Source organism: Crocodylus siamensis, chromosome 3 (genome assembly GCF_052110815.1).
Source record: "Crocodylus siamensis isolate JL-2025a chromosome 3, ASM5211081v1, whole genome shotgun sequence".
Classification (NCBI taxonomy): domain Eukaryota; kingdom Metazoa; phylum Chordata; order Crocodylia; family Crocodylidae; genus Crocodylus; species Crocodylus siamensis.
In genome coordinates, this window is record NC_143397.1 from 231,053,500 (window position 1) to 231,197,678 (window position 144,179).

The 144,179-nt window shown below is 43.3% G+C and overlaps 1 long non-coding RNA gene across 2 annotated transcripts; it reads left to right on the plus strand.

Annotated features, from left to right (window-relative positions):
• The first annotated feature begins 26,317 nt into the window (after window positions 1-26,317).
• On the plus strand, window positions 26,318-98,619 carry LOC149869558 (uncharacterized). 2 transcript variants are annotated; one of them, XR_016441109.1, is made up of 4 exons: window positions 26,318-26,527; window positions 57,858-58,362; window positions 58,569-58,682; window positions 98,541-98,619. It is a non-coding gene; the product is annotated as an uncharacterized LOC149869558 (long non-coding RNA). The 2 variants fall into 2 exon arrangements; XR_016441108.1 differs by lacking the exon at window positions 98,541-98,619 and adding an exon at window positions 66,118-66,339.
• Window positions 98,620-144,179: the final 45,560 nt, after the last annotated feature.

Below are 144,179 nucleotides of genomic sequence, written 5' to 3' on the forward strand. Positions count from 1 at the left end.
GTGCTGTAATAAGAATCATAAAGAACGGTGGTTAAGAACCATGGCTCTTCTCAGGCTAATAAAACTTGTCTAATCTCTTTCTGTCCTCTCTGGCTTTCGTCAGTACGGATAAAGATGCCTTTCTTTGGAAAATGCCCCATGTATGAATAACAGAGTACAAAACATGGAAATAGCATTCTGCATGTTTCATTGGAAGGCATGAAAATCTTTTACTGCATAAGAACATCTTTAAACCTATACCTTCCAAATTCTGAGAAATCTTCTCACCATATCTAAATTTAACACGGATTATCAACCGGGAGGAGTTATATCAAGTAGCTTAGAAAGACAGAAGAAAAAAGATACAATGGAAAGAAAGCTATGTAACTACATGTAGTTGTAGTTCAATGGTTCTCAATCTTTTTAGATTTGTGGCACCCACTGATAGATTTGAGGCACCCCTCAGAAAATATCAGCTCTTAGTTCTCACTCTTTTTTGATTGGAGAAAAATAATACAGTAGAACAATTGTTGTTGCAAAGAATTCAGAAAGATCACAACAGGTCAGAATGTTTTTAACACTATGGATTCCCATATAAAAACCCTGGGTTTATCTTGTAAATCATATTTGCACACCAGACAGTGCTGACATTGTGTGGTACCTCATAACATCCCTGAAAAAATCTCAAGGCATCTCAGGGTGGTTGAGCATCACGGTTGTAGATGGTGCTTTCATAATCCCATTTAGTTTTCTAGTTGTCTTGTTCACTTGTCAAATCTTTCCTTGTCCATCCGCTGCAAAATAATTTAGATATTGAGTAATTTTTCTTATAGTGAACCTTTTTGTCAAATTTAACATAGTCTGTTCCTTTTTGTTTCAGATTCCATTTGCCTTGGAAGAACTTGCTGTCTGCATCTGGGTTTACTTTATGACCTATGGCTAATGCATGTTTTCCCACTCGACATCTGATTTAGCCTCTGGCAGATGCCTGCCCTGCATGTTTGTTCACTCTGACATAAGCTGCTGCTTTGGTTTCAGCAATATAGTCAGAATTAGAAACCCCATGTTATTTTGAAACAATATCTGTAAGGTCCAGCTCAGCAGGGATTGCTAAGTAATGTGGTTAACTGAATTCAAAATAGACCATAAGCTTCAAAATTTGTCATAGGCACCTGTCATTTAGGCAGATATTCCCTATGGCATTAACTTCTCATGACTTCAATAAAGACATACGTGCACCAGGACTACCTATGCAAAGAAGTATAGAAGGAAATCCACATGAGCTCACTATCTCTTCCTGGAGTGCTACAGTGTGTTGCATGAGAAGCACTGCTTTGATACCAAATCTCTGATTGAAGAAAGTATTATTTAAATTAATGTTTTTTTTTAAATTTAAAATAACTTTGAAGCTTTGAATTCCTATAGAAATGATAATTGTGCAAATTCCATGCAGGTGGGTTAATGAAAATTTAAAAGGGACTAAAATATTTTCCTGACGTTGGACTACCCTGCTCCCTCAGGGTGCAGACAGAAGTTCCAAGAGTTACAGTGATCCCGCAGACTCAGTAGATATTGCTATTGGGTCTTGGGGATCAAGATGCAATTTGGAGTGGCTGCAAGTCTGCAGCCACTTTCCCTTAGCCCCACCCTTCCCAAACCCTGTGCTGTCTGCAGAATGAGGGGTGGTAGGGAAGGGAGTAGATGGAGCTTGATCTGGGGTTTTCTCAGCTGGCATTGGAGGATGGGACAGGTGAATTGGAGCCCTACATCCTACACCTCAATACATCTACCTCTACTTCAAGTGCTAGCTGAAAATACCCAGATGAAACTCCCTCTGTTCCCTTTCCTTCTTCCATTCTGAAGACAGCACTGGAAGTATGGCTCAGCTGCATCACCCTAGCCCTGCTCCCAGCACACACTGACACAAGTTAATCAAGGTGCTCTGTTTTGGAACCATGTAATGAGGTTCAAATTGTCATGGGATTGTCATGGGATTGAGCCCTTTCAAAGCTCTCTGCAACCGTGCTCTTTTGTAAAGGCATGGCTGTAGAGCACCTTCAAGGGGCTGGCTGTATGACAAACAACTTCTGTCTGCACCTTCAATCTAAGCTGATAGACTCTTTGATGTGGGTATGTAGAGGGAAAAAATGTAAACAGAGACAGGGGAAATATTAATTTGCACAACTTGTTTTGTGTCTTTACAATGCCTCTCCTACTAGTTCCTGGTTCAGAGTACAGTGAGGGAAGGTACACTGCTTTATGACTCTCTCAAGATATATACAAAATTAAGAGCCTAGCCCTGCATAGTGATAAGTGTCTTTTGAAACTTGCTGAGCAATTGTAGTTCCCACCATAGCCAGCCAACCCTCCTTTGATTGTACCCTGTCTTTAATGGCACTCAGCACAAGTCAGAGGGTGTTCAGCAACTGGAAGAATTAAGTCTCATCAGAACAACAACCATTAACAAATGGTAACAGCCTGCTTCAGTATGTGGCACACTAAATCTTTACCCTGCAACATCAAGAAATATCTTGAGAAAGAGAGAAAGTGATTCACAAGCAACTCTCAAATTCTTCCCTCAAAATCCAAATTCTACTCTCTGAGTTTAAAAGAAGTGCAGATGGATCTTTTATTATTATTTGAACTTCTATATAATGAATGGGCATTTCCTATATATTTGGGATTTTGGAGTATTCAAGGAGAGACTATCCTAAATGTATAAACTGCAGCTATTTACTACCAAATAAAGTCAATTGGCTACTCAATCTAATTTAAGAATTCCCTGACAAAGCAGTTGCTTGCCACTTTATGTACAACATGATTTCCTGAAACTGATGTAATATTTATATATAAATACAATTTGCATTATGTGAGTCATTCAAGCATTGTACATCAACTATGGAACTTCCAATAGAGAAAACCCCAACTCCCACTCCTTACTGTGTAAGATTCTGGATGAGATGGACAATAGAAGTTTAGGAGGGACTGTTATGAGATTTGTTTATTGACTATGAGAGTTGGTGGTTTTGAGGTGGAATTCAGCTTTGAATTTTGGTCTGTTCCAGTACAGAGGTAAGAAAACTCCTACTAGGCAAAATCAACTTTGTTTGCTAGGCTCTTCTCAGTACAGATAGGCTATTCTCAGTGGTGGCAGATGACACAGAACAAGGAGCAATGGTCTCAAGTTGCAGCAAGGGAAGTTTATGTTAGATATTCAGAAGAATTGTCTCACTAGGAGGATAGTAAAATACTGGAACAGGTTCCCCAGGGAGGTGGTGAAAGCTCCATCCTTGGGACAAAGCTTTGGCTGGGATGATCTAGTTGGGGCTAGTCCTGCTTTGAGCAGGGGGTTGGACTAGATGACCTCCTGAGGTCCCTTCCAACCCTAACTTTCTATGATTCTATGAACATGCCTACAATGAGTTTCACACAGCTTGAGTTACTACTGGCAGGAATGTTTCCTTTACCATTTGGCTTGTAGCCTTTCCTTCTTTCTGTGATGCATAAGGACCTGATATGAGAATCAGTGATGTCATTGGCCTCAAAGCTTTCAGGTCACACCCTGTATTACAGAGTAGTATAAGATAAAAAAAAAAAAGTAAAGAAGCAATCTAAAGGGGGAAATATGAAAAGCTAATATGACTTTTTATTACCTATGAGGCCAAGGTTGATTATGCTTGGCAGCAATGTGAAAAGCTACATATAATCCCTTAAACCAGCATTTGTCAACCTGTGGGTCGTGACCCAAAAGTGGGTCACAAGAATATATGAAAGGGTCATGAATAAGCTTAAAACAGGAATCATGAAACTTTAAAAAATGATTCTCCTTTAAAGAAGAAAAACATGGGAAACCGTGGCTTTCTCCTTGAAGGCCATCAGAGTTCCAGCCTGCAAGGGACTGCTTTGGGCCCCCCATGTCCCCTCCCACATACCCACACTCTGCCCCAGACACTAGGGGCTGGGAAGCACCAGGCCAGGAGTGAGCAGCACTGGGTCAGGACTGGCCATCAATGTTTATAAATGGGTCCTAGTACAAAAAAGGTTGAGAACCACTGCCTTAAATGGTATGAAATGGTTTTCTCATGTCATGAAAGTTTATAAGACTTTAATTTTTTCCCCAAACTGGATTAGGACATAAATTCAGTTTCTAAAATAGTCATGCATGGATAATTTTTTTTTTAAGTTCAGATCACATGACTTGAAACATATTTAAAAGCTTCTTAAAAAATTGGAATTAGAATATTTGTAAACCGTGACCTTTTTCCATGAAGAATTTCAACAAATTGTCACTTAAACATCCCTGTTCACCTCTTATGGGCATCTGTTTCAGCAACATGGCCAAAATGAAAGATGTCTGAAAGAGATCATAGCAATAAACAACGGTTACAAAAAAGTTTTTCCCTTATTTGTTAAACTGGCTTTAGTTCCTTTCCAATAGCTTCCCAGTATTTCAGATTCAATGAGGCAGGTTCTACAAATGCGTAGAGTTGCAGCATATCACTGAGCCAGATGTTTCAGCTTGGTCTTCATAATTAATTAACCAAATATCTTCATGGTTGCTTGTTTGAGAGGAAATGGGGAAGAAATAGTTTTAGCTGCTGAAGAAAGTCAAGACAATAATATTTTTTTATAATGTTGCTTGAGTTTGAACATTGCTTTAACTTTCAACCTCTAACTGGCCTAGATGATAGTGAGGTGATATCAGGCAGAAAGTGATTTTTCATAGTATTAATGCAGTAGTATCTCATGGAAAAAGTATATATTTCCACTTCCTCTTTCCTCAAGAGCCTCTGCTAGATTTTGTTTCTTTGTGTTTCATTTTCATAGAAAGCTTCATGAATGTATGGTGTGAAGATAAGAAAATGGCAGAAAGCCTTGAGGGATCCTACTTATTAAAATTCATTAACTGCAGTAGTTTGAACAGTTCTCTACTGATCCATTCTAACTTTGTCTAACGGTAATATTAGCTGTTTTGAAACATTAAATAATGAGACAGTGAAAGGTGTTTAGAGGGGGGAATTCAGGGGCATATAAGAAAATGAAACATCTAGTTTGTGTGGGCCTCTGAAAATGCCCCAATATTCATGATTCAGAGTTTTATTTCTGTTTAAAATTATAAACCCTGTTCTATGACATAACCTTGTAATGACAAAACATCCTAATTGTGCACGTTGGTCTTTTCTCTCTTTTAATGTGCAAAATTACAGCCCTTTGTGCAAGGGAAAAAGGCTAAATGGACCTTTATGGGATTTTATTTTATAGACATTGACAGTTTGACAAAGAACTTAAATTTTTGGATGTCTAGCATCCATCAAATGCCTGTTTTGTCCTCTCTTCCGCAAATATAATGTCTACATTTCCTATAAATGCTTTCAGTGTTCCACTTAATGATGTTGGCTTTGACAATTTCAGGTCACAAGATCATTTCTATGGTTGCACACAAGACCCCTCACAGAATGTCAGTAATCACTTATAACCGATTGTCAAAATCTCAACTACCAGTAATTGAATTTAACATTGCTCTAAATCAAAATGTGCTTAATGGGATGTGGATTTTCTCCCAACTCTGATTATAAAACTTACCCTAATACCCTAACACATAAATTTGGATTCTTGTGGCCTTTCTGAACAAAAAATATCTGATTAATATTTGGTGAAGTGTTTGATTACTTAATGATTCCAATTTAAAAGTTGTTTCTTTCCATTATAATGTCAAGGCAAATGAAAGGATGTACTAGAAGTGAATAAAACTGAAGAGTCCTTATTAAGAATCACAATAAATTCATGTGAACAGAAGAGGAAACAACTCATCTTTCAGAAAAACCTTAAATGAAAGAGCCAGAGGTCCTCAACTGGTTTAAGTTGATGTTACTCATTGGAGTTAATGGAATAATACTGATTACCATCATTTGAGCTCTGGTATATTCTATATATCTCTATTTTGGACATTTCAGTAAGCATGTGTGTGTCCAAAATGAAATATCAAACTGATAGATAAATAGATATATAAAATAAGAAATACTATTTTTGAGGTGTTTTATTTGGAATCTCATGATCAAGTTGATTATTTTGATAGTTTCACCTTACTCTGAGGTTATGGGTTTTTAGGTTGGTATGGCAAAGGTGATTTAGTAGTATGCTGGCTGTGTGCATGTATGTGTTTATGCATATGCATCCGTGTGGGTTTTTTAGTGGACACGTTACTAGTGCATTCCTAAGCCTAATTAAAGCCAACTTAGTCCTATCTGCTTACTGCTCTTGTGTGAAGAGTTGGAAAAGGCGGATTGAGCCTCACAGCAAACAGCAGGCAGTGGAATCACTATACCTAAGTTTTAAAAAAAGGTCAGTGTTTGGATCATTGTTACTGTTCTGCCATGTGGAAACAACTATATATCTAACAAGATATTCATAATTTTAAATGATTTCACTGATAGAAAATTTCTGTAAGGGATGAATAGTCCAAGTCCTCCTCTTCCCCCATGATGGTAACTCTTACAAGTTAACCTCATAGCACCTTTTCTTTTAATATAATCAAGTACAACCCCCTGAGCCTTGTGTTTCCATGAAGAGACATCTTCTATGGAAGGCCAGGAGTGTGGATAAAAAAAATAAAAAAAGTGAGGCAAGAATTAAATATTCTTGAAAATAATAAACACTCTAAGTGTCATACTAAGCTTTGCACTCATTTCAACAATTCATACTTGTTTTATGTTCTAATATCCCCTGAAGGCATCCAGCAGCCATGCACTTTCCGTTCCTCACACAGACAGTACCAAAGCCAAGGAGCTGTATTGTATATCTCCTTTCCTTCATCATTAGTGGGGTAATTCTACTCTTTGAATACTACCTCCCGTAGCATAAAATTTCCTTTCCAGAGCTCTTCCATCTTGCCTTATACCACTATGTATATCAGCTATAAAGTATCTTTAAAGCAATTTCAGATCCCAGAATTGACAGCATTATTACCATTTTTTTTTTTTTGCTGTTTGCTAGACATCATTCAAAGCATAAGAGGAACAGCTTATTTCAGAATCTTTTTTTTAAATTAAAAAATACCATGGGAGCAGCTGTTCCTATAGAATTTCCTCTATGGCATGGCCCTCCCTCTTGAGGCAGAGAAGTCCCCAGGCTGGAGGGGGATGAGGCAGGGGATGATCCAGTGAGCATGGTCTCAGCATATACAGGAAAATGACAGAGAGGAGAAGCAGAATGGGTCTAAATCACCAAATAGTGGTGCTTTTACTGGGTTACTTAAAAAAGTTCCTGAGAACTACTAGAGAAGGAAAATAGTTAGCACTTAACAAGGAAATACAATTTCACACTGATTGAGTTGCTTTTGAAATATGTCTGTACTCAGAGTCTTAGACAAAAGCATGGGTAGGCTAAAATGTTTATAATATGTATTGTTTCTGTACATAATCTTAGATTGCTTATCATAATCTTGGGTGGATTATTTACTCATTTAAATGTATATAAACATTCTTCTTTTCTGTGCACAAGAGAAGATACTTCACTTTTTTCATGCCTTTGTTCACTGGGGGCAGCAGAAAAGTGGGTCCTAAAAACCTTCTTTACATCCGCGTGCACACTTGCGCATGCACGCACACACACACACTGCTATTTTCATTGTGGATAAAGTCAATGAACAATTCACAACCCTGGGCATTTCTTCTAGGAGTCGTACAAAGGGGGTGAGATTGTACATGTGTATATTTAATGTAAGTGTGAATATCACCCTAGACCATTGTTTTCAATAGTTATCTTTTTCTTGTAAAATGTTGACTAAGATTCTTATGTTGCTAACGGTGAATGGGTTTGATTCAGATAGTGGATACTGAACGATTTGCTTCAAAAAGATATAGAAGCAGAAATTTGATTTTTCTACTATAAATACTCTAAGCTCTCGATCACATTCTAAAAGCATAAGAACAAAACTGTTTTTGCCTCAAAGCTGTACATATAAATTGTCTCTATATTACTATACTTAAAAATTTGAGAATATTTAGTTGTCTGACATTTATAGCACAAAATTTACTGAAAGTGCTGTGCTGATTCATGTAACAGACAGTATTTACTTCACAGACTGTTAACTGCAATATTCTCTCTTTCATAACCTACAGAATAATTCTGATTAGTTTTCCCAGTTATATTTAGTGACACATGCAGAATATTAATATTTGAATTGTTTTTAAAGCAGATTTTGCTACTTCCTTAGTTGCGAAAACAATTTTATAATCTTGTCCAATTAAACTAAAATTTTCATTCTATTATTTCAACATCGACTTTGTGGATTTCTGTTTTAGGAGATAATGGAAAAAAAGAATCACTTTTTAATATGATCTCCAGCTGATGGGAAAATTGGAGAGAGAAACAAATAATTCAGTAACCAGTGTGAGTGAATATAATGGCAAGCTGATTTTTAACAGAGCTTCAAAAATTGTAGCTGCTTAACCTACCTGTGTGTAAGTATCAAGTGTGTAATTATGTGAACAAATTCAGGTTTACAAGGTCAAATTTTGCCATAAAAACTTAATCCAGAATGCTGAATTTGGAGATGAAGTATAAGATGGGGTAAATCATACCAGTCCCTTACATTAATTTAGCCTCTTTTATGGTCACATATCTTTATACTAGATTTTCTTTGAAGTGCATTCATTGACAAATGACTTCAGTTCTGAGTACCAGATACGAAGATCGCAATCTGTCATTATCTTTATGTTTTTGAGGTAGGAGGGTTGGGGGAAAGTCATCCTAGTGTCCCATCTGCTACTGTGGACTAGAACAGACTCTAAATTGGGAGACTGAGGTAAACAAGGAAAGAAAAACGGGAAAGTATTTTTAATGGAATCATACTGACATTTGAATATGCCAAATTGCCTCAAGCATGTGTTTTCAAATGCATTTATTGAGGATCCCTTCATAAAGTCTTTATCATCCACTGGCCAATATAGAATAGTTGTCCATCTTTATTATATGACACATTTTTCATTGTCATGCCAGTCCTAAATAAACCAGGCATGGCCAAAAGTTCGTGTAGCAACAGCAACGCAACTGATGGGGCAGGGAGTGAAGAAAGGCAAATTTTAGTCAAATTACTAAACCTGGGGGGCGGGTCTCATAATCAAGGTAAAATATGTCAGAGGTGGGGACTGTTAGCACACCTTTCACTTCATCAAAGCTGTGTGATCAAAAATAGATTAGACTCTGGATTTCAAAGGTGTAAGAACCACTATGTGAGGAAATTGCTGGCAGCAGCACCTCAAAGTTCAAGGGATTCATGAAGCTTCAAAAATGTGTGACTATCTTTTCAGGCAGATTATTATTTTAAATTCCAATACAACCTCCCCCCAGACTAAACCAATAATAATGCATGCCAAATTTGGGGCCAGAACTACATTGTAGAGTCTTTAAAAAACAATTATTCCTTTTTTAATTGTTTACAAGTTTTCTAAAGGGCATTTCAGAAATATTTTTGTCATTCATTCCTAAATAAGATATCAATTTAGATTACTTTGTGTGGGGGGGGGGGTGCCTCTAGAAAAGTCCAGCGTTTTTGCAGCTGGTGCTTTTGAAGTAACTTAATGACAGGAATTCATCCTATCAAATGCAAAATGAACCCAATTAAACTGAATAAAAACTTAATTTTAAACATCATCTTTCACAGAATGGCATACTAATGTTTTATAATGCAGAACCACTACAGTTTGAAAGCACTATGTACAGATTTAGTCACATCACTCCAAATAGCTTTAATTGGAGCTTCTTCTCAGAAATTTTAAATATGATAAGTATTTTGATGTCCGGTTATCGACACGGCAATTATGTGCGTTGTTGTAAATGATCTGTACATAGGTTCTGCTCCTATTACTAACGAAGCAGTTAAATGCATGTCTGCAGTGGACAGTAAATGAAGTTTGCCTTATATTGTAGTTGTAACAAAAGATCTATCATGATGTTTTTACTATGTAGCTTAATAACTGAATATCAGAATGAAAACCACTTGTGCAATACAGATGTAGAAATGAAATGTAGCATGATTAGATTAAAATGCAATTGGTCAATGTGACAAAAAAGGTATGCAAATTGACATCAAAACCTAAAATTAAGAGTTTCAAGCATACTTCTTTAAACTCTATGGTAAATTTCAAACATGTATGGCAAATCTATGTGATTTGATTAATTAACATTTATGATAAAAACATTAGTCTCCATTCAGTATAGTCAGTGCAAAGATAGCAGAATGTGGGATGTATGAGGAAAAGGCTTTTCATTTTTATTTTGAAACTGTCAATAGGTTTGCAACTCTAGAGACTGCAAAAGTTTGCAGTGCCCTTAAACTATGCCCCTGTGAGCATACTGAGGTCTAATCCTGTTTCCATCATCATTCTTGCAACATGCCCTGAGTCAACATAAATGTCAAGAAGCTGGACAATTGGATATCTCCTTAGGTTCTGTGACTCATTCTGCTAAAAGGGATTTTGGCTTCAGCAGACTTTATTGCCTGCTTTCCTTTTCAGCGTTGCAGCATTGAACAGCCAAAGATAGAAGACCAAATGCTAGCTAGAATAGAATGGAACAGTTTCGTTTCTTTTTTTCCTTTTTTTTGTGGGGGGAGGGGAAGGGACTCTACATATGAAAATATAGACTTCTAAGAGTTTGAGTATATTTTAGTAGTCTTTTTCATGGTAGTTGTAAACTTGTGGGGGGGTTCAGTTATGTAATGAATTCAGAGCTAAATACTTCTCTTTTGCCACCTAGTACAGGCAGCAAAAGGCCCTAAATTTAATAGAATATTCTCACTTAGCAGGACTGTGCAGATTCCCACACAAGAGAGTTATGTACCATTTGTGTACCATCCAACAGTACTTCTTTTTATGTTTTGGCACAAGCCATAGGAAAAAGGAAAGCACCGTTTTAACCAGGACACCTGTAAAATGTATGGGTCCTTAGCAGTGAGAGCTCGTATAAGGGGATGAGAAATGTAGTAACTAAAATTCACATTTTCTTCTCCTATCCTGCAGTTGTGACTCCACACTGTCTATATTCCAGCCACTCTAAGTCTGACTTTAGAATTTTACTTTCAGCCCTCAACCAATTGAGGCTGAGCATACAACTCTGCTCCCAAGGTTGTCTTTTCCTTTACAGAGACTATGCTTTCAAATCAGCAACTAGTTATTGCAAAATAGATTTAAGAAGGCATTTTTTTCATTGTTTCAATTGTTAAAGCTACATAATGTCATCTCAGCTCTTCAGATATCTTTCACTAATTTCTTTTTTCTGACAAAAATGATAATTTCTCATATGTACAAAATTTCCCAAAAGTATTGCAAAAGAACAAAATGCAAAATAATGCAAAATCAGGACTTCTGAAGTCAAATTGCATTTTGGATTTTTTGTTTTGGGGAATTATGGAATTCATTTTGGAATTTATTTTTCATTTTCATGTTTATTTTTTATATAATATTATTTAGCAACATTTGCAGTGGGGCGGGACCCTTTCATCCTCTTTAGGAGGAAGAAGGGTAAGGGTACTTTAAGAATGAAACAGACCTGGAGGCCCCACATTTAGAGGGATCTAAGGGGTGGATCTGAACAGTAAGGGGCAGAAGTGCTCCTACAGTGGAAGAAAACAGAGCTTCTGGCAGAGAACGCTAGAGAAACTAACACAGGAAAGTTATCAGGATAGGTAATACATGATAGAGCATTGCAGAGGGGAGGACCACTGGCAAGAGACCTTGCACCATAAGATCTGCAGTAGTCTCAGCTTTGAGGGGTCCTTACTCCCCAGGGGTGGATTTCACAACCACCTTGGATCCAAAATCATTCACAGACTGGATTATGTATGGTCTAAATAGGACTACAAATTCTTCTCCCATTACCCGGATTAGTCTTTGTGACTTTTTTGTCCATATTGCTCGTGTGCATTTGCTAATACTACCCCTTCTCCCCTCCCTCTGTCCTTTACAATTAGAAAATTGGTCCTTCCATCCTTAAGCACCTCCTTAAAATTCCAAGTGGCTTCAACTTCCTTTGAAGTCAAAGGGAGTTAAGAAGACTTAACTCATCTTAAGCAGTATCTTCCAAAGTGGTGCTATAATATTTGGCATGATATTTTGTGGGGCACTGGATTTATCAACAGCTTATTTGTATGTATGTAAATATGGAACTTGCCTCTCTCAATTCTGTCCTACCTCTCTCAGGAGTAGTCTCAAAATTCTCAGTTGCTTACCCGCTGTTTTACTATTTATGAAACTTTGATTTGGATTAATAGGTGTCATGATCTCATCACAAAAAATATTTTCAAAGAGAGAGAAAGGGAGAGACCAATTAGTCTTTATCACAATTAATTAACCTCAGTTTAAACAGTAGCATTAATCAACACTTTAACTCAGGTACTCAGACTTTGAAAGCTCTGTATATTGTGATTTTTTTCTTTCTCCACTGTTGTAGCAGGAAAATCAGATGACAATGGACGTAGGCTAAAGCCCTACAATTTCTTGAGTATTTTCACCTTATATATTACACTGATAGTGATGATAATAGCAGTACTTGCACCCTATTAGGTCTGTCCTCTCTTCCCTCCACATACTGGATTGAAGATAACTGCCTATCTATAATTTTCAGACTTTGACATTATTTTTTTCTTTCCTTTCCTTTTTTTCATCAGAAGAATTTGACTTTGTGTAGGCACCTCTCAATGTAAATCTGATTGCACACATGGCTTTCATGTCTGCCATTAAGAGGCACTGAATTGGATTATGAGAAACCTGCAATTGTTTTGTCAGTTTGTGTAACCCAGTGTTTAGTAAAGCTGAAACAAGTCAATGCAACATCACATTTCAAATCTGTAACTTAGAGTGAATGGACACTGGTTCATCTTTGTTATGGCTTTGTCATTTATTTGAAACATCTAAACTATATTATGCAGATTCTCATGCTGCCTTCATCACTGTTGTATCTGAGCATTTTAAAGTGATGCCCTAAGATATTTGTCACAGGTGGCATGTTTTTTTCTTTCATTTTCTAACCAAAAGGAGCATTGTGTATTTAGTGGAGTGTTTGATTTTGGTAGAGTTTTATTTGTTTTTAATACTGCTCTGGGTTCTTTCTAGAAAAGGAAGGTTGAAAGAAGTGCACTCTTTATCTGGAGCGTAAAATAATGACATTTGTAGTATTTATTAGTTCCTGTGAGAATTAGTTCTAGAGTCTGAGACCCAGGAGAACTCTGCCTTTCACACCAGGGAACTTTACTATCATGGTAGAAGAGTCCTATTATGTCTGAGGACTGGATTTATCCATAACAGTCTTAATTCTTTAGTCTTTAGCCTTTAGTCTTCTAGATCTATTGGGTTTAAACTATTGGAGATCTGGATGATAAGGAATGAGACCTTGAACTATTCCTGCTAACGAATGTCACTGTAGATAGCACATCACAGTTTTGATGTACAGCAGTAACCCATGTTTGCCAAGAGGATGTATTCCAGCCTTCTGTACTAAACCAAGTTAGTCAATGACTTTCTATCCAGATGTGTTGCATTGTTTAAGGCCAAATCATCATCTGCCAGGGTGGAACAGTACTGCTTTCTGTTGTTTTGTGATTGCCTTCCTCAACTACAAATGGAACTAGTTGCACACATTAAATTTAATCCAAACAAGATGATACACTTGCTGCAAACACTTAAGGTGCTTCCTTCACCAACGTATCTTCTATCTTGTTTGATTCAACTTCAGCCAACTTTTATTCATCCTTGAGCCAATGTAGCAGAATATCACCTATTAGTGTCATTAATCTGTTTCCATTATATGTTCAGTCCAGCATCAGAAATATCAGTTCAAGGATGAATTTGGCTGATGTAAAGAAGATTTGATATGGGGAAAAAATTGGCCTGAGCCCATGTATACAGGGTGAACTTTCAAATTGCTACTCACACTATTCAATAGTTGAAAGAAGAAGGGAATATTCATTTCCTAAATGAGGGATTGCCTATTTCTGGAAAGAGGAGTTGTCTCTTTTTGGGGGTGGGGAGCGGGAGGGGAGAAGGGGCTTTATGCAAGGCATAGAAAGTGGAAGAACTACTGTCTTTGGCATTAGTTCGGCCTCAGCTGGAATACTGTATACAGTCTGGGGCGCTGTATTACAAGAAGGATATAGAGAGTACGGGGAGGATCCAAAGGTGGGTGACTAAAATGATAGCAGAAGAAAGCTATGTGAAAAAAGATTAAGAAAAATAGATATACTTGGTCTTCAGATAAGAGATTAAAGAGCTATGAAAGAATACTTGAAAATATTTGAAAGTTTATCATAAAGAAGAGGGAGAACAATTGTTCTTCCTTGCAGAGGTAATACCTAGCAGTTTTGGTCTTCTGGGCAGAAGATACAGTGCGGGTGGGGAAGAGAAACATTGAAAGTGGAGAGCAGAGAGCTGTGTTGGGGAGTGAGGGGTGAGTGTCAGATAGCAGTGCTGGGGGAGTCCTACTTAATCCTGCGGACTCAAATGCCTGAAATGCTGCTGCTGCCATCATGCAGACTCCTCAGAGACCACCATTCTGGTGGTCATGCCATAATCACCGAGCTGTAGTTAGGCTGTTGTTTATTTGCTACAGAGGTTGAAACATGCAAGGTAGTTACTTAGTCTGTCCTATTTCTTATTTTATATGTAACACATGCTGGCCCACTAGGATCCTCAGTGCCAGTAGCCCTAGGAACCCCTCCAGCAGATCTGCTGACTGAGATGCCAAGTGGTGAGGTGTGTCCCTCACCCACAGTGCCCAAGAATTTACTCTAAGCCCAATAAACAAATTGCTTTCTTTATTATATACAACAATTTACAGAAAAGGGAAGACTAAGCAAAAAAGTGTGTGTGTGTGTTTGTGTTATTATATATATATATATATATATATATATATATATATATTAGGCCTGTGCAAAGCAACTAGCAATCACTTTGGATTCAGATTTGGCCAATTTGGGGGACAGTGATTCTATTTGATGATTCGAATCACTGCCCTGAATCAATTCCCCTCTCACCCGGCACTTTGAAGAAGAAAAATCCCCCAGTCACTGGGTACTGCTGGGTGGGGGACAATCCCCACTGCCCCACACTGCATGGGGGGGCTTGGCAGGGGCAGGAGCAGTGAGTCCCGGGGCTTTTCTCAGGTATTTTTTTCTTGAGGGGCTGGAGCTGGGGTGGGTGGGGCAGCCATGTGGGGGGGGGCAGAGGAAGTGAGAGGGTCAGGGGGCTCATGGCAGCAGTGGGGGGGCAGCAGGGGTCATCCCCCACCCAGCAGCACCTGGTGAGTGGGGCTTTTTTTTAAAGCACCGGCAGCTGGGGCAGGCAAGGCAGCCATGGGAGGGGCTGGGGGAGCAGGTGGGGGGTTGGTGGGGTGGGGGAGCAGGCAGGGGATGGAGGGTGGCAGGGGTCCCCCCGTGGTCCCCTTCCCCCTCTTCCAGCTTCTCCTCTCCCACCCCTAGTACTTACCAGCTCCGATCCAGGGACTGTCCAAATAATCAAAGCTCTCCAAAACTTTTCCAAAGATTCAGAGAGCTTTGAATAGATTTGGACCCTTTAATTGGTCCCCTGATTCAATTTGGACTTGGAGATTCATCCAGTGAATCAGGCCAAATCTCCTCTGAATTGAACCACCACCCAAAGCTTTGCACAGCTCTGATAAATAGATAGATAGCTAGATAGATAGCTAGATAGATTATGGCTAACAATAAAACCAACAACTTGAATACCATCTACAAATGCAACTTTAAATAAACAATTCCTACATGAGGGGGGTGGGGGAGAGGAGGGAGGGTCCCACCTGTGTCACACAGCCTCAACGATTACATTTACCTAGTTATAACCATTTTTAAAAGTTTCCCTTAGGGCATGGCTTTTCAACCTTTTTGGAACAGTGTACCAGTGGCCAGACGTGGAGCAGGGAAGAGCGGAGTGGCACGTGGCTGAACACAGAATGGTGGCAGCCATCATGTGTGAGCTTCCCCCAGCCCCTGTGTCTGGCTGGATGGGTGGTACCTGCATGGCAGCATGGGATAGTGTTTGGTGACACTCCGTCCCCACCTGCACATACCCCCTAGGGCCTTCTCAGCTACCTCTGGGGGTACGCATACCCCAGATTGATAAACCCCTCCCTTAGAGTTAACATCCACTCCTATTGCAGTAAGTGGCAACACAGTTACTGCTATGATCTGCCACTAGATGGCAGAGATGAGGCTCCTGTTGCTCCTGAGACTGAACTCCCTTCCTCAGACTGGCCGCTGTGAGAAAAGCCTCTGATCCAGTGATGCAGGCTGATGGCTTCCTTTTATTTCCTCATGAAATACACCCTCTGCAAACTCTATGGGGTTAAGTGTCATTCCCATGTGGTTTGTGCCTTTTCAGCCTGCTCCTTCTTTGGGTCTGTGTTCCCTCCTGCACCCCCCCGCCCCATTAGGTCTTGGTTCCTGCAGCCTCAAGCCTTCCTAGCTCAGACACGGCTCCCTTCCACAGGTCTCTGACCCGGCAACTTCTCCCAGTTCCCAGACAACCTACTCATTTCTGCTGACCATTCACTTCCCCACATTCCCTGGGGCACCTGTGTCCTAAAGCTGCACAGTTCCACATCCACTGGAGGGAAATCAGCATCTTGTGGGGCAACACAGGCTCTCCCTCATCCTAGTATCAGCAAGCTTCAGTTCCCATTCCAGCAGCAGGGGGTGCATCTCTGCTCCCTTTCTCCAGACTGAAATGGGATCCTCTTCTCCCTCTCTTTTCCCATGGTTTGGCCATTTTAGGGCACAAACACAATCAGAGCCCTTGGTTTGCAATGGTGCTCTGATCACAGTTCATATGGTCCAATAAAAAGCACACATAGTGCACAGCATACTTTCCAGCCTGGAAAAGCTATTTCATCCTGTGCAAGCATCTGCCGCCCTTTTTGCAAAGGTTCTTAAGTATGGCACACCCACTCAGCTTGCAACCCAGTGAGCCATGCAGCTGTTACATATATATTCTGTGTTTTCATTTAATACAATGTTGGGTCCAGTTGTCTTCATTGATTTGCCTTCCTAGGATTCTTCTTCTGATCATTCTATTGTTGTGGCCTTAGGAAAATGTGCTCTTGAAGTTTTGTCTACCAATTTGAGAGTCTACACCTTGTTGTTCTCCAGCACTGGTGTCCTTTGCCTAATTGCAAAAAAGTCCTTTAATATAGCCTCATTCGTGGCAATAGTCATCTGAGATTGTGCCAACTCCCTAAGTAACACAATTGTGCATGCACCTATGAAAAGTTTCACTTGCAATGAATCAACATTTTTCCAAAAAAAAAGGGTTTAGTCAGAAAATACCTAAATAAGTTTAACTGGTAGTCCTACAATCCCTTGTCCCAGTGTTATGGACAAAAGTAGAAAAACTATTTCCTTTCTTTAAAAGGGAAAGATTTCACATTACTCTAACATGCCATAAGGAAGGATGACTGTATATTTGGTCTGACAATTCCATCTAGTAGGCAGATGATACCAAATGTGGAGTTAAGGCATTATTATTTCCCTTGGAACCCATCTGAGTCAGTCTGTTATGGAGAAAATAGATAAAGAATTTTAAGAACATTTTTTCCGGTCCAAAGGATTCTTTTTTGGTGCTGTTTTAGAGCACAGTCAAGCTGAGCTAGCTGCTAAGTTAACAATAAGTTTTGCAGAAGAAAACTTTTCACCATGTCAGAGTTGCAAAGAAGTCTGTTATTAACAAAGTCTCCTATTCAGGAGAGCAATCTAGCATGATACCAAACAAGTGAGTTCAGTAAAACTTCTTTAATTAGAAATGCAGGGGACCAAAAAATAACGACTTTGAAATAAATGTACCGATGCATATATACAAATTACTGTGGGTACATACAGACAGTTCACCCATGTGTGGCCCTTACTAACTGATAAGAACAAAGTCACTAAGTAAGCAGATTTCATTGACTGTTGCATAAGAAGTTCTTAATGTAGACCAGCAGCAGTGATCTAAGAGCCCTTTTTCTTCTGCTTAGATCAATCTGAGTGCAGAAGTACCATCCCACCAACATCTCCCTGCACCCTAAATCCTTCTAACTTCCCTCACAGATCTGGCATCCCTGATCCCATGACACTGTCTCCAATCTCTCCAACCCCCTAAGTATGCATGTAGCTTTGGCTGCTGCTCCCACCTCCCACCCCTGAAAACTCCCCTGAGTCCTGGCACTTTCAGTCCTGAGCCCTGGCTGATCTACATGCTCCTGCCCCCTCAGGCACTCTCAGCATCTAGGGATTCCCATAGCAGGGCGGTCCCCAGGATTGCAGAGCTGGGTCCTTGTGCCTGGAGGCCTGGTCACCCCTCACCCTCACACTGCAAGGTGTGGGGGGGGGCACAGTGCTCCCCATCACTCCAGCCATTGTCTGCCAGGCTGTTGTTGCACAACACTCCCCACTGGAACTGCACCATGGTCCATAGCCTGGAAAAACTGCAGTTTGTTGTGATCAGTAGTTGGGCCAGGATTGGGGGTGGTTTCATTGGATTGGGGATGTCAGATCTACAGGTGGGGGTTGGTGGGAAACAGGACAGTTCTGCACTTAGATTGATCCGAGCAGCAGAAAAAGGGCTCCCTGATCATTCCTGCTGGTGTACATTAGGAGCTTCTTCCACCACATCCTGTGAAATCTGGGATGACTCCTCACTTTGTTATCAGTTCCACACATGGGTGAACTAAGTTTGTAGCTACCTGTAGGAATTTGCATACACGTAAATTAGTTTTGGTATGTTCATTACAATCCTATTTACATATTTCAAAAACTATTTTTGGTACCCTGCATTCCAAATTAACAAGGTGTTCTTGGTCCAAGGGACAAGAAAACAGATCTGAATTACAAAGCAGATGCATCTCAAATAATCTGTATGGTAAGGCATACAAAATGTACCCTCTCAGCTGGGAAGTGACAGTAGCGCTGAGGTATCCAACACTTTGAATTATCTGATATTGAATTAATGTGGTTTTACAGTACTTTATCCCGTGTTACATGCTTAATATGGTATACAGGCTAAAGTACCTTCCAAAACTGAGGTCTCATGATGGAATGAAACAATTCCATGACTAAGGTAGGTCTTTCCCCCTAATCTCAATACAGAAAAAAGAGTTAAAAAAGTGGATCAGGATGTTTTGTTCTGAACCCCATTATTTCTTAAGTTTGACATAGTACTTACACATTTTTTCTTATGGTATGATACATGAAATGGCTGTGAATAATTTTTTGTAAAGTTGAATATTCAGGCATATATTTCCTTCAGAGTAACATGCTTCCAGCTATTTGAATAATTATGATTAAGCCTAAAATATTTTCTCTAAAATGGAATTTTTTATCATTATATCTTCCTCCAAGAACCATTGAAATCAACAAACATTGTGTTTGACTGCATTATATATTGTAAAGTTGATAAATTTATGTGTTCAGCTGAAAACATGTAATTATCATTACTGTTATGAGATGCTAATTTGACATTTTTAAGTGAGAAAGACTTAATTAATTTTAATTTTGGGTGATGCCTCACATTTGTTCTTCCTGCATTATCAATGTAGAATTATAGGAGCTATACTTTTTCCTTCAGCTATTCAATACCAGAATAACAGAATTCAATAACAGAATTCAATTAACATGAATATGAGGATTTTTCCAGATGAGTGCATTTGAAGAATGGTATCCACTGAATTTCAGAGCCATTTGGACTTCCTTCTAAATAAGCTAGGCGATATTAATGGGGAGTGATTCTTCTTGGCTGAGTGGTTTCTTTAGACAACATATTGAGTGTGAGAAAATATTGTGTAGAGATTTCTCATGTATTCTTATTTAAACTCATTGCCTTTTCATTTTTTTTTCCTCAGAGATCCAGGAGAACATATTATAGATAAAAATATAGGCACAGACAACAAAAATTGAGCAAACAGTATCATTTGTGAAACTTTCGTATGTTAGGGTTGTGAATGAGGGAATTTCCTATACTACATTGACGAGCCACATCCCTTTCCTAAGGATGGAATTTATTGGTAATATAACAACTAAAAGGAAGTTTCATTTATGCTTTCTCCATAAACTTGGCTCTTCCTGTAGTTTTCCTGTAAACTCTTTCTCCAAGCTCTTTTCTGTTCATGCTCCAAGAATCCCAACCCTTTATATTACACATGGCAATAACATAACTCATCGGTCAGCACACAGAAGCAACAATGACTCAATATTCAGTATTCTGCTAGTTGGGTGGAAATTTTTGGACAGTTAATTTTTCCACTGGAAAATGCTGACTTGTCAAAACTGAAACTTTTTGCAGAACCCTTTTGGCTTTAACAGTAAGTATATTTTTCATAATCCTTGGGTGTAAACTTAATACACTTCATCTCACCAATAATCTTTAATGAGTGTGTCAGAATATCTCTGGGAACCTTGAGTTAGGGTTATGGTGTAGGCTATGCAAGATCTGGAGAAGAACTTGACACCTACAACAGGACTTGGTTGGACAGGAGCAGATATAGGGTGGGAGCAGTGGTGTAGTCAGTCATCCCTCTACAATGCAGTGCAGAAAGCTCACCAGAAGACATATTGCTGGTTCCACTTCTCAGTGACACCAGATACCTATGAAGGCCAGACAGTAGAAAAATTCAGAGCATGGGAAGAGAGGGATAACAGCAAAGCATGGCTGGGGTCCCTGCTGTGGGAAGCAGGGAACAAGTGTCACTGTCTCTGGCTGACGTAAGAGCTGAGGGAGCACCAGGGACACTACCACCCCACTCAAGCCAGAGGCTATGGGATGAGACTGTGCAGGGTACCAGTCACAGCACCCGGGCTTGGTAGATTGTGTATGAGTGTGTGGTGGCTGTCAGTCTTCCTGGATCATGGTGCTTAGAGCCACCCAGACATTCGATGCATATTTTTGGAGGAGTGGAGGCTGCTCAGACCTTCCATCCTCTCTTTAGGCCACTGAGACAAAATTCAAAGACGAGACTGAATCCAGAGGTTTGGTGCCTCCATGGCTGTAGTTGTGTAAATGTCTTGGAATCAAACCCAGGTCTCCTGCATGGTAGACAAGGGTCTACCACCAAACCACAGGGGACTCTGGATTTTATATATCTCAGTCCAAAATGATGCCACAAATCTTTAAAATCTACTGGCACCTCTCTCTCTCCTGCTTTAATCCAAAACCTGGCTCTGCCTTATATATCCATGTTTATGGTAGAAATGTTAGCTACACCATTATTAGCTATTCTGGAATCTTTTATTATTTTTCTGTTTTCTAGATGGGGCAAAAAACTTCAAAAAGTCTTGATGTTAAGTAAGAAAAATCTTGAAATCTCAAAATTTTATGGGACAGGATTTCACCCCACCCTGTCCTCCCTTAAGCTCTAGCTGTAACTGAATTGAAATGTAGGTGGAAGTACCACATTCAATCACTTACCACACTTCTCCAAAGGAAAATTCAGGAGGAGTTAAATTGGTCCTTATTACTGTCTCCTCCCTGCTGTCTTCCTACACTTTCCCATTGTACAGTACAGTATTCCCCCACTCTGCCCCTGGATATCTCTCTCTATTACTAAACTCTACATCCCATATGCTGTCTAAATGCCCCTGGTTAAATGCAGTATAATCATTGCTGTTTCATGCTAGTTAATAGGAAAACAAATTCATTTGATGATAGCTATCAATATGAAAACATGGCTAACTTAGATGACTTGTATCTGATGTAGTTAATTCACCTTCCAAAATTATATATATATATATATATATATAGTTTTGCATGAGTTTGTTTCAGTTTTGCATCAGTTTTGCCTGAGTAACCCTCTACCATGACCAACTGCATCGCATGTGCACTTGTTACTCTCGAGAAGAGGCTTGATTTTTTTTTTTCCATTGCACTCTTACCTTGGTCATTTACCCCAGAGAACAGTGGATGGTAATGATTTTCACCATTTTGCCCTCATTTTGCAGAGATGTAATTCATAAAAGCAGGACAGGAAGGGACCTTAGGAGGTTATCTAGTTCAACTGTCTGCTAAGGACAGGATCATCCACAACTAAGCCAGTTCAATTGTTTATACAAGATGAAATGCAAAGGCAAACATCTTTCCTTATTTGTTTACTATACTAAGTAATTTACTGTAAGATCTATAGTAATTTAAATGTATATTCAACAGATAACTAGCACACTTGAAAAAATAAGGATTGCAGTAAATAATGTCTCCCAGAAATTGCCATTCGTTTAGCAGGATGGTAATGGAGGAAAAGTACAGGGACAAAACTTTCTTGGGTGTCCTCTGTAAATGAGGCATGGTATCAAAATGTGCCCAGTATGTTGTTAGACAACTCAACAGTCTAACAACTGGAGGGAACTCACACACAAATGGAAAGGCTCACTTTTTGTCTTATACTTTTTGAATTATATTTTCTCTATAGAGTATTGTCCAGCTCTGATTTTGTGAGGAGTTGCTGCCAGAACTAGAAAAATGAAATGCTGAGATTTAGATGCTAAAAATGTTCGTGACTGTCTCTTGTTGTCTGGCTATTTCCATATAAACGTGTTTTTGCCTTTCTTATCCCGGTGGAATTGTATGGGTAAGGAGGCAATGAGGAGAAGCAATCAGCTAAAGAGGAAAGTGATCTTTTAAAAAATCGTGGGTCTACAAATTGAAGTAAAATCAAATATTATGCAACTTATTAATTTAGAATGTAATGAGACAAAATAATATTAAATTATTTTAAGTGACATGGTAGTTTTAAATAAGCTACTGCAATGGCTATTCCACTGTATGTTAACTTCTTTTAGGGCAGATTAATGTTAGCATGTATGTATTAAGAATGACAGTTTAACCAAACATGGCTAGATATGAAACACGGTTCTAATCACAGCTGTAGGGCAACAACAGTAAGGAGTACGTATTTTACTAAGATTTAAGGAAATCTACTTCTCTATTAATTGTAATTGATTTCACCCTAGCAATGCCTTGGTTCATTTCTCTGAGACAGTTATTCTTGACTGTAGGAAAAGTGGTTTGTTTTTTAATGGGTTCAGATTTCTGCGGAAAAAAAAAATGAAGCAAAATAAATGATAGGGTGCAGACAGAAGTGACTTTTTTTGTGTGAGCTGGCCCCTGAACTCTTTGAATAGGGAGAACACCTTTTGTGGACAGCCAATTTTCGACAGGATCCTATAGATGCCATTCCTGCTAACTGTGTTGAAGGCCTTTTGTAGATCGACAAATACTACATAGCGAGGTGCCTGTTGTCCACTTTTTTATTCTTGCAACAAACGCAGCGGAAAGGACATGTCAGCTGTAAGTGTCTAGTTCTGAACCCACACTGTCTCTCAGGGTAGACTCTCTCAGCAAGGATTTGGAGCCTTTACAGCAGGACCCTTGCAAGCACCTTGCTGACCACACTGAGCAGAGACACCCTTCAGTAGTTGTTGCAGTCTGCTCTGTCCCCTTTATTTTTGTATAGAGTAATTATCTGTGCATTTTTTATATTCTGAGGTATATGGTTTTTTTCTAATAGGCACATAGAAGTCCATGGATGTTATTCACAAGCTTTCTCCCCCCAGCCTTTAGGAGCTCCAGAGATATCTGAAAGTTGTGTGCTGCTTTCCCAGGTGCAATTTTTTAATATCTTTTTCTACATCTTTGAGAGTTGGTGTTTGGACTAGCTTCTGCATTGTTGGAAGCTGGAGAATGGCAGCTAAGGTGGTATCACAGATAATAGCGTCCTCTGAGTAGAGTCCTTTATAATGCTCAGTCCATTCTTTGTACTGTTCAGTCCCAAGCAACATGATAGGGAACTTTAAGATGATCAACCAAATCACAATCTCCTCTAGATAAAAAGCACTCAAGTTAGTTCCGTTACAAACGGCAAGGGCAGAATCTGGCTGTAAAAAGGAGAGATTCAATTATGCAAAACTGCTTGCTTAAATTGAAAACATTTCTCTTAAAGGTGCATGTTAACCATAGCTTGTACAAGAAGATCAATACATCTCATAACTGCTGACTCTCTCACTTAAAGAATATTGGTTTTAGAATCCTGTCATCACTAATGAGAAAACCAAGGAGTATGTATCTATCGATCAGTCGATCAATAGATACTCCTTGGTATCGATATAGATAGATAGATAGATATAGATCTCTATAGATAGATAAAAGGGTGAACAAATACCTCTCGAACTGTAAATCAGTCTTTGCGGAGCTGCTAACTACCTGCAACTCCTACTGGCTTTGGTATGATCTGGGGAGGCCAGAGCTTCAAAACAAACAAACAAATGCATTCAAAACACCTGTTTTAAACAATAGGTTGATTTCAGAGCCTAACTTTATGTACCTGTTTATGAAAACTTTGGTCATTGTGGGGTACTGAAAATGGTTAAGTTCATCAAGCATTATGAAGGTCTTCAAGTCATTGGGGCATTTTTACAAATGGTCCAGAAGCAGGGTGCTTTAATTGGGGCAGTTCCAAGAACCACTCTAAGCACCAACATCTCGTGTATCATTGTCCCCACACTTCAAAATGGTGGCAGGGGGCATTTTAACTAAAACTCATTGAACAAGCTTTAGTTAAAGCACTTGTACCACCAGTTTGAAGCATGAGAACACTGATATATGAGACACAGAGGCTGGTTGGAGCACACTAATTAGTGCTTTCCAGCAGACTCAATTAATCAAGTCTGCTCCAGTATGCTGTAAGCACATCAGAGGAGCCTCCTGGCACATCTCGAAGCACCCCAGCAAAGTTCATTTCCTGTATCATCCATAAAATAGAAACAGAAGATTTGCACCATATAAGTGTGTGTGTATGTCTATGTGCATGCCTGTGCGTATGTATGTCTATAGATATAAAATATTTTTATATATAGCATGCACATAGACATACACACACATATGTACGTGCCCATTGTGCTTCAAACTAAGCATAATGTTCCCCTTAATTTTTTTGTGTTACAGGGCTGTGTTTTATTTTGTTCAATAGACAGGTCCACTTCTACTGGCTACCCTCATGGCTGACACTGAAGGAAAAAAAATCTTTTGTTTTGGAGAAACGACAAACTGCTTAAACTATATGCCATCTAAACAGGAACTCTGAGGACACACGTGCACTGCCAGCTACAGTGTCATTCTGAGCTATCTAAGCACAGGTGTCTTTACACCTTGCTGCAATTTGTAACCTAGACATACCCTGATAACTCCCATTTCTCTCTTTCTGGAGTCAGGGTAAGTAAAACTTCTCCAAAAACTTTAATAATCTTTACCTGATCATGAGCTCTGCTTTGTACTGTTTTACGGTTAATAGAACTGTAAATAACGTGACCTGATGAAACATGGCACACGTTCACTGTCTTCAGAAAATGGAACAAGGTGATGTGGTAATCTGTGAAATACCCTAGTGGATAACTGATTAATCACCACTCAGAATCACTTTATACCATTTATGCTAGCTCCCCATCTTATTCTATTTCATTTTCTCATATATTATCAGGTTTTAAATTAGGATCTCTCTTTTCATGATAATATGATGTAGTCTTGCTTGATAAATCAAAATGAACTATCACAGAATCCTCTGTTCAAACACCTATATTTACTTTACAATAGTCAGTTTAGTCACATGACTAAAATGGACAATCTGATCTGTCCTCCTGCAAGACACAGGCCACAAAATTATGGCCATAATTTCTCTCTTTCATGACACTTCCAACCTTGATTTTAAAGCTTCAGGGATAGGGACAGAAATTGCATAGAAAACAAATATACATGATTGGAAACTGGTTCAAATCTGTAACACTACAGAAGTTTAGTGCACATAAACCCCTTTCGAAGTGGCAGAAACTGGTTTAAGATAAACCTGGATGGATGTAGTATCAAACTTAACTTATTTAGTTTAAATTATTTTATAGAACTTCAGTCCCAGAGCCTCTCCGTATTCAAGTTAATACAGCCTTCTAAATGTAAACTAGGCTCAGCAAATGGTTGTTCACACCCCTAGTGACTATAATCAAGTCACCTTTTTAACTTTTGCTGTTATAAATTAACCGACTGACCTGCTTCATATTCTTACTGCAGGGCTGATTTTCCAGCCTAGCTAAACTTTATTATAGCTCTTTTTTGAACCTCCTCAATTTTTTTAAACACTGTGATGGGGCACAAAGCCTACCCCATCCCAGAACTCCGGGGGAGTGAAGGAAACCAGAAAACTTACCTTAGCAACAAGTCCAAGGAGAGAAAGGGGTGGGGATACCCAGATGGAGGAGGGAGAGACCCGGATGAAAACAAACAAAGGCAGAATATGCTGAGGGAGAGAGGAGAGAGTGCTAGCTGTGAGAGAGGCAGCAGATGGCTGGAAGGATTTAAAGGTGAATGAAACCCAGAATTAGCTCTTGAAAAGAGAAGAAAGTAAACAAGAAAGAATAGGGAGCGATTACAAGAGAGAGAAAACAGAAGATGGAAAGAAGGGAATGGATGAAACGTCCTGGAGAGAGACTTACTGGGGAAGCTGAAGCGAGGTAACAAAGGAGACCTCTGAGTTGGTGAGTCTGATACCTGACGACATCGGATAATGTCTCATAAACTTAAAAAAAAATTAAAAAAAAGAGAAAGGAGTGAGAGTGTATGAATATTAACAAAGAGAAGAGAACCCCACATTTTGATATCAGTAGAAAATACAAGGTGGCATAGAATTACCATTTGCTTGATATCCATGCAGAGGAGAATGGGGCAAGCAACCAAGAATGTGAGAGCTCTCAAAGAGAGGGAACTAAAATATCTAAGAAGTAAGTTATTTAAGAGAGACATAATAACTGTGCAGAAGAGTTATTTTGCTGAACTGCAGACACGGTATCTTCTTCATCTCTCAGGACTGTGTTTATTTCTCCACCTTATTCCATCAAAGCTGTGGCAGGAGAAATAAAGGAAACTAACCAGTTCATATTAAAACAAGAGATTGTGATTTATTTTGCAGGCTTAGCTTAACTCTCACATACACCATTTTGGATATGAAGACATTTGGGACAGACACAGTATTCCAGTGATGTATCATTAAGACATCATTGTCTTTATATACCCTGGGGGACTCCACTGCCCACTTCTCCCCAGGTCGAATATGACCCATCCACCACCACCCTCTGAGTACAACCCTTCAGCCAATCTGGAATCCATCTGACTGTGTAGGCATCAATGCCACAGTCACTTAGTCTTTTAATGAGGATGGAGTGGGAGACGGTGTCAAAGGCCTTTCTGAAGTCCAGAAAGACTATGTCCACAGCGACACCTGCATCCAATGCTTTTGTAACCTGATCATAAAAGGCAGTCAGGTTGGTCTGACATGACCTGCCCCTAATGAAACCATGCTGGTTGCCCTTGAGCATCATCCCTGAAGCCAGCCAATCACAGATGTGCTCCTTGATGATCTCAAAGAGTTTCCCTAGGATTGAGGTAAGACTGATGGGCCTATAGTTGCCCAGGTCCTCCCTCCTCCCCTTTTTAAAGATGGGGACTATGTTGGCTATCTTCCAATCATCTGGCACCTGGCCCAAGCACCATAAGCACTCATAAAGCCATGCCAAGGGCCCTGAAATAACCCCTGCTAGATCCCTCAACACCCTGGGGTGGAGAGCATCTGGACCTGCTGATTTGAACACGTCCAGCTCCTCCAGAAGCTCTTTAACATGGTCATCCCTAAGCTGAGGTCTGGAGGTGTTACCCTCAAGTCTATCTTGCATCATGTTGGGGAAGTCCTGGTCCCTGCACAAGAAAACGGAGATGAAGAATTGGTTAAAGAGGTCTGCTTTCTCCTCTGGCGCAACTACCAGATTGCCCAGAGAATCTTGCAGGGAATCCCACATTTCCCAGTGCCGCCTGCATCCTCCCTATCAATTTGAAAAAGGACTTTTTATTATCTTTGAACTTGGACGTTAGTCCTAGCTCTATGTCCTCCTTAGCTTTCCTGGCAGCCCCCCCTACAGGCCCGAGCAGAGGAGGTATACTCCTCTTTGGAGATAGCACCCTCCTTCCACCAGTTGTGCGCCACCTTTTTGACAATCAGGCATTCCCAGATGCCCTTGGTGAGCCGGGGCGGGAGGGGGTTTCGGGCACTCCTGCCCCCCTTGCTTCTTGTTGGGATGGTCACCCCTTGGGCCCTGAGTATCGTCTCCTTAAGGAACAACCACTCATCTTGGGCACTGAGTTCGCCTGCTCTCAAGAACCCCAGCGCCTCTTTCACTAATCTCAACTCATTGAAGTTAGCCCTCTTGAAGTCTAGGGCTACCACCTTGCTGCAGGCCCTTGACACCCTGCGCTGGATGGTGAATTCCAGCAAGTGATGATCGCCATTGCCCAGGTGGTCAAGGACCTGGAGGCCCCTTACCAGGTTGTCACCTGTGGCCAGGACCAGGTCCAACAGGGCATTTCCTTTGGTGGGACTGTGCACCTCCTGAATTAAATGGAGGTCCTGTATCTCGGCCAGGAACCTCCTGGAATGGTCCGATCTTGCTGACTGTTCCTCCCAGCAGATGTCTGGGTAATTAAAATCACCCATGACAACTACATCCCTTGCCTTAAGTGCCTCTGCAAGCTGGCCTGAAAATTCCCAGTCCAGCTCTTCCCCTTGGTTGGGGGGTCTGTAGTAGACCCCCACCATTAGATCCCTCTCCCCGCTCTGGATCTTGACCCAGAGCACTTCAGCTTGCCCCTACTCTGACCCCATTTTGCTGGCAGAGGATGTGTATTGCTCTTTGACATAGACCGCCACACCCCCACCTTTCGTTCCTTCTCTATCCCGCCTGTAAAGCCTATAACCCCTAATGCTAACTGCCCAGTCATGGGATGAATCCCATAACTTTTCTGTAAGCCCTATTATGTCTGGGTCTGAACTGGCTATTCTGAGGGTGAGATCCTCCTGTTTATTCCCTACACTATGATCATTGGTATATAGGCATTTAAGGCCTTGCCTAGCTGCGTGTGCCATCCCCTGATTTGGGGACTGTCTGGACCCCTGTTTCTTACCTGGGCACTCCTTGCATTTGTCACCTGTTTTGCTTGGGTGATGTCTCCTCGTCTTGCTGTGGCCCCCTCCCCCCACGAGGGCAGTTTAAAGACCGCCAACCTGGAAGAGAACACGCAACACGCTTGCCTTTAGGAGAAAGGTGAAGCCCATCCTACCCCAGCAAGTCCCCTACCCAAAAGCATGGATTATTATCTAGAAACCAAATGCCTGCCTGGTGGCACCAACTGCGTAAGCACTGGTTGACCTCCCCAATGCAGGCCCTGTGCCAGCGTTCCTGCCTACCCACCGGAAGAAGAGAGGAGAATACCACCTGTGCCCCTGTCTCCTTAAGCTTGTACCCCAGAGCCTTGAAATCCTTCATAATGTGGTCAGGGTTGCCCCTGGCCGTGTCATTCATCCCCACGTGGATGACAGCCATGCTCAACACAGCAATGCAGAAAGGAAAAAGGAGAAAGTGATGACATCTGGGGTAGTCTCATGAAGCTCATGATTTACACAGCTAAAAAAATGGGGTGTGAAGTATTGATATGAGATATACTGGCTGCAACAGTAGAGAGACAATCCCTCTCTAGCCCCTCACATGTTAACATTCCCTCACAGTAGGGCAAGTCTGCATAGGGCATCTTTTAGCCTGCTTCATTTTCGCAGTGGAAAGCAATCAGAGTTGTAGTTGAAGATCTGGTTCTCTGTCTGCCATAAAACAAAAATGTCTTTTTCTCAGTACTAAACAATTTACAGTTTTCATAATAAATTCCCTCCTCCCCATTTGTCCCACCCTGCTCTGTTTCCCTCTTCCTATACAATCCCTTCAAAACCTCAAGTGCCAGCATTTTCCTTATGTCTATGTGTGTGTGTGCGTGTGTGCATGTGCACATGCGTGCACATATACTACAGCTATATATACATGCAAGTAGACATAAGCACAATCAACATAAGTTTATTCATATACAGTGCATGCATTTCTTTTCTGGAGTCAATTTCTTGAAGGGCAGGAATAAAAATGATACAAAAATAGTCTGCATCACAACTGGAAAGTTTGGTTTTGTGAAGACACTGAAGGTTGCTGTACTTGTACCTGTCTGGTCACTGCCAGACATATCTGCCATCCAACTGCATAAGTTATCAGAGATTCTGATTGAGACTCAGTTTAGAAAAGTAAGGGTTTAAAATTTTATGTAGACAAGTCGTTATGTGGCTGAGGAGGGAATGAAAACTAAAGGTAGTGGTTAATTAGGGGAGTGACATCTGTTTCACCACTAGCTTCTTGGCATATCCATTGTAATGACCCACATGTCCATTGCAACATGCAAAGTAGTATTCCACACTCCTTAATTTCCATAAGTGGTATAAAATTAAATATATCAGATTTAATATAGCTGACTAAAGATCTTGATAACATTCATCAACTGCAGATACAGTAGACTTATTTTAAGTGTATTTTAACTAACTTAACTAAGGTTTATAGCCAGTTGGCTATATCAGAATACTGTGTGACAAAAAGTGCTGCAAAAAAAAGGAGAAAAGAAATAACAAAAGATATAGCACCAGTTAAATTTGCCTACAGTGCTACAGCTTGCCCATATTTTATACTTGCACTGTATATAGACACTTACTCTTGAATCATTTGCTAAGATTTCTATCTTAAGTGTAGATGTATGGTATACCTGGCTACCTAAGTCTGTGTTGATGGTACGTATCTATAATTTCTGACTGTCTCTTCCTTTTAAAAAAATATTTTGATCCCAACTCAATACAATGCCTTTCTCTCTTTCTTTCTTCTGTGTATGAGTACCTGAAGAATAACTTCCAGCTGCATACTCTCTGGATTCTTATTATGAAAGAGTCTGTTTAATCTAATTTCTCCTTATTTGTATCACTTTCTCTTTCCATGAGAATTTTGTTCCTTCTTAAAAGAAGTTATGCTATAAAAGCACAAGTAAAGTTCTCTTCTCATCTTGGTAGGTCCCTGAAAGATGATAGCAATTGGGTAATCTAATGATAAATGAAGTAAGACAGCCAAGCACACAATTTCTTTTTAATTGCTATAATAGGATACAGCTTTTGGTTTCTTGACACTAGAATGTGTCAGTGCTCAAAATCTCAAATGAAATGCTGACTTCTGAGAGCATGAGAAACTTCTAGCTGGGGAGTAATGGGATGAAAATGTGTGGGAAAGTCTTAACTAGCTCAATTAGCTAAGGAGACTGTCAGCTTTCTTAATTACACAAAATTTCAGGCATGAATCCACTTTAACAACTGGAGGATGAAGCACTGTTAGCTGACATTGCATCTCCCTAAGAACATATTGAAATAGGGCTTGTGCTTTTTGGTCAACTGAGGTAGAACTCAAGTAAAAATACTTAGCAGCCTATACATGTACCTGTTCATAAAACAAGGCTAAAGTATGGATCTGGGCAAATTATATGTTTTTCAGTTTACTGGCAGTCTCAAGACAATTAATAAAAAATTACTTTGAGAAGAAACCACACAACATTTTTTTCATCAGTTTTTCAATAAATTGAATCCCTCCTCTCTTGCCCCTCCAAAAAATGTGTATGTGTTAAGGGGGGAGGGGGGAAACTAAACTTTTTAGTTCAGTCTTAAGCAACAAAACAAAATATTTAGATTTTGAACAATTTAAAATATTTTAAGTGTTTGAGTAAAATGAAGGTGTATTTCTGAATACTCTACTTCAAATAAAAAATATTTTTACTGGGGCTATCAATCCCTTCTATATGTATTTTGGTAACTCAAAATATTGAAATAATATAGTAAGAGAGGATCCTGGGTGTGCTGGTCAATTATATGATGACCATGAACAGCTAGTCTGATTCAGCTTGGAGAAAAATAATGAAATCCTTGAGCGCGTCCACACATGCAAGCATGTGCACTTGCAGCAGCTTATATAGAAGTAGTGCAAATTTGAGCCAGTGCTTTTTGCCTCAGCACACATGCTCGTACATTCACTTTGGTGTGGAGCAAATTGTTCCACTTGAGGCAAAATAACCCTGCCTGGTTCCTCCTGGATCTGCAGCCAGGGGGAGCTAGAGCCTGGGGTCAGCACCTGTGCTGTCCCAGCAGTACAAAAAGCTGCCCTGTCCTGGGCTCACCCATATAAAAAGCTGCCCTTTTATATAGCTACTCACTAGTAGCTACTCACTCTCCAGAGCTTCCAGGGCTCAGCCACTTGGTACCTGGGGACACTACCCCTTGTGCCAGCTGGACTGCTGCAGCAGCATCCAAAATCCATTTTTTTTAAAATACCCCCAAATCCATGTTTTTCCACAATTAACACAAAAGACCACTCTATACACAAACACACCCCCCTAGAGAGAGAGAGAGACATACAGGAATCATTTGGGCAATGCCTTATTGATATATTTACAATGTCAAAGCAATGTCGAAGCCTACCAGTGTCCCTATCATCATGATAAAATAAATTCTAAATACCTGTATGTGTTGATGTGTACTTTTGGTTTTCTTCCCACATGATGGGTGTGTGACAGGGGGATGTGGTGTTTGCAGGAAAGGGTGTGGGGGAAGGTGTGTGTGGAGGGATGTGGGATGGTGTTTGGGTAGGTGTGGGGTGATTGCTGGTTGGACTGTGGGTGAAGGGGACCTTGGGGGGGCTTCTCAGGAGGATTGGGTCCCCTGGCCACCACAGGGTGCAGCGCCCCCCACAGAAAATGGAATGCCTCCCCCACCCACAGACCCAGCTCCTCCCTGGAGGGCTTTTTCCCCCATAGACCCCCAGCCTCCCTGCCCAGGGTCCCAGGCACTGTGGAGGGCTACAGCCCCCTGCCCAGGGTCCTAGCTCTCCCTGGAGGGCCCCAGGCCCCCCACCAAGAGTCCTAGGCACCCTGGAGGGCCACAGCCTTGGGCCCATAACTTACCTTTAGCAATAGCAGCAGGAGTGGGCTACTCTGAGCCATGGCAGTGAGACCCGGTACAGGATGCAGGAACCATGTGCTGGGCCCAGCCTTGGGGACCATTTGCAGCCTGGCTGGGCCAGGCCCTTGCTGGCAGGACCTGACATGGCACATGGTGACCAAATTCCAGGCCCAGCCAGGTCCTGGGCCTTTTTTACTGCTGGGCCCAGCCTGACCCTTGGTGACAGGACCTGCTGCCCTCAGGGCCCCTCTGCCACCTGGCTGGGCTGGGCCCTTAGTGGCAGGACCTGGTGCAGCACACAGGGACTGCGTGCCAGGCCCAGTTGGATCCTGCCGGCCCTGGGGTCCCTCTGCCAGCTGACTGGGCTGGGTCCTTAGTGACAGGACCTGGCACAGCATGGGGTCCCTGTCTGCCTTGCCCAGACAGGCCGTGCCCTGCCCTGCTTTTTTGCAAGGGGCATGTCCGCGGTCATCTGGAAATGCCCCTTGAGTGTGTTGTATGGGATATATTAAATAAAGAAGACAAAAAGGTACTAGTACTTTTGTACAAGGCTTTAAGTCCATATTTATAATACAGCATATAGTTCTGGTAACCCGTGTTCAGAAAATTGAACTTAAGCTATAATAGATTTGAAGACAGGCCACAAAGAAGATTGAGAGTGAAGACCTTATTTCTATGAAAGAAGATTAAAAGAGCTTAGTTTATTTAGCTAAACAAACAAAGACTGAAAAGACATATGATTATTTTTTATAACTGTGTCCATGTGGAGAATATTAGGGAGGGAGAAAAACTTCCTAGGCTGAAAAACACACCAGCATAAAATCATAAGGCTATAAGCTGGCTATAAATGCATGTGGACTGGAATTTAGAAGAGTACATATTTCCTAAAAAGTAAAGTTTTGGAAGAACTTTCTGATTTCACATAATGAAGCAAAGAGACTGAATTACTTCAAGATTGACTTTAATAAGTTTACAAAAAAGGATGCCATAATTTAATAGGAAATTATTTTCAACAGCCAGCATGTATGTGCCTGCCTGGCCTTGAACATATGGTCACGTGTGGCCTTGGTCTGGGCAGCCAATAGCAGATGTCCTATGGTTTCCTGTAGGCTGGTGGACAGTCCTTTATCACCTGGGTGGCCTCCCCCCAATCTCGCCTGCCACAACTTTGAGTGTTATACCAGTGTGGGAGCCAAACACCCAGGGCTCTGCTGCAGCGGGAAGTCCACCCGGCAGCATCTGTGGGGCTCCACTGCCCCTGCATCCCAACCTCACCCCAATCTCCGGTGGGTCACCAGGTCTTCTGGGCCATACCCCCGATGATGTTGAATCCCTGTAACTTGGTGGCCTTCATAGCCCTTTTATGTTCTAGGCCCTGCTTCCCAAAATAACTAACTCAGACTGTAGTAGGGCTTCAGAAAATCACTCCTTCTTGTCTCAACGCAGTCCCAGCCTGGGACTTTTAATTTAACTGGTGCTCAAATAAAAGATGAAGGACAACGGAAAATATGATACTGGGCTACCTTGCCTGTATTGCCTCGCTCTACCTCTCAGCCCCTCCAAAAGGGGGAAAACTAAAAAGGAAAAATCAACACAAATTAAGCCAGGAAGGACCCATCTGATCCCTTCCCCTGTCCTTCTGTTAGGGTATCAGAGCAACCTTTGCTCTCTATGATTGCAGGGTTTGACCAGTCATATGGTCAGCGTAGAACTTTGCCCTGGGTCATTTCACCCCTCATTCTGCCATGTGTGGTACATGTCACTGCTATCCTTATCCACTGTTGGAAATGTCCAGCTTCCGGTGTCCTGCAGTATTTTCCCCATGTACCCAGCTACTTCTTATGTTATAAGCTGGCAGCCAGCCTTTCGTCGTTTTGCTCCGCAGCTCCCCTTGCTGCTCCCTTCTGTCTCCACCCAGAGGGGGAGCCTCCTTCACCTCCTGTGTTCTCGCGATGCTCCCACCCCTATTGGTGTAGAGAGCCCCTTCTGGCTCTCTCATCTTTGAGCTATTTTTGTATTTTTCCCTTTTTTTGTTTATGCTCCTCACCCCAGGAGGTTCCCGGTAATGTTTGGGGTTCTTTCCCATGCTCTCCCCTGGGAGAATGTAGTGCAATGATATAGTACAATCTCTATATTGAGTTACAAAGGTAATTCTCTTGCCATGTGGTAGGTGTCTGGTAGGGCGGTGGCCAAATCTCCAAATCTGAATCGAATCAGGGGACATGTTAATGTCTCCAAATCGAATTGGAACTCTCTGATCCACTTCCAGGTCTGTCAGGGAGTGCATTTTCTTCATTTTGGTCCACTCCCGGGTCCACTGGGGAGCATGCTGGGGGGGGAGCCATACCCCCCGGCTCATCAACTGGTGCCTCCTGAGTCTGGGGCGGGGGGCACCTGAGGTCCTCTGTGGCTGATCACTAAACCAGGGTGGTGTGGGGGGGGAACAGAGCCTGCTCCCCAGCAGACCTGGAAGTGAACCAGAAGTACTTCCAGTCCATTTCCAGGTTTGCTGCAGAGCACATGGAGGCTCTCCCCCTACCACGCCTGCGCTCCTGTGAAACACTGCATGTGCCCCATCATGCATCCACAAGCCACACTGGTACCTCAACATATGTAGCAAAATTTTTAAAGCCATGTTGCTGGTTGCTACTAGATGCCAAGAAAGATATCGCCTCATAAATACTATTAGATTTTGCTTTGTTTTTTATTTTGTTCACCCCTGTATCCCCCTGCCTTTTTCTAAAGAATTGGGACATTGGCACAACTACAGCTCAGTGTGTTGACTGGGTACACTGATGCTTCTGTTGATGCATAAAAAGCCCAGAGATTCCTATCAATGGGGTCTTTTCCTTCCAATGAGGATTGTAGTGATGGTCAAGTCTGAGATTAGAAAGGAATTTTCCTCCTAGGATAGATTGGAAGTCTGTGGAATATTTTCTGGTCATTGCAGTGATAGCGTATTGGCTGTCCACTCATATCTTTCGCTTTTGTGGATGTTCCTGTCATTTTTGGCTTTGTATCTTGTAGCTGTGTGGGAGGGTGTGAAGGGACAACTTGGGGAACCTTTGGACAAACCATTGCCTACAAAGGCAGGGGTCTGCACTCAATGGCCCTGGAATCCACTTTCTATGACACGGTCAGAACTTGGGTAAGTTAAAAATGCAGCTGTAAAAGTGAATAGAACAGTAGTACATGATCACAGTTGCTTTGTGATTTTTTTGCTTACATATGTAAATTATAATTTTGTGTCCTCTGTTCTACGTTTTTAGTAAATTTATTCAGAAAGTGACAAGAGGTACTTCATTCCTGATCTACACCTCAATCTTTTGCTAACCTGCTCACTGATTTCAAGAATAAAATGAATTATCTCTTACTCAGTTTTAGATATTAATCTCCAATTTTTTATTTTGATATCTGTATAGTCAGAAGAAGGATTATAGTCAAAATACATATGTTACAGCCCTTTAAATTTATATACAAGAAACTAGACCACCAGAGTTTTTGCAAAATGATTCCCAATCAATAACACTGTTACAGGTATCTTAAAATCCTAAAGGATGATTAGTTCTATTCTGTATACTATTTCACATCAGCTTCATCCTCTTCATGTATGAGCACCATCCAGTAGGATATTAAATGGTATGAATAGTATCCATCATGTGCAATTTATGTTCTCTTTTTGGATGCCTAGGATTGTTGTATTTGGAGTATTCATGTAAGAATGGTGTTCCCTTTTTATTTCACTTTGTTATACACACACACACGAGAGGTAAAATGGTGTACCCCTTCCCACAAGAGAAGCAAAAGGCTGTAATAGGAGTGTTTGCAATAAGTATATATGTTTGCACAAAATTAGCAGTAAAAACAGAAATGTATTTATATCCTTAACTATATTACTAATATTTAAATATGAATTGATCATTGATTTATAAACAGATACTTATGGGTATCTATTACTGTATTAGCAGGTCCATTGTATTTTCATAGATTCACAGAATGTAAGGCCAGAAGGGACTTTGGAAGAAAATTGGGTACAGCCCCCTGCACTGAGCAGGTAAGATAACCAGGGGCCAGCTAATTCCAACAAGGTGACTGTCCAGTCTCCTCTTGAAGATTTCCAGGGTAGGTGATTGCACAACCTCTGGAGGGAGCTTATTCCACAGTCTGGGCACCCTGACTGTGAAGAAACTTTTCCTAATGTTGAGCCTGAATCAATCTTCCAGGAGTTTGTGGCCATTACTCCTGGTTTTCCCCTCGGGAACCCTGGTGAACAGTTGCTCACCAAGCCCCTGGTTCACTCCCCCAGTGTAGTGGTAAGCTGCTACCAGGCCCCCTCTGAGCCTTCTTTTCCTCAGAAAAGTCTGAGAACCCTCAGTCTTTCCTCAGATGGCTTGCCTTTTAAGACTCTGATCATATGGGAGGCTCTACTTTGGACTCTAAAGCTTGTCCATGTCCTGGTTAAAGTGTGGTGCCCAGAACTGGATGCAGTACTCCAGCTGCAGTCTCACCAGTGCTGAGCAGAGTGAAAGAATCACCTCCATGGTTTTGCTGGAGATGCATCGGTTGATATATGCAACAGTCTTATTTGCCCGGCTGGCTACAGCATCACACTGCCAGCTCATATTCATACTGTGGTCTATTATTACCCCCAGGCCCCTTTCATTTGTGGTGCTAGTCAGTTTGCTGCCATCAAGCCAGTAGGTGTGTTGGGGTTTCTCGTCCCAAGGTGGAGCACTTTACATTTCTCAAGGTTGAACTTCATCAGGTTCTGAACTGCCCAACTTGCTAGCCTGTCTAGGTCCACCTGTAACTGTAGCCTATCTTCAAGCATGACCACACTTCCCCATAACTTAGCTCTCTGAAAGCTTCTACTCTGAAAAAAAGCTTTCTACTCTAAGTCCTTGGTAATAGCAGCTGAACGAATAAACAGAGTGCCTTGACAACTCTAGTAGGAACAGCATAAAAAAGCTTAAATTAATTTGTCAATAGCTCTAATTTCACTTTTGTTCATTTTGTTCTGATGAGACAGCCCCACTGAAAATAAATGGTATTCCATGATTCAGTGATTAACTTAAATGCATGGGAATTTAAGGGTATGGCCTGAAATGTCAGCATGGAACAAACCCATTCAAAATGATGATTACTGGGTTATAAGAAGCACTACCAGATGCATAAATATTTAACTTTACTTGGTCAAACAAATACATTTGTCAAATACATTTCAAAGCCTAGATGGGGTGTAAAATTGTATTTCATGCTCCCATTCTATTTTAAACTGGTTTTCAATAACTATTAGTGAAGATAAAATTATGCTATGACTGCATAAAAGAAATACCATGAGCATTATTATCTTTATACATATACCTAGAGGCATGGGAGGCATATCTGACAAAGTAGGTTCCTGCTCATTAAAGCTCATGTCTCTCTGATGCAGTAAGGGGCCACTCTGCTCTACCTTCTGCCCAAAAGAAGCAAGGAATATAGTTTTTGAAAGCATTCAGAAATAGCTTAATTTTGTTTCATTTCAAATAAATGACAGTGTTACTCTTGGCTTCAACAAGTTAGTCCAATGCTGAACTGTATGAAAATCCCACCCATAAACTTCTTGTATTTTCTTTTTTGCATACATTTTCTAAAAAAAAAAATTATCTCTTGCCTTTGACAGCTTCATTGTGGAAGGAAAAATACTCTTACATAAAACAGTTGCATTTGATCTGGCTTGGTTTTTTTAAAAATAATATGAAAAGATTTTATGGAGCTGTAAAGTATAAATAGATACAAATGTAAAAGTGATTCTTGTTTATAGGGATCTATAAAAATCTTGGATACTAGAAAAAAAAGTATATTTTTAGATTTCTTCAAATATTTACCTGTAATTTCCTTAAAGAAGAACCCACCTGAACCATAACAGTATACTATTAAAGCATTGGGCTATATGGAAGTGTCCACATGGAGATATTGCCTCAGAAAGGAATTGGTCTCTTGTGAACCACAAAATGTACAGGAGAGTAGCAAAAATTGCAACATCATTTTGGAAAGGTGTATTCTGCATCTGCTACTTTCCCCAGTACATTTACTTCTGGGCAAATCTTTACTCTATAAATCCCTAAGGGAAAATCTAACTGGCCATTCCACCGGGAACAAAATTCCATATATACTCTCCTCTGTATACTCCTCTTGGATCCATCCTAAACTATGCACATTGACCTAACTCTAAATCCATGTATTTGACTTCAAACTTACCTTTTTATCAATTCTTCATCGTCAGCTGTTCAAAATCATCCACCAAATAATAAGGGCCTTGCAACACAGCATTTTAGGTGGCTCCTGGAGCACTTAACCCCTGGGTTGCTGCACATAAACATCTTTAAGTGGCTTAAAGCACTCATTATGCTGCTTAAAGTTATGATACTCCAAGGCAGGATTATCTCTGTTCCATATAACCTTGTTCCTGTTCCATTAAGGTGTAGCCACTCCCCACAGCTGTGCTGCTGAAGTTGAAGTCTTCCATTATCCCAGGATGCAATGGACCCTCCCTATCATGGTGTTTTTTCACACAGCTGAAGATGATGACAGCTTGAGGCAGGCCAGGGTTGGTGGGGAGTGAGATGAGGCATGGAAAGTTGAAGCTGGTGTGCCAGATGCTGCTGTGAGGTGGACAGAGTGTGGCCCAGCACAAGTGGAAGAGGAAACCTACATGAGGTGGCACCAAAGATGTGGAGGGCATTGCTCAGGGGGCTTTGGTGCTGGCTTTGCTGCACTGACAACTCCCTTGCAGGCCAACCTTGGAGCATTGCACCATGGCACCTTGTTGGTTTCCTCCCATAGCAGTATGCTATAGCTGATGGGAGAATTTAGCAGCCCTGGCAGCAGTGGCAGTGGTGGAGGGCTGGGGAGTAGAAAGAGGAGGGGAAGGTGCTGCCTCATCATAGCAAACCACCAGCATGTTGCCTACTTCTGTTCCAGGCCCCAGGGAAGGCAGGTGACATTTCTGGGAGGAAACCAGTGGGTGGCATAATGTAATGCTCCTGGGCTGGGCAGCAGTGGAGCTGTCAGCATCCCTCTGGGCAAAACAACAGAGCCAGTACCATGCCATGAATCATAGGAGCATTTAGCAGTCCTGGCAGTGGAAGCAGGAGGGTGAGGAGGGAGGAGGCAGAGAGGAAGTTGCTGTCTCATCATGGTGCACCACCATCATGCTGCCCATGCCAAGCTCTGGGGGAGGCAAGTGACATTGACAGCTGCATGCCCACCCCCCCCCCAATCCAGTCACTCTCTTATCTATGCCTGTAGAGCAGGGATGTGTCACAGGAGCACCAAGGTGTCCTGTGCCATGTAAGTAAAAGGAACCGAGCTGCCAATCAACAGGGCAGTGCAGCTGTGGGTTGCTATGGCAACCAGTCGGTCAGGTGGCCAGAAGGGGGCAGGGCTGGGCCTTTATAAACAGCCCAGGCCAGAGCCTGACTAGCAGTTCCCTTCTGGCAGCTGCAGAAGCAGGAGTTGAGTGGCCAGAGGTGGTGACTGCAGCCTTACCTTGCTGACCAGCCGCAATGATGCTAGGGAGGAGAGATCCCTGAAAGGAGGTATGGTGGAAGCCCTGCTGGGGGCTGGGAGCGTGCATTACGAGCGGGAAGGCTCTTTGTGGGTTTTTTGTTACAGCCGTTTGGGCTTGGCTTGTGTCATAGTTACACCAGAGGACTGGGTGAGGCTGTAGGGGTGTGAGGAGGCCTCATGGGAGCTCCCCAGCAGCTTGGGGGTTCCCGGTGCCCATCAGGGGCACAGTGCCAGTGGGGCACAACTGTTTGCACTGGAGTGGTGCAGTGTACAGGGTTTAGACCCCAGCCCGTAAGGGTGGTGTTTTGCCCAGTGGGGCAAAGGACCCAGAGAAGGGTCAAGGGGCCAGGCACGGCTGTGGCCACCTGAGCCCCAAGTGCGAGGAGCACAGTATAGGCCCCAGAGAGGGCGAGGCCCCAGAGGGGGCAGCGAGCGTGTGGGAAGAGCGTGGCGTAGGCCCAGAAGGGGGGCAACGGCTTCAGAGAGTGCAGCATAGGCCCCAGAGAAGGCGGCGAGCGCGTGCGAAGAGCACAGCGTAGGCCCAGAAGGGGGGCAACAGCTGTGGAGAGTGCAGCAGAGACCCTGGGAGGGGTGAGAGCCGCTAGAGGCATGGCAGAGGCCCCGAGAGGGGTGGGGAAGCCCAGAGGTGGGCGATAGGACCCAGAGTGGAGCAGCGGGCGGAGTAGGAGCCCAAGAGTGTAACAGGCCCAGGGGTGCCAGTAACAGGACAGCGGCTACAGGCCAGGCCCAGGGGCGCAAGGGGGGTGACGAGCCTGGGGTGCCAGAGAGGGCGCCAGAGGGCAGGGGACCACACAACGTCCCAGGGAACAACTGCGAGGCTTGGGGTGTGCTAAAGGGGAGGTTTGGAGGCACGCATAGCCCTTAAGGCAGGGGTGCACAGCAGTACCCCATATGGAGTAGGGATAGGAACACACACACCGATAACTCGGGGATGAAGGCAGCCTCCCATACAAACCTATTTATTATCAAAATCATGGCGGGTGAGAATCCGAGGGTGCTAAGTCGACCGTGAGTGATGGTAGGGGGTGCTAGGGAGTTCACGGCCACTCCTAGGCCCCATTCCCTCACAGGATAGAAGCCTATCTTGGCTTATGAGCCATGCTCAGCAGGTCTCCGGTGGTGAGTTGCTTCTGTGTAGGTGGAGGACAGTCAGAGAAGGTTTTTAACCTTAAGGTGTGAATGCTCCAGGCTCCAAGCTAGCATTAAGCCAATCAAGATTTGTCTGTGGCTTATAGCCTAAGGTGTAATAAAACCCTAAGAAGGAAGTTCCTAACATCCTTGCCCTTCTTTTCTGTCACTCCATGTGTATCCACAGGTTGGGACATGGTGGCAGAAAATGTAAGGCATTTTCCAGAAATGTGAGCTTGATCTTTGCTTTGGCCTTGTACAAAAAGCTGCCCCCAGCTGTAAATGATTTCTTGGTCATTTAGACTGGAGAATCAAATGCATTATAACATCAGCAACAGGCTGGCATGGCTTAAGGATGCAAACATAGTTGGCAATTAGTCTTCTATGCAGCAACCCCCCCAGTTTTTCTTTTTCTTTTCTTTTCTTTTTTTTTTAAATGCATTCCCTTCCCTTTCCCAACCATTTCTGACTTTGTCTCTCTCTCTATTCCCTATAGATAAGTATAAGTGAGCTAAGACAGGATAAACTTCAGCATTTTATTTTGGTAGCAGTTGTATTTGTTTTGTTTTTTCTCCTTCTTTATATTGTATAATTATTATGTTTTATATTGATTTTTACTATTCTGTATTACTGTTTTATGGGTACTATGTGATTTTAGGCCTACATATGTAAGTTAGCATAAGTCATGTCAAGTTTCCATTTTGTTTGTCAAGTCTCCATCCTGTCCCCAGGCCCGGTTGTGTAACCCATGACTCACACCTACCCTCCTATGTAACTTCCTGAGTGAATGGGGATGAATGTGGGTGCTCGAGAGACAATGGCAGTAGGTCTAAAAATAGCTCCCTCTGAATAACCAAACCATCAACACCAATACCTGGACCAATGACCCAGGCCTTTGAACCACCCTTAGCATTCAAGAAACAAAACATGAGGCAACCCATCATTGTGCCAAGCTGCACATGCTCAGTGAGAACACCTGGAACCCTCTGAAACAGGACTGACCTTGCCTGGACAGGCCTTCTGCATAGGAGATCAGATGTAGTCTACCCCATAAAAAGGGGTAGTGAAGACTGACTCTTTGGGACGCCCTCTCCATCTGGACCAGCACCATGCCACACCACCTATCCACCCAGAGGCCCTGCCAGTGAGCCCCCTCTAGACAACACCTGCTGGACAAAGACCCCTTTCCAGCCTGGATAGGTAGCTATCACTGTCCCCCCCACCCCCTCTTCAATCAAGAACTTGGACTCTGCTTCTCTTCCTTACCTGGACTCCAACCCTTCCACTGAGTCTCTTTCTCCTGCTGCCAGTGTGTGTGTGTGTGTGTGTGTGTGTGTGTGTGTGTGTGAACCAATAACTTCATGGGGCTATGTAGCATGTTTTCTATTTAATAAACCTGTTATTTGGACCCCTGGATTGGGTTTTGCTTTACTATGGTTCAGCCCCGCTCCAATCTCTGCTCCTCACTCCTCTAACTTCCATCTCATTTCTCCCTGTCCTGCTTCTGGCTCACTGCTACCTCCAACACCTGTCCTGATCTCCTCTCTGCCTCTAAGCCCCCTATTTCTTTGCCACTGTCTTATTCCCACTGCCTTTTCCTTTTCCTTTTCCCCTAAACAACCAGGTTTCTGCCTCAGTTTCTTTCCTGGCTGTCTCGTCCTTGCCACCACTTATCTGCCCCCCCGCCCAATATCTCAGCTGTCTGCCTCAGTTCCCAGCCCCAATCTAAGTTAAGTAACCCCGAGCCTCGTTCCTCAGTCAGGTTCTCTCTAGTCCACCAGTTCTACTCCCAGTTCTGGCAACTTTCACTCCCTACACTTTAACTCTCTCTCTCTCACCTTAACCTTCCCCCAAATATCCCAGGTACATGGGATACACACATACATACCATAATATCCAAGTTAGGAACTTATCTATATGTAGGTAGGTTGTATACGTGTGAACTGGTGAGTGTGTGTGGATGGATAGATAGATAGATAGATATATGCCATTGTGTGCATGATATACAAATTAGTGTACTGTGTATGTGTACTGAGTGTGCAGGTATGGGCAACTGATTTTTATTTAACTTTTGGAGTGTATAGTGTATGTGTTTGAATTGGTGATAGGTATGCAAGTGCCTAGGCTGGTTTGGATGTGTATGTGTTGGTAGTGTGTGTGTATGCACCTAATTGATTTGTGTGTTTGTATATGTGCAATTGTGTTGCATCCTCCTGTCTAACAGCACAATACAGTTCCTGAGAGTTGGCCTGACCCCATCAGGGCAACATGTATATCCATATAAGGGTGGGTAATAAGCCAATCCTAACTATGTAGACTTTGGATATGGTGGGTGCATTTACACGTGCACTTTACTGCAGCGATGACTAATTAGCTCCACAATAAAACATTGCTGTCTACACAAGTGCTGGTATTGGGATGCAGTGGATTAATTAAATGCACTGAAATGCTCATGTAGATGGTGTTTGGGGCTGACTGGGGCACAGGTACTACAGTGTAGAGCTGGCCGGGGTATGGGTGCTACAGTGTCTGCTGCCTAGCCCTGCACTTTAGCACCCTCATGCTCTAGCTAGCCCCTCTGCTATCTGATACCAGAGCCTGGAGCATGGAAGTAAGCCCCTAAGCTCCTTCCAGCTCAGGGTTGCTCCACCCCAGCACTAACTGCTGTAGTCCTGGGTGCACGTGAAGATGCTGTGTCTAGGAGCAGCTGACTCTGGTGTGAACTGTGCTGGTGTTTATTTCTGCAAATTAATTTCATGTGTAGATGCACCCAGTGAGTATTTATTTACACCAATAAACTAACCAAAAAATGGACAATACAACATAATCTCAACTACGAAGTCCTCACAGATGTTCCTGTAAAATATTACAGTTTTCAGTGTTCTTATATACATTGCTACCTTTTTGTGCATGTTTTAGTTTGTTAAAGCTATGCTATAGTGTGCGATTGATAGAGGATATTATAGAGGCCAGTCAAAGCAAGTGATCTGTTAGTCAATATGTAACCTAGAGGTTAAGTGGTAAAAGCTGGTTGCAGTCAACTCAACAGACATAGCAAAAGATCATTTCAGGCTGTTGTAGTTTCAGAGAGATGCTCTCAAAGCAGATCAGAGGAAAAGACAGATGTACAAAAGCTCCTGTTGCAACTATAAAGGCCTCTTAGTTAATTTATTTTCTATCACTTAGCAACTGGATATTTTTGTCAGTTATGCCATGATTCCTAAAAAGAATGACTCTGTGCTCCAAACCTTTCTTTGAATCTCATGTTTGCAGATATGAAATGTCTGTTTCTGCTGAAATCTGAATTGTCTTGAAGTCATCCTCAGCATTCAGAAAAGATATGTTCAGTCTGTCCGAAAAAGAATGGATGTCTCAACACTTTTTTTTTTTTTTTATTTTGAGAAGGTATTTCTAGGATATAAAATCTGCTTCTCCGACAGAGAAAAAAGCAAAAGGAAAAAATGGTTCTTGGGGTTCTACTGACATCATAGTTATTTATTTTATTCCTTTGTTATCTGCTTCTTTTAGGGGGAGTCAGTTGTCAGAGAAGTTCCTTGATTGACAACCCAGGAGAGTGATTTACTCTGTTTTCACAGAAAAGCTTAACAGCATGGTAGCAGAAGTGCAATCTTCTCCAGAGCTTTTTGGGGCAGGGTCTGTCCCTTACTCAGTTTTCGTACAATGACTAGTAAGGAATAGTCTAGATTGCCTTTTAGCTCGTAGGTCCTACTGTTAAAAGTAATAGAAGAAAAAGGTGCCCTAATCCTCAATATTCACTATGGGCCTGTCAGGTTAATGAAATCCATTCAGTGACAGTTGAATCCTGTGTTATTGCAGGAATTTTAATCCAATAATATATGTATACGTACATGTATATGTATATTAGTTTTTATATATAATGTTACTTGCCTACTTACAGAATCTGTCTACAATCCATGGTTCCAGGGATTTTAATAGTCATTTTTTAAGTTCTGCTTTAGAGGAAGGCATCACGGTGATAAGAGGACCTGGCAGGGAGATTACCACCCATTATCAGTCTGCACTTCAGAAAGGAAAGACTATCAAACAAAAAGCTCCAAGAATGAACCTGAATTGATTACAGTGGCAGCTGTCCTTGATATGCACTCCCTCTTGCAGGATGAGGGTGTGCACTATTGTCATTTCCCTTCCACCTTCAGATCAGAACAGGTTCATGAAAAGCAAAGGCCATGTACATCAAATTAGGGATGCTAGCATTTGATACACACATTGCTCAGGGGTAAATAATGACATAAGTTGCAATGCAGCAAGAATTAGTCCCCAAACTTTATTTTGGATGCTGTGTCATGAATACTTTCTGGTATTTTTAGCTGTGCTGTAATATCCCTGATGGCAGTTCTGTGATTAATGGAGAAGCTTGGGGAATGAGATTGAGATGATTCACTGAGTGTAAATGTCCATGTATGTGATAAATGCAGAGGCCTGAACATTATTTGTTGCATATCTGCAGTCAGAGAAGTCATTCCAAATACACAGAACACTTTCACTACTTCTTATTCCATGTCTCTTAATTTCCATCTCTGCTATCACCATCTCCATCAATGCTGTCACCAGTATAGCCTAAAGCCTCAACATAGCATAAAGCTGGCATTTAAGACAAGATGCAAAAAAGGTATTTAAACATCTTTTTCCTATTTGATTGATTTTATTCAGCAGGATTAAGGGGAGTTTAGATCATATTAAAAATAGCCACCTGATTTAAGATAAGCTGGGATGAGAGGGGAGGTGTTGGGGGAGTCAGAGGATTCATAGGGGGATTGAGGGAGGCAGGTGGGATCCATGGGAAGGTTTTGGGCAAAGGGGCAGGGCAGACAGTATGTGTGGGAAGGATTGTAGGGATTGGGGTGCAGGTGGCATCTGCGGGGAGATTAGGGGCAGGTGGTATTTGTGGGGGAATTTGAAGGTGAAGGCAGGGTCTGTGGAGGTTGCCAGGGTCTTGGACAGTTTGGTTGGATCGGGCGGTGGGGGGAGAAGTGAGAGGGCTTATGGGGTCTGTAAGGGGTGGGGTTGGGGAGGAACAGGGGCTATTTAAGCTCCTCTGCCTCATCCCTCAGAACCTATGCCCACCCCTCCTCCCACTGACACTTACTTCCTTAGCTCCTGGTATCCACAAACGCTGATAAAACTGGCATCTGCATCCAGTTTGTAGGATGGGGAGTTTAGGGAAAACTGGCTGGTTCATGGATGGGAGGAAGGAACTGGGGAGCTAATAGCCCAGTGCCAGGGACAGATAAGAAAAATGCAGCCCTAGGACAGGGGCTGGCAGCTGGGCTTTCCCAGCCCTGGGGGCTGTGCAGCTAAATGTACTGAAGTTTGATTGACCGATCTAATCTAGATCAATTATGCTTCAGTGTACTTCAGTCCAGGTCCATCTTAAAATGGTTCTGCCATTTTTAGACTGGTCTATGTGTGTGAAGCTTCTGTACTGTTATAGGTGTAGATTGATTTCCAATCACTGAGACTGGGTCTAAGTGTAAAGTCCACACCTGGGCAAACTAAATTAGATTGAGTGACCATTTTTAATGCATTCAATCCTTCCCCTTCTTCCTCCTCTCCCCGAACATCTAAACTTAGCTTAGGGGTTAGGTTTGTAAATAGGCTGAAATATCTCTGTCCCATTTCCTTAGGTATGCAGCCACAGAGACTGTGGTCCTGTAGTAGGAATATCATGTGACTTCTGCAAAAAACAGCAAACTTCCTTTTCCTTTCTTCATTTCTTCCCCTCCTTTATTTCCACTGTCCATTTCTTCCCATCCTTAAATTCCCCACCCTTATCATCCCTTTTGCATACATTGTTAATAATCTCACCTTTTTCTCTCTTCTTCTTCTAGTCTGTGGTGGCCCCACCAAATTCTGTTTGTTTCATAATCTTTTTTTCCTACATAATATTTCCAGAATCCACCTGAATTCAATGGCCAGTGTTGTATGTCCCCTTCTATCACCCACAGAGGAAATGTCACAGACTCCTAAATAGCCTGGCTTCTTGGCAATTCATGCATCTCTCTCTCTAGAGATACTCTATGTAATCCCTGATGTCAGTCAAGAATGCAGTTGTCACACATCAGATTCTATTTTCTCTTTGGAAACCCTTGTGCAGGACTTGTTTCTGATGTCATTACAGTATTCTCTTGTTTGACTAACTTGACTCTCACTGCACAACTTCTGAGGCCAAATCCGGACAACTGATGAAAAATAATTAAAGAATTGATTTGGGTTATTGATATGACAAAAATCCTTATTCATCCTTAATGAGTTTGGAATGATTGTTGCATAATTAAGACCTAATGTGTCTCACAAGACATGGGGCTCTGGCTATGCAGAGGTCTTTGCCTCTCAGTAGCACCTGTGGTTCTATAGATTAATGATATGAGCACAGATGCTCCTGACTATCACTTTTGTCCATAACTGTCTCTCTGCCTTTCTTCTTTTTCTTACCATTAAGCACAAGAATAGCTAGTCTTGTATGTGCAGGCTGAATGGCTTTAGCTTGGTTTAATCAGTTCTTTCATGAAATTTTGATTAATTATAGAACTTAACATTCCTAACAGTGATTGCTCAACTTTTGCTTGTAGTTGGACAAATGTCATTTAATCTGTCTCTCAGATAAGGAGCAGATCTAGTTTTATCACTGAAACATCATGATGAAGGCACTGCCCTACAAAAGAAGAGCCCTGGATTTTGCTCCAAAGGCTGTTCATACCTTCCACCCTATGTAGCTCTTGGTTAAGACACAGAAATAACCCTAGAATCGGAGTCCCAAACCAAGTTTTTTCCTTCCTAGCTTATTTTCTTAACCTCTAGACAAGGTGTTCTCAACCTTTTTAGACTCAAGGCACCCCTCTCAGAAAATGCCATCTATCTATCTTAAGTTTTAGTTTGCTTTTTGACTGTGGAAAGTAATACAGCAACTCTTCTAGTGCAAAGAACTCAGGATACCAGTCACAATGTTTTTGACAATATAGATTCCAATCTAAAATATCCATGCTTATTTTGTGAATCACTCATGCATTGGTATTTGCACACCTAACTGTGCTACTATTGATTGATACCCTGTGTCACTCTTAACAGGATCTCACAGCAACCCAAAGTGCTGTGACTCCCTGGTTGAGAATCACTGCTCTAGGGTATAAAGCAGTAGTCACCAATCATTCAATCGCTATTGACTGGTCGATTGTGGAGCCTCTGACAGTTGGTTTCAGTCTAAGAGGGCTGAGTGCATGTTGGCACATGGGCACAGATGCACATACACTCAGCTCCCCCAGACTGAGATACAGAGCTGCTGCTGCTGTGGTAGCAGCATGACGCCATGTGTATCCTGCCACTGGGATGAGTCACACCCCTTCCCGCTGGGGCAGGCGCGCAGTAGATCCTGGGTTGCACTTCAATTCAAAAGTTATCTCATACTTAAAAAGATTGGAGACCACTGCTAAAAAGTCATGCTTCCTTTGGCTTGTTCCATTTCTGGCCTCATGTCCAGTAGCCCAGCTTCAACAGGAAGGGTGGCATGTGTCCTTTTTCAACCCGGCTTATTCTACAGGCTACTGATTATGATTAGCAGGCTCTAGGAAGTATAAAATATGGTTCTGGATCCTCGCAAGCTGTGGAGATCCTACAACTCATGTGTCCCACTTCCTGGAGGAATGTATTAGTCACTAGTTTATTATGCAAAAGGTTCACGACCTATTCACTGCAGCAGGTCTTTTGGTACTGAACTCTATACTGATAGTTTTGATTTAGGTGTATTCCAAGAATACCTGCTGAATCAGGGCCTTCTGGGAATATAACTGCATTAGCAGCATTCATATAGATTGCAGAATATAGGGAGGAGCAAAGAATCTAAACTACATTGCTTCTAAGAATGCTCAAAAGCTTGAATCGATGCTAGTAGGGAACTTCGGAGTTCAAAATGAAGATGTTGGCTAAGGGTTAGTGCTCTTTGAGCTTTATTGGCTTGTGGACTTGTTTCATTTGAAAGTAAGGTGTCTAAATGTCAACTAAATTCAGTTAAGGTAGTGGCTCTTAACCTGTTATCACATCTCTTTAATCTTTCTGGGCTCCTTTTCACTTGAATTGAAACTTGTTCAGTGTTGGGCTTTGTGGACAAAGCAATCCACTGAAAGGCTAGAATTGGGAAGAATCTTAAAACTGTCTTGACAGTGAAGGCTCCTAATGTGCCACCACTTCTAGAGCTTAGGGGGAAGGGGATAATCTTTTTTCTTCTCAGATAAAGGAACTGCTGCCAGTTGAAACTGTTGTGGGTCCATGTTGATGGTACTAAGTATTTGCCCATCGCATTTTGGCCTTTGTGTCTTGTTCTTATTTAGTGTAACAATGCACATTGCATTATGGATTTTCCTTAATGATGTCTCATGCATAGCAGAAATATAATAAATTTATTTCTGCATAACAGGCAGTAGAGGGGATCTGGGGCCAGTGTAAACGTACATTCAAATCCTGACCACCTACATCCCCTGGCTCAACTATTGAACAGAAAGCAAGTCTTATCAAGATGAAGTTAACATCAGGCCATGGACCTTGATATAGCCATGACTCAAACCAACAGAACAATGAGATTGGTTTTTTTTTTCATTCACAGCATTTTGTGGGCATGCATACTCTGAAGATTCCCGGGACCCTCATCTGACCTGTGCACCTGTAAGAACTTGATGACAGGACAAAGAACTTTGTCCATTCAAACCATATATATCTGAAGCAGTTTAACCATAAGGCTGGTCTCTCCTGCCTCCCTCTCTGCACCTCCTCTCCATGCCCCGCCCCCATCCAAATCCTTTCTCTTCTTTATCCAACGAAGTTGGAGGGGTATACAGTGCACAGTAGGAAAAACAATGTTATTCTTAATTCTCAGTGAGATTTCTCTTTTTCAGACAAACTCTAAAAGAAAATTGCCCATGAAACAATTTCCTTATACAAATACTCCAGTGTTTCTTTTTATTTTACTTCACAAAATGTATGGACTATACCCCTTACAAATTGTAAAGTACTTATTTTCCTAATTGGTAATATATGGCATTGAAATGGGAGGAACTTGCTCCACTTCTTTAACATTAATGTAAATAGTGGTTCATTGTCTTCAGACGTAAAGCCAAAGTTTGGAAGGCATATGCTTGAATTTCAATTCCTTTTTGGTTTTCACTGTGTGTACTCCACATTGACCTATTACAGGCTGTGTCTACATGAAATGCTACTGCTCACTCTTTACTGCACATTCATTTAGTACCTGTATAAACAAGTAGTAATATCAAGCTACTGAGCAGTCAGTGTCTGGTGTAGATGCAGCCATAACCTGCTTTCTTATTCAGCTGGCTAGCAGCTTCCTTCAGATCAGTGCAACAGAAAGCATTCTGCCGGCTGATAACCTCCATGCCAGTGGTCATCTTTCAGTGAAAAAATTCGCTGGCTCCAAGATGACAAATCCATTTTCTGCCAGCTTTCAAAGTCTCATTTTTTGTTTTGGTTCCATGTTATGGTGGAAATGAAACCTTTTGAAGGTGTTCACAGACTTGTATCAAGATGTCCGTTTTCATGTTGAAAAAGGAATGTTCAATTGCATGCGTGTCCTGCTGCTTGGGAGACTAGTCTGGAACACAGCAGCTGCAGCTCTACCCAATTCAAAATCAAGTTTTTCATCCCACAGGGTTTTGTATTTAGGCCTCCCCTATGCCAGTGCCCTAGTCACTAACCTACAGTGAGAGAATCTTGGCCCAAGCCCAAAAAAATCCTGAAAGAATCACTGTCAAAATCAAACATCACTACAAAGCAATTTAACTTCAAAATGGCAGTTTGCAGTTTTTTTTTCCAACTGTCACAAAACAGGTCTAGTACGAAGCCCACTTACAAGATAAAAATATCCCATAGGTTAAGCTACAGAAGCAGTGCCATCCTCCATGGATTATATTTTAATAATAAGTGAAGATACCGTAACCATAAATGATTGAGCATCTAGGATTTCTGTCTTGTAAATCTTCATGTGTGTACCCAATGTCAGACTAGGACATGTCTAAAACCAGTGTTTGTATACAAGCTGTTATTTCTCAGAGGTGAAGCAGCCAGCAACATAGGCTGAATTTGCACTAATGTACATCATGTAGCAACTGACTATTCAAACATAAACCTTGCTGCAGGTATACTGTGTGGTTTTTTGGTTTTTTTTGGTTTTTTGGTTTTTTTTTTACGTGTTATCCTGATAACAAACCCACCTATTCAGTGCCTAACAAAGATTTTTTTTCCTCTCTTTTCCATAATTTGATGATTATTTTCTGTTCCTTTTCTGTATTAGCCAGTGTTTAACGAGACTTCATTCTGACTCCAAGAATTTTGCCTCTGCTTTCACCCGCCACTTTCTCCTTATGCTTCTTATTTCCTTGTCATTTACTTCAGCTGCCCATCAGCTCACAGTGTTTTCTGCAAACTCAGTAATGTCAGAGTCTGATAAATTGATGCATCCACTTGGAGCATATTCCATGCCCTCTAAATCCCCAATCCATCTGCTTATGACGGGACTCCTGACTGCACAGCTCCACTGGATTTTCTGTCAGCACTATTTAACCGTATTGTAGATGTAGACAGTTTTACTACCTCACCATTTCTGTTATTTTTATGGCCTTTTTTTCCTTGCACTTTTATTGTGTTTTTTGCTGGTGCCTAGCTTTACTGGTTTTCATGGTTCTTCTATATTTTTCTTTGTTTTGTTTTGTCTTTTTTAAGAAAGTAAGAACTAGTACCTTTCTGATGCTGTTTTCAGTTCTTTGCATGGACTCCTCATAACACAATGCTAATTATCTGTCTCACACTGAGACACATCTGTATGCATGTTTGTATATCTTTAACTCAATAGAGGGTTAAATTAGTTGCTGATTTCATTCTGCTGGCTTCACTAGTTTTTAACCAGGGATGACTCATTTTTCCTGTTTATTTTCATCCTAACTGTATGACAAAAAAACAAACAACTCACTTCCACCAGTTTCTCTCATACATAAATTAAAGATCAAAGAGTTCTTAAAGAAGAGAAGATGGTCCACTGCAAACAGCAACACTAACATTCATTTTAGAGAGTTATTTCTATTTAGGAATTAGCAGAGTGATCTATCAAACTCCTCAGCAATTGCTTTTGAAAATAGCCAGTTAAAGAAACATATAAATGCTAGGACATATTTTAATACTGCCTTGAAATATTTATAAACTAATATTTCTTTGCTGCAGTAAAGCTCCACTGCAGCTTTGTTGCAGCAAAGATAAAATTACAATATGCTGTAGTCAGTGCTCTTGTTCAATTTTAATTCATGGGAAGACAGGTATGCACAAACAAGGCATTTTAGCAGTAAATATGGGGTGACAAGTCACTACAGCAAATTTACTGCAACAGCAGATTTAATTGAAGTGGTGCAATTGCAGCACAGTAGCACTTTCTCCAGTGGGCAGCTCAGTTGTAAGCTAAGATCAGTTAAGAAGATTACTTAGTGATAGAGCATTTATGTCTGCTTTGTTTGTAAATGCCTGTCAGCACAGGGTGAGAGAATGCTGAATATGGACATCTTGAGGTGTCCATAAGCTTGATTGGGAAACATTATTTTGACTTCTAGCTATTAGGGATTTTTTGTGAGGATTTACACCTCCCTTTGGTACATAGGTGGAAATCCCATGAGTATTACTAGGAATTTTACATGTCCCCACTTAGTTGGATCTCAGAAATTTTCATCCTATGGCCACATGTACACATGATGGGGGTTTAGTCTCTGAAATTGAAACAGTGGGTTTTTAATTGCAATTATTAAAAGCCCACTATTTCAATTTAGGGGCTTCTGTCACTGTTATGGTGAGGGGCTTGATCCTTATATTTTTTTTTCCCCTACAGAGCCTGCCTGTCTTTCCCACAGCCAGGAGGTGAGCTGTCAGTGGGCCAACAGCTCCTGAGCTGCAGGGTGCCCCGGTCCTTCCCTCCATAGCAGTGGTCTCCTGGGGCTGCTAGTGGGTGGGTGCTGCCCTGAAGGCACCACCACCATGGAGGGAAGGTCCAGGGGCCACTGGCAGCTCACTCCCTGGCCACCGGAGAGTCAAGCAGGCTCTGTGGGGGGTGGGGGGAAACAAAACGAAACAGAGGTTCAGGCCTCTTCCTGGTTTTTTTTTTTTTTTTTTTCCCCCTCAACAGAGTCTGCCCATGCAAGCTGCCACAAGGTCATACGGTCCCTGAGCTGTGGTGGGGGTGGGTCTTGTGCTTCCCTCCATGGCAGAAGTGCCCTCTGGGGTTGCCTATCTGGGGTGCTAGCTGTGTGGGTGCTGCCCCGGCTTGCAGGCAGCATCCACCAGATCCAACTCCTCCCTGAGCCAATGTGCCTATGGAAGCCCATTGGGAGCTGCTCTCCATGTGAGCTTGAGGAAGAGTTGGATCTGGTGGGTGTTTCCTGCAAGCTGTGGCAGCACCCGCACAGCTAGCGTCCCATGTGGGTGGCCTAAGAGGGTGCTGCCATGGCAGAGTGAAGGACTGCCCCCCCCCCGCCCTCTGCCCCCTGCAGCTCAGGGTCTGCTTGGCCCAGTGACAGGTCGTGCAGGCAGGCTCTGCTGCGAGGGGGGGGGAAAAAAAAAAAGCAGTGAGGGACCTGATATTTTTTCCACCTAGTCTTCCCACCTCTCCCATGGCTGAGGATGAGCTGCCAGTGGGCCCTGAGCTTCAGGGGGCCCTGGGCCTTCCCTCCACAGCAGTGGTGCCTCCTGGGGCCACCCAGGTGGGTGGATGCTATCCCAGCCCACAGTAGCACCCTGCCCAATCCAACTATTCCCTGAGCCTGAGCTGGGGCCTCCTACTAGCCCTCCTGGGCAGCCCCAGGGCCTACTGCCACTGCAGAACGAAGGACCAGGGCCCTCTGCAGCTCAGGAGCCACTCAGCCCACTGGCAGCTTGCCCCCCTCACCCCTCCCCCAGCTGTGGGAGACATGGGCAGGCTCCATGAAAAAAAAAGTATTGGGGCCCTCTCATTGCTTCTGCCTTCAGCCTGGCTCTCCTGTGGCGGGGGGAGAGGGTGGCAAAGCTGTCAAAGGCTGAAACATCACAAATAACTACATTACAAACTAAACTACATTCAGATGGCCACTTTTTTCATGTGTACAAGTGCCCTACAGCAATGTTCACAATAAGAAACAGTATGCCCAAAACTTTTGAACTGCAGCAAAAGTGAAAATGAAGCTTTACATGGTCCAAATGAAGTTAGGGAGCATATAATTTTTTACATTGAGCAATGGTAATGCTAAAAAAACCCAACCCTTCTTTAAAAATGTATTTTAAAAAATCTATTTAAATTTTGGATATTTGACATTTGTCTCTAAACTTTTTCCAAAATTGCTATGGCTACCTTTATTTTGAGAGCTCTGCCTTTAAGTAGGAAGGTTAAAACATAGCTTAGAAGAGAATATGGTTTTCTGAAAAGACAAGATGGAAAGACTCATACTATCAAAGACTTAACTGTGCATGTTCCTCACATACACATCTTACAATAGTGGGCAAGAGTAAGTTATTATCTAGGCATCAGCAGTCTTGTTATGGTCCTGGCACAACCCTGTTATGGTCTGTGCTGGCCTGCCAGATCAGGATCTCCAGGGTAACTTACCTCCTGACCCAGGGATTGTGGCATGGCTGCAAGAGGTACGCAGCCAACTGTTCAAAGACGGGCTTCATCTGGCATGGTCAGCCCAGGCAGTGCACTGTAACGTGCAGCCAGGGAGGGGGTGTTCTCATTGGCTGCCAGGAGTTCTGTCAGAAGCCAAAATGGGCTACCAGTACACTTAGTGACCCCCAGAGAGGAGGGAAGGGTGAGTGGACAGGAGCTCATGTAAATCACATGGAGACACAGAGGCTATGCCAGGAGTCAGAGCCAGAGCCCCTTCCAGACCCAGAGGCAGGAGCTGGGGACCAAGCCAGGGAAACAGACAAAGCCAGGTGGTGAGAGGAAAACCCCTGATGGAGGGGCTGCATTGAGAGCCATGGCAGAGAGTGGCCTAACAATGTGTAAGCCTGAAAGTGAAGGACCCAGAAATTGTGTTGGGATAATGATGGTTAAGGAATTAGGAGGCATTAAGGAATGACTTGCAAACTGATTCAACCTAAACTGAGTGGAGGAAATAGGCCAGCACCTCAAGGATGCCTTAACTTGATGGAATATAAACAAGGATCTAGTGAGGATGAACTTGGTCAATTAATGAACTAGGCTCACCAGGGGAAGGGGAAGATGAGGGCGGAGGAAGCCTTGCACCACTAAACTAAGCAGCACCCACAAGTACAGCCCAGCCTAGACCGATGAGCAGAACAAATACCCAGGTAAGCAACAGGGGCCAGGGCAATGCTGACATTAGGGAGCCGGTGCACACATCTTCAAATGCCTCTACACAAATGCTTGTAGTATGGGAAACAAGCAGGAGGAAGTTACCCTTCTGCTGGCTGACACCAACCCAGACATAGTGGGTTCACTGAAACATGGTAGGACACAACGCACGACTGGGCAGTGAATATCAAGGGCTATAGGCTGTACAGGAAGGACAGGACAGGGAGAAAAGGTGGGGGTGTGGCGCTCTACATGAAGGAGGAACACACAACCTCATCAAGTAGCACAGGGTCAGAGGAGGGGCACACTGAAGTGCTCCGGGTTAGAATACAAGGCAGTCGAGGGGAAAGGGACTTAAGGGTGGGGGTCTACTACAGACCAGCCAACCAAGGTAAGAGCAAAACCAGGAATTCTTAAGTCAGCTCATGGAGGTAGTTAGGTCAAAGGACGTGGTCATCATGGGTGACCTGAACTTTCCAGACATCTGTGGGAAGAGAAGTCAGCCAGGTCTGACTGCTCATGTAGGTTCTTAGCCAAAATACAGGACCTCCATCTAACCCGGGAGGTGCACAACCCCACCAGGGGAGACGCCTTGTTGGACCTGGTGCTGGCCACAGGCGATGACCTGGTGAGGGCCTTGTGGGTGCTCGACCACCTGGGTGACAGCGAACATCGCCTGCTGGAATTCACCATCCAGCACAAGGTAGCAAAGGCCTACAGCAAGGTAGCAGCTCTAGATTTCAGAAGGGTGGACTTCAGTGAGCTAAGGAGAATAGTCAAAGGGAGCAGGAGGGCACACAGGCCTCCATGGCTCACCAAAAGCATCCAGGAATGTCTTCTAGCTAAAAGGGAGGTGTATACCCAGTGGAAAAGAGAGGACATCACCATGGATGAATATACTGCAATTGCTTAAGGATGTAGGGGGGCAGTTAGGAAGGCCAAGGCAGAGATGGAACTGGGACTAGCTTCCTGGATTAAAGACAATAAGAAGTCCTTTTTTAAATACATAGGGGTAAAAAGAAGGTTCCAGGTAATGTAGGGCCCCTGCAGGACACGTTAGGAAATTTGGTCATCACACCAGATGATAAAGCCAACATATTTAATGATCTCTTTGCCTTCATCTTCCTAAGCAGAGTGGGAGGAGGTGGCTGAGTGGAGCTGGGCCGGATGAAGCCCTGCCCAGGCCCTGACTTCGCCCAGCCCTTCAGGAAGCCGTGCGAACAGGCTGCCATACAGGCACGCTTGCCTGGCAGTGCATGAGTTAGCTCAGAGTTCACATGGGAGGGTGTGTAGGAGGGCCCAAGACCCTGCCTGAGAACCCCCCAGGGTAGACAGTCGCAGCCGTAGCCAGCCTACCAGAGGCATGACATGGATGGGCATGCGTCGCACCCCTTGGGTCCCCTCGGGCTCTGCAGCCCCCCCGGCACCTCAGAGATGGCCTTCCAGACAGAGCCCATGGTTCCATGCTCCATGCAGATGGAGACCCTGGCTCTTGGCTGCATGGGCTGCCTGTCCCTTTTTCAGGCTTTGGCAGCTGGGAGCATTTGCTCCAGGGAGCAAAGCAGCAGGCGCATTTCTGCAGACATGGTGATGCTGATGTGGAGCGCAGCTGCCAGGGGCCCCACCTGGGTGCTGCCGCCTACCATGGGCTCTTCTGAGGCCTCCACCCAGATGGAGCTCATGGTGGGGTCAGTGGCCCCTTGTCCCCCTGTCTGTGAAGGGGGCTCGGTGGAGTCCTGAGTGGGTGGGGCCTGGAGGTCTCCTTACCTGTCCCTCCTGGGCACGACTTAGGGCCCTGGAGGAGCAGGTAAGTGAGCTCCAGGCTGCAGTGAGCAGGCTGAGGGGGATCAGGGATGCAGAGGATGAACTTGATGCTTATTTGTATTCTCTGCAGGCCCAGTCGCCCACTATACAGCCCCCACAGGAGATGCATCCAACGCAGGAGTGGAAGAAGGTGCCCAAATCCAGAGCTGCTTGACTTAGAGTGGTGGAAGCTCCCCAGATTCAGCTGGGAAACAGGTTTGACGCCCTGGTAGCTGTTACAGTTCAGTGGAATGACCTCTGGCAGGGACGATGCCACTCCCCACACAACAGGGAAAGGGTGGAGAGTGAACACCAGGAGGAAGAAACGCTGGGTCCTCGTCATCGGAGTCTCCATCCTATGAGGACTGGAAGGTCCCATCTGCCGGCCCAACCCCTTGACACGACAGGTCTGCTTCCTGCCTGGGGCTCGGGTCAGGGACATCACGGAAAGGATCCCGGCCTACATCCGGCCTACAGACCAGTACCCCATGGTTGTCATCAATGTGGGTATGAACCACACGGCCAGGGGCAACCCTGACCACATTATGAAGGATTTAAAGGCTCTGGGAGACAAGCTGAAGGAGATGGGGGAGCAGGTGATATTTTCCTCTCTTCTTCCAGTGAGTGGGTGGGAATGGCGACATGAGGCCTGCATTGGCGTGGTCAGCCTGTGCTTATGCAGCTGGTGCTGCTAGGCAGGCTTTGGGTTCCTTGATAGTGACCCATGCTTTCAGGCGGGGGACTTGGTGGGGTGGGATGGACTCCCTCTCTGTCCTAAAGGCAAACGTGTCTTCTCTTCCAGGTTGGCTGATCTCATACGGTGAGCTTTAAACTAGCCTCGCCAGGGGAGGGGACCATAGGAAGAGGAGGACACGCCATCTGAACAAGACAGCTGACAAAGGCAAGGAGGGCTAAGGTAAGAAATGGGGGTCCAGACAGTCTCCTTAAATGGGGGGGTGGCACACACAGTCTTGCAAGGCCTTAAATGCCTATATAACAATGCTCGCAGTATGGGGAATAGACAGGAGGAACTTGACCTCACAATAGCTAGTTCAAACCCAGATGTCATAGGGCTAACAGAAACGTGGTGGGATTCGTTCCATGACTGGGCAGTTAGCATTAGGGGCTATAGGCTTTACAGGTGAGATAGACCGCCACACCCCCACCTTTTCTTCCTTCTCTATGTCAAGGAGCACTACACATCCTCTGCCAGCAGACTGGGGTCAGAGGAAGGGCAGGCTGAAGTGCTCTGGGTCAAGGTTCAAGGGGGCCGTGGGGAGAGCGATTTGATGGTGGAGGTCTATTACAGACCCCCCCCAACCAAGGGGAGGAGCTGGACCGGGAATTTTTGGGCCAGCTTGCAAAGGTACTTAAGGCAAGGGATGTTGTTGTCATGGGTGATTTTAATTACCCAGACATCTGCTGGGAAGAACCGTCAGCCAGGATGGACCGTTCCAGGAGGTTCCTAGCTGAGATACAGGACCTCCACTTAATCCAGGAGGTGCACAGTCCCACCAAAGGAAACGTCCTGTTGGACCTAGTCCTGGCCACAGGCGATGACCTGGTAAGAGGCCTCCAGGTTCATGACCACTTGGGTGGTAGTGATCATTGCTTGCTTGTATTCACCATCTAGAACAGGGTGTCAAGGGCCTGCAGCAAGACGGTAACCCTAGACTTCAGGAGGGCCAACTTCAACAAGTTGAGGAGACTAGTGGGTGAGGCACTGGGGTCCTTGAGGGCAGGGGAACTCAGTGTCCAGGATGAGTGGTCGTTCCTTAAGGAAACTATACTCAGACCCCAAGGGGATTCCATCCCAACAAGAAGTAAGCGGGGCAAGAGTGCCCAAAAGCCCTCCTGGCTCACCAAGGGCGTCCAGGAATGCCTGCTTACCAAAAAGGCGGTGTACGTCCAGTGGAAGGGGGGTGCTATCTCCAAAGAGGAGTATACCTCCTCTGCTCGGGCCTGTAGGGGGGCTGTCAGGAAAGCTAAGGTGGACATAGAGCTAGGACTAGTGTCCAAGATCAAGGATAATAAAAAGTGCTTTTTCAAGTATATAGGGAGGATGAAGAAGGCACCAGATAATGTGGGGCCCCTGCAAAATACGCTGGGCAGTCTGGTGGTTGCACCAGAGGAGAAAGCGTAACTCTTTAACCAATTCTTCATCTCCGTTTTCTTGTGCAGGGACCAGGACTTCCCTGCTGTGATGCCAGACAGACTTGAGGGGAATGCCTCCAGACCTTAGGTTGGGGAGGACTGGGTTAGAGAGCTTCTGGAGGGGCTGGACGTGTTCAAGTCAGTGGGTCCAGATGCTCTCCACCCCAGCGTGTTGAAGAAGCTAGCTGGGGTTATTGCAGGGCCCTTGGCATGGCTTTACGAGCGCTCGTGGTGCTTGGGCCAGGTGCCAGATGACTGCAAGGTAGCTAACATGGTCCCCATCTTCAAGAAAGGGAAGAGAGAGGACCCGGGCAACTATACGCCCGTCAGTCCTACCTCAATCTTAGGGAAACTCTTTGAGAAGATCTTCAAGGAGCACATCTGTGATGGGCTGACTTCAGGGATGATGCTCAAGGGCAACCAGCATGGTATCATTAGGGGCAGGTCATGTCAGACCAACCTGATTGCCTTTTATGATCAGGGCACAAAGGCAATGGATGCAGGTGTCGCTGTGGACGTAGTCTTTCTAGACTTCAGCAAGGCCTTTGATACTGTCTCCCACCCCATCCTCATTAAAAAACTAGGCAACTGTGACATTGATGCCTACACAGTCAGAAGGATTGCAGATTGGCTCAAGGGTCGTACTCAGAGGGTGGTGGTGGACAGGTCATATTCAACTTGGGGGGAAGTGGGCAGTGGAGTCCCCCAGGGCTCGGTCCTTGGGCCTGCGCTGTTCAATTTCTTCATCAGCAATTTTGGACAACGGGGTGAAATGTAACCTGTTTAAATTCGCTGATGATATCAAAATCTGGGGTGAGGTGAGCACGCTAGAGGGGAAGGAAAGATTGCCAGAAGATCTGGATAGGTTACAGGAGTGGGCTAACATAAACAGGATGCGTTTCAATACTGACAAGTGCAGGGTGCTGCACTTAGGCAGTAGAAACCAGCAGCACACTTATAGAATGGGAAACTCCCTTCTTGAGAGCATGGAAGCAGAAAGGGATCTTGGAGTCAATGACTCCAAGATGAACATGGGCCGATAACGCGAGGTTATGGTTGGCAGGGCTAACTGGACCTTGTCGTGCATCCAAAGATGCATCTCAAGTAGAGCCAGGGAGGTGATCCTGCCCCTCTGTGACACTGGTCAGGCCACAGCTGGACTACTGCATCCAGTTCTGTGCGCCCCATTTCAGGAGGAATGTGGACAACATTGAGAGGGTCCAGAGGAGGGCCACCCACATGATCTGGGGACTACAGGGCAGACCCTACACTGAAAGACTGCGGGACCTAAATCTGTTCATCCTTCACAAGAGAAGGCTGAGGGGGGACCTGATGACTGTCTATAAACTCACTGGGGGGACCAGAAGGTTTTGGGGGAGACACTTTTTCCCCTAGTGCCCCCTGGCATGACAAGCAACAATGGACAGAAATTATTAGAGAGTAGGTTTAGATTAGATATCCGCAAGAACTACTTCACAGTTAGGGTGGCTAGAAGCTGGAATTAACTTCCTAAGGAAGTGGTGCTGGGTCCTACCCTGGGGATCTTTAAGAAGAGGCTTGATGCCTACCTGGCTGAACTCATTTGAGTCCAGTTTGTTTTGTTTTTTTCTCCCGCCAGGTGGGGGGTCAGACTTGAAGATCTACAAGGTCTGTTCTGACCCTACTTCTATGATTCTCGATTCTATGACCTCCCTGTGTATGGTCTGCTCCCTTTTGGGGTCTCTGCCGCACCAGCTGGAGGAGCTCCAGGCCAGTCGAGAGACTGCGTGCCATCAGGGACTGTAAGCAGGAGATTGACTCCTATGGCCAGGCCCTTCTCCCTCGGAAGCTGGAGGGTAGACCACCAGGACAAAGAAGGACTCCGGGATCTCCCACTGTGACCAGTCAGGGTCATGGACTAAGGTGGTCAAGGGCCCTAAGACCCGCCGCACCAAGGCCCCTGCTCTGACAGAGCTTAGCAACAGGTACACACCTCTTGCTGCTCCAGCAGAGCCTGCTGAGTTGCCAGCTCCCACAGGCAACACAGGCTCAAGTGCAGCTACCGCTGCCGCTCTTCCCAAAGACAAAACATAAAGTGTTTGTTGTGGGAGACTCCATCCTGAGGAGGACTAAGGGAGCAATCTGCTGCTCCGACCCCTTAGCCTGGGAAGTCTTATGCTTCCTGGGGACCACATCCGGGACATTGCGGAGAAGATCCCTAAGCTCCTTCAGCTTGCCTGCCTGTACACAAATGCCAGGAGCTTGGGGAATAAGCAGGAGGAGATCGTCATCCTGCTCAATGAAAATAATTATGATGTCATAGGAATAACGGAGACCTAGTGGAACTCCACCCATGCCTGGACCTCTGGTATAGATGGCTATACCCGGTACAGGAGGGATTGTGTAGATAAAAGGGGCAGGGGTGTAGCTCTCTATGTTAAGGAAAGCTACATGTCCCTGCAAGCTGATATTGGCAACCAGGGTGGATGACTGGAGACCCTCTGGGTTAAAATCCGTGGGGAATTTGGCACAGGGGACACAACAGTAGGAGTCTACTACAGACCTCCCACCCAAAGTCCTGAGCTTGACCAGGAGATCGCCTGGGAACAGGCTGAGGCCACATGCTCCAGGAACATGGTTGTCATGGGTGACTTCAGTTACCTAGACATCTCATGGGAAGATCACTCAGCAAAATCCAAGTGACCAGAAAGCTTCCTCTCATGAGTGGATGACCTCTACCTGACTCAAGAAGTCTATGGGCCAACGAGAGGCAAAGCGCTGCTCGACCTCGTACTGGCTGCTGGGGATGACCTAATCAGTGACCTAGTGATCGATGGGAAGCCAGGTGACAGCGATCATGAGCTGATCACCTTCACCATCCACCATAAAGCTGGCATGTCATTTAGCAACACAGAAGTCATTGACTTCAGGAAAGCCAACTTTGACAAGCTCAGGAGGCTTGTCACTGAGGCCCTAAGGGACCATGACCCCAGGGAGAGGGGAATTCAAGAAGAGTGGTTGCTCCTCAAGGGAGCGATCCTCAATGCACAAGCTAATTCTATTCCATCTTGGAAGAAAGGCAGCAAGAGGGCACAGCAGCCCTCCTGGCTCTCCAGGGACCTAGCAGACCTCCTGAGGCTAAAAAGAAAGGCCAACAAAGGATGGAGGATGGGATTCACCCCCAGGGAGGATTATTTTGCACTGGTCTGGTCCTGCAGGGACCAAACCAGGAAAGCCAAGGCTGCAACTGAACTCCAACTAGCTTCGAGTATCAAGGACAATAAAGTCCTTTTTCAGATATGTAAAGAGCTGGAGGAAAATGAAGGGCAACATTGGACCCCTGCAGAACCATATGGGGCAACTGACATCCAGAAAAAAGCCAGTCTATTAAATGGGTAATTTTGTGTCAGTCTTTCATTAGTCTCATGGGATGCTCATGCCTGCTATAGGACAGGGAGGTCTGGGTGAGGGAGATCCCCTGCCCTCCATTAATGCTGACCTTGTGAAGGAACACCTTGAGAAACTGGACACCTTCAAATCAGCTGGCCCTGACAATCTACACCCCTGGGTATTCAAGGAGCTGGCAAGCATCATAGTCCAGCCCCTGGCACAGATCTTTGAAAACTCCTGGCGCTCTGGTATAGTGCCTGAAGACTGGAAGAAGGCCAATGTAGTGCCTATCTTCAAGAAAGGGAGGAAAGTGGATCTGGCTAACTATATAGGTCCATCATCCTGACTTCTATCCTGGGGAAGATCTTAGAAAAGTTTATTAAAGCGGCCATCCTTCATGGACTGGCTGACGCCAACATCCTAAGGGATAGTCATCACAGGTTTCTTGTGGGTAGGTTTTGCTTGACCAATCTCATTTCCTTCTATGACCAGGTGACCTATCACCTAGACAAGGGAGAAGAGATTGATGTCATATATCTTGACTTCAAAAAAGCCTTCCATCTGGTATCCTATGATCACTTCTTGGCAAAACTGGTCAATTGTGGCCTTGGGTCCACCATGATCTGCTGGCTGGGAAATTGGCTCCATGGTTGGACTCAAAAGGTAGTAATTGATGGAAGTCACTCATCATGGTGTCCTGTGACCAGTGGGGTCCCTCAAGGCTCTGTTCTTGGACCCATACTGTTCAACATCTTCATTAATGAAGTGGACATGGGAGTCAGGGGCAGACTGACCAAGTTTGCTAATGACACCAAACTTTGGGTCAAAGCATCCACATCAGGAGACAGGCAGGTGATCCAGGCTGTCTTGGACAGGCTCAGCAAATGGGTGGACAAAAACCTGATGGTGTTTAACTCTGAAAAATGCAAGGTTCTCCACCTTGAGGAAAAAAACCCTGCAGCATCCCTATAGGTTCGGCAGTTCTACGCTGGCTAGCAGTACAGAAGAAAGAGACTTGGGGGTCATCATTGACCACAAGGTGAACATGAGCCTGCAACATGATGCTGCGGCTAGTAATGCAGCCAAAATGCTGGCTTGCATTAATAAATGCTTCTCAAGCAAATCCCAGGATGTTCTTCTCCCTCTGTACTTGGCCTTGGTGAGGCCGCAGCTGGAGTATTACATCCAGTTTTGGGCTCCACAATTCAAAAAAGATGTGGAGAAGCTTGAGAGAGTCTACAGAAGAGCCACGCGCATGATCAGAACTCAGGAAAGCAGACCTTACGATGACAGGCTGAGAGCCATGGGGCTCTTTAGCCTGGAAAAGCACAGGCTCGGGGGTGATCTGATGGCCACCTATAAGTTTATCAGGGGTGACCACCAGTATCTGGGGGAACGTTTGTTCACCAGAGCGCCCCAAGGGATGACGAGGTCAAACGATCATAAACTACTACAAGACTGTTTCAGGCTGGACGTAAGGAAAAATTTATTTTCTGTCCAAGCCCCCAAGGTCTGGAACAGTCTGCCAGCAGAGGTGGTTCAAGCACCTACATTAAACACCTTCAAGAGCAAATAGGATGCTTATCTTGCTGGGATCCTATGACCCCTGCTGAGTTTCTGATTTTTGGGTGGGCGGCTGGACTCAATGATCTTCTAAGGTCCCTTTCAGCCCTAATGTCTATGAAATCTAGACATCAGGAGGCGCTACTTCACTGTCAGGGTGGCTAGGATCTGAAACCAACTTCCAAGCAAAGTGGTGCTGGCTCCTACCCTGGGGTCTTCAAGACGAGGTTAGACAAACACTTTTCAGGGGTCATCTGACCCCATTACTTTTTCCTGCAAGGCAGGGGGTTCGACTTGATGATCTGCTCAGGTCCCTTCCGACCCTACAAACTATGAAACTATGAAGTATGAAGAGAAATTAAAATCAAGTGATGGCAAAATTGTTAAATTGATGAAATATATGTTCAATTGAGTCATGGCAACTTGTTGATGACTAATGTAAATAAGGATTAATTGATGTGCTGTGTGGAAGGTGAGAGCCTCACCAACCAGTGAACTATAAAACAGCTCCTTAACTAGATAAGTCAGAAAAGTGGGATTGTTAGCCAGCGAATCCCATAGACAAGTGATCAAAAATGACTTATCGGTAGCATGGCAACCCAGGTAGGATGAGACATCCAGGAAGATAAGGATGAGCTTGGATAGATGTGGTATGGGAAGGGTGTAGGGAAGGTGGAGCCCTGTGAAGAAAGAGCTCACCCTCAAGTCCTACCACTGACTGTGACAAACATCTCACCTCCGTTCTTTTTTTCTTTTGTTCTTTTTGAACATCAAGACCTAGTGGGTGAGGAACAAGGGAGAATCCAAAGTGGGGAGTAAGTGAGTGGGTGATATGTCTTCAGGATATGCACTTCCACAACTCCTCTCTGCGCTTTTTCTTGGTATGAATGAGATGGATTTGCTGCTAAGTATTATTTCTAAAATCTGCAATATCTGCAGTAATTAAAAATTGTCTAAGAACTACTTCAAATCATGAGAATTTCAAACCACAAAGATTGCAATGCTATGAATATCCAAATGTTATTTCAAAACAAATACACTTGCTTCACTTCTTCTTAAAGGAAGTCATGGTAAACATACTTTCATGTTTTATTATGGAAGCTAGTTAATGGAATCATTTAAAAAAAACTATATATCTCTACATCTTCCTAGCCTAAATCTATCATGCATGGCTTTTTGAACCAGTGCCACCCCAAGAAAATAACTTTTTGTGTTTCATCTCCTCACTTTTTTTTGCCTCCCTGCCTGCCATCTGACACCTCCAGGGAAGGAATTCTACCTGATCAACACGTCAAAGAGCTGCTCAGTACAGCTCACAAAGACACTCTCATGCACCCAGAGGGACAGACTTCTATCTTCAGCTCCCTCTGTCCAAAAATAAAGTTTATTTCCAACCTATGGGGACTTTTTACCATCTTGTACCATCTACACTTTTCCCAGAGCCTGACAAAAGGACTTTGATCCTGAAAGCTTGCAGAAAAGGACGATTTTCTTGCCATTTACCAGTTGGTCTAATAAAAGGTATCATTTTGGAACCAAGAGTTCTAGTTTTTTGTATATCTCCTCACTGAGTAATTTGTCTATATATCTTACAGCAACTGGTCTAAGGGTTTTCCTTCACCTCTGGTTCTCTGACATGGCTGGATCACTGCTATTTTTTTCCTTGATGCTCTCAGTTATATTTTTACTGAGTTGTAAAAAATCAACTGGTTCAGTTTATGAGAAGAAATAATTCCTTTCACTTCTTTACCATTGCATTTTAAAAAGTTCCAAGTTTCTTTCTTGGTTATATAAAGGAATTTGAAAGGCACCTTTGGGATTACAGTAAGGTTTTTATTTAATTTTTTTATTTTTTTGCCCCCTTTGAGTAACTACTTGCTTTTTCACAGATGCTTTAAGATTTATTGTCTTTTGGGAGGAGTGGAAGGTTGAACAACTCATATTTTTTATACTTGAGTTTGTAGGAAGACATAAAACCACCCTAACTGATATAAGTATACTGGCAGCACTCATTTAGAAACAGGACTGAAAGGCTAAGATTTTTATTTTTGGGAAAGAACTGAATTCTGGGAAGTATACAGCCTTATCCTTTTCCAAAGCACAAGGCCAGGATACCAGAGCTCTGGATTCAGTTTATGGATAGAGCACAGGCACTTTATAGGGGGGCAGTCAGGAGGGCCAAGGCAGAGATGGAGATAGGACTAGCTTCCCGGATTAAGGACAATAAGAAGTCCTTCTTCAAATACATAGGGGGTAAAAAGAGGGTCCCGGGTAATGTGGGGCCCCTGCAGGACACGATGGGCAACTTAGTCATCACACCAGATGACAAAGCTAACATATTTAATGATTTCTTTGCCTCTGTCTTCCTAAGTAGGGACCAGTTCAACCACCTCCCTGCTGGGCCCCCCTTGGGCCCCGGGAGAGACACGCCTGGGCCAAGGGGTTAGCGAGGAGTTAGTTAGGGTACTTCTGGAGAGGCTGGACGTGTTCAAGTCCGCTGGTCCGGACGATCTTCACCCTAGGGTTCTACAGGAACTGGCCGAGGTCATTGCAGGACCCCTGGCGTGGCTCTATGAGCACTTGTGGTGCTCTGGTGAGGTGCCGGAGGACTGGAAGAGGGCCAATGTGGTCCCTATTTTCAAAAAGGGAAAAAAAGAGGACCCGGGAAATTACAGGCCAGTTAGTCTTACCTCAATCCCAGGTAAGCTCTTTGAAAAAATTATCCTGGCGCACATCCAGGAGGGCCTTGCGGGGGAATGCATGCTCAGGGGCAACCAACATGGGTTCATCAGTGGCAGGTCTTGTCAGACCAACCTGGTGGCCTTTTACGTTCAGGTCACCAAATCATTAGACGCAGGGGTTGCTGTGGATGTAGTCTTTCTGGACTTCCGGAAGGCTTTCGACACTGTCTCTCACCCTGTCCTCATCAAAAAGCTGGGAGACTGTGGTGTCGATGCCCACACGGTCAAATGGGTCGCCAACTGGTTGGAGGGCCGCACCCAGAGGGTGGTAGTGGATGGGTTCTTCTCGACCTGGAAGGATGTGGGCAGTGGGGTTCCGCAGGGCTCGGTCCTCGGGCCCGCACTGTTCAACATCTTCATCAGTGACTTGGATGAGGGGGTAGAAAGCACCCTGTTCAAGTTTGCTGATGACACTAAGATGTGGGGGGATGTGGGTGCACTAGAAGGGTGCAATAGGCTACAAGCTGACCTTGACAGGTTGCAACGGTGGGCGGAGGAGAATAGGATGGGGTTTAACACTGATAAGTGCAAGGTGTTGCACATGGGGAGGAAGAACCGGCACCACACTTACAGGTTGGGGAACTCCCCTCTTGCCAGCACGGAGACGGAAAAGGATCTTGGAGTCGTCATTGACTCCACGATGAACATGGGCCGGCAGTGTGGGGAGGCAGTCAAGAAGGCCAACCGTACCCTGTCATGCATCCACAGATGCATCTCGAGCAGGTCCAGGGAGGTGATCCTCCCCCTCTATGCGGCACTGGTCAGGCCGCAGCTGGAGTACTGCGTCCAGTTCTGGGCGCCACACTTCAAGAGGGACGTGGACGATATGGAAAGAGTTCAGAGGAGGGCCACTCGTATGATCAGGGGTCAGCAGGGCAGGCCTTATGAGGAGAGGCTACGGGACCTGAACCTGTTTAGCCTCCACAAGAGAAGGTTAAGGGGGGACCTTGTGGCCTGCTACAAACTGGTCAGGGGGGATCAGCAGGTATTGGGGGAGTCCCTGTTCCCCCGTGCGCTGCCAGGAGTGACCAGGAATAACGGTCACAAGCTGGCGGAGGGTAAGTTTAGATTAGATATTAGGAGGCGCTACTTCACAGTCAGGGCGGCTAGGGCCTGGAACCAGCTTCCAGGGGAAGTGGTGCAGGCTCCTAGCCTGGGGATTTTTAAAAGGAAGTTAGATGAGCACCTTGCCGGGGTCATCTGACCCCGGTGCTGTTTCCTGCCAAGGCAGGGGGTCGGACTAGATGATCTACCTAGGTCCCTTCCGACTCTAGCTACTATGAAACTATGAAACTATGAAACTAAGACAAATCATTTGGGGAAGATTATCAAATGAATAGTAGTTAAATTATTTGCTTATCCCTTTGAAAATCCTTTACCTATTTGTCCTGCCTGACATTTGCAAAATATTTTTCTACCACAGACTGATGATAGATTGATAGATTACAAAGTCATAAAAACAATTGTGATAATTTAATCTGACCTAATAATCTAATTCAAATTAGTTCTAATTAATTATTATAATCGAATCATTGAATTAACTCCTATTTGACCTATAGCCCATTACTTAGAAAAAAATATTTAATTGTAACCTGTGGTATAACCTGTGGTTGTTCCACTGATTAATTATGCTCACTATTAAATTTGTATATCTTTTTTCTGAATTTATTAACATTTACCTTCTGAACACTGGATTTTGTTGCACCTTTTTTCAAACTGAAGAGCTCTGTTTTTAAACTTCTGTTCCCCATATAGGTATTTAGATACTGTAAAGGCACTTATAAATTGTGATCTGTTCTTCAATCTTTTATGTTTCTCGTGTTAAAATCAAGAGATTAAGCTCCTAGAGTTATTCAAGACTTTAAATACTTCTCAGAGTTCTTCCAGGGACTATCCAAAACCTATAACTACTGAGTTATAATGAATTGTTTTGGTAAAATTCAGCTGTTATCTGGGGAATTTTTTTTTCTTTTCAGTTATGCTTTGTTTCCAGAAGTGAAGCATGGTGAACCAATGCTTAATAGGAATGAATTTGATTAAAGCATTTACATACTCTGTGCCTAGATCATAATTCTTCTTTCTAACAGTACCTAAATGATTGGTCTCCTGGATCAGCCACCAGTATATGGATGGAGGATTATTCTGATTCCAACCACTTTTGCTATCATTTATGAGATGCAATTGTTGATTAGAACAAATTCCAGGAAAAGGTAAGGTTGTCAGGGGCTAGCAGTCAAGACCTTTTGTGTGTATTGGTAACAGAAGAAACAAAACTTCCTGGAAAAAGTAAACCAGTGTCACAACACTAGTTAGAAAACTTGACAAAAATGTGCAGAATTCTGTTTTACTTACTGAATGATCAAAATGAAGCCTGCAGGAACTCAGAGCTACCTGACTAAACTGCAGGAACAATTATGTTACCTCCAATGACCATTGAAGTGCTCCCATTATAGGAATGTTGTACATCTCTGAAGCATGATTCATTTCCTACAATAGAGACACTTGTGCACTAAGGCTGGGTGACAGCCTATTGATGTCATGTTTGGCACCTATATACAGGTAGCCATTTCAATCTTCAAAGACTTTTATGAGCTTTAACTAATCAGTACCATTTTCTCAGTTGTGGAAGGAAGACTGACAGGCAGGCAAGTAACCAATATTAATTTATGCAATGTTTATCTTATGTTGTGAATTACCAATTTGGCAAAAATGGCCTATTTCTTGTAATAATTTGAACAAGAAGCCACAAAGAGAAAACATAGTTAAAAGGTAAGTCAAGAAATTTTGAAAGCCCACTTCTCCCCTTTACTTATAGTTAAGGAATCAAATAAGGTAATTATCTATTAAATCCTTAAAATATTGTTGTCCTATCTTTTCCACAGTATTCTGGACCCGCACAGGGTATAGAATGATAGAAATTTAGGATTTTAAGGGACCTCAGGAGGCCATCTAGTCCAACCCCCTGGTCAAAGCAGAACTAACCCCAACTAGATCGTCCCAGCCAAAGCTTTGTCTAGCTGGGTTTTGAAAACCCCAAGGATGGAGCTTCCACCACCTCTCTGGGTAAACTGTTCCAGTGTTTTATTACCCTCCTAGTGAGAAAATTCTTCCTAATATCTAACCTAAACTTCCCTTTCTGCAACTTGAGACGGTTGCTCATTTTTCTGTCATCTGCCGCCACTGACAAAAGCCTAGCTCCAACCTCTTTTGAACCCCCTTCAGGTAGTTGAAGACTGCTATTAAGTCCCCTCTCAGTCTCCTCTTCCCTAGACTAAATAAGCCCAGTTCCCTCAGTCTTTCCTCATAAGTCATGTCTACCAGCCCCCTCACCATTTTTGTCACCCTTTGCTGGACTGTTTCCAATTTGTCCACTTCCTTTTTTGTAGTGGGGGGCCCAAAACTGAACACTGCTCCAGATGTGGCCTCACCAGTGCTGAATAGAAGGGAATAATTACTTCTCTTGACCTACTGGCAACACACCTACCAATGCAGCTGTCACAGAGCACTGAGGTGCCTGCTCCTTTAAGGGCAGAAACTTCCTAGAGAGAGGGCCCTAGAAGCCAGGCAGAAACCCCACAAGTGCAGGTTACTGTGGCAGCAGTCTAACAAGGGAATTAGCTTGCACCTGCACCCAGCCAGCTGACCAGAAAAAGGCATGGCCCTGGGTCCATATAGCCCCAGGGCTGGGACTAAAGGTAGTTAGGACCCTGGCAGCTGCCCGTGGGAGTGGAGTTCATGCAGAAAAGCTCTACAGAGATACCTGGGTGCCTGTGTTACTGCTGGTGAGACTAATGAAGTTTAGGAGTCCCTAAAGTATCCGGGGCTAGGAGGCACACATTGTGGAGGGAGAAACTGGTCCTGTTAAAGGGACAGAATATGACCTCCAGTGTTATGGTTGTTATCATGTTCTAGCCCAGGGGCTTATATTTAGGTTGCTGCTTTTAATCTGGTGGATCAGGATGAGGCTACTGGGGAGGAGGAGGCCTCATTGGGGAACACTACCATGCAGAACCCCAGCACTAGAGGGCAACAGGGGGTGAGGAGACCCCGGCGCCAGTGAGCGTGCAATGACAGAGGTGCAGAGAGCCCAGCAACTGTGAGGGCATGCAGACAGAGCTGCAGAGAGCCCAGCACTGTGAGGGCATGCAGGCAAGGGCCAAGGGTCCAGTGACAACAAGAGGCTGAGTTAGATCAAGGCCTCAGAGGAACAGCATTTGAATACCATCTGTGAGGCATGGGGCATGATAAAGGGGCAGTTTTGTAGTTACTCATATAGCCCATAAGGCTTGGGGTGTTCCACGAGGCACTTACTTAGAGAGGGACATAGCAAGGGGTCTAAGAACCCACACAGTTTAGTGTGGTCCACCAGGTGTGTGACTGCATAGCACCTTGAAGGCAGTCTACCTATCTACCATTTATTATCTTAACCATCAAGACGTGGCAAATGAGAATAGAAGGTACCTGTAGGGTGAAGCTGGCAACGTCACAGGGCTCTAGGAGCATCATGCCTGTTCCTAGGGACCCCACCCCATGACAGCAGCTGAGTATGCCATTGCCTTCTTGGCAACAAGGGCGCACTGCCGACTCATATTCAGCTTATTGTCCATTGTAACCTTCAGGTCATTTTCTGCAGAGCAGCTGCCCAGCCAGTCAGCCCCCAGCCTGTGCTGGTGCATGGGTTTGTTTTGTCCTAAGTGCAGGACTTTGCACTTGTCCTTGTTGAACCTCATGAGATTTCTTTTGGCACAGTCCTCCAATTCATCCGTGTCACTTTGAATCTGAGTCCTACCCTCCAGCAAATCTAATACTCCACCCAGCTTGGTGTCCTCTGCAAACAAGAAGTGCACACAAAAGTCAATATGCTCCTTTCCAATTGTTCTACCTCCAGTCTCTTTAAAGATCCTTTCATTAACTTACAACCTCCAGATTGAAGAGTTTTAGATATGTCAGTTCAGTCTGTAGTCTGTCTGCATCATCTCTTAGTTCTATTAGTAATGTCAAATCTTATGATCTTGAGCTTCTCACTGTAGCATTAAATATTTAGAGTACAGTAAGAACTGATGAGTACAATCAGACATGCTACCAGTTTAAATTAAAAGTGTGGATTCCTTTCTAACCACTGATTTGAATAGAACAATTTATGGCAGATTTATTTTTCTTCTTGTGATGTTTTAGCTTACTTAATTGCAATATTTTATTAGTGTATTTGGAAAGTTGACTCCTTCCATTAGTCTCCCAACAACTGGTAATATAGTTAAAACTTTATAAACTTTCATCTTAAAGAACTTTCTATAGCTATAGTCCTTCATGGCTTTTAATCTTTCCTTGTTCATCAATTCTGTAATTTTGTTACTTTTTCATTCTCAAATTCTGTTTTAAAGCTGAATAGTAACTCCTTTACTTTCTTTACCTCAAGGTATATATAACTTTTTAAATCTAATGTTGGTTTTCTTAATTTTTATATGTACTTTCAGTTGGATTAAAGAACTGAAATAAAGTTCCACAAAATACTAAAATGCTATATGTATATCACTACTGTATTACATATATGTCATAATACAGTATACATATGCGCCATATATTGTATGTCACAATATTGGAGATATATACTACATGTAATATTTCTTTTTATGATGAGAACGTATAATCACTACATGATATATATATATATAATAAAAAATACTATAGTATATATTGTGCAAATATGCATTACTATATTATACATACTTTTGTTTTTAGCATTGATTTTATATAGGATCATAATAGTTCAAGCTTGAAGGGTCCTCATGGAGTCATTTAATCCACCTCCCAGTCTAAGACAGGATCATACATGAATAAAACATAGAAGCCAAGTATCTGTCTAACCTGCTCTTGAAAATTTCCAGTGGTGGAGATTCCACATTTTTTTTTGCCAGTCTCTTCAGTGCTTCACCACCCTCATAGTAAAAGTTCCTCCTAAGCTCCAACTTCAGTTTCCCTGCTGCAGCTTGAAGCCATTTCTCCTAGTCTTGTCCCCTACAGCCACAGAGAAAGGTCCATCTCCATCTCCTCTGTAACTGCTCTTCAAGTATTTGATGATAGTAATCAAATCCCCACTCAGTCATCTCTTCTCTAAATTAAATAGCAATAGTCCTTTAAGCCTTTCCTCTTAAATCATGTTTCCTAAGCCTCTAATATTTTTTGTTGCCTGCAGTAGACTATTTCCAAAATGCCTACATCCTTCTTTTAAGGTGAAGCTCAAAATTGGACATAATACTTAGGCCTTATCAGTACTGAATAGAGAGGTAGAATCTATTCCTTTTGTTTGCAAGTGACACTCCCGTTTATACAACCCAGTATGCTGCTGGCTTTTTTTGCAACAAAAGCAAAATATGTTGCTTCATATTCATATTTGCTTATGGTCTACTATGACCTCCAGGTCCTTCTCTGCAGTTCTGCAGTCTACTTCATCATTCCCCAGTCTGTATTTGTGCACATATTTATTTCATCATAAGGGCAAGAATTTGCATGGGTCCTTGTTGGATCTTTTCTGATTGAATGCAGACCATTTCTCCAAGCTATTCAGGTCATTCTGAATCATAGTCCTACCATCTGGAATATCTGCAGCTCCACCTAGCTTGGTATCATTAGTAAATTTGCTAAGTGTGCACTCAATCCAATTGTACAAAACACTACTGATGATATTAAACAATACAAGACTCAGTATGGACCCCTGAGGAACTCCACTCAATACCTCCCCACAACTAGAAATTGAACTACTGATACTACTCATTAAGCATAATGAAAAAGATGTGTTTGCCAGGGCACCCCTTGGAATAACCAGGAACAATGGCCACAAACTGACCAAGAGCAGATTTAGGCGGGACATCAGGAAGAACTTTACAGTAAGGGTTGCCAGAATCTGGAATGGGCTTCCAAGGGAGCTGGTGCTCTCCCCTACTATTAGGGTGACAATATTTGGATCTTGGGGAGCACTGGATTTACAGCAGAATAAAAGGCTTTAACCTGTGGCCTAGAAGAGCTGATAATCACAAGGCAGACTGATATGTTGAAAGTAATATTGCAAGATGCTTAGGCAAGTATTTTTTCTAAGCATATAGTACTGTTATAAGATGTATAGCTCATTGTGTAAAAGAAACAGGATGAAAACCACCAGCTATCATTAGGAGATAGAGCAGATTTTGCTTATGAATGCTTATGCTAAGCTAGTCATTTGCTTATGCTAAGTAACCATCTTAAATGTGTCAACCATTTTCAAGTGAATCTGTGTAAGCTGGTGTGCTGTGAATGTGGTGACGTCTTAGGAATGTAGAGATGGTATAACATAGGACTGAAAAACAAAATGGAATGTGAAAGACAACATGGAACTAGTAACAGAATCTGAAATAAACATATATGAAAAGGTGATTGGTGAAGAGGCCTCCAGAAACTTCTACGTTTTTGGTCAAAGTCTGCCCTGTGGCCAAAGAATTGGGTCAGGGTCTTAGACATGCGCTCATAGCAAAAAGACATGTAAATACATCAAATGCATAGGTAATTCCATGCTAATGAAACAAACAATAAACAGAGGCAGAGCTTGAGATAGGAGGGAATATGGGTAGAACAAAGGAGGGACAAAGGTAGAGTAAATGTTAATGAGTATGAACCAAGGTATATAAATGTAGAAAGAACTAATGTCCATGGCAGTTTCCTAGTTTGTTGAAGCTAGTCCTAAGCTGTCTCCATTTTGAATAAAGTTGTTGCGAGCAATGCATGCTGGTGTTTGCTCTCTGAGCAAATGGATCATCATCTTCCTAGTCATTGGACACCACATGGAGTCGGGGTCTAACACCTACCTTGGGGTCTTTAAAAGAAAACTGGACAAGCACCTGGCTGCGGTCATATGACACCAGTGCTTTTTCCTGCCCAGGGCAGGGGGTCAGACTTGATGATCTACTGAGGTCCCTTCTGACCTGAACAACTATGAAACCATGAAATGGTATAATATGTATATATTATACTATAATTATATTGTAACACACACACAATGTAGAAACATTTTGTACTGCAAAGTGTTCTAGTTTATATTGCTGTAAATATTTTAGTTTGAATATGACCAGGTTAAATAGGTGTTTGCTCTGCTGTATCGTCTGTTTCTTAATCTGGAAAGAAGCAGGAGATACTGCAGGTAGGCAGACACTTTTGTCGTTTGTTACGCCTATTGTTTAGGGATACTCCCTGCTGTTTACTGTAAACAAAAGCTAGTTTCCATCAGTTTAGAGAGGGGGGAATCAGATCCCTAGCCTGATTGCCTAAACTGGGCAATGTTCTTTTTTTTTTAATTAATTGATTGAGAGAGAGGCTGAGGTCAGGACAAGCCCTGATTGGAATAGGCTTGTGTGAGGTCATGCCATATATATATAGGAACTTCTCAAGTTTCCTTCTCCTGGGGCAGCTGAAAGCTGGAAAACTTAATTGAGAGTTGGAGAAACTGCTCCCCATGGTGAGGTCTCCCCACGCTGCACTGGAGAAGCAAGTTAGAGCTATGCGAAAGGAAAATCTGGGGTAAGGGGAAAAGAGAGTTTGTCTCAAAGTTTGGGACTCAGTTTCTTTACCACTTTCTCCCCTTTAACTTTTTTCCTGGTTTTTATATGAGATAATATTGTTGTACAAACAGCGGTTCATTCCCTGGAGGCACGCAGAGATCACAGACACACAGACATCAGTTGGCACTTAAGAGTCTATTTGCTTGCAAGCAAAGGTCAGAGCAGAGCTAGATGCTCAAATTAACTCTGACCCCTGATTGTGTTTGCAAACAGCATTTATCTTCTCAAATCTTCTGGGCGTGTGCACAGACACAGAAGTTCTTGCAGCTTACTTCCGTTTCATACAAACATACATGTAACTACATCATCACATACATCGCATGTATAGTATAATTAGTTATTTGAATAGGGGGGGTGGAGAGGTAAATATGCGACAGCTAATTAAGCATGCTCAGTGCCACAAGGGTTTATCAACAGTTCGTTCCCCAAGGCTATGCAGTTAAATTCCAGTTTCTGTAATCAGCATGAGAAAGACTAAGGAGGAGAGGGAGAAACCTTGGGCAGCATTCTTTTCTTATCAAGAGCAAGATGCAAGCCGTGTAATTCTAACAATATTCCCCCCTCAAGATGCTTTTTGCTTCCCATTCTTAACTAGTACTCTTAACATCTGCCTTACTACTTACCAACCACTTCGGGGCCAAAGGAAAAGCCCTCTAAGACCACCATTCTCTGACCTCTTGGAGTCCCTCACAGGCCCAGCAGTTGGTGAGATTGAAAGTACCTGTAATTCTTTCCATCATGTCAACATATAAATTTGCTTCTGGGGGAGCAATTGGGGGGAACGGGGATAGAGGGTGGTGGCTAGGGCTGCTCAATCCTGCCTTCTTTACTACATAGATAACAACAAGGCATATTAAGACTCCCGCCATATCCTCCCTCTCTTGAGATTGAATACAGCCTAAACTTTTCCTTTGTTACTTTCTTATCTGATTTTCTGGACTCTGACTAAGCCACCTCATGCGCACTTGGAGATCACCAGGAGGTTCACAGCTCCCCCGCTGGCTTCTTGTTCTGAGGACGGCTCAGCCTCTGGAGTGAGCTCATCCTGGGAGCTGGTGTCCTCTGACGCTCGTGGATGTCATTTCACACGGGTATGGTGTATCCAAAGGTCATGGTTGGCAATCTTTACAGTGGTGTGGGTTGTTAAAAGTACCTGGAAAGGACCACTCCACCGCTCAGTTAAAGGTTCCTTTTTTCACCGTTGCACCAAGACCCAGTCTCCCGGGCGGAATTCATGTATCAGAACATCTAAAGGCAGACGTTGAAAGGAGGCTGCATACCTGTGAAGAGAAGACAAGACAGACTGCAAACCAATAACATACATGTGAAGCTCGCTATTACCTAATTCAAAAGTTACATTTTCTCGCATCCCAGGAGGTAAGACCCGAGGAGGCATGCCAAACATAATTTCATATGGGGTTAATTTGATGCCTCGTCGGGGAGTGTTTCGAATGCAAGTAAGAGCTAGCGGCAATGCTTGAGGCCACTTAAGGCGTGTTTCAATACATATTTTGGTGAGTAGAGGCTTTAAGGTCCTATTCATGTGTTCCACTTGTCCTGAACTCTGTGGTCTCCATGGTGTGTGTAGTTTCCAAGTGATCTTGAGAGCTTGTGTGACTTCTTGAACTACCTTTCCCACAAAGTGTTGTCCTTGATCCGACTCAATGGATTCGGGCAGAGAATACCGGGGAATGATCTCCTGCAACAGACACTTCACTACTGTAGCCACAGTGGCAGTCCTGGTGGGCCATGCTTCGACCCAACTAGAGAGCTGGTCTACCATGACAAGTAAAAACCTATGATGTCCGGATTGTGGGAGCTCAGCAAAATCAATCTGCCATGCTTGTCCAGGGTACGCTGCCCAGGGTCTACCTCCCATTGGCACAGGAGGTTTCGTTCGAGGGTTTACTTTCTGACATGTGATACACCTGGTAGCAATACGCTGAGCTTCTACATATAGCCCTGGGGCTACTGCTTGGCGGATCACTAGATCACCCATAGCCAAGCCTCCCATATGGGTACTTGCATGGAGCTGGTGCAGCACCTCCTGAAGCAATGGCCTGGGTATCATGACTTTCCCTCTTGGTACTATCCACCACCCATGGGAGTTCTTTTCTGTGCAAGCCTCCTGTGCAAATTTATCTTCTTCAGGGGAATACTGCGGGACTAGATCCCGGACGTATGGCCATACGGCATGGGACAAGGCCTGCCTGGATACTTCCTTTCGCCTCTGTCTCTTCTTTTGCTGCCGCATCAGCCCTTGCATTTCCAAGCTTATGCTTTTCCTCAGCAGCCTTCCCATGGCCTCGCACATGAATGACTGCTGCCTCTTTAGGCTGGTGGAGTGCATCTAGTAGCTTGATAATCTGGGGGCCGTTAGTAATTCTATTCCCAGAAGCCATAATGAAACCCCTTTCTTTTCACAATAGTTCGTGTGCATGAACCGTAGAAAAAGCATAGCAAGAATCAGTATATACATTAACCTGCCGGCCTGTCCCCAACTGTAATGCTCGGGTGAGCGCAGTGAGTTCCATGGCCTGTGCCGACCATGAGCTCGGCAATGACTCCCTCCATACTACCTCATCCAAGGTTACCACTGCACATCCTGTTCATCTTTTTCCATCGATGACAGAGCTGGAGCCGTCTACGAAGTATTCAGCATCTGGGTTTTCAATTGGGTCCTCAGCAAGATCAGGTCGCACCTGTGTGGTTTGATTCAGGACCTCAAGGCAGTCATGCGTTGGTCTCCCTGGTTCCGGCAGCAAGGTTGCAGGATTCAAGGCTGTAGTATGTTTGAAAGTAAGTCCTGGATTAGAGAGCAAAAATATTTCATACCGTGATTGTCTGGAGGGTTTGAGAAACTTTCCTCCCTCAGTCCCTAGAATCTTTGGAACTCCATGTGGGGTGTGTATTTCCATATCTACACCCATGACTATCTTCTGGACTTCTTTGACAACCACTGCTGTGGCTGTCATAGCCCGAAGACAGGCTGGCCACTCGAGCGCAACTGGATCTAGAACCTTTGAGTAATATCCCACGGGTCTCCAGGTTGGGCCTGATGGCTGTGTCAGCACCCTTGATGCAACCCCTCGATTCCCATGAACATACAGTCGATATGGCTTTTTATCATTTGGGATGGCCAGGGCAGGAGGCTGGGTTAATGCTGCCTTAAGCAGATCAAAGGCGTGCTGCATTTCTTTAGTCCACTTCCATTCAGTGAGACTCTCCTTAGTCAGGGAGTCATACAGTGGTCTAGCCTTTCCTCCATAATCTGGTATCCATAATCGACAGAACCCAGTTAGCCCTGGGAATGCCCGCAGCTCCTTGGGTGACTTAGGTGAGGCTAGACCTTGGATTGCTTGTATGCGGTCTGCACTCAGGGCTCTGACTCCCTTTGAGAGCTTATATCCCAGAAATGTAACTTGAGGCTGACATATTTGGGCTTTCTCTCTAGAGACCTTATATTCTTTTTCCCCTAGAGTGTTTAGCAGTGATCTGGTGGCTTCCTCGCAGAGTTGCAAATTTGGGCTTGCAACCAGCAGGTCATCCACATACTGGAGGAGAGTCACTGCGGGGTGCGATTCCTTCCACTCCTCCAAGTCCTTCTGAAGGGCAAGTCTGAAAATATGGGGGCTGCTATGAATCCTTGTGGGAGAACCATCCACAGGAGTTGGGCTTTATGGAAAGTATCTGGGTCCTCCCATTCAAAAGCAAACAATTTTTGACTCTCTCGGTGAAGGGGAATGGAGAAGAAAGCATCTTTCAAATCTAGAACTGAAAATATTTCGGCTTCCCCCGGTACTTGTGTCAAAATTGTGTGTGGGTTCGGGACTACAGGGTGGTCTGAAAGAACCTTCTTATTTACTGCTTGCAGGTCTTGGACCAGTCTATATGAGACCCCATCTGCCTTCGGCACTCCAAGAATGGGGGTATTATATGATGAGGACCCTTCCACTAGCCATCCGTACTTCTTGTACTTTTCTGTTAACAGCTTGAGTCCAACCCTGGCCGCTCGGCTGAGTGGATACTGCTTTACCCGAACGGGCCCCTCCCCATCCTTGAGTATGATCTTTATCGGGGAGACCAACTTAGCTCACGCAGGGGTTCCATCAGCCCATACCGAAGGGTCTACTCCAGTCATGTGATCTTCAGAACTTACTACAGGGCGTCAGTCCTCCAGGAGAGCCATCTGATAGTTCAAGCTCTGCTTGACAGGTAACTGGACCACCATCTGGTCGTCTCTGAAAAATATCTCAGCTTGCAGTTTTGTGAGTAGGTCTCGCCCAAGTAGTGAAACCGGGCAACTTGGAGAATATACAAAGGAGTGCTCAAGCAAATGGTCCCCCACTTTGGTGAGGAGTGGCTTACAAACGGGGAGTCGGGATTGCGTTCCTTCAATCCCTTCCACAAGAACATGCTGTTCGTTAGTTCCTGTATGGGGGTGGTTTTCTGGAATCATTGAAAATGTAGCCCCAGTATCAACCAAGGCTTTAAAGTCTGTGCCACCAATCCTAATAGTTACCATGGGATCTTCTCGGGCTCCAACCTGAAGAGTAGTGGTCTTAGATCCCTGTCCCCTTCATTCTGTGTCCTCACCCTTTTCCTCTGCCCACATGAGGTGACCCCTTGGTTCACCCTCTCTCTTCTCCTTCAACTTTGGGCATTCCCTCTTCCAGTGTCCTTTCTCCCTACAGTAAGCACAAATGTCTGCTCCCACTCTTCCTCCTTTCCCTTTCTGTATCCCAGTTTTTCCAGGGTTACCTCCAGTTATAGCAGCCACCAGCGCTGCCATCTGTCGCTGAGCCTTTTTATCCTCCTTGCACTCCTGCACTTGCTCATGATTCCCATATACCTTATATGTGATTTCCACCAGCTCTGAAATCGGTTTCCCGGGACTTCCCTCAGTTTTCTGTAGCTTCCTATGAATATCAGCAGCGGATTGACCAATAAACATAAGATTTACCATGCGTTGATTATCTGGGGCTCCTGGATCTAGGTCCAAAAACTTGTGGAATGCCTCGTACAGCCTCCCGAGGAAGGCTGAGGGGTCCTCTTCTTTTCCCTGTCTCACTTCATACAATTTAGATAGATTAGTAACCCGGAGCACTGCCTTCCCCATTGTTTCCACTATAATCCCCAGATACTGTGCACTCAGCTCTCTTCCTGCTGCGGTATGATTATCCCATCCCGGTTCCTCAACAGGGCAGGTATCACGCAAGGTATGACCGGTGGTTCCCTCCACTTCTACCCTGGCTGCTGCAATGCGCTCTGTCATCCCCAATACTAATCTCCTCTCCTCAGGGGTCAGGAGGGTTTGGAGCATCATCTGGACATCAGCCTAAGTGGGTCGATGGGTTTGCCCAATGGATCAAAACAAGTCCCTCATCTTTTCAGGGTCTTCATGAAAAGAGGGGCTCTGATTCTTCCAAATGAATAGATCTGAAGTACTAAATGGGGTGTAGACAAAAGTTGTATTGCCCCCCTCTCCGATAACCTCTCGCATTGGGCAGTTCAGTACAGGCTGTCATTTTACAATACTGTGCAAATTATAGCTCTTATTTCCTGATTCAGATGGGGCACTTGGCTGAGGCACTCGCTCTGAATCATTAGGTATATTTTGATACGCCGGTGGTGGTTTCTCTGAGGGAGGGAGCGGTGGTGCAGAAGGACTGGGTCCTGGGGAGGTGTCTGATTCAGCCTCGCTACCTGTCAGGGTGACCAGAGAACGAGCCCGATACTCGGCTAATTCAGGATCCCCCCCCAATTAGTCTTGGGGAGTACAGGCGGTCCCCCTCGGGTCTTTTCTTTAACAACCGTCACGTGAGATTTTACTAAGCATTTCTTAATCCAAGGTGGCTGATCTCAGACCATTTCTAACCAACAGTCTATGTAAGGGAACTAATCTCAGTGTCCATCCTGCATAATTACCCCATAGACGGCCATCACTTCTTTCACTACAAAGGATCCTTTTGGGGTCCAGTGGACCCCAAATGTTGGCCACTCAAGTTGACAAAACTTAATTATATCATCCTTTTTCATCTTTACCCCATAATCTGCCTGCTTTGTAAATTTGGTAAAGTTTCGTAAAACACAACCTAGAGGAGTACTTGAGTTTTCTACACGGGAGCTACCCGCACCCATTTTAATGCCCACAAGAATGCGTCCGACGCACACCAAATACCAGAAAGCATGCACCAAAAGATCTGAGCCAAAGACTGTCCACAAAAGTGCGTCCCACGCACACCAAATTCCGGGCCAAAAGAATCCCCGGAACAAAACCAAATCGAACAAGTCTCTTTGTCCCCAGATCCAAAAACCAAATTGGGCAAGGGAATTTGTATACTCACTCAAGTATCCTAGAGATCTTGATTGGAATGCCGGAATGTGTGTCTGGCATCCTCAGAAACCAAGAATTTTACACAGGTAGCCTTTAACCTCCCGGGTACTCTGACTCACATCTCAAACCCCCTGGGCGAGCCCAAAAAGGCAGCTCGGTGCGCACTCCCCATGGCTGCAGGGACGATCTTGTCACTGGGTCCTGAGGTGGTCCAGGAGGCTCCTGGCTGGCTCACCAAATTGTTGCACAAACAGCGGTTCGTTCCCTGGAGGCACGCAGAGATCACAGACACACAGACATCAGTCGGCACTTAAGGGTCTATTTGCTTGCAAGCAAAGGTCAGAGCAGAGCTAGATGCTCAAATTAACTCTGACCCCTGATTGTGTTTGCAAACAGCATTTATCTTCTCAAATCTTCTGGGTGTGTGCGCAGACACAGAAGTTCTTGCAGCTTACTTCCGTTTCATACAAACATACATGTAACTACATCATCACATACATCGCATGTATAGTATAATTAGTTATTTGAGTAGGGGGGGTGGAGAGGTAAATATGCAACAGCTAATTAAGCATGCTCAATGCCACAGGGGTTTATCAACAGTTCGTTCCCCAAGGCTATACAGTTAAATTCCAGTTTCTGTAATCAGCATGAGAAAGACTAAGGAGGAGAGGGAGAAACCTTGGGCAGCATTCTTTTCTTATCAAGAGCAAGATGCAAGCTGTGTAATTCTAACAATATCGTGGGGGTATTAATCCCTGGAACAGACTAACCAGGTTTGGAGTCTGGCAGTTTTGTCCAGGATTAAAGGTCTGGCAAATTTGGGCCTTTAAAGCCTTGAACAGGGAGTATTAATCCCTGGAATACGCTGAGCAGGATTGGAGCTTGGCAGTTTTGCTGGCATGTGTTGGGCCAAGGTATGACCTAGCACATTTGGGCCATGCTGAGTGCTTGGCACATCTTGTTGCTGTTGAAACTTCTTTTGCTTTTATATAGCTGTGTAAGTGAGCCTTGCTATATATTCCTTTTTGTATTTCCTGGGTTTTGAGAGGGATAATGTCATGGGGTTATTAATTCCTGGAGCACACTGACCACGGTTCAAAGCTGGTAGTTTTGCTTGCAGTTTTTGTCTAGAATTAAAGGCCTGGTAGTTTTTAGACAGCATTAAAAGCCTGGAACAGTTTTGTGACAAGGTGAGAGCTTGCAGGTTTTAGGCCAGGGTAAGTACCCTGGCACCTTTTGTTGTTTGGTCCAGGCCTCAGTGCAAAATGGCCTGTCTTTTGTTCCTTATCCTGGCCCAACAAAGAAAAGCCTGACCCTTCTTTCAGTTCTGTTCCAATTTTCTGCACCAGCAGAGCTGGGGATTGGGACTAGGAATTTTGGGGTGCAGTATGCTGACGGAAGCCACAGTTAACCCCTCAAAGCCACCACACTGAAGTGGAGGTCGGTGCCCTACAGCAGGAGTTACCAACCTTTTTATGCTGCGAACCAGCAAACTACGGACCAGAAAACCACAGACTGGAAGTGACCGTGCACCAGGCAACTGCAGCACAGCAGTATGCTGGTCACTTCCAGTTTGCAGTTTGCTGGTCTGGGGTTTGCTGGTCCACAGTCACTTCTGGTTCAACAGCCAACCCTCCTGCAGACCGGCAGCCAACCCTTCATGGTCTGGTACTGGGCTGTGGCCCAGGGGTTGGGAACCCCTGTCCTACAGCGTGCCAGAGAGCAGTGAGAGCCCCCTTGCAATGCAAAAGGACTCTAGCAGCTCTCTGTGGCACAGCAAACCCAAGGAGCAGGACTCATAGGACTCTCTGGTGTGGACCTCCCTCTCCAGCCAATTGCTGTAGGGCAGGTATAGGGATGCAGACCCCTGGAACTACCCTTTGGGAGAGTCCCAAGTCCTGGACTGCCTGGATGGGTGAAGGCTTCCCAAGAGGATGCTACCTATAAACTGTGCCTTGTAGTTGGTAGTGTTTTAAATTCCATTTGAGGGGGGCGGTGTTTTCTTTGCCTTTGTTTTCTGTAATACATCTGCCCTTTGTTTTTACACTACTTGCAAGGAGGGGTTTTTGTTTTTGCAGGCTACCTCAATCAAATTCATTGATCCCAGATTTTGGGTTGGGGGCTCAAGCGAGTGAAAACTTATCGGGTACCACAAAATTTAAACCTAGCCCTTGTTGCTGTCAACCAGTACCCAGTAGAAGGTTACAATAGTATACTAAAATGTATATGAGTATAGTATGTTATCCATCTATATTTTCACTTTTTATAGCTCTTATTCTGAATGTTTCCATACAACTGTGAGTTTCTGCATGCCATGAGACCAACCCAGGCATTACTGTAGGATGAGGGAAAAGAATGCATTCTTGATCAGCAAACATGTCCTTTTTTTCTTTAAATTGCATCTCCTTTGATCTTACTAATTAATTTTAATTGTTGTAGATCTTTATTTTTGGAGATTGTGTAGAGGGATTGAGGAAAGTAATAGAATATAGGTACAAAGGAAGAGTTAAAGCAAGAATTACCTCAGTGTTGATAGCTAGAAGAGCAAATAGTAGAGTTGTCAACAGGGCTGGACAACGATATGGATTTCAGTGTCTGATGTTTCATTTGAGGGAGCAACAGGGCATCTATGAGGATATATTGTAGGTAGTGAGATTCATGGTGAGGAACGGATATGAAAGTCATCATCTGAAAGGTGGTAACTGAAGGCTTAGCAGTAGACAAGATGACTTTGTGGGTGACAATCTTTCATTTCATTCAACTTTGCCTGTTTTGCAGCTTGAAGATTGACTAGCAGCTCAATGACTCAAGCTCCTTGCTTGTGATTGTAAATCATCTGTCAAACTGTACTGGTGTGAATTACATTCCCTATGAGCTACTCTGCACTCAGAAAATTTTAGACTTCTACCAATTTCAGACTTCTTTCAAGATCATTTATCCTCATGTGACCTCTAACTTTACCAATATTTATTTATAATTTATTGGTGATGAATTAACTTGTGATTATCTGCATCAGGTCATGATTTCCCCTGCAACCTACATTAAATAACTGTCAAATACTTTCTTAAACACCTCTTAAAAAGTTTGCAAGGAAGTTGTTTATTGGATTCAGTGTTCAATTTATTTATTAATTTTGTATAAAAAATATAATGAATCCTTATTAAATGTTGTTATTAAAAATACAGGCAAGGAAACCTACTGTCATACTGTGAAACTGTTATTACAGTTTTCATAACAGGAATTTACTAAGATTATATGAGTTAATAAATTATACCCAATTGGTATTTTGGTTGGAGCACTAACATGAGGTAAAAATAATTTGAATATATTAAAAAATGTTTCAGCAAGCTAAGTCTGTCATGGATAAGAGACTGAGGCAATATTACATTTACAACAATGATGATAGTGAGGATATTTGTAATAGTTTACTGTTGGCAAATGTCTGGTCATAGATTAATTTAATATCAAATTATTAGATCTGAAAAGAGCACGAATGGCTAGAAGCAGGTAGAGGAGTTACATGATATGTACATTACCTGTCATCACTACAATCGTTTCACTGTGATTTGAATGAATGGGACAGGCTAATTTTTATAAACTGTGGTGTGCAATAAAGTAAAAGTGAATGATAATTGAGCATAGGTGAGAGGATTACAAGAAAGATTTAGAGGCTTTCTGGTGGATCATTTCTTTCCAGGATTATTTAATTTCATAAAATGATATCATAATAGAAAATTAGGGTTTGAAGTGGCCTCAGGAGGTCATTTAGATCCCCACCCCCCACCAAATCAGGACCTCCTCCAACTATATCATCCCAACGCTTTATCTAGCCAGGCTTTATATCTAGCTAGGTCTTAAAAACCGCTAAGGATGGACATCAGAATTTAAAAGAATATCACCGCTTCCTGCAAAAGGGACTGTGGCAGCATGGGGCGTTAGGTGGTGGCACCCATCCCCGGCACCCCCCTCTCCCCTCCAGTAATTCTTGATAGGCAATTGGCTAGTATAAAGAATATTGCCCTTTTATACCATTCCTCTTAAGGGGAATATATATTTTACCACTGGTTCTTTTCTATTAAACATAACATTCTGCAATAATTTACTGCTGTAATGATTGAGATGTTAAAGGCAAAGAGCAGTAAAGACAATCAAACCCCCTTACTCTTCTGAAAGAATTTCTATTACTTTCTAGAAGCTTGGTATGCATTTATAACACCTGTGTGTAGTCTAGGGGTTGTGTGCTTTAATATATACCTTAAATCAAAACACTTTGGAGAAAATAAAAATAAAAATTCTCTTAATAAATATGTAAAATAGACATATAATATAGATATATGCACTATAGCTACTTAAGGGCATCAGGAGTCAGACCAGTCAGTCCAGAATCCCGTGTCAGGTTTTCTGATTCCTCCTGCATGCATGTCTTTGGGTGGAGTTTCACTGGGCAGTGTCCACTGACTCCCTGAACACATCTGAGGGGTTGTGGGTGCTGGCTAATATGCTCTGCTCAGTGCCCCCACTCAGATCCCTTATTATTTACCTATGACTGCCATTCCTATCCCTGTTTTTTCTTTTGTTGTCCCCCATAATTAATTATTATGTATCTAGTGGCCCCCCTGATTAAAGATGGCTTATAATTGTCTCAGTGGGCCGAGGCCTTAGTGTTCCTCTCCGTGTGACAATTAAACACTATCATCCATATATTTGTCTTGTCGGTTTTTTAACCTGGTTATGTTATTTGCCTCTACAAGCTCATGTGGCAATAAATTCCACATGTTAACTACGTACTATGTAAAAAAGTTCTTCCTCTTGTTAGTTTTAAACTAATTTCCTGCTAATTTCATGTGGTAACTCAAAGTTCTAGTATTCTGAGATGTGGTGAATAGCAATGTCTTATTCACATTGTCCACACCATTCATGATTTTATAGAGCTCTATCATATACCTCCTCTGCTTTCTCGTATCCAAACTGAATAATTTTAGGCTTTTTCATCTCTCCTGGTATGTCAGTGCATTACCTTGTACTTGTCCACAATGAAATTCAAATGCCATTTTTTACCTATTCATTTAGCTTGGTGAGATGTGGTGGGGGTTGGGTAGGGGACACGTGTCCCCCAAAATAGGGTGCAGGACTGCCAAAGTAAGGTGCTCCCTGTCCACCTGGCAGCAGTGGAGGGCACAACTGTGTGCCACTGTTACTGCCACTTCCATGCCTCACCTTTGAAACCATGACAGCAGGGCACTCCCTCCAGTGCCAGGTCCTGTTTAATGGGCCATGGAGCCTGTTACTGCCTGGAGCAGCCCCAAGCCCTACTGTGGGCACAGAAACCTTGGGGGGGGGATGGGTCCAGAGTGAAGGGCACTGGCAGGGATGGGGTGCTGTGGGCTGGGAGTGAGGGGCACCAGTAGGTCAGGGGGGTGGTGAGCTGCAGGCTGGGAATGAGGGACACTGACAAGGCCGGGTGACTGTAGGTTTGGAGTGAGGGGCAGGGCTGCAGGGGCTGTGGCTAGGGAGTGAGGGGCAATGGTATGGGCAGGAGCAGGGCACCGGTATAGCAGGGCTGCTCAGTGCCACAGAGCAGTGTGGGAGGACAGCAGCAGCTGGACCCATATCCTGGTGTGCAAAGCAGGCAGGAAGAGCTCTGATTTTCCATGATAAAAAACCCAAGATCAAAAGTCAAAATGTATAGGTATTTAGATTTTATTATAGTGATTGAGGGATTGGTAGGCTTCCAAATTCCTTAAAATTGTAAATGTATAAATAAAACATTGTGTTCAACTGATAACTATATATATATATATATATATATATATATATATATATATATATATATATAGTGACATTTCATTTTAATCATGGAAGAACATGAATTTGGGAGTTTTTAATCAGAGAACTGGTGATTTCTTTATATCAGAAAATTTGCTGTTTTTTAAACAGAAAACCAGGAACCCTGCTTATCATATAGCTAAATATGGTACACATCTCCATTTTGAATTCAAAATTCCCAAAGCTCATCTACAGAAGTTCATGAGCATGCAAAGAAAACCCCTGGAACAGCCACTTATGTGCCTCACTCCTGCCAATCTTGCTAATAAAGTTATGAAGAGTTCTAGGTTGTATTATGAAAGGTTACCAAGAATGCTACAATAAGATTAGAGCACAAATTCTGTGGGCTGGATAAAATAGGATAAAAGGAAATGAACCAGTGATGATCCCAGAGGAAAGATTGATAATAATTTTAGTAATGTCCTTGATTTTTACATTATCACATATGGAACTGGTCTGTGAATAACGAGGTAAATATGTAGTCTATGACTTTTTGGGTTACTGAAAACAGATAGCTCTGATCTGCGTTACTGTTAGTTTGGACCTTCTCTATAACTAGGGTACAATTTGCAAGTTAAAATTTGCCAATTTCAAGCCCCACTAAGATTTCTTATTAAAGTCATAAATTATATGTTCAGTGTTAAAACACGCAATTCATTAATGTCTGTTTAGTCAGTATAGAGGTCAATAAAACCCTGTTTTCCTACAAAGTAAGGCTAGATAAATAGAATTAAACAGTTGTAAAATTTTATATGAATCTTTTTGAGCTGACATTTTGCATATTCTGTATTATTTTCTAAATGTTAAAAAAATAAATAAAATGACCCTTTCAGTAGAACAAAATAAAAATAATTTCATTGTTCAGAAAGTAATTGAAATGTAGTGAATAGTTTCCTAAATATCTAAGCTATCCTAAAAAAGTCAACAATATAGTACATCATGGGCTTTTAAAAAAAACTTTATAGCAATAAACACAATCAACAATTATTCTGGTTCAGAAATTATTTCTTGCTTACACTGAGTGAAAAGAGAATAAAGGCCAGTAAAATAAATCGTAATGTTATATGAGTGCAAAGATGGAGTTAAGCTTGCAGATTTCTTTGTCATTACTCTATACTGAAGCTAATGTAACAGAGTATATTTGATCCAATGAGAGAAACTGGGTGCATCTACACATGCATATTAATGTGTATGAATAAACTCCGGGGATTATTGATCCAAGGTGTTGTGTCTTCACGTGCACCCAGGATCTCAGCATGTTGAACTGGGTGCAAAAGGGTGAATGGTGATTGGTAAAGAAACCTCCAGAGTCCATCCATTAGCCGAAAGAAGAGGGTTCATGGCCTTGGACATGCACTCATAGCAAAAAGACATGTAAATGAATGAAATGCATAGGTGATTCCATGCTAATGAAGCAAATAATAAACAGGTGGAGCTTGAGATGGGAGGAAAAATGGGTGGAACAGAAGGTGGGACAGAGGTGGAGTAAATGTTAGTAAGTATAAACCAAAGTGTATAAATGTAGGAAGAATCTATTGTTCTGGGCAGCTCCCCGTATTCCTTTGGTGTGGGAGCTAGTCTGAAGCTGTCTCCATTCTGAATAAAGCTGGTGTGAGCAATGTGTGCTGGTGTTTGCTCCCTGCTCTGCTCTGTCTAATGAGTAACAGGAACCACAGGTAATTGGACCGTTGTCTCCCTAGTCATTGGGCGCTGCATGGAGTTGGGGTCTAATAGGCGTGTCCCCTGTGTAAAAGAAAGATTCTTGGAGAGAGAGATTTAGGTAGAACTCAGTGGTAAAATATTTCACTTCATTAAATAACTTGATTATAATTGAGATAAGACAAGATACTGTTCAAAATAACTCATGCATTCAGATAAGCTGAATTTATAACATTACCAAAAATGTCATCCCAAAAATCTCGGCAATGTTAAATTCTGGAGGCAGCTTCATCCATGTGACCCCAGTGAAGGCAAATGGATTGTTTGGATGTAGCTGGGGCTAGAAATTGATCCAATATCCTACCCTGCCAAAGATTCTTCTGAATAAGATAAAATAATACTTATTTGTTTTCCTCTAAATATTGTAGCATAAAAACTGAAAACAGGGAAGTATTATACAATACATTAGTTTCCCTGAAATACCAAAGATCTTTGTGGAAACAGGAGCAGTTCTTTATAGGCTGTATTTTGAAATGTTTCTGGAAGAAGAGAAGCTTTCAGTATTTCTCTTCAGCTTTATTTGGGAGTTATATAATCATTACAACTAACTGAAGGGAGTACATAACTCTTGAGGCAAATGAGCATTAAGAAATGGTAGGAACAAATGGGTACATTGCCCAATGTTTTAAATCCCTTGCATGTAATATCCATTTCAAGGTAAACCGATACTTTTGTTTGTTTTGTTTTTCCCTTAAGAATGTTCCCATCGGAGAATTGCCAGTTAGGATTACAGTTACCTGTGTGGAAAGGTGGTTCACAATTATAGCGTGGACTATAAGGCATTCAATCACAAGCATTCAAACTGCATGGAACACTAGGCTAATTTTAGATTAGAGCACTAATGTCATGGTCTGCTCCTGCATTCGTATTTCTTGATCTTGTAAAGAGGAGAGGAAGAAATACCCTATTTAATTGAATAACGCTGCAAATAACAATAACAAATAATAAAATAACACTTATTCGTACATTCCCATGGAGTCTGACACCACATGCCCATAATAACTGCACATATTACTTGTGTGAAATCAAGTCTAGTAATGTCCTCTTGTTGTTTGTCATTTTGTACTTCAGATAGGTAGGTTCCTAGGCCAATGAAGAGCTTTATTAATCTTAAAAAAGGAGAATTTGGAAAAGATCTCACTGCCTGCATATCTGTATGCATTCTGGCATCTTTAATTCTTAACTTTATATCTTGTTTTCAATATAGGGAAAATATTGGGTCAAAGTAGAGGGAAAAAATTTCCAAGCCCATTTGTTTAGAGAAGAATGTGAATGTTGTTTAATCATCCATAGAAGGATTTATCCGTGGGGAATGGGAAGGGGTAGGGGGGAAAGTAAGTAATCCCATTGCTTTAGGTGAAACTGTATATTTTAAGTATGTGCTGAAGTACTTAGTTGGACTGGCATCCAAAACTGGATAAACAGGCTATTTCCTCCTACTCTGAGAAGCCCCATTGATCCCTTTGTTTTCTTCCAAGTATTCAGTACTCAGGCTTCTGTCGTTCACTAAAGAGATTCTACCTCCATCAGAGAGGTCAGGCTTCCACAGCCTGCTTCCATCTTTTAATTTCTTCAGTTTATTTATTATTCTCTTCTTGGTTGTTCTTTCCATGTAGACTTATTTTAAGAAATGGACGTGTCGTAATATTTTTATTTATCTATACCCATATCAAAGCGTACAGTTACTTGGGCATTTTCACAAAAAGGCATGTAAATCACTTTCAGGAGAGGAACTATTCATTTAGGGTGCCTGTAGACATGTGGGGATGCTGCTCCAACACTGCTGTAATTACAGCGAATTGGGGCTGACTCAGTTAATCAAATGTGCTGGAACATGCTAATTAGCATGCTCCAGCAGCCTCCACACTTCATATATTCACTGTCTCCATCCTTCAAAATGTCAGCAGGGACACTTTGATTAAAGCTGGTCAAAAGAGCTTTAGTTAAAGTATCCCTCCCACCATTTTGAAGCATGAGACACTTAATACATGTGATGCTTCAGGCACTTTAATTACAGCAGCACTTAGAGGTGCTGTAATCAAAGTCCATCCCTCCCCAACTCTAGTTGAAGTGTAGGTGTGACTACTCTCTCAGGAACATGTGTGAGCCCCATTATAAATACAAGGAGATGCAAAGAAGTCTCTGGTGGACATAATGGGAAGGCAGTGAGTTACTCAAATTGCCAATTGCTCAAATCACGAGCAAGACCTTATAAAGGGGGATAAGACAAGGTGCTGTGTTTATTGATCATGTGACATAGACATAGTGGTTCAGGCATACCGTTTATAGAAACACACACAAATCATCATACACATCTTTATACACAGGCATACACATAAACAAAACAACCATTTTATCCACACATACAGCAGATATGGTTACCATCAATAATTGTTCAATATCAGCCCAGGGTGGCCAACCCGGGCTTATTGAGTTAATGATGATAGTTTCATAGTTTCTAGGGTTGGAAGGGACCAGAGTAGATCATCTAGTCTGAACCCCTGCCATGGCAGGAAAGAGTACTTCTAACCTCCTCTTAAAGGTACAAATTTAACCTCCTCTTAAAGACCCCCCAGGGTAGGAGCCAGCACCACTTCTCTTGGAAGTTGGTTACAGAGCCTAGCCGTCCTCACCGTGAAGTAGCACGTCCTGGTATCTAGCCTAACTCTACCCTCTGCCAGCTTGTAACCATTATTCCTGGTCACTCCTGGCAGTGCTTGGGGGAACAGGGACTTCCCCAGTGCCTGCTGATCCCCCCGACTAGTTTCTAACAGGCCACTAGATACCCCCTCAGCCGTCTCTTGTGGATGCTGAACAGGTTCAGGTCCCATAGCCTCTCCTCATAAGGCCTGCCCTGCTCTCCCCTGATCATGCAAGTGGCCCTCCTCTGGACCCTCTCCATGTTGTCCACATCCCTCTTGAAGTGAGGCGCCCAGAACTGGACGCAGTACTCCAGCTGCGGTCTGATCAGTGCTGCATAGAGGGGGAGGATCACCTCCTTGGACCTGCTTGAGATGCATCTGTGGATGCATGTGGAGGCACTTTTGGCCTCCCTGACTGCATTCCCACACTGCCGGCCCATGTTCATCTGGGAGTCAATGATGACTCCAAGATCCTTTTCCACCTCTGTACCGACAAGAAGGGAGTTCCCCAACCTGTAGGTATGGTGCCGGTTGTTCCTCCCCAGGTGCATCACTTTGCACTTGTCTGTGTTGAGTCCCATCCTATTCGCATCCATCCACCCCTGTAACCTGTCTAGGTCCGATTGCAGCCTATTCCCCGCTTCTAGCATGCCCACATCCCCCCACATCTTTGTGTCATCAGCAAATTTGAACAGGGTGCTTTTTACCCCCTCATCCAAGTCGCTGATGAAGATGTTGAACAGTGCAGGCCCGAGGACCAAGCTCTGAGGAACCCCACTGCCCACATCCCTCCAAGTCGAAAATGACCCATCCACCACCACTCTCTGGGTGTGGCCCTCCAGCCAGTTGGCGACCCAATTGACTGTGTGGGTGTTGACAACATAGTCCCCCAGTATCTTAATGAGAACAGGATGAGAGACAGTATTGAAGGCCTTCCAAAAGTCCAGGAAGACTATGTTCATTGTTACCCCCCGCATCTAATGATTTGGTGATCTGATCATAGAAGGCCACCAGGTTGGTCTGACAGGACCTGCCACTAATGAACCTGTGTTGGTTGCCCCTAAGCATGACCTTCCCTGCTGGCCCCTCGTGGATATGTGCCAGAATAATGTTCTCAAAAAGCTTGCTCAGGATCGAGGTAAGACTAACTGGCCTATAGTTTCCTGAGTCCTCCTTCTTCCCCTTTTTGAAGATGGGAACCACGTTGGCCCTCTTCCAGTCCTATGGCACCACACCAGAGCACCACGAGTGTTTGTAAAGCCATGCCAGGGGTCCTGCAATGACCTCAGCCAATTCCTTTAGGACTCTAGGGTGGAGATTGTCTGGACCAGCTGACTTGAATACATCCAGTCCCTCCACAAATTCCCTAACTAGTTTCTCACTAACCCTTGGCCTAGGTGTGCCTCCCCTTGGGCCCGAGGGGGCCCCAGTGGAGGGATGACTGTTCCGGTCCCTGCTTAGGAAAATGGAGGCAAAGAAATAGTTAAATATGTTAGCTTTGTCATCTGGTGTGATGACTAAATTTCCTAACGTGTCCTACAGGGGCCCCACATTACCCAGAACCTTCTTTTTACTCCCTATGTATTTAAAGAAGGACTTTTTATTGTCCTTAATCTGGGAAGCTAGCCCTAATTCCATCTCAGCCTTGGCCTTCCTGACTGCCCTCCTACATCCCCGAGCAACTGCAGTATAGTCATCCCTCGTGATGTCCCCTCCTTTCCATTGGGTGTAACCCTCCCTTTTACCTAGGAGACATTCCCGGATGCTATTGGTGAGTAATGGGGGCTTGTGTTCCCCCCTGCTCCCTTTGATCCACGTTGGAATTACCTTCCTTTGGGCTAGGAGGATCGTCTCCTTAAGGAGCAACCACTCTCCTTGGACACCTGTCTCCCCTCCCCTCTGGGACCTCAGTGCTTCCCCAGCTATTCTCCTCAGCTCATTGAAGTTTGCCTTCCTGAAATCTAAGGCTGCTGCCTTGCTGTAGGCCTTTGCCACCTTGCACTGGTTAGTGAATTCCAGCAGGCGATGATCACTGTCGCCCAGGTGGTCGAGCATCTGCAGCCCCCTCACCAGGTCATCTCCCGTGGCCAGCCTCAGGTCCAAAAAGGCATCTCCCCTGGTGGGGCTGTGCACCTCCTGGGTTAGATGGAGGGTTCTGACTAAGAACCTACGTGAGCAGTCAGATCTGGCTGACTACTTTTCCCAGCAGATATCTGGGAAGTTCAGGTCCCCCATGACTACCACATCCTTTGATTTCGCTACCTCCATGAGCTAACCTAAGAATACTTGGTTGAGCTCTTCCCCTTGGTTGGGAGGTCTGTAGTAGACCCCCACCTTTAAGTCTCTTTCCCCTCAACTGTCTTGTATTCTAACCCAAAGCACTTCAGAGAGCCCTTCCTCTGATTCTTTGTTTATTGATGAGGATGGGTATTCCACCTTAATGTAGAGTGCCCTGCCCCCACCTTTCCTTCCTATCCTGTCCCTCCTGTACAGCCTATAACCCTTGACATTCACCACCCAGTCATGCATTGAGTCGCACCACCTTTCAGTGATCCCCACTATGTCCAGGTTGGTGTCAGCTAGCAGGAGGGTGAGTTCCTCCTGCTTGTTTCCCATACTACGAGCGTTTATGTAAAGGCATTTGAGGCCTCCTGTGGATGTGTTTACTGGCCCCCTAATCACAGCATTGCCGTGGCCCCTGTCTCTTACCTGTGTATATGTTTCGCTCTTCTGTCTAGGCTGGGCTGTACTTGTGGGTGTTGCTTGGTTTGGCAGTCCGATGATTCCTCCATCCTCATCTTCCCCTTCCCCCAACAAGCCTAGTTTAAAGCCCACTGGAGGAGGTCTGCCAACCTAGAAGAAAATGCTTACCTTTAGGGGAAAGGTGGAGCCCATCCCATCCGAGCATGTCTCTTGTCGTGATGTGCCAGTCATGGTTGAGAAAGCCAAAGCCCGCCTTGAGACATCATTCCCGAAGCTGCCAGTTGTTCTCCACCATGCATGTTTCATGCTGTCTTCCACGTCCACTCACTGGTAGGATAGAAGAGATGATTTGAAGATAGCAGATTTGAAGATAACACCTGGAGTGGGGTGAACAGATGTGTCTATGCTCAGATGAAACAGCAGTAGAAAAAGAGACTCACCCAACTTGGCATTTTCAAAGTGTTCTTTTATAAGGAGTGGCATCCGTTGTTTCAGTGCTTTGGGGTTTTCCATACCCAACTTCTGTTTTTGTCATTGTTCTTCTTTTGTCTTCAGCTTATCTTAGCCTTGGAGTGTTCTTGTTGCCCTTCTATCAGGATAGGTGCATTCCTTCTTCTCATTATCTTCTTTTTGCCTTAGGCCTAAAAGGGATTCTTCAGCCTTTCATTAATTAGTTTACTGACTGGTAACTTACATTTGGCACCTTGTTGCTTACTTAATCAGTTAAATCTTCTTATCCCATCTCCGTGCCATTCTCTCACAATTCGCCCTTTACACGCACTCTTACATAAAGGCTATGCAGAGTTCATTCATTTATGTCAAGCAAAAGGATACAAAATGGAGTTTTCAAGTTGCTTACAGGACAAGACTAACATGGTTACATTTCACTATTATTACACTCTTTGTTAACATCAGCTACATTAGTTCAGTTCATGCTGCAAGTGCACCCTTCCTAGACTCAAGAAGGCACATATGGGTACTCTCAGCAGCTGCAGGGAGCCTTCCCAAGGACGAGCTGGGACTAAGGACTGGTACTCCCTGTGAAGCAACAGTGCCACCAAATGGTGATAGTGTGGTTCAGAAATCTACTGTCAAGTCTCCCAGACCCCATCCTCAATCAAGATGCTTACCCTACTCCACAGCCCAGTGCCACTCATAGCTGCTTTTGGGGTTTCTTTCAGCCCACTGGTCCTGTCTGCATAGGTGCATGCTATAGTCTGTCCCTAGCCAGGCCCTGCTTCTTTCTAGGTCCCTTTTGTCCCATAATATGGTCTTTGGGCTCTACAGCTAACCTGAATACCCTGACTTTATCTCAGACTAGTCTCTCTGGGGTCCCTTCAGTCATTTCCCTCAAACGGCCTAATTTAGCTATGCATGTGTATGTATGTGCCATGGTCCTGATGGTCACTTTTATGAGCTCCAGGTACAATTAGCCTGCTAAGCAGTTCAATAGCTTCACTTGGAGCACAAGCACATTTTCTAAGTTACCCTTACAGGCTGAAGAAAGCTAGGGACCCATAACAGAATCACTCTGAGATACAAATAGCTATGACATGCTTCTGGAAATGGTGTGTGATTTCTTCTGAGCATGTTCAATGACTGTTAAAGCAATTTATGTGGCAATAGTGTAGCTGTGTAATTCATGTATGAGCATAACTATTATTCAATTCTAAAAAGGGAAAAGGGAATTATAATTATAATTAGGAGTATAAGTAGCACTTTTCCACAGCTAACTTACCTATTTGGGGTTAATAGAATTCTGCCTTTTATTTTCAGTCTTTCAGAGAAAGGCTACATAGTTCAAACAAAAAACAAACTGTGTCCCCACATGGATGGCAGGCTTTATTTTTTCACTTCATTGCAAACAGATCGTATGCAAGAGGGAAAAGCCAACTTGCAAAACAGTAAACAAGGGAGTAGAGCATAATTAAATAACACAATAATCCCTGTAAATCAATTAATTCTATTAGGACCACTTAACTACAAGTTTGATAACCATCTCTTTAGTTTCATTTGTCTGCAATATACCTTTGGCATAGTCTAATGATGTCTTGAAGATGAGGAGAATGAATCAGTATAAATAAATATTCTTCTAGGGGGCCAGGGGCAGCTCACGTGAGACAGAGTGTAAAACAAGGGCTGTAGAGGGATTCATCAAAAATGGGTTTGTTTGACAAATCCATTCCTTTCAATACACTATAGCTACATGCACTGTAAAACATTAGAGATTTTTGTATAAACTTATAGGAATTTCCTTTTACTAGAACTCATTTATGCAGAAAAAGTCATTTAATGAAAAGCTTGCAAGATGAGAAGTCAGCCAACAATGTGTGGGGTTTTTGTTTGTTTGAATACCAAACTGATCGTAATGCTTTTGTCCACTGTCATAGAGAGAGGAGGAGAGAGAAAAAGTTCATGTGTCCATGAGGGTTAATTTGATTCTATTGATCAGTGTATCTATTACAAAAGGCAATTGATAGACTAAAGTTCAGGTGTGTATATTTGAGGTAAATTCATTTAATGAATAATGCACTGCTATGGATTGTAGTGACCCCACATACTGCAAATACATTAATAAGCGGCTGAGAATTAAATCATTTCTGACCTGTGATACCTGAAGGAAACTAAGATTTCATGCTTCAAGGAGGTGCTAAAATGAGAGAGCCCAGATCAGTTTGTGACTGGCAGATTAGAGAAGTAGATTTTTAGCTTCTTGTAGAAGAACAAGCTGAGAGGGGTCAAGAACTAAAGCTGGATGTTTCTGATCAGAGCCTGCCTGTAGAAACTTAGGTCTGGCAATCTGCTGAGAATTTGCCTCAGAAGAGATAGAAGAATTTGTTCCTTTGTAATGTAATATATACTTTATTTTGTGTGATGTATGCTTTGTTGTGGTCATTGTTTAAGTTTAGCAACTTCCACTGGAGTGTGACTCTTACAAGACAAAGCTGAAGGGTTGGTGTTGGAGACTGAACAGAGCTACCAAAATCTAGGAAGATAGAGGAAGAGGGACTTCTGTTCTACAGCAGCAAAGAGAAGGAGATTCTTAGAGATGATGTTACTACAAATGTACATAATGCAAATGAAGTCATATATATTTTGATTTTGTATTTCTTTTCCAACTTGCATGTCTCTTAGATGTTAAGATCTTGGGCACAAAAACTGTGGACGGAGTTGTATACAGGCACTAATCATCATCAAGACAAACTCAAATGGACATGCAGAGTGTATGCCACTGGACTTGAGTAAGTCTTTAAGATTATGTGGCCCAATATTGTCTGTCTCCATAACAAGTGGAGAGTACTATGCAGAGTATCTTGGTTACCTTGAGTTTGCTGACCATGTTGCAGCACTCCTTGATAAAAGGGATAAATAATTTATCGGTATTATCACAATATGTGTGTACCGAGAAATCCACTGAAACAGAAATACAGTTAATGATGTTGTTGTTTTGATTTGACTTCAAGTATCTTCAATGCTACCCTTCTCATACCACTTAATACAAAGCAGATGCTGAATGAAAAATGTTAACCAATATTAGACACTACTGTGAAATTACTATTACTTGAATTTTACTATTTCAATAAAGAATATGTTTCAGATTGAAATGAAACCCCTTTGTACAAATATCGAAGATTTGTTTCGAGCAGGTCATACACACCATGTTGTGCATCTCATTTATTCTATGTATATAAAAAAGGCATGGTTGGTTCTCAGTAAGAATCTTCACCGCTGATATTTTGGCAAATAATCATAATCTGAATAATTAAGTCATCAACCAATTGATTGATTAATGAACTAATAGCTAAACATTTATGTTTGAGGTACAATATTATGCCAAGTTTTTTTCTGAGATAAATCTTTTCTTTTTTTATATGTCAATAGTCCCATTTTAACTGGGTTCTTCAGTTTCAAAATTTAAGCAATACCATTCATTTGGGGAATCCTTGAAATAGAATAGCAAGCTAAGTCAGAAACCTGAAGCAAATGTTTAACTGAATTTGAAGAAATAATACTGATAGGCACAATGTGCCTCAGGCTAAAAAATAAATTACTTGATTAAAACTGTATTTCATGTAAAACTGGCTTGATGACATTAAATCCATAGATGGTAATATGCTAATCAGTTCTTCAATATCAATGGGAAAAGTCTAATTTATGTATCCAAATGTCAGTGATTCATAGATTCATAGACATTAGGGCTGGAAGGGACCTCAGGAGATCATCGAGTCCAGCCCACTGCCCAAAGGGCAGGAAGTCAGCTGGGGTCATAGGATCCCAGCAAGATAAGCATCCAATTTACTCTTGAAGGTGTTCAATGTAGGTGCTTGAACCACCTCCGCTGGCAGACTGTTCCAGACCTTGGGGGCTCGGACAGTAAAGAAATTCTTCCTTATGTCCAGCCTGAAACGGTCTTGCAGGAGTTTGTGACCGTTCGACCTCGTCATCCCTTGGGGCACTCTGGTGAACAGACTTTCCCCCAGATCCTGGTGGTCACCCCTGATAAACTTATAGGTGGCCATCAGATCACCCCTGAGCCTGCGCTTTTCCAGGCTAAGGAGTCCCATGGCTCTCAGCCTGTCATCGTAAGATCTGTTTTCCTGACCTCTGATCATGTGCGTGGCTCTCCTCTGGACTCTCTCAAGCTTCTCCACATCCTTTTTGAATTGTGGAGCCCAAAACTGGATGCAGTACTCCAGCTGCGGCCTCAGCAAGGCCGAGTACAAGGGGAGAATGACTTCCCGGGATTTGCTCGAGAAGCATCTATGGATGCACGCCAGCATTTTGGTCGCTTTACTAGCCGCAGCATCGCATTGCAGGCTCATGTTCATCTTGTGGTCAATGATGACCCCCAAGTCTTTTTCTTCTGTAGTGCTAACCAATGTAGCACTGTTGAGCCTATAAGGGCGCTGCAGGTTTTTCCTCCCAAGGTGGAGAACCTTGCATTTTTCAGTGTTAAACACCATCAGGTTCTCGTCTGCCCATTTGCTGAGCATGTCCAGGTCAGCCTGGATCACCCGCCTATCTTCTGGTGTGGATGCTTTGCCCCAAAGTTTGGTGATATCAGCGAACTTGGCCAGTCCACTCCTGACTCCAATGTCCACATCGTTAATGAAGATGTTGAACAGTATGGGTCCCAGGACAGAGCCTTGAGGGACCCCACTGGTCACAGGGCACCACGATGAGTGACTGCCATCAATCACAACCCTCTGGGTCCGACCACGAAGCCAATTTCCCAGCCAGCGGATCGTGGTGGAGCCAAAGGCCACAACTGGGCAGTTTGGCCAAGAGGTGATCATGGGATACCAGATCAAAAGCTTTTTTGAAGTCAAGATATATGACATCAATCTCTTCTCCCTTGTCCAGGTGATAGGTCACCTGGTCATAGAAGGAAATGAGATTGGTCAAACAAGACCTACCCGCAACAAACCCGTGCTGGCTGTCCCTTAGAATGTTAGCCTGGGCCGGTCCCTCAAGGATGGCCTCCTTAATAAACTTTTCTAAGATCTTCCCCAGGATAGAAGTCAGGCTAATGGACATGTAGTTAGCCGGATCCACTCTCCTCCCTTTCTTGAAGATAGGCACCACATTGGCCTTCTTCCAGTCTTCGGGCACTACACTAGAGCACCAGGAGTTTTCAAAGATCCGTGCCAGGGGCTGGGCTATGACGCTCGCCAGCTCCTTGAGTATCCTGGGGTGCAGGTTGTCAGGGCCAGCTGACTTGAAGGTATCCAGCTTCTCAAGGTGTTCCTTCACGAGGTCAGCATTTATGGGGGGTAGGGGATCCCCATCACCCAGATTTCCCTGTTCCATAGCAGGCATGGGCCTCCCGTGTGACTGATGAAAGACTGACGCAAAGTACCTATTTAATAGGTTAGCTTTTTCCTGGGCATCAGTTGTCAGTTGCCCCATCTGGTTTAGCAGGGGTCCAACATTGCCCTTGCTTTTCCTCCGGCTCCCCACATATCTGAAAAAGGACTTTTTGTTGTCCTTGATGCCTGAAGCTAGTTGGAGTTCAGTTGCAGCCTTGGCTTTCCTGGTTTGGTCCCTGCAGGACTGGACCAGCGTGGAGTAATCCTCCTTGGAGGTGAATCCCATCCTCCATCCTTTGTAAGCTTTCCTTTTTAGCCACAGTAGGTCCGCTAGGTCTCTGGAGAGCCAGGGGGGCTGCTGTGCCTTCTTGCTGCCTTTCCTCCGTGTTGGAATAGATTTAGCTTGTGCACTGAGGATCGCTTCCTTGAGAAGCAACCACTCTTCTTGAACTCCCATCTCCCTGGGGTCATGGTCGCTGAGGGCCTGACCGACTAGCCTCTTGAGCTTGTCAAAGTTGGCTTTTCTGAAGTCAAGGACTTCTGTGTTGCTGACTGACTTGCCAGCTTTACGGCGGATGGTGAAGGTGATCAGCTTGTGGTCGCTGTCACCCAACTTCCCATCGATCACTAGGTTGCCGATTAGGTTGTCTCCCATAGCCAGTACCAGGTCAAGCAGCGCTTTGCCTCTCGTTGGCCCATAGACCTCTTGAGTCAGGTAGAGGTCATCCACACACGAGAGAAAGCTTTGCGCCCGCTCAGATTTAGCTGAGTGATCTTCCCACGATAAGTCCGGGTAATTGAAGTCACCCATGACAACCAAGGTCCTGGAGCAAGCGGCCTCAGTCAGTTCCCAGGCGAACTCCTGGTCAAGCTCAGGACTTTGAGTGGGAGGTCTGTAGTAGACTCCCACCGTTGTGTCCCCTGTGCCGAATTCCCCACGAATTTTTACCCAGAGGGTCTCTAGCTGTCCATGCTGGTTGCCAACATCAGCTTGCAGGGACATGTAGCTTTCCTTCACATAGAGAGCTACACCCCCGCCCCTTTTGTCAACACGATCCCTCCTGTACAGGGTATAGCCCTCTATACCCGTGGTCCAGTCATGGGTGGAGTCCCACCAGGTCTCCGTTATCCCAATGACATCATATTTCTTTGCACTGAGCAGGAGGACGAGCTCGTCCTGCTTGTTGCCCAGGCTCCTGGCATTAGTGTACAGGCAGGCAAGTGTGCCCTTGGGGGCTCTTGCCTTGCCCACAGATTGTGCCAGGGCTGGGGCAGGGGTGGGCTCCCTTAAGTACCCCCTTAAGTGCCTTGGTCCGCTGGCTTTGCAAGGGCTGTTCAGTGGGCCAGCAGGGGCAGTAGTCCCCCCATCCCCCAGCGGGCTTAGTTTAAAGCCCGGTGGAGCAGATCAGCCAGCCTGGCTGAGAAGAGCCTCCTCCCCAGTGGAGAGAGGTGGAGGCCATCTCTTCCCAGCAGCTCACTGCCTCTCTCTCCAAAGAGTGGGCTGTGGTCATGGAAGCCAAAGCCTTCCCGTATAACACCAGTGCGGCAGTCTTTGGTTCACCGCATGGATCCTCCTCTCCCTCCTCAGCCCATAGCCCAAGACTGGGAGGATCGACGAAAACACCACCTGAGCTCCCAGACCCCTAAGCCCCACTCCCAAATCCCTGTAGCACCTCATGACCTGGCTGGGGGTGCTCCAAGCCATGTCATTGGTGCCCACATGAATAAGGAGCATGGGGTAGTGCTCTGTGGGCCGGAGGAGCTGCGGGATCCTCTCCGCAATGTCTCAGATGCGGGCCCCTGGGAAGCAGCAGACTTCCCAGGCTAAGGGGTCGGGGCGGCAGATTGCCCCCTCAGTGCCCCTCAGGATGGAGTCTCCCACAACAAACACCTTACGCTTTGTCTTGGGGAGAGCAGGGCCAGTAGCTGCGGTCAAGCCTGGGTTGCCTGTGGGAGCTGGCAACTGCATGGGCTCTGCTGGGGCTGCAAGAGGTGTGAACCTGTTGCTAAGCGCCGGTGGGGCAGGGGCCTTGGTGCGGCGGGCCTTGGGGCCCTTGACCACCTTGGTCCATGCCCCTGACTGGGCAGAGCGGGAGGTCCCAGAGTCCTCCTTAGTTGTGGAGGGAGACGGATCTCCCCCCTGCGGCTCCCGGGGGAGAAGGGCCTGGCAGTAGGAGTCTATCTCCTGCTCACAGTCCCTGATGGCACACAGTCTCTGGACTGTGGCCTGGAGCTCCTCCAGTTGGCGCGCCAGAGACCCCAGTAGGGAGCAGACCCCGCAAGGGGAGGTGGCCACGCTCCCGGGCCCCAGAGTCTGAAAAAGGGACAGGCAGCCCCCGCAGCCAAGAGCCAGGGGCTCCGTCTGCGTGGACCCTGGAACCATGGGCTCCGTCTGGGTGGCCGTCTCTGATGTGCCCAGTGGAGGGGCCGTAGAGCCCGAGGGGACCCGAGGGGTGCGGCGCGTGCCCATCTGTGTCATGCCTCTGGTGGAGTTAAAACCATATCATTCCATATATCATATACCTAGGAATAGAATTTATATTAAGCAGAAAAGTAAATAAACAAAAGAATAGCTCCACCCTTTCAAATCGTAAAAATCCAGTGGAAGAAATTGGGCATAATTCAGAGTTCTATCAAACTCAGTGACATTTTTCCAACTTGTCCCAGCTTCAGGTTGTAGCCATGACACTCAGGTACGTATTGTAGGGCTTGCTGGTACTTAAAAAAGAGAAGAACAAGAAGTGGGTTAGGTAAGGTAGCTGTAAAGTTTTTGGAGAACTACTCGGGGACCAGGCCCCACTACTTTTGTCTATAATTATTTTGATCCTAAAACCAGAGCATTTGATGTCTATTTTTTTAGGTTCCTGACAGATGTTAAATTTATTACATTTTATATGTGAGCATCACAGCAAATCATAATATGCCCCACATTAAATCAGCTTACCCCTGGATAAAATAGATCATGTACAAAAATGGCTCCTAGAACAGCAACATATTTGTGGTGTGGAAGTATTGTATGATATTTTTAACATATAGCTGGTTGATTAGGTTTATCCTTAAAGCTACTGAACTCGTAGGGCCTGCTTAACCTTAATGCAGTTTACACTAGTGCAGACCTTGATCTTTCTTGGATTATGTATGAAACAGACATACATAAGTAACAGCCTAGGTCTTTTATATCACATTAAACTTTAACATGCAGAGTCCTCATGGTGAATGCCATGTGGTTTGTTATAAACTAGACAGGTTCATAAGTTTATTAGCATTATGCTAATTTTTATATGCAAGTTTTATAATTTTCACAGCTAAAAAAGTAACAAAAAATCAGCCTAATCTGGAAATAAAATGTAAATTCATATAACTACAATCTGAGAAATGTACCTAATTGAGAAACAAAGAATTAGAGTTTAGCAATCTAGTCCAAATGTCATTTCCAAATGGAACACACATTCCATTAAGGAATGTATAAATTTCAAAAGAATAAAAATAGATACATTTTTTACAGGATCTCCAGCTACAAGCTAGCTAAAGTTCTGGGTGCTCAGCACTTTTGAATAATAAGTTGTCTATGTGTAAATTTGGACATTCAGAGACCACTATTCTGAAAGTATCATTATAGGCGGTGGAAGGGGGAGGTTCATGGGGCTTAGCCCCCGCAAACACGGGGCAGTGGTAGGGCTTCAAGTAAGCCTGGCCAAGGGCTTCCAGCAGCTGCAGCAGCAGGGAGGTAGCCCAGTCAGCACTGTGGGACTGAGTCATGAGCAGATTATTTGGGGGGCACAGCTCCTGCAACTATGCACACCTCAGAAGGCATGGAGGGGTGTCCTCAATTTGTGCAGGGCAGGGTGGGCTACCGCTGTAGGCTAGGGCTGGGGCCAGGGCAGTGCTGGGCTCTTCCTAATGGAGGGGGCCATGCAACAATTGGAATGAGCAGTGACAATGTTGGGAGGGAGGCTACAGGTGGGGGGAGTGGCTTCAGCCACCCCAAGATTGCTGTAGTCCACCCGACCCCCCTGTCAGCATGATCACCACCCAGGCCCAGAGTAGCATGGCCCCCTCTGCCAGGAAGAGCATGGCCCCAGCCTGCAGCCGCTGCCCACCCTGCCCCATGGAGATTAGGGGCATGTGCCCCCATGCCTCCTAGGACACATGCAGTGGTGGGAGCCACCACCACCTCCCCATTCCCCTTGAACAAGGCATGGCTCTGTCCCATACACCATCCCACCTCAACTGTGAGGGGCCTGGCAGCATGGGCATGGGGGTTCTGGGGGCTTTGTCAACTCCAGCCTGGTGGTACACCCATGGCTGGCCCTGCTCTGGCTCCCCACTCTGGGCCCCTTCTGGGTAGTGCAGGGCCAAATCCAGTGTGGGGAGGCATCTAGGGTTTGGGGTAGGCTGGTGGGGTGGTGAGTTTGTTGGCACTGGCACCAGACAATGATCCCAGGCCTGGGGGAAGGGACAGCCGCAGAGTTGTAGTGGGCCTTGCCCCTATCCTGGGCCTGGCTTGGCTAGGTTTACTCCCATTCCCTGCCTGGTCCCAGCCGCCCCATTCCCTCTGCCTCTCTCTTCACCCCCCCCTACAGATTTTCCAGCAGGGGGGGTGCATACATACATGCACACACTGTGCCCCCTCCCCCACAAAAAAAAGTCTCCCTCCGCCTATGAGTATCATCCAGCAAAATTATCCAAAAGCAACATGGGAAGTATGTGTAACTAAAACAGAAACCAAATCTAAATTTGAACTAAAAGACTGTCCTTGGATGTTTGCTTAAACAAGGAGCTCTGGATGGAGCCCTTAGATTGGTTAAATTATATTGGGCAACAAAGTGAAACTAAAGATCAAACCACATGTAAACCAACCTTTCAACAATGCAGAGCCCTGTTTTTCTTGTTTATGATTTGCCATTTTATTTACTTTTCCACTTTATAGGTACATTTGTGATTAGAATCTAAGTGTCTAACTGCCTCAAAGGTTTGCCTTCTGCCTCATCCAAAAGTAGACAAAAAATAAAATATTAGAGAAACTACAAAGTTTTCAGGCAAAAAGAAAAAAAAAAGAAAGAAAAAGAAAATGTAGTTAACACTATAAACCTCCCAAATGGAGTCGCTGAGAGTTTTAGATTCATTCATTTCTATTTGCATATGTTATTATGTATACCAGGACTGCCCAACTTCTCAATGGTCTCATGCCACAGGCCACAGACGAGGGCTGCAAATTGGTCCTTTGCCCCACCCCCAGATGTACAGATAGGCTAACTACCCAACAGTGCCTGCACAGCTTTATCCTGCTCATGGCCAGGAGCACCATGCATGCAACTCCCAATCTGCTACCATGTGCAGTGTAGGCAGCTTATCTTCACTCATGCTGGATATGAGTTGGGAAGAGGGCAACAAAAATAGTTAGGGGGCTGGGTCACATGACTTGAGGAGAGGCTGAGGCAATTGGGCTCATTTAGTCTGGTGAAGAGAAGACTGGCAACCTTTAACTACCTGAAGGGGGGTTCCAAAGAGGATGGAGCTAAACTGTTCTCAGTCATGGCAGATGATAGAACAAGGAATAATAGCATCAAATTGCAGCAAGGGTAGTTCATGTTATATATTAAGAAGAACTTTCTCACTAGGAGGGTAGTAAACACTGAAAAAAGTTACCCAGAGAGATGACAGAGCATTTCCTTAGAAGACTCAGCCTCTGGTTGCTTCAAGGCATACTCCAGGAGTGTCCCCTGCACCACTTTTTTCAACAGGTTATTTTTTGATACCAGGATTTCATGCTTTCAAATTTAGAGTTTATACTGCAAATCTACAATTTTTTTCTTCCCAGCATGCCTCTTGCAGCATCTCAAACTGATTTGAGATGCCACAACAGTAACGTGTGCACTCATCTGGACACACCCAATCAGTCCATTAAGAGAAAGTTTGTTCTGGAATTTATACTGTATTTTTAATTAATAAAGTGAAATGGATGTTTGACCTTATGCAGCATACATAGACTTGGACAATTAGCAAAATGTCTCTTAGCAAAATAGTACTCTAACTGTTAAATTCAAGTACTTTTAATAATAAAGTTTATCAGAAGCTGTAACATAAGTTTTGAGGAAGAATCCCATTTCTTTTTTACAAAAGTGCACTGTAAAATATCCACTTTTATATTAAAATTGGAGGAGTGAGAGGTGGCAGGGATTAGATGTAAAAAGAATTGATAACCAGAAAAACAAATGTTTTTCCTTCAACTACTACTCTTCCTTCTGTCTTTAACAGGTAGCTTTTCAATACTTTATGATGATGATGATGATAATTCAGTGATAAACAGTGATTTCTTAAATATTAGTCAGGACTGGAAAAATTAAAAAATGCATTTTTTATTAATAATTTTTGAATATATCTCTATAAACACTGGAACAATGAAGTGAAACTAGAAAAAAGAATGTTAGATTTAGCTATTTAAGAAGCAGAGACACAAGCCATTGCTGGATCTTAAATATTTGAATGTAACAATCACCTTGATGGAATAGAAACTTGCATATTAGAATTCATGAATAAAATACTGGCATTGCATATATTCTAAATGAGTAAATATAGGAGTTTATATATCCATTTTTCAAACGGAATATGCAAACTGCTTAAGTGATCAAAATAATTATTTTTACGATACCACGTTGTAAATTTACTGAAACATCACTGCTATAACACATAATTTAGATAATAAATGCAAAATAATAATGTTAAGTAATTGAAATGTATAGGTTGAATATTAAAGTACTAATAATATTGGGTAATAATTTTGAAAAACAATACTGTTCAGTAATAATCACATTTAATGCAGGTGAAAGAGCAACTTGCAACTGTCAGTGGTAGATTTTCTGTACAGCTACAACTATAGCTGTAAAGTTCACTCTCCACAAGCACTCCAGAACTAATCCCAGTGCACATTGTAAAAGAGGACCTAAACTTCATGTGCCTACTTTAAATATGCTGAGTGTTTCTTGTTTGAGTTCTAAGTAGCTGAGGAGTGGCTTCAGATACAGAAAAAGAGGCACTTGGGTATACAAAATCCATAAAGTGTTAAGTCTGGATAGCTTAATAGGAGCAAAGCTTGAAATACATGAAATGGTATATATTTAAAAAAATGTCCTAAAATGGGGAAAATACTAAAACCGTCAAATTTTAGATCCCTCGACTATCAGAACTTCAAATTATGGGCTTGGATCACAGAGAAAAAGTATATGCTTTCATCTTCTTACCTGTTTTACAGCAGATATACGTTAAAATGTTGTCTAACAATTGATGTACCAGTTTTTGGGTGAAGAGTAGATATAATACGTAAGATAGTAAAAAATGTGTCTTGGATACATTGGTAATAGGAGATGAAATAATGTCTGCTACTGGTCTATTTAAACTTTCCTATTTATATAAGACTCAATTAAGAGACTTTACTTCTAGGAAAATATTTTATTTTCCTGGTAATGTCCTCTGCACTTCTAAAAACAACCATATGCCAGGAGAACTCTTGCAGGGGACAGCAAGTAAAACTGTGACTCCTCACTGGAATGGGTGAATTGAAACAATTTCAAGTACCTTGTTTTAAAGATCAAGGAATTTCAGATAAATGGCTCCTTCCCTCCATTTTATAATTCAGTCTTCATACCCTTCCTCTTCTTACCTCTTACATAGGGGCAGGCAATTATTTTAGCTAGAGGGCTGCTTAACGAGGTTTGATGAGCTATCAAGGGCTGTGGCCCCAACCCTTCATAAGTGCCCTTCCCATCTTGGGGCTGTAAGTCCTGCCTCTAACCTCTGAGCTTTGCCACCAGAGGTCCCTCCTCTTACCCCTGGAAGGACTTCTTTTGAGAAGAGGCTTTCCCAGCTTGGAACTGAAAAAAATATATATATACAGGTTTCCCTCAATTTATATGGGTTTTTTATTTGTGAATTCACTCTTATGCGATGAGCATATTTAGACCCATAATTCATTATATGCAAGCTAAATTCACTCTTATATGATCAGCATAGATGCCTCGCCCCCCCCTCCCCACCAACCAGGTATGTCTAGGCCCACTCACCCCAGGCCCAGCTGAAGTGTCCCCAGGAGTAGCCAGCCTGAAGCCACTGGGCTGCACCATGCTCCCTGGGCTCCAACCCCTGCTCTGCCCAACCCCTCCCCTTGCCTGGCCCCATGAGGCCCCCAACCCCTGTCCTGCCTGTCCCCTCCCCCCACCAGCCCCCCCAGGCCCCTAACCCCTGCCCTTAAGCCCCCTTGATCCTTGCCCCCCATCCCATAATTTAAAAAACAACCCCAAAAAACCCTGGTACTTACCAGGAGCTCCAGCTGCCCTCTGACTGACTAGGGACATCCCTGCATAGTATGGGTCATGGTGACAGCCGCACTGGCCCCAGCTGGGGGCCTCCTGCCCCCCACTCTCCTGTGCTTCCTGGGGAGGCTCTGCTAAGAGGCCCTGAAGCCCCTCCACACTGTTTCTAAGGTAAGCAGAGGGTTTCATAGATTTCATATCACAGATTTCATAGACATCAGGGCTGGAAGGGACCTCGGGAGATCATCGAGTCCAGCCCCTGCCCAAAGGACAGGAAGTCAGCTGGGGTCATAGGATCCCAGCAAGATAAGCATCCAATTTACTCTTGAAGGTGTTCAATGTAGGTGTTTGAACCACCTCCACTGGCAGACTGTTCCAGACCTTGGGGGCTCGGACAGTAAAGAAATTCTTCCTTATGTCCAGCCTGAAGCGGTCTTGCAGGAGTTTGTGACCGTTCGACCTCGTCATTCCTTGGTGCGCTCTGGTGAACAAACGTTCCCCCAGATCCTGGTGGTCACCCTTGATAAACTTATAGGTGGCCATCAGATCACCCCTGAGCCTGCGCTTTTCCAGGCTAAAGTGTCCCATGTCTCTCAGCCTATCACTGTAAGATCTGTTTTCCTGACCTCTGATCATGCATGTGGCTCTCCTCTGGACTCTCTCAAGCTTCTCCACATCCTTTTTGAATTCTGAAGGCCAAAACTTGATGCAGTACTCCAGCTGCGGCCTCATCAAGGCCGAGTACAAGGGGAGAATGACGTCCCGGGATTTGCTCGAGAAGCATCTATGGATGGAAGCCAGCGTTTTGGTCGCTTTACTAGCCGCAGCATGGCATTGCAGGCTCATGCTCATCTTGTGGTCAATGAAGACCCCCAAGTCTCTTTCTTCTGTAGTGCTATCCAACATACCACTGCCGAGCCTATAAGGATGTTGCAGGTTTTTCCTCCCAAGGTGGAGAACCTTGCATTTTTCGGTGTTAAACACCATCAGGTTCTCGTCTGCCCATTTGCTGAGCTTGTCCAGGTCAGCCTGGATCACCCGCCTATCTTCTGGCGTGGATGCTTTGCCCCAAAGTTTGGTGTCTTCGGCGAACTTGGCCAGTCCACTCCTGACTCCAATGTCCACATCGTTAATGAAGATGTTGAACAGTATGGGTCCCAGGACAAAGCCTTGAGGGACCCCACTGGTCACAGGGCACCACGATGAGTGACTGCCATCAATCACAACCCTCTGGGTTCGACCACGGAGCCAATTTCCCAGCCAGCGGATCATGGTGGAGCCAAGGCCACAACTGGCCAGTTTGGCCAAGAGGTGATCATGGGATACCAGATCAAAAGCTTTTTTGAAGTCAAGATATATGACATCAATCCCTTCTCCCTCGTCCAGGTGATAGGTCACCTGGTCATAGAAGGAAATGAGATTGGTCAAACAAGACCTACCCGCAACAAACCCATGCTGGCTATCCCTTAGGATGTTAGCCAGTGCCAGTCCATCAAGGATGGCCTCCTTAATAAACTTTTCTAAGATTTTCACCAGGATAGAAGTCAGGCTAATGGGCCTGTAGTTAGCCGGATCCACTCTCCTCCCTTTCTTGAAGTTAGGCACCACATTGGCCTTCTTCCAGTCTTCGGGCACTACACCAGAGCGCCAGGAGTTTTCAAAGATCTGTGCCAGGGGCTGGGCTATGACGCTTACCAGCTCCTTGAGTACCCTGGGGTGCAGATTGTCAGGGCCGGCTGACTTGAAGGTATCCAGCTTCTCAAGATGTTCCTTCACGAGGTCAGCATTGATGGAGGGTAGGGGATCCCCCTCACCCAGATTTCCCTGTCCCATAGCAGGCATGGGTGTCCTATGGGACTGATGAAAGACTGACGCAAAGTACCTATTTAATAGGTTGGCTTTTTCCTGGGAGTCAGTTATCAGTTGCCCCATCTGGTTTAGCAGGGGTCCAACGTTGCCCTTGCTTTTCCTCCTGCTCCCCACATATCTGAAAAAGGACTTTTTGTTGTCCTTGATGCCTGAAGCTAGTTGGAGTTCAGTTGCAGCCTTGGCTTTCCTGGTTTGCTCCCTGCAGGACCGGACCAGCGCAGAATAATCCTCCTTGGAGGTGAATCCCATCCTCCATCCTTTGTAGGCTTTCCTTTTTAGCCACAGTAGGTCCGCTAGGTGTCTGGAGAGCCAGGGGGGCTGCTGTGCCTTCTTGCTGCCTTTCCTCCGTGTTGGAATAGATTTGGCTTGTGCATTGAGGATCACTTCCTTGAGAGGCAACCACTCTTCTTGAACTCCCATCTCCCTGGGGTCATGGTCCCTGAGGGCCTGACCGACAAGCCTCTTGAGCTTGTCAAAGTTGGCTTTTCTGAAGTCAAGGACTTCTGTGTTGCTGACTGACTTGCCAGCTTTACGGCGGATGGTGAAGGTGATCAGCTCGTGGTGGCTGTCACCCAACTTCCCATCGATCACTAGGTCGCCAATTAGGTCGTCCCCCGTAGCCAGTACCAGGTCGAGCAGCGCTTTGCCTCTCATTGGCCCATAGACTTCTTGAGTCAGGTAGAGGTCATCCACGCATGAGAGAAAGCTTTGCAACTGCTCGGATTTTGCTGAGTGATCTTCCCATGAGATGTCTGGGTAATTGAAGTCCCCCATGACTACCAAGGTCCTGGAGCAAGCGGCCTCAGTCAGTTCCCGGGCGAACTCCTGGTCAAGCTTGGGACTTTGAGTGGAAGGTCTGTAGTAGACTCCCACAGTTGTTTTTTTCTGTTTTGTTTCCTGTTTTTTTTTAAGTGATGGTACCTGGGGTATCCATGGGGGCCTGGGAGTGCAAGTTGGGGAGTGGGGCTGGGTGGGGCAGCCATTGGGGGGGCTGCAGCAGCTGCTGGGTGATGGGGCCAGATGGGGCAGCAATCAGAGGGGTGGGGTGGGGCATGTGGGACTTGCAGAGGGGGATGGTAGCCCCTGAGGTGGCAATTTGGCCCCTGTTATGGGGCCATAACCCTTGTGTGCAGGCCGAACCCCCCTTTGGGAGGATGTAGGTATTGTGTGGGAATGAAACCCCCTGTTGGGTGGCTGTAACCCCTGTGTGGAGCCTATCACCCCTGTGAGAGGGAAGCAAAATATATATTCATTAATTTATGAAACATGTACTTAGCATTCATTTCATTATTATGATAAGAGACTTGCTTTAACACTGTAGATATATCAATAAAACATTGTGTAACTTATCACTGTCTGTCTGTCTCTCTTCATAGTGTTTTTTTGTTTTACTTGTGAAGGAAAACAAATTTGGAAGTATTTTACAGAGTGACTTTGGGATTTTTTTATCAGGGATTTTTCAGTTTTCCAGTAGGGAACACTAGAATTACTGCTAGGGAGGCCAGTGGCAGGACCCTGCCTGCTCAGAGCTGGCACCTTGGACCCTGATGGCTGTGGCTGACCTCCAGGCCAAATGGGGCCAGGAGGACATGCTTTGACAGTTCAAAGCAGGTCACCACACCCAGAACATCTTCCAGCTGATAGCTGCCCAGATGGCCGGGCAGGGGGCACACGTGGCAGTAGCGCTGCACAGAGGCAAACCCTGCAACCACAGTCCACTGGCAGGTGGCCCAGAGGGGAAGATGCCTCTACTGGCTGTGTAGTCCTCATCTGGGTCTGGCAGGTGTGCAGCAGGTCACAACCAGGCAGCAGTCCTCACTGCCAGACTGCTGCAGTGGGTAGAGGGTGCAGGGAACTCTCAGGGCTGCTTCAGCAGTCCAGCTGGCACAAGGAGTAGTGTCCCCAGGTACCAATTGGCTGGGTCCCAGAAGCCCCTGAGAGCTAGTAGCCCTGAGCTACTTGCCAGGGCAGCTTTTTATATTGCTGGGGACAGCACAGGTGCTGGACCTGAGCTCTAGCTCCCCCGGCTGCAGATCTAGGAGGAGCCAGACAAGGTTATTTTGCCCCACGTGGCACAATTTGCTCCACAACAAAGTGTATGTCCAAGCATGTGTGCTGAGGCAAAAAGCCCTGACTCAAATTAGTACTGCTTCTATTTGAGCTGCTTCAAGCGCATGTGCTTGCATGTGTGGACATGTCCTGTGGGGCCATTTTGGTGTCTATAGCTGTGCCCATGGTCTGGAGTAAGTGCTGCTTATTGAAACTGAAGATGTTGTGTATGAGGATTCAGTAATATCTTGAGGTCTGTACTCTGAGTTAGAAACTTGCTCTAGTAAATATGTAAGGCAAGCTTGAATGTCATTCTGGTATGGGATGTTGGTATATAAGCTGGTAACACCCTTGGTGATTAGGAGGGTATTGCTGGGACAGTGCTCTATGTTTTGAAGTTTTCACAGAAAGTCTGTTGTGTCTTGGACAAAACTCAGCCTCTGAGTGACAGAGGCTTTAGGATGGATTTGATGAAACCTGATACTTCCATATTTCATGGTTGGATATGATAGGTATGCCTGGGTTCCCTTGTTTTTGGATTTTTAGGAGTATGTAAAAAAATCCCTGGTTTGGATAGTGAGGGAATCAAGTTCTGTATTTTTCTTGTGGTTCAGAAGAAAATGATATGGTGGTTGTTTACAGTTTTAAGCTGAAAAGGGGAGTTGGATCTTCCTCTAGTTTTTTGTAGTAGGTGGTATCAGAGAGTTGTTTGTTGGCTTCTTTTATGTAGTCTTCACAGTTAAGGATAAATATAGTTCTTCCATTATCTGCAGGTTTTATTACTATTTGGTGGTCGGATCTAGGCGATCTTATGTAGTCCTAAGTAAGCCCTTCAGTATTTCGCTTGACATGTAAGTCAAAATCTCTCCACACAAAATAAACATATGGTCATAGAAGAAAATGCATATAATTCCCCACATAAGTATTAAACTGTTTTCACTTGGATCCAGCACTGCACTGGATCCAGTAAAGAATACCACTGAAGTCAATGGAAACAATAAGCTAATGATCCTCATCCAGGGTGTTGGGGTGCCATGATATCCTCTTAAGGGGACTGCAAGTTGCTGCTCAATATTAGCACTGCTAGGTGTGCAAACAATTGCTCATGATTCACAAGATAAACCAAGAAACTTGAAATAGGAATCCATAGTATCAAAAACTTTTTGGTTTCTTTACAACAGAAGAATTGCTTTATTGTTCTGTAGTGAAAAAGTATGAGTGAGAGGTAAGAGCTTGCGTTTTCTGAGAGGTCTCTTGAGTCTAAATAGGGGTGCCTTGAAGTTTAAAGAGTTGAGAACCAGTGGAGTAAGCTTTTGATCTGGCCCATAACACACCATTTTAATTCTGAAGAATCATGTAAGTATTGTGAGTCATTGCAATCAGAGCTGATCCTAGTTTTATAGGAAAGTCATGTATATTATGGCCTTTTTTTCATCCAGCACGCATCACACACAGTCACATCACACACAGATATTCTTCTGGCTTGAGTGCCTTACAGCTTTTTCAGTTGCACAGCAGCCTTATTGGGCTTTTTCAATTAGATGATATTGTATTTATCAGTTTCTGATTAGACATTACTGTCACTGCTGTCATTCATCTAGACTGTGCTTACTACTGTTTCAGATACTTTTCTTATGCTACTCTATTTTTTGTTGGCCCCAAATCTGACCTCATTTATTCTTATTTCTTCTAGTCCCGGTAACATCTTTGTTTAAAATTGTGCAAGAAAGATCAGAATCAAGCTTGCCTGTTCATCTTCTTACATTAAAGATTTCTTCAGATTCTTCCCTTGTAGTAAGATAGAGGTACAGCGATTCTCTCTGTTGTTCCTGAACAATACAGAAATATCTAAAGAGTCAGTAGTGTATATTGTAATGGCTGTTCTCTTCTCCCTAGGGGTTTAAAATGTACCCAATATCTATTATGCTGAGTAATAACTCTGAAAAATTCCTGTGTTGCCCTGACTACCCCAAGTAGATATCTCTGGCCCACATCTACTTCCAGACTAAGGAGCCACTCTGGTCTGGGTAAGGCAATTTGTCATTTTTCCTGTGTATAGAGCAAGAAAGAGCCAGAGCTCATTTAAAAGCTTTGAGTACAGTCTTTTCCTGTCCTATTCCTTGGCCTTCTGATCTTTCCCCTATTGCTCATTGCTCCTATCAAGATTATGATAGTCATTACAATATTTAATGTAGCACTGGATGGTACATGTTTATGATTCAGTTTTTTTGGTGTGATTTTTTGATGGATAAAGGGTGATGGCATTGTTAAATTAAAATCAAACATATTGGAGAAAGCATTAGTGAATGGGTATGGTTGAATTTTCAGGGTATCAGGCTTGGAGAATCATACAGTGATGAATATAAATGTTATGACTTTTCTTTTTGGAGATTGCATTGGGGGAAAATACACAATAGTTTTTATTTTATTTTCTTTAAATTAAGATCATGTAGGAAATAAACATTAAAAAAGAAAACAAAAGACTAACCACAAAAGCAGCCAAACAAACCAGCACTTTTATGAGGATGACTCACAGCATCAAAGGAAGCTAGCATCGGGTGCCTGCCCTTTTGACTTTCTATCATCACACACACTTTTAAATATAGAAATGAAATGTTCTTTTCTGCAGGGTAGCGACCAACTACAGAGAGAAACAGAACTGTCAAGAAGGATGAACTTCCTAAAGGGAAGAGAACAAAAATCAGAAGTGCAAGAAGAATAAATAAATGCAGGTATTGTATCACTTCTTATCAGAAAAAAATAGAACAGAGAGAGAGATGACAAAGTTTACATTTGAAAACCTGCAGTTTAAACCATAACTTCCATGGCCAAATTAACCCTGGGCAAATACCACTAACTAATTTAGTATGAGCAAACCATCCAGAATAATACCACTGCCATCCAAATTCTTCACTTAAAAGTAGACTCAGAGGGCACATCCAGATGAGCATGTGTAGGGGTACATGTTTCCCATGGTTTTATCCCAGGGGATGCCCCTGCATCTTCTGGAGCATGGCAAATTGACCTGGGTGGGGTAGGGGAGGCTGGGGCCATCACCTGTGTTGGCTTCAGCAGCCTTTCCTGGTGGCCTCCCAGGGCAGCAGCAGCATCAGTCTGGCCACTCGGAGCTTGGTCAGCAGTCAGAGCATGGCTCTGGCCACCCTAGCTCCATTTCTGGCAGTGCATGATGCTGATACATGCACTGCACCATTTTAAGTGGTGTTTTTTCTTTTGATGCTGAGATCTGCCAGCTCTCAGATGTTAGTGCCATGCTACAAACTAGCATTACAGCCAATTGGTACACATGGTCTGAATGCAGTTTGCAGTGCCGCAAATAGCTTTGAGGTGCCACAAACTGCACATGTGCTTATCTGGATGTGCACAAAATGTCCAAACAAGAAGAGGAAACACATCCATAAATACAGGAAAAGCAGAAGAAACTATATGTATGCAGATAAAAAGTATGTTTCCTACCCAACCCCATAATTTAGGAGTTGATTACTTCCAATCCCACTCATTCTTAATTTTTAAGACATATTCTGTGGCATATTTGAACAAAGCTTTTACTGAAATTGGTATATAAAATCCTTTATTCTAAGAAAAATAATTCTAGAAAAAAATGAAATTCCCAGGAATTAAAAAGAAAAAAACAGCAAAATTTATTATTGTTCATGTTTAGGACAATAGTAACTTTGGGTGCTTTTGCGACCATTTTAAATGAAAACCTTTTTTTTAATAACAAGTTTTCAATGAAAAATATTCTATATGAAAAACTTTGAACAGGTCTAGGAATTTAGTGTGAAAGACTCAGGGACCAGATTTCTATTCTGAGAATAAAGATTAAGTATGAAAATTAGAATGTATAAGATATAAAATAAATTTAATTTGCTATCAGAACTGTAAATCTCAAATCAACCTTAATTGTTGGATTGTACCCCACTATTTTGTATGCAAAGCTCCACCAATGTGAAGTTTTTTTTGGTGTAAGACATGAGTAGACCTCAGTTTTTCACCTCATAAATGCCAATAATGTATTATTAATTGATCTGGAACCATGTCTGTATATTAAATTAATATGGGCTTCTTTGCTCCCTTCATTCCCTTGGTTACCATCATTAAGACAGCCATTTGTACGCTATTATCTGGGTTCATGTTTTGACCTCTTCAAAGCTAAAGAAGTTTTGATCCAGGGAAATGGTTTAGGTCAATTTTCAGAGATGTTATGATTATAAAGCAAATGTTTTTTAATTAGAGATGGAGAGTGGTGGTAAGGATAAAATGATTTTTTTTCCTCACAGCACTTTGTAGTGCAATATTAAAGAAAAATAACTGTAAAACTGGTAGATTTTTATTCAGTGGTATCGTCTCACTTCATGACGTGCTTTATTACATTGTAGGCTCCCTCAAAACATTACAGGTGTCACACTATTAATTGGTTAATTGCACAATTACCTTGAGACCAACTACATGTGCAAAGCAGCTACATATGATAAAAAGCTCCAACCAGCTATAAATTTAGACCTCAAAAATATGTACTAACTTTATAGCTGGTTGCTATTGAGCTTTAATTTGCATTTGTAGCAGCGCCTCCTGCACGGGCTCCCACCAGCAGGGGTGCACCATGCCCAGCACGAACTCCCCAAGCCTTGGGGATCATGGCAGTTGTGATCCCCAGGGCTCGGGGGTACATGAAACCTTTGGCCCACATGGGGATCCTGGTCTCAGTCGTGCCTAAATTACTTTAGTAATTTAACACTTTTGCTTTTAGTAAAATGTGGTCTAAAAAACCCTTTGAAAATATGTGTTCTGTACCACTTTTACACATTTTCTTTATAATAATAAGAGGAACAAATATAGCACAATTTGTTACTTTCTATACTTTCCACAGTCCAGCATCCAATTGAACATTCATGTCATTCAAATTAGAAGCCATCAATTATTTGCCATTTAAAAAATGTATTAAAGCAATAATTTATTTGTTTCATTAAAACAATGTTGACACTTCACATAAGGAAAGTGCCTGACAGGCCAAAGCTATATGCATGTCAAGACTGGTAGTCTGTTCCATATCAACAATTAAATTAATAGCATTGGTAAGTCTTGTGTAAGATCATTAGTTTCTCTAATTATAAAAATTGAGACAGAGAAATAGCTAAGTGAATATTTAATGACTTATGATACAATAAATTGGATTTTAAAAAAGAACAAGTACCCACACAAAAATTAACAGAATAATAAGCATGCTTGTAATGCATGCAAAATAAAGTATTTAAAGAAATTAAGGTTGGCTATCAAAACTTAACACTAACCCATGAGTTTGTTGTTACTGTTATATGCTCAAATACCATCCTGCTCTAGGGTCAAAATGAGTGTTAGTAAAATTATGCTAATATTTTCAAAATGCTGGTGAAGTGCCAGTAGCCAGTTGGGCTCCTATTTAAGTGTTCCAGTGGCGCCCAGTAAGTTTTCAAAGCTTGTGTGGGACCATACCCAAGTGTTTTTGAGTTCCCATTGCACAGTGCAATTTTGTGGAAAACACTGAGACATATTTAGTAGGTATTCAGGCCTGTTCAGAGAACTCAGCAGCTGCACTTTTCCTTGGTGTTATATATCCCTTTGTCATGCACTCTCCTGGGGATCTTCCTGTGTTCAATCCATGGTCTATTCAACCTAGTCATTTCCAAAATTGTTTGAAGAAATGTTTTTGTAGTTTTTAGAAGTCCTAAGGTTTATGTTGATAAGGCATTACAGGCTTTTTTAGGCAAGCTTGGAAAGGTTAAATCAGAAAAGCCTCCTGAAGATATGTGAGACTACTTGAGGATGTACTGCATTTGCAAAGCATGGCCAGTTGCTACAGCTAACTAAAGAAGTGTGGCAAATGGCTGGGCAGAATCAAGAAAGCTTGAAGTAGTGATAAATCAGATCTACCTCATTTCTCAGTTCCAGATGGGATAACAAAATTAAAAAAAAAAGAACAAGTTAAAAGTATGGTTTACCCAAGATATACGGAGCAAAAATAATTTAGGTACAAAGTATTACCAAATTAGGAGGATGGGCTTTGCATGTAATTAGTATCCGACTAGTAAGTACAAGATTAGAGACCGTACCTATGTAATTGGGTGATAGCTAATGATTGTATTAATGATGCATCTCTGTATAAATAATAATGCATAATTAGGAAGCTCTTGGATCTGGGTATCTTTGTACCTATCCCCTCTATCAACCAGGCCGATGGATAGCAAATAAAGCTGATCTTTTTATACTTTCTGTGTGGCTCCTCAAAATCTATTATAGCAGGAGCTGCCAGCTCCCTGGGAGCAACCATAGCTATTAGTAAAATGTAAGTTTCCAAAATTAGATAGGGCATTATTACATTTCCAAATGCTCATAAATATACTATTCCCATCATTGTTTTGAAACTTAGCAAGTCAACCGCTACTCTGTGTAGGAAATGCGTGTGAAAGTGTTGAGGATTCAGTGATCAGTTCATTAAAACTTTACCACCCTGAAAAAAAATGGGCAGAATTCTATTTTGCTTTGCACAACCAAATAGCCATTTTCCAGTGCCATATATCTCAGTTTTGACACACACAGTTTGTGATGTCACTACAGGCGTGGGCAAAATACAGCCCACAGGCTGGCTCCAAACCACGAAGGGACTTTGTCTGGCCCATGGTGGGTCCTTCAGTGTACCTGGCCCAGGAAGCATTCAGCCTGTGGCATGCCCTGCTGCCCCCTGGGCACGCAGCCTGGCAGGGGTGGCTTCACAGCTGGACTGCCTTTCTAGCAATGACTCTTTCTGGTTGCTGCCACTACTGGCCCCAGCTGGTGGGGTCATACATGGCTCACAGACCCAAATAATTGCCCACCTTTGTGTTACCCCATGTGCAGTGTGGATATGTAAGTATCTGTACAACTGCTGAGCATGCACAGTAGCCTGTGGTTGGCAAACCTGGGGCTCTGTACACACTTGCCTGAGAGTAACTACCAAATGTGGCTGGAGAAGGGTTCTCCTATAATTCAACCCAATAATTGATTGTTTAAGTCACTTTCCCAGGAAGTAGTATCCCCCCTTACCAAGAATGGGTTTGAACCTGCTTCTCTCCAGCACAGTGTTCTAATCATCAGGCTACACCCTCCTCTCTAGGCTTTCTTTCGAAGCTGGGGCCAGTTTGTACTTACCTCTGACTGGGTAAGTATGGGATAGTTTATGCATGCACAGTGCACGTAGTATAGGATCACAAACCATAGGTAAGTGCCCAAAATGGCAGTTACTCAGCTAGAAAACTGGCATGTGGGTGTGAAAAATGAAATAGGATTCTTGCCACCTCTTTTTATTTATTATAATGAGAAATACTTTTAACAACTACACAACAGACATTTTTAAAAAATGAAGAACCACCTCACGGGAAGAAAATTTTCACAAATCATAAACAAATGAAAACAGTGTATTTGCAATAGAACTGTTTTGCAACTTGTAAAGGTTAGGCAGACACTATATAATAATCACAAGTTAAAATAACTAAGGTACTAAGGTATCAGTGGAGATATAGATAGACATTGCTGAGTAAAACATTCATCTTTGATATTCCTGCTTTGTAGCCCAGCTGGTGGTTGATTCTGACAAGCTGTGATTCTGTATATTTAACAAAGCTTTCATGTTCTTGTACAACAGTGGTCTTCTGATTTTTTTGAAGCAATAGTAAGTTTATATTCTAAAGATGATGTTTTGAGATACTGAGATTCTTGTTTGTTTCTAGACACGACAGCTAGAGAACTTTGATCCTACCAGAGTTCTGCTTTAAAAACACTAACTATCAAATAGGTGGCAAAAAAGAAGATACTATTGTAGTGAGCTGCTGATTACATAGAACAGGGTGGGCAACATTTGACCCATGGGCCGGACTGGGTCCATGGTGAACTCCATTTCCCAGCAGCCTCTGCCAGCATTACCGTGGCCAGTTTCTATGGAGATCCTGGCAGCAGTGGCACCCTGACAGCATGGGGCCAGGGTTTCCCTGAAGATTGGCCCCAGCAGCACTGTCAGGGCTTGTGGCAGGGCAGGTCCTCATGGAAACCCTGGCCCCACGCTGTCACGGTGCCACCATTGCTGTGGTCTCCATGGAAAGTGGCTGCAGTGACACATGCAGGGGCTGCTGGGAAAGAGAATTTGGCCACCACCAGATCAGCCATTTTGCCAAACCCTGGAATAGGAGTTCTCCACATCTACCTCTGCTGATAATATACAGAACATAGATCAAGCTGTACCTGGTCAGGTGCAGAAATAACTTTCAGTATATCATTGGATGCATCATCAAGATGCTCAACAAGGCTAGATTTTATTTTATGAATCTGAAAAAGATTATACTTTACTCTAATGACTACAGAACTAATGAAACAACATATTTTGATTATGTTTTACCTAGTCTGTTACAGCTTTTTATAGTTAATCATAAATTAATGTGCATTCTGCTAAAGTTATATTTGCTTTTACTTTAATCGTAAATGAAATAATATAGCCATAGGCCCCCTAGCTTATTAGTAAATTGATTCTGTCACTGCTGCATGAATACAAATGCTACTGCTGCCATTTCTTTTTAATTGCAAAAAAATGTGTTGTGTTATACGGGATGATGCATCATACCATCGTCACCTGACTCACCAAAATCCTAGGTTTGTCCATGAATGAGCATATTAAATAAGACTGGATCTAATACAAATCCCTTTGGTACAACTGATGATTCCCTGCAAGTAACATTAATCATTTGCAAATTGTTATAGCCTTTATTTAAAGTTACTCAGACAGTAACGCTTCATCTCAAAGATGTTTATTAAAAAAGTTATGACATGATAGCAAAAAAAAATACTGAAATCTGAATATATTTTATCTAGTATTTCAATACCTATTAACAGAATGATAATGTCTATCTTTAAGTATTCTTTACATACTTGTTTCCATCCTTGAGAGACCTCCTCAGCCTCTTCCTAATCAGTGTAATTTTATGAATCTCAGTCCAGTTATGAATTTACACTTGGTAAAAATGGCTATTTATGTTTTCTTCCAAACCTTGCTAATGCAACTCATGATCATAAGTTAAGAATGGGTTAAGAATAACAGCAGCCTGTTAAGCGTGATGTTCAATCAATAAACTAATGCTACTCCCTCAGAGACTGAATGCTATTTGTTATACTCCCTTTCTGATTATGAACTATCCAGTGCACTCATTGACTTACTTGTTCCAGCTTAAAGCCAATGGCTTAACACAAGCAAGAATTAATGTCATTGCATAATGTGTTTGGTGAGGGGAGGAGGGGGAGGGAGTGAATCCAATATAAGCTGGTGCTGTCTTCCAAAGTGTACCCCCCACCAGTAACAGGAGACCAGAGATGCTGTCTCCTGCCAAAACTGGGATAAGTTCAGCAGGAGATGGAGAACTGGCATTCCAGTTCCCGAAGTGGAGGTATAGGAGTCTCATGGGGCTAGCAGCAGGGAGGTAGTAGTTGGAGTAGAGGTATGGAAATCTCTAGACTCTTTTACAGGGCCTCTAACCCTGCAGGTTGGCAAGGAACCTGGCTCCAAACTGTGGAGCTTCAGGCTGTTGATGAGGAACCCCTGTAGTGTATTAGGAGAAGGAAAGGCCAGGTGAACAGAAATGACAGAATCTAAAGGCTATCCTTCTGGCTGGGCAGGTAGAGTGCTGGTCAGGTCAAAGAGGGCACCAGTGGGGGTGATTCTTCACTGCCTTTTATCCCTCTCTGGAAGACTTTGGTGACTCCTCAGTTTTGGGGCTTACCCAATCCAGGGGTCATTGACCTTGTGGGACGTCCCCCTGGGTGGTTGCTGGATGGCAGCTGTCAGCGCCAGGGGTCATGTCCACAGGTACATGCAGTCTTGGTAGTCCATTGATGAAGTTTAATTAATCCATTGCTGTGATAAATAGGGCTCTGGGAGCAGTTGATCGGGAGGGTGGTATTCAATCCCAAGAGTTGGTCTTCAGAATTGATTAGTTCAAACCAGGGCTTCTGTACCTTTAACAGTAAAGTTTCAGGGAGTTCCTGGATATGTATTGATCCTTTCCTATCCTTAACCTGTGGTTTCCTAGGTGTTAATTGCTGCTCATTAACTTGTTATCCTGTCTCCCTAATATGTTATACAATCAGTCAAGATTCATTCAGGAACCCGCTTCATACAGAGAAGCCATGGTTTGATTCCCACCTTTGCTAACATTGTTACATGGTACAACTTACTTTTAAACTTAAAGTACATTTGTTACAAAATTAAAAAGCATAGAATTTAAAACATGAAGGGTGAAATGCCATGGCATATGCAACAAATAGACTAAATACAATGTGGGAAGAGACATACTGATGCAGAATACTATTTTATACCCATAAAAGGATGTACAAACTATATTTTTATTACAAGTACACCTTATATTCTATAAAAATAATAATAATATAATAAAAGAAGAAGAAGGAGGAAGGAAGAAAAGGTAGAAAAGAAAAATCATCGGCAAAAGGGGGCAAATACTGCAAAAAAGGGCTTTTTCCCTTATGGAGGGGCTTCGTAATGAAGCATGGGCAGGAAAAAAAAGGTTTCTTGCTACATATGAATATGAAAAACAATTGGTTGTATAATAAATGAAGCTTAGTATATTTATTTCCTGGAACCATAATGGAATGTCACATGATATTTGTTGCTACTCTCAACTGTTTATTAAAACTGTAGATACATATTTTCTATAAAAGTGAGAAAGACCCATTTCAAATTCAATATTTTTCATATTTTCAGTTGGTATGAAAGAAATGAATGACAGTTACATCTTTTTTAAATGTCCTATGTTGGATCTCATTATGACTAACACATGTTTCATTTTCAGGCTAAGTGCAGACAATCAAAAAGTCCAAGGCTGAACTGATTCTATGTTCACAGGCTACTCTAAGCTACACAGACTGAACCGATAAGCAAGTGAACAGACATTCACTCTTAATTCCAGAAATTTAGCCACATGTCTGCAGAGATTCAGGGCAGAAGTTGAGGGGGTACTACAGTATATTTCTCTGATGGGCTGGAGCAGAGAGCTTGGGCTAAGGCTAGCCAGTCCACTTTGCAAGGGGACTGGTACAAAGCAGCCTGTAGGAGAGGTGCAAAGCATCCTGGGATCCTGGGAGACTGAATCTGGAGGGGATCTAGGACAAAAATTCAATAAATTGATTTAACCTAAATCTGTTAAGTCTGATATTACATCCATCCAGGTTTATCTTAAACTGGTTTCAGTTCATTTGAAACTGGTTTATGGGCGCTGAAATTACGTTATACATTTGAACCAGTTTCCAATCACTTATACCAGTTTATGTGTAATTTCTGTCCCTACCCTCATTGTTTTGAAACAACTCTCTTTTGGGTTTACTAAATATGTTGATTGAACCCGCTAGATGGCGGGAAGTTTGTCCTAACAAAACCTTGTAATCAAGTCCTGCTAATTTTGATTATAAAAGCACCTACAGAAAGTGCCTTTTCTCCTCAGATGGAAGCAATCAAACATAAACAGACTGTCTGCACACAGCTTAATCAAACACCTGCTATCAATATATTTTTCTTTCTGAGGGCCTTGAAGTAGTACTTGAATATATTAACTCTCCTTGTCCTGATGTCCTGATGTTCCATTTTGTCTATGACTAGTGGTAATTTTGCCAAATCTTTCATAACTGGTATCCTCACGAAACAAGTTATTTTAGCACCATATTGTCACATTGCTTTAGATGAGCTACTAAAGCCTCCTAACAGAGTTTTCAACAGCAAATCACTGTTCAAATTATTTCCTTATTTTACTTTGTGGTAACTGGCTTTACCTGTTCAATATCAAGACTTGGATTGCTGTCCCCCCTCAGGACTTTAGTATTTTTTTTTTCTTTATCTGTTGTAAGTGGCAGCATTACTTGTTGTGAACATCAAGTTTAAATAGCTCTATGCACTTTTTAAATGTAGTCCTCCTTACAGTCTTCACAAGTGTCTATTCTCCTTCATTACCATCTCTTGTGTGACTGTGTTGAATATGCTGTTCTTTTCTCATGGGTTATTCCCTCCGAAATGAGTTTCCTGTGCAACAAAGAAATACCTGTTTGATCAACATTGCCCCCATTCAGAGTCTAAATGCTACTCTTTGAGGAAAAGGTAGAACATAAGAACTTGGATGGCTATGTCAGCATAGCTGAGTTCTTATCCCATCTATGCTATTTACTTGGTCTGACCTTGTACAAGTCACTTAAACACTAATTTTCACAACAGCCTAATTATTCTCTGTGTGTGCTTGATTCTTTGGGTGCATACCCTGACCTACCCCAGATGTGCTCTTCAGATGTACATTTCCAGTTTCTTCCTAATAGCCAGCCCAACATTCCCTTTCTGCAGGGGACCATCGCTCCCTGTCCTGTTCCACATAGACACAGAATATAATCTTTCATCCTCTTTATAACTGCCTTGCAGTTATTTTTAGGACTGTTATCAAATTTCCCCTCAGTCTTCTTGGGATTAAATATTTCTTATTCTTTCAATCTTTCCTTTTAAGTCATGTTTCCCAGATGAGGCCCATAAATGCCAGAAACAAGAGAACTGCTTTTCTTGATTTAAAAGTGATGCTCCTATTAATAAAACCCAGTATGCTATTGGTCGTTTTTGCAATAAGATCACAGTATTACTACATATTCAGCTTATGGTTTACTGTAACTTCCCTGAGCATTTTCTGAAGTACTGCTCCCTAGGAAACACTTGTATATGTTATTATTCTGTCTCAAGTACAGGAGACTTTACACTTGTTCTTACTGAATTTCATCTGATTCATTCTGAACCTTTTCTTCATTTCATCAAGACCATTCTGAAGCCCAAACTTCCAGAGTGTCTGCAACTTCACCCAGCTGGGTGTCACCTTAAATTTTCTAAGTATGCTCCCAATCCAATCATCAAATACTATTATTAAAGATATTAAATGATACCAGATGCAGGACAGACCCTTGGGGGACCCTACTTGGAACATCCTTCCAAATGGGCATTGAGCCATCCAAAAATGATCATCCAATCAGTTATCTATCTATTTTGCAATATTTTTCTTTAGTCTGCCATTCCTTAACTTACTGAAAGGAATTTTGTGAAAGACAGTGTCAGCAGTCTTGCTAAAGTCAAAGTATATTTATCACTGCTACACCACTGCTCTCTCTATTCACACAACCTGTTACCTTGTCATAGAAGGAGATCAAGTTGGTCAGGCATGACTTGCTTTTGATGAATAAGTGTTGGCTGTTCCTGATCACCTTGTTCTTCTCCAAGTGCTTAGATTCAGATTTCTGGCTGACCCATTCCATAACCTTTCCAGGTTAGACTGATTAGGTAATTCCCTGGATCCTCCTTCTTTCTGTTCTTAAAGATGGGCACTGCAATTGCCATTTTCCTGTTGTCTGGGACCTTACCTGACCTCCACGAGTTTTCAGGGACGATAACTAGTAGTTGTAAAATCATCTCAACCAATTCCTTCAGTGCTCCAGGGAGCATCCTTTTCAGCCCAGATGACTTGAATATATTTACCTTCCATAAGTAATCCCTACGCTAGTCAGTTTATCTTCCCCTATTATGGCACCAACTGCACTTGTCATCTGGTTGCTGACCTTCATGAAGAGTGATATAAAAAAGTCGTCAACTATTTTTACTTACCCTTGTTCAATTTCATTTGATTCATTTCAGAGTGTTTTACCAGTTTTTGTAGGTCTTAGTCATATCTTCCAAAGTCCTCATTTCTTTAGGCACAGGCATGTTTTTCCCCATTTCTCATACAGGGGAAGCAGAGATTTCACAGGCTTTGAAAACTTGATTCTCCAGTATAAACATAAAATCAGGTATCCCTGTGCTCCTTGAAAATAGGAGTATCTGCTCTGTATACTCACTTAACTTAATAAAAACAAATTCAAAGTTAATTGTCACAGAGTTCTAGATTTGTGCACTTCTAGAAATCTCTCCCCGCCTAATTTCTTTTTGTCTCTGAGATGGTCTTTTTAATTATAGCCCAATTACTTCATTTAGTCTGGAGTTTTCTTCATCACTACAAAACCAATTTAATAATAATTAATTTTAATTAAAAACAAAATCACATCATGCAAAATTACTGACATGAGGAATAGCATGCTAACAGTAGCAGTATTTCACTATTTGCTCTACGTCTCACAAAATATTTAATCTTTTCTGTCAGCTCACAATATAGAAGATCTAATAGCAATTTATATTAGCCTTTGTATAAAAAGTATACTGTAGATACTTCCTACCTTTCATTTAAAAAAACCCCACCAAATAGAAATTTCTCAAGTGGTAGTATAGTTAAGATCTATATTTTCCCATTTTGTGTATCTTAGTTCTTAGCTTCTATTGTTCATTCCAAAGCTGGTAGGGAAGGGAGTGGTTCCACAGCATTGCGACCAGCCTGTGTGAAAAGCCTCATTCTTCATTTTTACTAAGGTTTTCTTTACTGTCTTTCATAGCATGCTGTGTTGTTTTCCTATGCTGGAAGGAAGATGGACCCATTTAGGCCTCATATTGTCTGTGTCAAGTTGGTCTGACTTCTTTACAGCTTTGGAGAAAATTTGGGCATTTCAAAAATGGCTTCAGATACAAATTTTTAAACTGAGGTTTTTTGTTGAATTAAACAACAGAAATGAACTTTATGAAAAACCAAATGTTTCCTTTGTTCAGTATCTCATTGCATTTGTGATATTAAAATCACTTGATTGTGTATTGCCTTCACATTCTCAGAATGCCAGCTATGATAAGTTTCAGAGTCAAGGTCACGTTAAAATGAGCGGGGAAGCTCACTATGTGAGAGATATATTTTTTTCAAGCTTTTTGAAAACTGTAGGAATTTATACTTGCTTTACATTTTTAAACTTTTCCTTTCAATCAAGAGCAGGACAAGTATTAAACATGTTAAAAGAAAGCTGATATTCCAATGTACAGTTCTGCAGCAAAGTTTTAATTCAATAGTCATCAAATTTCAGATGGTGAAATTATGCACAATTTCATTGTGAAACAAAATAAGTAATATGTTAATACCAAGTCGAAACTACCAAGGAAAAGAGCTTTTTATGAACACCATCAAACTTTAGAGAGGTATAAAATCAAATCTGCATTTCAGTACCATGCCTTGGGACATCCATTCTCTTCCTTCCTCTTCCCCAGAGTCTATAGTATGAATTACTTTCTTCCATGTATGGTTTTCACTTTTATGCCCATTCACAAGGATAGAATAGCTCCTTTTATCCAATGGTTTTATAAAGCGTTTTAGGTGTATGTGCTACTATGAAAATGAAAACTAAATGTACTAATCAGAAATATTTATTTAAAAGGCTTCTTGCAGATGTGGAAAAACAAAAAGAAAAATTGGCACTTTAAACGCAGTGCACTGCCACTATTAGATAAAAGCACCAAAAAATACCCCATGGAAGCACCCAATTGATACAGACACGGAGGAGCCAGGTCATAAGTAATGAGCTGCTGCTTCAGGTAAACTGTTTTGTCTCCCTTCCCTCCCTCTTCCTCCCCCCGCCCCCCTTGTCAGTGCCTGTTAATTCTCACAGAAAGTAGAAAGGATAGTTTATTTGAAAGCTGTCTTACTATATATAGAATCATAGAAAATTAAGGTTGGAAGGGATATCAGATGGTCATCTAGTCCAAGCCCCTGTTTAAAGCAGGACCAGCAGGATCAGCAACACCATCTGTGCAGCCATGCATTGATCTGAAGGATGTGTTCACTCCTCCTGCCCGGAAAGATCAAAGAAAATACCACCTGAGCCTCTGCCCCCTTCATCATTGCACCCAGAGCCCTGTAGTCACTTTTGATCTGCTCAGCGTCTCCCCTGCCAGTATCAGTGATGTCCACGTGGATGAGCAGCATGGGGTAGTATCCAGAGGGCAGGATGGATCTCGGTAATCCTTCTGTGACATCCTGGAACTGGACTCCAGGCAAGAAGCGCACCTCCCAAGATGACAGGTTAGCTGGGAGATGGATGCCTCTTTCCCCATTGGCAGAATCAAAGATAGGTGTTCTAGACTGGGTACCCCCTGACCTAAACTGACTTATGGGTGCCACTGCCTCTTGTCCTACTCACCCACCATGACTTGATGTTGAATTTATTTTTCATAACAGGAGACAGTTCACTGTGATGACATGTAATTCCTTCGTATGCAGGATTTTTACAGTCTTGGTAGTCACAGGTGTAATAGGGGCCCGTCCCTTTAAGGGCTGGCCAGGTTTGCCGGTTCATTCACCCAGTGCATCTGAATGGGGCACTGCTGGCTGGGAGCTCCACCACCCCTACACTCCCTCCACAACCCACTGTAATACAATAGAAATAGACACAGCAAAAGAACAGGAGTCTTTTCACTCCTCTTACCACTGTCTGGGAGTGTTGCAGCTGGGAGGCTTCACTTTCTCCTTTTCTCTCTCTCTCCTTCTGGCCTCCACGGCTGCTTCTTGTTTCCCCATTGGTGCTCTCAGTGGGCAATACACTGGCTTCTTTGCTGGCTGACAGTCAGTTGCCTCTCTGATACGTGTATTCCCCTGGGTCCTCCTTTATTTCCAATCTAGGCCGGGTTTCCTCTTCATACCAGCAGCCAGCAGTCTCTCTGTTCCCTGCAGGGATGGAGGGAGCAGATGGGGCCAAGGGAGGGGAGCAGAGACGTACTCTTCTCCCTCACTCTGTTACATCCCCCAGAAGGGAGTGTCCAAACATCTTCACTCATGGCTTCCTCTTGGTGGCAGTGGTCTCAATCCTCCCAACATTAGAGATGCCTAGCCTGGCTGCCTCCACCAATGGAATATGCTCCTCTTCTCTATATCTGTTCTTCAGGAAAACTGTTGCAGGAAAACTGCTGCAGGTAAAGATGAAGACTTCTGTTTGCTGCCAGAGGACACATCCTTCCAATTTTTACCTTCCTGGGAATCCAAGCCCTCTTCTTTCTCTAGCTCTGCAACTGGCAACCCTTCCTCCACAGTCCTAGAGATCTCTTTTAACACTGAGTCGATGAAGTCCTCATAGCAGAGAATGTTCCAGACCCTTGCCACCTCCTCCTGTAGCTTTCTTGCCTGCTTCCTGTGAGATACCACCAAGGGGAACCACTGACATTGCAGATATTTCCCCACTTGGCTGTCACTGGAAGGAACTTGCCAGCCATAGTCTCTGCAGTGTCAAACTATGACCTGGTTGGAAGCCTGAGTTGTGAGTGGTCCTGCTTGGACAGACATCTCACAGTTCCAAGCAGAAGAAGTGCTGGTAGTTCCAGTGGTTCTAGTATTGCAATGTTCTCCAGCCATTTTTCTGGCTCTCCTAATCTGCCACCTCTCTCTTCCTGCCTCTCTTTTAAGGAGATCTTCCCCAGAAAACTCCCCTACTTACTCTCATCAAGCTTACAGTGAACGAAGGTTAGGGAGAGTTTCAGGAAAACTCCCTAGCTAACTCCTCCTTACTCAGGACTCTAGTTAAGCAAGGGGCTTAAGTATTCATTTAATTGCCGTGTTTTAACAACTTACACTAAAATTATGAAGGGTAGCTAATCTTAGAAAAAGAGACTACCTTAAAACTCCCCTTCAAAGATGGCGGGAGGAGGAGGTGGCAAAATGACCTGTGAACTGACTCATGAACTGCTTGCAAATATCCCTGTTTACGGCCCCTGTTTTCTCACTTCCTGGTTTCCTAGGGAGACTTTTTTTTATACTCTGCTGGGCCTGGACTGGCTTTGTCCACTTGTTACAGCTTTTGTCAGACACAGGCAACAGTCACTTAGCAATCACTCATCTAGCAGCACTCCCAGCTGCCCAGACCATACACCCCAAAACACAGCCAACTAAACCAACACTCAGCAAGCCAAGGTCATAGACAGCCCTGGTTCACTTACCTTCCCAGAATCTAGTGCCTAGCTCCTCTTCCTCTTCCCCTTCCTCCTCTTGCTGCCAAAATAATTCAGGGTTTTTTTTTTTCAAAGAAGTTTCTATTTTTGTCAACATGCAAGTGGACTTACGATGTATAACAAGACCGATGATAACTAATGTTCATGATAACATACAAAGAGATTGACAGCAGTTCTGGACATAGCTCTAAACATTGTGTATCCTTGTATGTTTTTGCCTGTCAATTTGTGTTACCAATAATAATATAACAATATTTTAGGAGAATGTTCTGATTTTTTTCTGTGCTCTTTCACACTTCCTATCTTGCCTTTCTGTGTTGTGAAGAAATTCTTTATGTTAATACCCTCCACCTTAAAAAACATTTTTTTTGCAAGAAGATTACTCATAGTGAGTGATTTAGACATTGTTCTTCAACCTTTAACACTGTATGTTACATTATGGATCCTTACCTAAATCACAGAATTACTGAATAATGTTTAAATCTTAAATCTTTATTATCAGAGGTATGCCAGCAACACATTACTCAAAATAATTGAAAACATGTATAACAATTCTCTGGGTCAGGTAAGTTGTGATAAAGGAAAGTAACAGACTATTCCCTGAATAATTTCCTAGATGTAATGAATTTGGAAGTTTTATTCCTAGTAAATTGTTTGTCAATTTTTTAAAGCAAGTGATAAAACTGGATAAGCAAATTGAATATTTTTGGATGTGTATATTATTACACACTTTTCTTTTTTTATTTATATTTTCCCCCTAAAAGTATAATTGAATACCTTCCCCTCCATTGTTGAGTCAATCATGATATATAGTTTGAGGAGGGACAAAACACTGTAAATTTAAATCATTATACTGTTTATTTAGTGTGCTTTGTGACAGAAAAATAGTACTTAAAACTCTGAGACACACCAGTAGGTGACTTTCACAAATATTTAGTAAATGTTATTTATTCTTCAGAGTCCATTTCATCTTCTCTCACCTGCCAAGAATTCCCAGTTGAGTTAAAGAGGAAGTTTATTTATCCAGTTGACAAAAGTGCCTTAGGAAGAAGGTTTTTCTGTCAGCACTGGAAACAAGGGGGGTGGGTGGGGAAGCGCTGCCAGATTTGCTATAAGTATAAAGATTTTTTTTTTTTGTACCTCTAGATTACATACATTTTCAATGTCTGTTATATAAAAGCAAACAACTGTAAATTAATAAAATAGCAGTACTTAAGTTTTCCTTAGTTTATACACATGGTTTCTGCTGTGGGTACAAGTTCTAAATTCTGGTTCTTGTTCAAAGTCCTTCAAGTGTAGATAGTAGGGGGCATCGATTCATGAGCTGTAATTATCACACTCCAGCAGACTCCAGCATCTTGTGCATTGGTGTCCCCACACTTAAAGATGGTTGAGGCAAGGAGGGGGCACTTTAACTAAAGCTTGTTCAATGAGCTTTAGCTAAAGTGCCTCTGCCACCATTTTTAAATGCAGGGATGGGGATACACAAGATGCTGAAGATGCTTTGATTAGAGCAGCTCTGGAAGCCACTCTAATTAAAGTACACAGCCCTGCCCACCCCTCTGCCATTCTCCAAACACATGTATAAATGCCATTTGAGATCATCTTTTTGTGGTGGTGCTTGTTTGCATAATACAGCAGCTTAATTTAGAATTTTATCTTTAAATGTGGGATGTACCTAGACTTTATGAGTGACATATCTTTAATTAATTGCCAGCAAACATTATGCAGCTCATGAAATATTTGTGTTTTACAACAAGATTAACCTAAAATCCATTTTATCTATTTTATTTTGTTCAGATTAATTATGCTCAAGTGAACAAAATGTTATGGTGTATCTGTGGTTTCTATTATGTGAATTTAATACATCCATGATTCTAGAATCCAACATTTTATAACAAAGCATTTTTTTGTTTAGCTAGATATGATTCTAGATGCCTTAAAGTTCAGAGATTGTATTGAAGATACTAAGAGATCGTATTGGTCAGATTGTGTAACAATTCTGTTTCTAGTGGCCTGTTTTGTAATTAGACTTGATTAGCAAGATGCCTTCACTGAAGATTTTGATTCTGAAAATGTGTTTAAAAACACAAGGCCAGGTTGTGGTCTGATAAAAAGAAAAATAATATCATTGTCTTCAAAATAATTATTAAACTTTATACCAGCATAAGTTCTGATTCCAAGGTTTAGATACTATTAGAGATGTATTTTAAAACAATTTTTCATTTCATTAATATAGAACATATATGCACATGTTATGAATATAGAATGGATGAGTATAATCCTGACACCATAACTGGACAAATCGTGTTTTTAAATTTAAAAACACGATTTGTCCAGTTTTGGTCTCCGGATTATGAACAGTGTTCAGAAACGAAATCATAAGAAATAATAGCATAGGAGCTTGAAATCCATGTGAGGGGCTCAGACTGCATTCTTACACTCTGCCTGTGTCAGCATGATAAAGTGAGACATAAACATAATACCTGAGTTGATATTAAATAAAATTTAAGGGAAAAATCCTATTTTAATCTGAGCATTTGCCAAAAGGAATGATAGCTATACAGGAAAGTGTAGTCTTTATAGGAAAATTCAGTAGTTCTATATTTATATTAGTACTTCTGGATACCACTTTATATGGTTATGGTACCATAATATTATCTTAGATAGTTCTCTCATGTCCATCAGATTTAATTTGTCAAGAGAAAGAATGAGCATTCAGGAGACTGGATATGAAACTAAACAGCTTGTTCTGGGTAATCTTTATTGCATTTCAACTAGGTTAATCTCTGTTTAAAGAGGATGAGGTTGTTCATCATCCTTGCAGGTCAAATACATATTATTAAATACACGGTCCACAGGAGATTAAATTTCCCATATAACTCTAATGATCTGAAAAAAAAGAAATCTCTGTAGTGCAGAAAGGCATGGCCTCACATTCCTGAAGCTAAATGACAAAAGCTATTTTTTTACTACTCTAACTTCCACAAAATATCCTGTGGAGATCTATGGGATCCAAAACAAATGAAAAATCCTACTGATTAATATTTTATCAAAACCTCAAAAGAATAAAAGAAGGCTATCTATATACTTGTATATATTTATGGCACTGCCAATCTAATGTACATATTCCCGTGAAATGTATAGAAATATATTTTGAACAAAGTATAGAAATAATTTGAGAACAGTAGGTAGGCAATTCATTACATTTATTCTGAATTGTAATTTTAAATTAATAAGGGTTGGGAAATTCTATCTGCTCAGCAGAGCTGATACATAATCATGTTTATCCATCTACATATGGTACATAGGATCAAATAAATCATTAGACCAGAATGGATAGTTCCTTTTAATATCTTTTCCTTCTGCCAGTGGGGGAGCAAAATGTAGATATCTTTTTCTCTCTCTCTAATTTTTTGGAGCTACAAGCCCTCTAGTTCCTGGTCCTCACCTGTCCCAGCCAGGGTGCCTTTCAGGGCACCATATCCTCTTAGCTCTCATCTTTGCCCATCCCAGGCAAGCTACCTTTTGTGTATTTACAAGTCCATTCCTAGAAGATTTCTGCAGTCCTCAACTTTGCCATGATAGCCCTAGGCTTCTTGGGTTATTCTTTCTATAAATTATTTGTGTCCTCAGCTGAAAGTAAAATACAAAGTAAATCAAACTCAGCCTTTTTTTGGTTTAAGATAAACACCTCCTCTGGCAGCTCACTGTTTTTTTTTCTGAACAGACTTCTAAAATGTTCTTAAATGTTCCTATTTTACTGTTTACAGATTGAGGTAAACGTTCTAAAATAGAGAGATCAAATATCCTCCAATTCTTTAAAAGCATATTTATATTTCACTTGTAAATAATAGCTTGTGCAAAATCTTGAAAGCAGCTTACAAATTTTACATTTAGCATTTGTATGAAATTATATGTTTTCCCCATTATGTAGACCGGAATATACAAGCAGGATGAAATAAAGTGAGGAGGGGGGAGGTTTGAAAGTGAAATACAGTTTGAGGCAGGTAAAAGTCTGTGGGTGCGTCCAGATGTGTGTGGACATTTGGTTCCCTGGAGACAAGTACCGGTGGCGCAGTTTGCGCCGCTACTTCTTGTCCCTGAGGAAAGCTCATGCCATGCACACTTTGGCACACAACAGGTTACTCTGGGTAGGGTCATAGAAGCTGGGGCCCTGGGGGCTTTGCAGGGGTGCAGCCATGGTGATTCTGCTATACAAAACCTGGCTGGCAGTGGAGCATGGCTCTGGGTGGGCCTCCTCCACTTTTCAGTAGTGCATGCCGGCCAAGCATGTGTTGCTCCAGATTTCTTTCTGCAGTTTTTTTTAAACCCCTGATGTACAGGGGTAAAGAAAAAAAGAAAAACATGGAAAAAATAACCCAGCACAGCGCCCACTTAGGAAGCATGCCCTTACAACACACAGAACAGCGGACTGTGCATTATGTGGCACTACAAATGGGTTTACAGTGCTGTATACCACAAGACCATGCATGTCTGGGTGTGCCCTATGAGTTCTTACTCCCAGGCTTTACTGGCCTAATTTTTTTTTTTTTTTAAAGTTGATTTCCTCTTAAATTTTCTAGCTCTTTTTAAACTAAAAATATAGAGGATGTTTGAAGCCCTCACAATTACCAGACAAGTATATTCATAATTTAGAAATCTTTCTCCTCAACATCCCTTCTATTTCAATTTAAAAGAATATTTAATTACAATGAGCAAATTAAATTGTCCCACAGGGATTAATATTTTAATAGCCATAAAGCTTTTTCTCATGTGATAATTACTTTTCAAATTATGAATTATGTTATAAGCATGTGGGCATAATGCTTTGATTTTCCTGTTCAAATGTAAACACTCTCAGTGGGTAGCTGAGAAATCCATAAGTTGATGAATATGTATATATATTCATGAGTGCTGACAGCTGTCATGTTGTGCATATTTATGATTTAGCTTCTATGCAAGTGTTCTTGAGAGAGGTCAGATAAAATTAAAGCACTTATCCCTTTATAGTGCATTTTTTAAATGCTCCTAGATGTGAAATATATTTCCTTGTCACATAAATGAATCACAATTATAGGCATATTGTATACCTGTCTACTCATTTGGAGAAATTTTGAAACATTTTGCAAGAAATTATGGAATTTCCTAGAACCCTGAGGAAGGGTTATATTATGTGAATTGCCATAATGAAACCAACCCTGAGAGGTTCAGCATATCCTTCTACTAGATAAGCCATTTTTTCCCCTGCATTGACTTCAGTTGGAATTCTCAGGATGTTCAGCTTTGAGGACTGGGCCTAATAATGTCAAGTTATAAATCTTTTCTTTATACTTTATAATATCCTGGCTTTGATTACTGTAGCCACTTTAATTAATGTAGTTTTACTTAAGTATTATAATTACATCATAGTCATGTCTTCTGATGCTATAATTAATATTAATTAAATGTAATGAAAATAATAGAATAGTTACTATTGTATCTGTAAATAGAATATATTAGTGAATCTGAACCTTAAATTAAAACTCTTAAATATTGAACTAAAAGGTGACAATTCAGTCTCATAATTGACTTTCCATTTATGCCTTAGTAGTAATTAGGTTTAATAAGTAAGTCTACTTTGGATTACTATTATTATTATTAGTAGTAGTATTACTCTTTCCATTGTGGTTACATTTAGGTGCCTTTGTTGTGAACTAGGACCACCATTGTTGTACCTTTTAAGCCATGATTGGAAACAAAGATCATCCATGCCATAAAGAGTTTTCAGTGTAAGTAAAAATATTTCTAGGTAAGTGTATGAAGATGATATGATATTTATAGCAAAGTCATGGTATCATTAAAGTCACTGCTTTAGAGTGTGTAACCACGGTAATCACACACTAGATAAATCGTCAAAACTTTACAGGTCTATATGTCATTTTAGATAAATATTATGTCAGTAGAAATATTTGAACATCACAGACACTAACTAACATTTCATAGGATTTCATGTCAGGATTAAAATATATCCTTAGTTAGTAAAATTGTTTTATGTTGTATGGAGTGCCCCTCTATCCTGCTTATCTGACTCTAACACCTGAAGGTGCTGCACATCTGTAATACTCATTGTTGAGTCTTACTACAAAGCAATAGACCTAATAGTCTTGTCAGATAAAGTTAAGTTTGATGCATGAATTGATTAAACTTATCATTTAGGGAGCTGAACATTGGTTGATCGTGTAACTGTTATTCCTACAAAGAATCGTATATGAAATTCTATAATTTGTGGCATTTTCTAGGAAGGGATACATCTGTAATTATATAAAATATTTTCATTTGATCACATTAAATATGTCTATATGTATGAAAGGAACTTATTTGTAGGATAAAATAGTATAATTTTAATAAACTCCCCTCCCCACATCCCCAGATTCTAGTACTCTATTAATCACTCTAAAAATGTGTACCTGTAGTGACAGAATAATAGAAAACTATTATTTCAAGGGATGATTTTAACTGTACTAATTTTAGGGCCTTCTTACATGTTACACTTTTAGCTGTTCAAATGTTGAATAGTGTTAGTATTAACTCAAGTCTGGAGTAGATGCATCTTAAAGCTAAAATTTCCTCAGACTATACCCCACCTGCACAGCTATGAGTTTCCACTACAGGGCTGGTGAGCTAGGACAGTTTTCCATCTCTGCTCTAGGTAAGGTTATATGGAAGATGGATTGGGATGGGGAGCAGGAACATTAAACTGGGAGGTGGATAGTTAATGGAATGGGGTACCAAGGCCCCCATTCACCTCATGTTAGATACTATAATACCTATTTTTTTATGACATTGACACCACTTTCAGAATGAAGCTAGATTTACTTTCAGGGAAATAGGCAATGCCCACTATTGTCTACTTAGATACACGAGTCCACAAATCAAGCAATGTAGATGGCTTACATTGTACCGTAGCTACTGGTGTGACCATGGACATTAAGGATGGTGTTACAGTTTATCTTTAAACCATCATAAAGGCATTATAATTGGAGAATTCACCCATTAAAGGGTGTTAATCTGTGTGTCATGGGGAGACACAAGGGGGAAAACCCCGAGGAGCCTGGGAGGAACCCTGGGAGCAGGAACTGTTTGGGGAAGGTGTCGCAGGGGCACTCTGGGGCCCTGCTCCTATGAAGGGATACAGGTGCCGGTTGCTGGGGCAACTGCAGTTGGTCAGCTGACCAGGAGGGGGCAGGGCCTGGAGTATATAAACAGCCCAGGCTGAAGCCTAGCAGGCAGTTCCCCTCTGGCAGCCTGAGCAGCATGAGCTCTGCTGCAGAACATAGCAGAGCAGGGCAGAGCAGCCTGACTGCCTGAGCGTCTGCATGATGGTATGGGGTGGAGAGAACCGTGACAGGGAGGTCTGAAGGAGTGCCAGGGTGGCGCAGGATTTATGTTATAGCCAGGAGGCTTATTTTGTGTTACAGCCAGTTGGCTCATGGCTTTGTATATTCTATTTGGTTGTTTGTGTAACACTGGAGGACCGGGTGAGGCTGTAAGGGTTGGAGGAGGCCTCATGAGGGCTACCCAGTAGAGTGGGTGTTCCTGACACCAGAGAGGGTGCCGCATTTGGGGGTTTGTACAGACCCCGGCCCCAGTGGGGCAGAGTCATGCAGCATGAGATAGGCCTCAGTGTGGGCATAAGCATGAGTAGAGCCCTAGGGAGGGGCGTGCAAGCAAGAAGCCCAGTGAGGGCACAACGTTCAGGGGGCACTGACCTCAGTCCCACAAAAGGGTTGAGGGCCAGGTAAGGCAGAGGTCACCTGAGCCCGATTTTGAAGTGCCCAAGTCGGGCATAAGACCCCTGAGGAGGGTCAGGGGGCCAGGCACGACTACAGCCACCTGAGCCCCGACCGCAGGAAGCGCGGGAGATGAAGCCCAGTGCGGGCATCATGATCACGGGAGATGAAGCCCCAGTGCAGGCAACCCAGCTGCAGAAAGCGCCAAGGATAAAGCCCAGTGTGGGCGACGTGAGCACAGGGAATATGAGACAGGCCCCTGTGGGGTGAGCACGTGGGGAGCGCGGGATGGCCCCGATGCAGGCAAGTGCTCAGAGGTGAGCATACTAAGGCCCCGGTGATGGCAAGTATAGGAATTAGGAGCCCGGTGAGGGCAAGCGTACGAATAGACGCCCGGTGAGGGCAAGTACAAGAATTAGGAGCCCAGTGAGGGCGAGCGTACAGCTAGAGCCTGGTGGGACAAGTACAAGATTAGAGAGCCTGGTGAGGGCAAGCAAAAGACTAGAGCCCGGTGAGGGCAAGTACGGGAATGAGGAGCCCAGTGAGGGTGAGCATATGAGTAGAGGCCTTGGACAGGGCCACTAAGGAAAAAGCATAGACGGGATAACATCCAGAACAACTGAGAGGCTTGGGGTGTGGTATTAGGGGTGGAAGGAGCCACACGATGCCCATAGGGTTGGGGCACCAGAATCTATTTGGTATAGAGCAGGGACCAGAAGGGTAAGAGCACCGGGTCCAAGGGGGTCAAGTAAAGGCAGCCTCCCATTAATATTACAGAACCATCAAAGTCATGGCGGGCGAGAAGAAAGGTGCTAAATGGGGAGCTTGGCATGGTAGGAGTGCCAGAAGAAATCATGGCCACTCTTAGGGTTCCGTACCGTGACAGAAGGAAAAGAAAAAAAAAGATTCAAACAGAAAAACTCTTACCTTTAGCTGGAACTGCGGCAAAGCTGGAAATGGTAGTGGGACCCGAGTGGCTTGTTAGCCATGTCTTTATACAGCTGCGGCCAGTTGATAACATTAGTTGCAGGAGCTGGCTGGGGGAGATAAAAGATGCCGCGGGCAAGGAAGAAGGGGAGAGACCAGCTGGAGCAAAAGGAAAAGAAATCTCTCCCAGAGTCCTGGCGAAGGGGAGGAGCGTGGAGGTTTGCATCCTGCAGCACAGGAGGAGAGAGCGAGACCCTTTATGAGGAGAATGCCACCAGCAGTGACACTGGAGGCGAGAGTGCTGAGGAGAGACCTGGAGACAGAAGAGAGCAGGAGAGGTTTGAGACCCGGAGTTGCCCTCATAGGGTCAGAAGAGTAGGCAGAAACCAGAATGCCAGATCAGGTGGGACTGTAGAGGGCTCAGACAGCCTCAGGGAGGTACCCTAGGTGGAGGCTGAAGGGCACAGTCAGTGGGAAGGGCTATGGAAGACAGGCAGTAGCCACTTCGAGCTGCCTTACCAAGAAATGTGGGGGAGACGCGCTGAGGGGGGTCATCAGGGATACAGTGAATCCTCAGACTCAATAAAGAATGAAAGGGAGGATGTGGAAGACAACAAGTTGGCCCAGTCCCAGTCTAGGCTTGTCAAGGGTATTAGGGGCTACAACTGGTTGGAATAGGGCAGTCTGTAGGATCAGGCAAAAAGGGGTCGAAGGCCATCCCTTAGTAGCTGGTATTTCTTCAGCAGTGATATTCTTTTTGTGGGTTTTTTTGTTGCCCACTTTTGGAGGGGTTGCAAGGTGAGGAGCCCAAGTAGTTTACAACCACGGGCAGGGCCAGTTAGCTATGAGGAGAAAGGGGGTGAGTGAGTCTTTAGCCTGACTTTCCTATAGCCTACTAGGAAAAGGGCATGAAGTTTCAACTATTGGAGCGACTTGGCCAAAGATCGTCAGGATTAAACAAGGTGGGGTGTAAGGGTGAGGTAGCAGGGAGGTGGAGCCTCGCAGAAGATCATCATCCAGTGGTCCTATGCTTGAGAGAGACCGATAGCTAAACCCTACCACAGGGATAAGATCGAAGTTGTGGCAGGCGAGATTGGGGAGATACTATCCGGGTCACAGACACCAACTCGGCAGGACCACAGGGACGGACAGCTGGATAACCCCAAACATCCGGGGACGCATAGTGCGTGACCGGATGTTCGAAGCCAGGCGGGTACACTGTGATAAGTAACCTCTAAATGTTTTAAAGTTATGCCACTTCTGGTGAGCGTTATCTTTGATCCATTTTATCCAGATCATTCAAAGGTATTGTTAGTGTTCTCTGGGAAAATAAAATGCTCTATTTTAATTCCTCCAGAATCCCAGGCTACCCCATTCCCAGCCTTTCCCATTCTTTTGCTCCATGGGAAAATGTTCAACCCTCCTGAACTCTACTGTCCAGGGGGTGGTGCTGGCCCCAAGCCAACACATTTTGGGATCACACGTTGTTGAGGACTGCAGAAATCTTCTAGGAATGGACTTGCAAATACACAAAAGGTAGCTTGCCTGGGATGGGCAAAGATGAGAGCTAAGAGGATTCGGTGCCCTGAAAGGCACCCTGGCTGGGACAGGTGGGGACCAGGAACTAGAGGGCTTGTAGCTCCAAAAAATTAGAGAGAGAGAAAAAGATATCTACATTTTGCTCTCCCACTGGCAGAAGGAAAAGATATTAAAAGGAACTATCCTTTCTGGTCTAATAATTTATTTGGATATTTAGATGGATAAATATGATTATGTATCAGCTCTGCTGATATATATATAAAAAATCTCTCCTTCCTCTTTACTTTTTTATTTCTCCCCCTGCTCATTCTTTTCAAACATTTTTTTTTCATTTCAAGTCTTTCCCCCTCTTATCTGCAGCTTTCATAGAATCATAGAAAAACAGTCATAGAATCATATGTTGGAATCATAGACTTCAAAAGATCATTAAGTCCAACCCCCCTCATATGGGCAGGAATGCTGCTGAGATCAAATGATCCCAGCAAATGTCTGTCCAGTTTCCTTTTGAAGACTTCCAAGGTTGGGGACTGCACCACCTCCATGGGAAGTCTACTCCAGATTTTGGTCACCTTTACCATACAGAAGTTCTTTGTTACATCCAACCTGAAACCATCCTCTAACAGTTTATGGCCATTGTTCCTTGTTCTCCCCTAGGATATCCTAGTTAATAGTTTTTCTCCCAGCTCCCAATATTCACCCTTTACACACAGGGCAGTTGGTGATGGACGCGCAAGAGAAGGCAGAACTCTTCAACAGGTTCTTTGCTTCTGTGTTCCTGTCTGCTGACAATGGGGTGCTCTTGGGTGATAGCGTAGAGAGGCCCAGGAAGGATGCGAGTCCCCTGACTGTTAGTTCAGACCTAGTTAAGGACTACCTGGAGGGCTTAGAAGTGTCCAAGTCAGCGGGCCCAGATGACCTTCATCCGCAGGTGCTGAGGGAATTGCCTGGTGTCACTGCGGAGTCATTGGCACAGCTGTTCGATGACTCCTGGTGCTTAGGCCAAGTCCCTGAGGACTGGAAAAGGGCCAATGTGGTCTCTGTTTTCAAGAAGGGGAGGGAGGAAAAGCCTGGCAACTACAGGCCAGTCAGCCTCACTTCTATCCTGGGGAAGGTCTTTGAAAAAATTATCAAGGGCCACATTTGTGACAGCCCTGCAGGGGAAGTGATGTTGACGGGTAACCAGTATGGGTTCATGCAAGGCCGATCCTGCCTAACTTGGTCTCTTTCTATGACCAGGTAACAAAGAGCTTAAATAGGAAGGAGGAAGTTGATGTCCTCTTCTTGGACTTCCAGAAGGCCTTTGACACAGTGTCCCACCCAATTCTGGTGGGCAAGCTGAGGGACTGGGGCATTGATGAATGCATGGTCACATGGGTGGCAGACTAGCTCCAGGGGTGAACCCAGAGGGTGGTGGTGGATGGGTTGATGTCAACCTGGGAGGGTGTGGGCAGCGGAGTCCCACAGGGCTCGGTCCTTGGGCCGGTGCTGTTCAACATGTTCATTAGCGACCTGGATGAGGGGGTGGAGAGCACCCTGTTAAGGTTCATTGATGACACCAAGCTGTGGGGTAAAGTGAATACACCAGCAGGCAGGGAACACATCCAGGCAGACCTGGATAGGTTAGCGAAGTGGGTGGATCTGAACAGGATGCGGTTCAGCAAGGACAAGTGCAGGGTGCTACACCTGGGGAGAGGGAACCAGCATTATGGCTATAGGTTAGGGGCTGCCCCTCTCAGCAGCACAGAGGCAGAGAGGGATCTTGGAGTCATGATTGATTCCAGGATGAATATGAGTCACCAATGCAATGAAGCAATAGGCAGAGCCAACCGCACCCTGTCATGCATCAACAGAGGCATCACTAACAGGTCCAGAGAGATCTTGCTCCCCCTCTACGCGGCACTGGTCAGGCCACAGCTGGGCTACTGTGTCCAGTTCTGAGTGCTGCACTTCAAGAAGGATGTGGAGAACCTGGAGAGGGTCCAGAGGAGGTCACTTGTATGGCACAGATCTTTGAAAACTCCTGGCGCTCTGGTGTAATGCCCGAAGACTGGAAGAAGGCCAATGTGGTGCCGATCTTCAAGAAAGGGGGGAGAGTGGATCCGGCTAACTACAGGCCCATTAGCCTGACTTCTATCCTGGGGAAGATCGTAGAAAAGTTTATTAAGGAGGCCATCCTTGATGGACTGGCCCTGGCTAACATCATAAGGGATAGCCAGCACGGGTTTGTTGCGGGTAGGTCTTGTTTGACCAATCTCATTTCCTTCTATGACCAGGTGACCTATCACCTGGACCAGGAGAAGAGATTGATGTCATATATCTTGACTTCAGAAGAGCTTTTGATCTGGTATCCCATGATCACTTCTTGGCCAAACTGGCCAGTTGTGGCCTTGGCTCCACCACGATCTGCTGGCTGGGAAATTGGCTCCGTGGTTGGACCCAGAGGGTTGTAATTGATGGCAGTCACTCATCGTGGTGCCCTGTGACCAGTGGGGTCCCTCAAGGCTCTGTCCTTTGACCCATACTGTTCAACATCTTCATTAATGATGTGGACATTG